The sequence below is a fragment of the Pyricularia grisea genome (assembly GCF_004355905.1).
Source record: "Pyricularia grisea strain NI907 chromosome Unknown Pyricularia_grisea_NI907_Scaffold_1, whole genome shotgun sequence".
In the NCBI taxonomy this organism is placed as follows: Eukaryota; Fungi; Ascomycota; class Sordariomycetes; order Magnaporthales; family Pyriculariaceae; genus Pyricularia; species Pyricularia grisea.
The window spans coordinates 6741138-6880180 of NW_022156716.1; the positions used below are offsets into that span (position 1 = coordinate 6741138).

Sequence of the window (139043 nt, forward strand, 5' to 3'; positions counted from 1 at the left end):
TAAAAAAAAAAAAAAAAAAAGAAAAATAACGATCGGTTTATAATATAAAACGTTAAAAAAATTTTTATCGATTTAATTCGTTCGTTTAAAATTTAATATAAAATTTTAAATAATCGATATTAGATTTATTTCGGTTAACCCTTTTTTTTTTAAAACAAAAAAAAAAAAATTTGGAAAATTAACGAATTTTTTTTTTTCCCAAATTATCGCCATTATTTGTATAATAAATTATAGTACGAATAAAATAAAAATATCGCGGGCAATTACCGGTTTTTAAATAAAAATTTCCAAATATTAAATAAATTTTTATTTATTTAATTTTTATTTTATATTAATTAATCGAAATTAAATTTTTTATTTTTGTTAATCGTATTTAATTTATACCGTTAAATCCGATCGAATAATTAAATTTTCGATTACCCGTTTAACCACGAAAAATATTAAAAATATTACCCCCGGATATAATTTTATTCCAAAATCCAACTATAAAACGAAGTCGAACGAAAAAAATTGCGAAAAAAACGACGGAAAACAAACCACCAATTCGAAAAAATGGCCGTATTAATAACCGAATAACAAAAAAAAAATAACGGACGAAAAATTGTATAAAACGATTTAAACCTAGAAATAAATATAAATTATAATAATTATATTAAATGGTTATATATTAATATATTATTTTAATTATTATATTAAAAAATATTCGCCGTTTATAATTTAATACGGATTTATTAATACCCAAAATCGCTTTCCAACGTATAATAAAAAATTTAATAAATACGGTTACGTTTTGCGTTCGTTTATATATTTAAATTAAAATTTTAATGGTTTTACAAAAAACCGGGGAAATATTTTTAATACAATTTTTTACGGTTTCGAATTTGGTTATTATTTACGCCAAACGGGTTACGGTATTTACCAAAAATATATTTTTTATCCAATTTATTTTACAAATAATGGGGTATAAAATAAAATTTTAATAAATAATATTTATTTATTTTTATATTTATTTACCTGTTTATTTCCCTATTTATTTAAATTATATTCGTTTTATTTATTTTATTTGTTTAAATTGGTTAAAATATATTAATTTATTTAACGTAAAATTATAAATAAAAAAAATTTTTAATTTTAATTCTTTTTATTAATTTTAAAAGGGGTTAAAAAATAAAAACCCTTTTTACCGTTAAAATTGTATTATATTAATTTTAATAATTATTATAATTTAATTTTCTATATTTTAATTTGAAAATATAAAGAAATCCCGTAATTATTTATTATAACCGTATTTGGGTATAATTTTACATTATAGGCAAAAAATCTTTTTTAAATTCCTTAGGTATTTTATTATAAACAGGTTTTATAACCAATATTTATAACCCTTTTATTTTTTTATTTATTGTTTCGTTAAAATCGGGTATTCCAATTTAATCGGCGGTAATAAATGGAAATATAACCCATTTTTAAATATTTTTTTAAACAACCATTCGGTAAATTATTTTAATTAATTTATTAAATATATTTATATATATTTTATAAAACGTTTATTTGGCCCAAATGCGGCGTATAGGGGCTTTGCGATTAAATATTTTATATAATTTTTACGCGCGGAATTTGGCGGTATTTATAATGTAAATATGGTTTATAATTAAAAATTTAGGCACGCTATAGCAAATAAAAACGCGCAATAAAATTCTTTTAATAAAAATAAAAAATTAAATAAACGTAAAATAAACCGTTTTATATTATAATTATTAAATTTGGTATTATAATTTTTAATTTGGGGAATATTTATTCTATTTTATTTTCGAATATTTGGTATATTTAGCTTATATTATGGTTATAAACCGTAATATTTTTTGCCCAATAATATATTTTGGTAATTAAATACGCAGCCAGGGAATATTAATATTAATATATAATATAATAAACGGAATTACGTATTATCTAATATTATTAATTAAAAAAAATAATAATTATCTTATATAATTATTAATTATTTACTAATTTAACCATTTTTTTTTGGAAAAACGTTAATATATTACCAAAATAGGTAATTTTGTGGCGAATTTGGCGTATTATTTTACCAATTTTTATAATATTAATAGGCAAAACGCCCTTAAAAAAGCTATAAAAAATTTGGCGGACGAATTTATTTATTTTATTTTAATAATTAATCTATTATAATAATAAAATAACGATTATTTTTTCCCATTTAGGCATTATTTTTTTAACTTTTTTAATAGGGATTTGAAAAAAAGTTTCGAAAACGTTTTCCAAATTGTTAAAATTGTTTATATTTTCCCAATATTCGTTATTAATTGGGGCGGGGATACGTATTTTTAAGCCAAATTTGGATTGTAAATTTTTCCAATATTAATTTTAACGTTTTTTAAATGGTTATAAAAAATGGTTATTATAATTTTATTATTTTAAATAATTATATGGGATAATTATTTATTTTTTGGTAATAAATTTTATTTTAAATTTATTTTCCATTTGTTTTTATTTAAATTTAATCGACGTTATATATTTGTAATTAACGCGCAATTTCGATTTTTACCGCGATAATATTATATTAAATCGTTTACGTACGCGGTTTACAAATAATTTAGTTTTATCGCTATTATTTGCTTATTTTTTAAATTTTTTATTACGGTTTTGTAAATTTTAGGCCTTACGACCGATATCGTTATTTATTTTACGTTTAAGTGTTATTTTTGGTTAATTTTTAATTATAATTAAAATTATTGTAAAAAATGCAAATTTTTACCTATATTTACTAGCGATATTTATTCCTATAAATGGTAGTTTTTCCAACATAAAATAAAACCGCAATCGAATTATAAAATTGTAAAATTTGTAAAAATTTAAAATTTTTATTATTATAATTAAATTTTAAAATTCGGAAATTTTTTTACAAACGGTATTTTCCTAATTAGGTTGGCCCTATACCCACCCCGTATTTTATCCAATTAAAAAAACGTTATTGCCTAAAAAATTTTTTACGTTAATTTTAATTGGGTTTAATTTTATCCTTTTATAATTTTTACTTTTTTTTTTGGCAATTACGTAATAACTTTCGGTTTTTTACCCGATTATTTATCCAGCCCCAATTATTACCGATTTAAATCGTTTATTTAATAATTATCCTTTATAACCATTTTATTATTTAATTTTAACTAATTATAATATTTTCCTTTTTATATTTTATTTCCGCCAAAACGTTTTATAAAATTTTTAAAATAAAAATAATACGCAAATTTTATACGGGTAAAACGCCCAAAATATTTTTTAAAACCGCGGATAAAGGAAATATCGCCAAAAAACGCAAAAATATACGTTTTAAACCCGGTAATATATTTTTATTTTTTTATTATATATTTAATTTATTTATTTAATTTTATTTTAATTATTATTTTACGGGAAATTTAAAAAATGTAGCGAATTTTCGATTTAATTATCCCCAAAATATTTTTTTAACGTTTAATCCGAAAAATTGTTTACAAATATTTACCTAATTGCAAATTTTTTACGTTTATTATCGCGGTTTTACAAAAAATTATTAAAACGTTTTTTACCAATTTTTTTACTGGTAAATTTGTTTATTTTTTTACGTTATAACCATTTATTATAACCATTTTAATATAAGATAATTTCCAATTTTTACGTTATATACGTTCGCCGTATTATTATTTAGGTTAAAAATATAAACCTCGTTAAATTTATTTTTAATATTATAAATAATTAAACGTATTCGCAAATTAATATATAGTTTAAATTTATATTTTATAACGTTATATCCGTTATAAATAGCCCTAAATCCAAAAAAAAAAAAAACAAACCGCCCGTTTTAATATAAATAAATTTTTTGGTTAAAAATTATTATGGTTTTTTACTATATAACGCCCGCAAATAGGCGGAAAAATAAATGGTAAAATTTTTATTATTAAATAATATATTACCCCGGAAAAAATTTCCAAATTTAATTTTAAATTTTTGGTTAAAAACCTACTTCCGGTTTAAAAAAAAGACGAATTAAACATTTCGCCGTTTAAATTATTTAATTTTACCCCCTATATTATTAAAAATTTTTTTAACAATAACGAAAAAATTTTTAATAATAACGCCAAATCCGACCAAAATAAAAAAAAAATTAATTTATTATTATATTTAAAAAAAATAATAATACGTTTTATTTTAATTTAATAATTTAATATAATATAAAATAATTATAAAAAATAATTACAATTTTTTAAAATTTGCGTTATTTTATTTAATTAAATATATAAATATTTTATTTTTTCCAATAATTTTTTCGTAAATTTTAAATTTGTATAAAGTCCGCGGGTTACCCAATTCGGGCCAAATCCGCGAACCCGCGGGCCCCCATTAACCCGCCAAAAAAACCCATGGGCCCTTACGGGCCCTAATCTCAGGGCTTATCCCTGAACGCGAGCTCCACTAATTAAGCCGTGGTTTAATTCGTAGTTTTGCTTGTACCTGTGGGTCCAACCAAAAATTACTCTGGTTTAGGTTTAAGGATAATTTGTTTATTTTCGTCGCAAATGGAGGTGATTTCGGTATTTCGGCGATTAATACTCCGTTATAATTAATTAAATAAAAATCGTAAAAATATACGGTTTGTACGTTGGATATAGCAATTAGCAAAATAATTAATAACGATTTAATTTATATTTCTAATCGTTATATTGGTCGAATTGGGATATGGGTGGCTTTGATTCGCAAGTGGAGGTTGGGTTTTTAAAAAAAATTGAAATTTTTTGATTTTTTTTTATAATATTTTTATTTCTAAATATAATTTAAAAATTTTTATACGTGGAGAATGGTATATACGTATAAATTATATATATAAATTTTTATTAGTATATCACGTAATATAAGGTATTAAATATTCGAATAGGTAAAATATCAAATATTTTTAATAAATTTTGCAATTGAAATAAGTTTATAATTTTACCAATTTTAACGATATTAACACCAAAGTTTTAACGATTAAATGACCGGTATAAACAAACGTCCACGTTTAAAAATCTTTTTATTATTATTAAAATTGCGTATTTTATATTTAAATTTAATAAAATTTATATATTTTTAAATTTTATTTTATATTTATTTTAATTTAAATAAAAGAATTAACGTTTTTTTATTATTATATATAATTAATATAAAAGTTTATTATATCGAAATTTTTTATTATAAAACCGTTTATTAATAAATATATTAATTATTAAATATTTATATAAAATATTAAATTTAACGTATATTTATATAAATAAAAAAATAACGAACGATAATTTGGAAAAAAAGACTGTACGTGGGGGTTAATATAACTATACTAATTATTATTTAAAAATAAAAAACTTATATATATTATTATTTATATATAAATTTTTAAATAAGGCGTTAAAAATAATAATATTATTATTTAATTCTATTTTAATTTTTGTATTACGTATATAAATATAAGGTTATAACCATTAAAAAGCCTTAATTCCAAGCTTTATAACGATACTTTTATTATATTTGTACCATTTTTATTTAATTAAATATTTATTAATAAATAAATATACAATATTTTAATTGTATCGCTAATGCGCATACAGTGCACACACAGTGCGTATACTGTGCGATAACCTCCATTTGCGCCGATAATCGACAATATATCCTTAAATTAAAACGGGCGCGATTTTTTTGGCCAATTTGATTGGCCGAAAAACCGTATGGCTAAAAGGTATATAAAACGTCCGGTCCATTATTGCGAAATAGGGGTGGTTTAATTTAAACATTAAAATTATACGGGCCCTAATTTTAATATTTAAACTAAATTACCCCTGTTTTGTAATAGTAGACCGGACGTTCCATATATTTTTCAACCATACGGCTTTTCGGCCAATTAAATTGGCCAAAAAAATCGCGCCCGTTTTAATTTAAAAACATTTTATCGATTTTCGTCGCAAACGATATAAATTTTACCATATTACGAATAATAATTTTACCCGCTACAAAAAAAAAAAAAAAAAAAATCTACGCCCCTATTATTTATTACCGAACCTAAACCAAAATTTTTTTTATTATCCTATACGAATAATTCGCCATATATTTTAAAAAAAAATATATCGGCGATAATATTAAATTTAATATTTACGAAAATATTCCTATTTACGTAACCAATAATATATTATTTTCCGTCGTTAAATTTAAATATCCTATTATTTATATTTTCGCCCTTTTTATTACCCAATCCCGTATCGGAAAATAAATAAAAATTTACGCGTTTTTCGTATAAACTATATTAATTTTCGAACGAATTTAATTCCCAACGCGATAATACCATTTCCGAAACCGACCCCGAAATTCTTTTTATCCGAAATAACTTTAAATTTTAACGTAACGGTAACCGATATATTAATTTTTACCAATTTATTTATACCTGGGTAATAATATTAAATATTTATAATATTTTCCGTTCCGCCGCGCGACGGATATACCATTTTAAAAAAATATTAAAAAATTTTATTATTCGAAAACGTTTACGTAATAACGGGGTAAAATACCGTTTTAACGAAAAAAAAAAAACTGGTTTTATTAATATCGCCCCATTTTGTTAAAAATTCCGGGGTTTAATATAATATTTTTTTAATTTTAAACGTTTCGAATTAATAGATTTCCAATTTCCGGGAATGGAAAAATATTTCGCCAAAAATATTTGTAATATAAATTGGTTTAAATAAATATTTAATACGTTTTTTTAAAATATTCCAACCAGGGTTTTAATATTATTCGTATTTATAATATTATTATTTTCGTATTTTCGAAATTACCGCCCGTTTTATATATTATTATAAACCGCGAATTTGCTATATTAGGCCCCGAATACCCTTTCCGAAATTATAAACCCTTTAACGTTAACGGATTAACGCGTTATATTAATATTGGCCATTTTAACCTACGGATATTCCCCGCAAAAAAGCAATTATTTGTTACGCGTATTTGCAATATATTTTATATATAACGGGGTTTTAAAACGTATTATAAATACGTTATCCGGGTTTAAAATATATTTATTATATAAAATTATTAAACGGTAAACGTAATAATTTATTACCGTTGCCCAAATACGTAATAAATAGCAGTTATTTATATATTTAATACCAAAAATAATAATAATAATATATATATATAGGCTAACCTAAAAAAAATCGCCCGTAATCCAACTTTATTTTTCGTATATAATAATTTTAATTTCCTGGAAAAAATGTAAAATTTCGGTTATAGGAAATATAACCGAATACAAAATTTGATTTCGTATTTCTTTATATTAACGCCAAAATTTAAAAAATATACGTAATTTTAATAATACGTTATTATATTTTTCCATTAAAAATGGCTATAAATGTCCAATTTTTTATAATATCCGGATATTTATTATAAAAACGCCAAATATTATATTTTGGACCAAATTTGCGGTTTTTTATTCCCCGATAGCCCTTTTTTACCCGATATAATCCTACAATACCCTATATTCGTACAAATTATACCAATATCCTATTTTATTTAAACTTCCGCTGTTATAAAAAACGAAAAAAACCATATAGGCGTTATCCAAATTTATAAAATCCTATTTAAATATTTCCTAAATTTAAAAGTTATTTATTTCGATTATTTATCCGTTTTAATCCTCGTTTATAGGAATTAAAAAAAGATATTATATATTCGCGTTATATAGGGAACCTATATTAAATCGTCCCAATTTTTCGACAGGAAATAATAAATATTACCCGTATTAGGGTTTTTTTATATCGAATTTAATTTTATTAATTATTTTTAATATATATATATATACCTATTATATTTATAAATATAACGGAATTAGGAAAAAATAGCAAATTTTAAAAAAATAAAAAGGAATTTTACCACGTTTTACGGCTTTTACAAAATATTTTCCGTTCCCGTATTTTATATATTATTATTACCGTCCTAATCCAAAATAGGCTATTAAAAAAGGATTATATATCGAAAAACGCTTTGGAATAGGCTTTTACCGATATACCACCTAATATATACGCCTTTATAATAAATCGCGTTTACGATAATATATTTACCGATTATATTAACGGCTTAATAGGTATAGGATTATGGAATTTAAAACCCAAAATTAATTTTGCTTTCCGTACGTAACGCCGTTATTTGCAAATAATCGCCTTTTTATAAATAATATTTAACGCGTTTTAAAAAAGAATTACGGTATATTGGAAATTATAATACCGCAATTAATCCTATTTTTTTACGGGTATAAAATTAAAAATTATAAACCGGAAATATTATATTTAATTTAGCTGTTGCGACCAAAAGTTATAAATTAACCGTTACGGACGGTAATTTTAAAATTAGCTTTTGTAAAATATACCACGGCCGGGAACGGATATAAACTAGCAAATTTGGTAATTAAATATATTAATAGGGGTTTCGTTTTAAATATTAAAAATAACCGCAATTTAACGTACGATTTGCGAAAAACCTTTATAATTTACGTAATTTTAGGGCCAATCGCGAATACGTTACGTAAAATTTTAAAAAGCATTTCCCGTATCCGTATTAATAATAAATACTATATAATATTAACCAATAACGATATTATATATTATACGTATTTATTATTCTAAAATGGTTGGGGAAACGAAAAAAATAAGGTAACGCCCAATTTCGATTTTAACGCCCCCGACCTACTATATTTGGGTATAAAAAAACTAATAAACGATAAATTAACGGCGTTTAATTAAAAAATTATACGTCCCGATAATATATTAAACCAAATAAATATTAAAAAAACAGGGAAATATTTGGAAAAAGGAAATAATAGGCCAAATAAATTAAATATAAATAAAATAATAAATATTAAAAAAAAGTTAATTTACGGAATATACGTAAAATCCGACGAAAAAAAGGCATAGGCATTTTAAAAATAAATAACATAATATAAAAGGTAAATTAATTAAAAATAAGCAGGTTTTTATTTAAAATAGGATGTAAATAAGGGCCCGAAAATTACCTTCCCCGCGAATAACGAAATAAAATAAAATACCGGAATATATATTAATATAATAATCCTAACTATAATAACTAAAATATATATTACCCCTTTTAAACCCCTAATAAAACGACGAACCGTCTTTTTACCAATTTTATCCCTTTTATTAAATTTTCCTATTATAAACCCAAAAATAAAACCAAATAAAAAAAAACCCCATTTATAATTTTCGTTATAATAATATATATATATAAACCTTATTTTTTTATTAATAAACCCCAATACCAAATTACGAAAGGAAAATAAAAACAAATTAAAAAAAAAACGTTTAATAGCGGCCAATTTTTTTTTAAAAGTGGGATCTTTAAAACCACGTTTTTTTTTGCGGGTGGGGGTCCGGGTAAACGAGCCAGGCGCTCTTTCGCCTTTCTTTTCATTTTCGACTAAAACGGGCATATAGGGTTTTTTAAATAAATCGAAATTAATTTTATTATAATCGTTATTAAATTCGACCGATAAAAAAGGTAAAATAATAACGGCCAAAGGGTCGTATTCGCCGTTATTTTGGATATTTTTTTAAAAAACGTATTAATTTTCCGACGTTTAATTACCCAAATACTAAAATCTTTTACAAACGCCCCGATTACCCGTATATTTTCGGTAATTTCGTAATATCCATTATTATTTTTAATCCATTTTATTAATTTAACTATAAATTTTTAATTTATAATAATAAAATCGAAATAAGGCAAATATATACGATTAATATAGTCGCTAATCGTATTACGTCCATTATTCTAATTTTGGTATTAATAATCGATATAAAGTAAACCAAATAATAAAATAAATACCGAGGTTTTTTCGATTAAATTTTATTTGTTAAACGGGGTAAAAATATTAAAAACGAATATAAAAATAAAACGGGAATAAAATTCGCCCATACGGCGTATTTTATCGGAATAAAAATTGTTAAAACGTTATAAAAGTTCCATTATTTAAATAAAATAATTAAATAACCAAAAAAATATAACCGCTATTATTTCGTACGTTAAAAACTATTTTACAATAGGAAAAACGATAATTTCCGGTAAACGTATACGCGTAATATATTCCAATAATATTTAATATATATTAGCAAAATCCGTAAAAAAAAAGTTCGGAAAATTAACCTTTCGGAATATTCGGTTTTTTATTTAATCGAAAAAGGTACCCCGCACTTCGAAAATCCTCCAAATAATAGGCTTAAATTAACCTAAACGAATTAACTAACCATAAATTTGCAATTAAATATTAACGTTCCATATTAAAAAAGTAATAATACCGGTATAATAATTATAATATAAATTAAAACCGGCGTTCGAAATATTAATATTTAAAACGCAAACGTTAAAAATAAAATTCGATTCGGTAAAAGCGGTAATTATTTTATTACGTTCGGTTTGAAATAAACCAAACCGGATAATAATTACGCCGAAATTGGCCTTTTCCAAAATAATAACGATTAAATTAAAAAGATTAATAATAAAATTTAAAATTATAATAATCGTTATATAAAAAACCAAAATTAGGATTTATAATAATTATTATAAATAAATAAAAAATAAAAGGGCGATTATAATTATTATTATAATAAAAGTAATTTACGATTAAACCCATAAATTCGGCGTTATAATTAGGACGCGTTAACCCTTTTTTTTTTTTTTATATAAATTTCCATTATACGGGCGATAAAAAGAAATTCGTTTAATATAAAATAAACCATTTCGGCCCTATTAAAAGGAAATAACGTTCGGGGATTAATATAAGTTTTCGAATAAATCCAATTAAAAAGACCGTCGCCGTTATATTAAATTAAAACGTTAACGGTAACCGATTTAAAACGGGTTTCTTTTTTTTGCAGGTTTTTTTTAAAGCTTTATCGGATATTACGGTATTTGGCTTTAAATTCCACATTTTTTAACGTTAAAATTTTGCCTAATTCGGCCGAATTCGTATTCCGGATATCGTTTTCGGCGTAAATTATAAATTAAAAAAAATAATTTATCGTTAAAAATTGCAATAATCGGATTAATTTTATATTTAAAAAAAACGAAATTTTTCGCTTTAAATTCGCGTTATTCCCGTTTACGTCGTTCCCAAATAAAACGGTATTAATATCGTTTATATTTTCGTTTACGAAAAAAGTGGAAATATTTTTTTAAAATAATTTCCGCATTTATTATTATATTTTCGAATCGGTGGTTAAATTGCAATTTTTCCGTAATAATATAGTAAAATGGGATTTTTTCGCGGGAATAAATAATAATACCGTTCGGTAACGTTAATTTAATATCCATACCGCAACGTATAATAAAAATACCGGTATAATAAATAATAAACGTTAATTTGGCGTCGGGCGTCGTCGTAGGTATAATAAATTCCAAAATGCGAAAATAAAAAAACCATTATTTTTAACCTATTAATTCGAATTTTATTAACGAAATTTTAATATTAAAATTAATATACGAAACGATAAAATAATTGTTACCGTTTTAAATATACGTCGCTCAAAATATATTTTTTTAAAATAAATTTTTAAAACGGGCGAAAGGGATTTAAATTTTATCCTATACCAACGTACCGGGCCCAATAACGTTTTTAATTTTATTAATAATTGGGGTTACGGTAGCTAAATTCCGATTAATATAAAATATAAAGCGAAATACGCGGTATATTATAAATTCCCGGTAACGGAAATATTGGGCTTCGTTTCCAATTACCCGTTAAAATAAGGTTTTAAAAAAAAAATATATAACCAAACGTCGGATTTATTTGGTATTTTCGCTAATAAAAAAATCGTTTTTACGGCCGTTTTTACGTTAACGGGACCTAACGAAATTATCGAATTTAAATAAAATATTATTAAAAAATAAAATTATAATAATTATTACGAAAAAAAATTTATTGGAAATTATTAATTATGTCGAAATCGTCGTTAATTTTTTCGATATCGGCGGCGCGTAATTAAAAAGTAATATTAATAATTTCGTTTATATACCATAGGTTAAATATTTTATTTACGTTATAAATTTTATCCAATTATTCGGTTTCGCGGATAAAAAAAATCGAATAAAACGTAATAATTACGGTACCGGCGGATTTGGAATTGGATTTACTGGTAATAAATTTCGTTAATATTTTATAAAATTACGATTGGATTAAAATAATAACCGCCCGTACCGGGTCGGTAATATACGCTTCCGCCGAACCGTAATAATATTTAACGTCGAAAGCAGGGAAATTCGTTACGGCCTTTTTAAAAATTTGCGAAACGAAATTAGCGGGGACGATAATTAAGGTGGGAAAATAACCGTTAAAATTTTAAATAGTTTTATCGTATAAATAACGAAAATATTATATATAAATGGCCGTAAAATAAATGGTCGTTTTACCTATACCCATTTTATTTGCAAATAACCAATTTTTAAAAGCCGATTATTCAAATTTAAAAAAAATATAAACGTTTATAAATAAGCAAAATTAATTTCCTAAAATTAAAAATTGTAATAATAATTACAAAAAAAAAGGAAAAAATAAAATTAAAAAGGCTAATAATTATAATTATAATTATAATTTTTATAAATAATATATAAAAAATTTATTAACGTGTTAATGGGGAAGTTAATAGCGACCGGAAAGGGTATCGGGAAAATTCCAATTCGACCAAAAATATTTGCCTTTAATTTTTGGATAATCGAAACCTATTCCACTATTAATATCCAACCCGTTAATAGGAAAATCGTTTTTAGAAAATCATAAATTTTAAACGGCAATTTAAATCGCGTCCGAATTAAATATCCGACCAAACCAGGGGTAATTTTTGGTTAAAATGGAAAATTGGGTATAATAGGCCAATAATATTTTAAAGATTTTTGCGCGGGCCTTTTCGAAAATTTCCTCGTTACCGCGGTTAATTTCGGCCAAACGATCGGCGATAATCGATTGGGTTTGTATAAAATTAAAAAAATCGGCCTATTAATTATTATTAAAAAATTTGGAATAAAATTTAATAATATTAATTTTGGGTTTAATAACGATAGGACGATAAAAACGACCCTCGTAATATAGGTTATTAATAATATTTTTAAACGTTAGTAAATTTAACGGGTATATTTAAACCTGGTCCGCACGTTTTTTTTTTTTTTAACCGTCCAACCTCGGTAAGTGTAAAACGGGACCAGGTATTTACAATTAATATTATTATCGTCCTATTATAATAAATATAATTTAGGGCCGATAAATTTGTAACGTCGATAATTTGGTTTATTTGCAAACGAATATTTAAACGATATTAAAATTTTATTAAATGGAAATTATTTAAAACGATAACGTTATCGGTAATTATTAAATAATTAACCGCGGTAAATAAAATAAATAATTATTCGATATTAAATTTAAATAAATTCCGGTAATTCCCGCCGAAATCGCTGGAATTCTTTTTATTACCGACGATAATTTTATTTTACCGGCAAAATACGAAATAAAAAAAATAATAACAAATTTTAAACCAATCGTTAATATAAAAACCGCCGTATATATAAAGTTTTAAATCCGCGGGTTTAAATTTTAAAATCCCGGATTGGAAATTAAGGCCAATTGTTATTTTTTTTAAATAAAATAATATTGTGGCGAAAATAATAGGGATTATAACCGGTTTAAATTTTTCCGCGAATATTTTTAAACCGGGGGCGTTAATATCGTTTTAACGTATAAAAAAGGGGATAGCGGGTAAACGTCGTTAAATGGCCAAATCGTTAAAAATAAATTTGGTATTTTTATCGCGGAATATATTTGGAATAAAAATTAAGGTTTTTTATTAAACGGGCATTTTATTATTTTTAATAAATTTACCGGGGTTACCGGCCTTAAAATAAGCCAAATAACCGAATATATCCGTTACTAAATAAAAATTAGTTAAAAAATATAAATTGTAATTATTATTATAAAAAAAATAAAAGCCAAAAAATATAAATTATAATAATAATTATAAAAATTTAAAAAATTAAAAAGTTTAAATTATAACAATTATTATAATAAAAAAAAAAATTATAGCCTATAAAATATAATAATTATTACAATTTTTAAAAAATGTAAAAAACTTTTACCTAAAATATTTATATATTATACCAAAATATTGGTCGTTTCGTAACCGAAAACGATTATAATTTCGTTTATATTCGACGAATTGCTATTAAAATAATATGTTAAAATTTGGCCGTTAACGCGCGTTTTCGCCGCGGAAATTCCAACGTTCGATTAAATACGTTCGGGTATTTAAACGATCGGGATTTTTTAAATATTACGAAAAATATTATTTCCGGTTTTAAATTAAACCGGGGGTCGGATATTATTATCGACGTTAAAATAATTAATATAGCCCAAATAAAGGTAAATACAAATTATTTTGGCGATATTAATATTTCCGGCCTTACGTTAAACCGTAATTATTATCGCCGTCGGTATTACGCCTTTTTCGATTTAAAGTTTTTTTTAAAACGGGGCGGGTAAATGGTCCAATAAACCGGTATTTTTATACGACGGAAAATAATATTTCGGTTAAACGTAATTTACCGGTTTATTATCGGGGTTATTATCGGATTTGGAACGTAATTTTATTATTTTCGTAAAAACAATTTTAACGGGTAAAATAATATTATTAAATTGTCGCTAGGGTAACGGCGGTTTTTAATTAACACCGTTCGCGTTAATAGGGTTAGGCGCGTTAATTAAACCAATACCGGAATTAGCACCGTTTTCGTTAATAAAATTAGGCGCGTTAGTTAAACCCGTACCGGAATTAATACCGTTTTCGGTAATAGGATTGGCCGGTTTATTAATAATAAAATTAACCGGTTTATTAATGGTGGAATTAGCCGGCGTATTAATAGTGGGATTAGCCGGTTTATTATTAGTAAAATCGACCTATATTTTAATAATAAAATTAACCGGTTCGTTAATAACGGGATCGATTTATATATTAATAATATAATTGGCCGGTTCGTTAATAGTAGGATAATTAACCGGCTCGTTATTAATAGGTTCGACCTATATATTATTGGTTTATTAAAACGTATTGGAAAAACCCGTACCGTTATCGTTAAAATTACCGGCCCTTTTATTAGTAATATTATCGTTTTTAAGGTTAAAAATAGGAAATAAATTTAATATTACGCCTATTTTATTAAAATAATTTTATAATAAAACGCGGTTTTTACGCGTAATTTAAAATTTTATATTTGTCCGGTAAATCGGTTCGTATTACTTTAAATCTTTTATATATTAATTTAATATTTTCGTTCGGGTTATTTTTTGCGGTATAATTATAAAACCGGTCGGTAAATCCGTATTTAAAAAAATATACCCGGATATAAATTATATAGGCGCGTTAATCTTTTTGCCTTTTTTACCGCCTTTTTTCGGAAATATCGCGATTTACGATCGTAATTGTAATTATTATTACAATTCTTTGGGGTTTAATACAAAAATTATAATTATTATTATAATAAAATTAATTAAATTATCCCGGATTTAACCGAATGGGGTTATAATTATATTACGCCTGCGTTAATAAAAATTTATTTTCGTTATAATAAAATTAGTTTTTTAATGGTTGGATAAGTACGAATAGCTTTATCCAATTAGAATATATTTAAATAATACCTAATAATTTTAATTCGGCTAATATAAAATATTTTTACGATTATAATAATTATTACGTTTGGCGACGAATTTAAATATTGGTTTAATTATTATAATTTTAAATTAACAATTACAAAATCGAATTGGTAATAATTAGCAAATTGGTAATAAAAAAATAAAAAAAGTTGGAAAAGGAAAAAAAAGAAATATTTATAATCGTAGTAAAGTATAAGGCCCCTAATTATTTAAATAATATTTCCGGTAAAACGGTAGGCCCGATTAAATTTAAACGTAATAATCGTTACAATTTGCAAAAATAAAATCTTCCATTAATATAAAAATTTATTCCGGAAACGGGTTTTTTTCCATTAAATTTACTTACGGTCGTCCAAATATCTAAAACGTAAAATATTAAATTAATATTATTTCGTTAAACGATTTTAATATTACCGTAGTTTTTTTTACGAACGGTAAATTTATTTACGACGGGTATAATAATACGGGCCGCGGTTACGTAAAATTTATATAATATTCCGATTATTTGTAATATCCGCCCAAAAAAAATAAGGCCGCGGTTACGTTAAACCCATATAATATTCCAAATTTTCGAAATATACGCCCAAAACCGAAATAATTGGGCGGTTAATTTCGGCGGAAATAAGGCCTAATTTATTTAATATAATACCAATAATATAATAATATTTATTCGCGTAAAAAATCCCGTAACCGTATTTAACTTTTTTACCCCCGTAATAATAAGGACGGTAAAAAAATTATTTTTATTTAGGAAATTAGATTTTTTTAAATAATATATAAGGGGTTTAACCCTTTTACCCCCGTAATAATAAGGACGGTAAATAAATTATTTTTACCCAAAACGTTGGATTTTTTTAAATAGGATATAAAAAACGGATTATAAATAAAATACGGGATAATTTCGCGTTATTATAAGGTTATATATATAATAAAAATATAACGGGGCAAATATTATTTTTTGGAAATTGTGGATAAATTAACGTTAACTTTTTTTAAAAGTTTTTTCGTATTTATATTTATTTACAAAAACGTGGCGTAATACGATTATATATATATGGTTTATATGGTCGATTGGCCGTTTTTCCGCAATTTTTATATTATTACAAATACCGTAACGATTATTATAATCGGGCTATATTTTATTTTTTTATTGGACCGTTAAGGAAATATTTTCGCCGTTATATAAAAATAACGTTCCAACGTTTTCGTATATATTTGTATATAAAACATAAAAAATATATATTAATTTTTATAAATATTTTTTTGTAATATTAATATTAAAAAAACCGTTGGAAAATTTTTAAAAATTCGCCGTATTATTTGTAAATATGGTAATAAATTGGGCTATTAACGAAAAAAAATCGGGATTTTGTACCCGTATTTTTACGAAATTATACCTGGTTTAATAATTCCGTTATCGATTTCGTATTATTAACAAATTCGTATATAATTATAATATTTATCGTTTAATCCGTTATCGTTTACGCCGTTTTTTTCCGTTTTAATTATTTAATTAATTGGCCGGTTACGAAAATCCTATAATATTTATATTTCCGCGCTTTTTCGCCCGTTTTTATTGGATATAAAATTCGTAATTTTTTACGTTATATTCGTAAATTTTGGAAAATTTAATTAAAAAATAATCGCCGTATTATTTAAATTATAAATATAATTATATAATTAAAAAATATTCCAGTAAATCCTTTTTCGTCCAGGCCCTATTATAAAAATGGACAAATATTTTGGCGAAAATACCGGTTTTTAATTATAATAACGCCAATTACGAAAGTAAATTGTATAAACGTTGCGGGTTTGGAAATAATATAATTATTACGAAATGGGTACCCCATTTTTCCAATTATTAGAATATATAAGCTTTTTTGGAATTTTTTTTGGGCAATTTATACGGTTATTTTTTTGCGAATAAGGTTAATAAAACTCTAATATTATATTGGTAAACGTTATAATAATTTTTAAAATAATTTATTATATTGGGTAATATTATTTTTTATATAAGATTTAAAATGGCGCGCCGAAAATAAGGGGCGTTCGTAAAAACGTATATATTTAATACCTGCTATTTTAATTTTTTTTTATTAATTATATTTTATAACGATTAATAAGGAAAAATTTGTAATTTAAATATACCGAAAAAACCGGTTTGGGGGAATTTTACCGGTTATAGGCTATTATTTTCGTCTAAATTTAATTTAGGTATATTTTAAAAGTTTATAAGGAAAAATCGCGTTTATAAATACGTTAAAAAATCCGATTGCGTAATTTGTAAATTATTACCATTTTTTCGTAATACCGCGGGCGTTTTGGTTAATTTGGTTATAAATTTTAATTTGGTTGGTTTATATTTCGCGGTTAAACTTTGGGTATTAAAATATTAATAAAATGTAAAAAAATATACAATTTTTTTAAAATTGGGCCCGCGTACGGTTTTTCCAAACTTTTATTATAAATTCGCGGGGTTATTTAATATTAACGTTTTATATTATATTACGCGTTTTACGTTTTATATATTTATATTTATATTTAGGAATAAAATCGCAAATATAATTTGGATTTTAAATTTCGGTTTGGAAAAATCCTTATAAATTTTAATTTTATCAATTTTTAATATAAATAAATCGTACCGAATAATAATATCGATGGCGTTTCGTTTATTAAAACCCCGGAAAATAAGGTTTTTTATTAGGAATTGGCGTATTTGGATAATACGGTTTTTATTATTTATATATACGATAATTTTAAAGATTTGGAAAGCGGTTAATGGAATAATATCCGCGGTTAAGAAAAAAAAACGTTTATAATTATTGGCGAATAATTTACGTTCCAAATATTATATTATAATTTTTATATCGGGCCTATTAAAAGGAATACGGATAAATTATATTATTTTTTTATAATAAAATTGGTCGAAAATATAAATTTTAACTTTTGTTATAAAGGTTACGGTATATTTAAATATAGGTACGGTTTTTGGTATAATTGTACGAATTATACGTAATATAAAAAACGTTTTCCTAAAAATCTTTTATTGTAAAATTATATAAAATTCGTTAATAATAAATAACGCGATATGTTGGTAGAAAATAGGATTTCGTAAAAATTTAAAAAATCGGTAATTGGTAGCTTATTTTAAACCCAATAAAATATATATATATTCGTAAACGATATACGGATTTTAAAAATTATCGTATTGTAAACGGTTAATTTTAATAATTGGCCCGGGGTATTTATATTTATATTTATTATGGATTAATCGATTAATTTGGGATTAGCGGCGGAATATCGCTATATATTACGGAATTATTTTTCCCCCAATTTGTTTAATGGAATAATTTGGATGGTAATCGCGTTATTCCGAATAACGGATATAATTTGTAATATTAAGCTTTTACCGTAACCCGTTTTCGCGAATAATATAACGTTTATTATATAATAAAAAATGCGGTATATATAATTAATTTAATCGTAATAAAGGATTCGCGGGGGGATATTAAATAATATTTATATATTTAAAAAGCGTGTAACAATTAAAAAAACAAATTTATATTGGAATATTAGGTTATTTAATATTTTGGTTTGTTTATATAATTTCGGAAAGGTATTAATAATGGTTAAACCGTAGTTTAAACCGGTGGCGAAATTAGGGTCGTTTAAAATTGCGTTAATTTGGTTTAAAAAAAAGGTATATACGGAAAAATATTTAAATATAATATATATATAATTTCGTCGATATAACGAAAGGTTTAGGGGAATAATAATTTTTTTTTTTAAAAAATTATACCGTATATACGTTATTATATCGCCCCACAAATTAAAAATAATAAATCCCTTTATTTATTAATAAATATTTTTATATATAAATATTATCTTCGTTTTTACGATTCTTTATATATTATTTTCGACGGGTTTTATATAGTTAAAGGAAAATAAAAGGTTAATATCGATATTATTAACGGTTTAAAAAATACCAACCTCCATTTAAAAATAATAAAAGGCCTATATTAAATTTTTAATCGAACGGAAATATTGTAAATTTTTCAATTTAAGGTAAAAACCCTGCTAATTCCTATTTTTAACGATATATTTAATTACTTTTATTATACATTATCGCGAAATTATTGCACAGTAAAATTGTTTAAAATGGCGAAATTATTTCCACTTAAGCCCAAAATAAACAAATTGTTTTTAAACCTAAACCAGAATAATTTTTGGTTGGACCTACAGGTATAAGCAAAGCCACGAATTGAGCCACGGCTCAATTAGTGGAGCTCGCGTTCAGGGATAAGCCCTGAGACTATACGGGCCCCCATTTAATTTTAATATTCAAATTAAACCCCCCTGCGTTACAGGGTGGACCGGGCGTTCCATGTACCTTTTAGCCACACGGCTTTTCGGCCAATTAAATTGGCCAAAAAAATCGCGCCCGTTCTAGTCTAAAGATATATTGTTAATTATCGCCGTAAATGGAGGTTATCGCACAGTATACGCACTCTGCACACATTGTACGTACATTATATACGCAACGGCGATACAGTTTTTTAACTGTGTACTTTTTATTTACGAATATTTAATTAAATAAAAATCGTAAAAATATAATAAAAATATCGGTATAAAATTTGGAATTAGGGCTTTTTAATAATTTAAGCCTTATATTTATTTACGTTATATAAAAATAAAAATAAAATTAAATAATAATATTATTATTTTTAACGCCCTATTTAAAAATTTATATATAAATAATAATATATATAAATTTTTTATATTTATATAATAATAAATATAATTATATTAATACCCACGTATAACTTTTTTTTCCAAATTATCGCTCGTTATTTTTTTATTTTTATAAATATACGTTAAATTTAATATTTTATATAAATATTTAATAATTAATATATTTATTAATAAAAGGTTTTATAATAAGAAATTTTAATATAATATACCTTTATATTAATTATATATAAGAATAAAATAACTTTTATTTTTTTATTTTATTTAAAATAAATATAAAATAAAATTTAAAAATATATAAATTCTATTAAATTTATATATAAAATACGCAATTTTGGTAATATTTAAAAAAAAAATCACGTGGACGTTTGCTTTTACCGGTTATATAATCGTTAAAATTTTGGTTTTAATATCGTTAAAATTGGTAAAAATATAAACCTGTTTCGATTGTAAAATTTATTAAAAATATTTAATATTTTACCTATTTAAATATTTAACACCTTATATTACGTAATATATTAATAAAAATTTATATATATAATATATACGTATATATTACCTTCCACGTACAAAAATTTTTAAATTATATTTAAAAATAAAAATATAATTAAAAAAAATCGAGAAATTCCAATTTTTTTTAAAAACCCAACCTCCACTTGCGAATCAAAGCCACCCATATCCCAATTCAACCAATATAACGATTAAAAATATAAATTAAATCGTTATTAATTATTTCGTTAATTGCTATATCCAACGTACAAACCGTTTATTTTTACGATTTTTATTTAATTAATTATAACGGAGTGTCGGTCGCCGAATTGGCGAAATCACCTTTACTTGCGACGAAAATGAACAAATTGTCCTCAGACCTGAACCAAAATAATCTTTGGTTGGACCCACAGGTACAAAACAAAGCCACGAATTGAGCCACGGCTCAATTGTGGAACTCGCGGTTCAGGGATGAGCCCTGAGACTAGCCCCCATCCCAATCCTATGGGTTAATGGGCCGGGCCGGGCCCCCAAGCTTTTCGGGCTTTGGCAGGCCTTAGTTTCGACTACAAAAGAAAAGGATCACATGGGTGACTTATAAGTAAGGATTAGAATCCCCAGCAAACACTTATTACGTAAGGGGNGGGGGGGTAGATGACTAAAGGGATAATGATAGGTGAGTCGTAAGCGCTGAGCATACGTATACAACGCCACCTACCTAGTCCGACAACACGGCTCTCCCAAGCAACAATCCAACTAATCACTTGTAATTATTAGATGGGAAGTTGCTAGCTATTCCAGCATGCTGTTGAAAGCGGAAAGGTACAAAAGCTTGGGAGATGATCAACAAAGAGGTGATTGGCCAAGATACATGGCTGAAGAAGCGTACAGCTGAGGCTAAAGGTCAGACGCGGGCCATCTAGATACCTACCGAGTCAGGCTTTGAGTTCAACTAGGCTCTAGAGCTATTTCTGTCTTTATCATTGGGAGTTTTATCGGCCGCCATAATAGGCAAACTTACACAAATCGATGTGGTACAAGAATAATCATGATTCATGAATTCCCTGTGCCAAAGCCAACCAAATGAGCACTGCTCCCCGAAGCCCGCTCGTTCTGTGTCGCAGTCGATGTTAAAAGTCTATCAATGAACGATAAAGTTCATTCGGGATGATATATACGGAGGACCCGGGACCCCATGGGAATGATAAGGGGATATAAAAACTGTGAAAGCACTTGCTTGTGGCCAAACAAGGATAAAGAGTACGGCGGTGCAATGCAACCAAGAATTTATTTCCCATCAACCCTTCTACCAAATAAAATGAACACCGAAAACCGTCTTTTTGCTGCTTTTAGAAACGCGCTCCCGTCGCAAGCATAACACCGCCATCCTTATATGGGGAGGACAGCAAGCTGCGCAGCTGGTGCAGCGCTTCCCATGGCGGCCTTTCCACAGTCGCCGAATTTCGGCTGACATCCCTCGAGGCAGAAACTAGGCCCATTTCCACTGGCAAGAAATAAAACAACGCAGGTTAGCTTAAGCGTCTGCCACAAGTTTTTTTTTATTTTTTTATTTTTTATTTTTATTTTTATCATGAATGAGACCCAGAAACAAACAAGATGTAATTTGAACATACCAAAACCCGCCATGTGAGCAGCAGGCACCGTGGTCAGTGTCTTTACACGTCGTGCCGTTCTTGAAGATGCCGCAGGTGCCGTCCTCGGTCGCGACGATGTTGGCGGGGATTGTGGGTATCACCTTTTCCGGTGCGGGTGGCGTAGAGATTTCGGATACTGGTGTTGCCCCTGTTCCGGCTGGAGAGGCGAGGGTTATGCCGGCGAGGGCGGCCAAGGTGATCGTGATCAAGGTGGAGATGAAGTACATTGTGTTCTCAGGTTGTTTCTTTTCGCGTATTTGTTGTCACTGATTTTCACCTCTGACTGCTTGAGTAGACTATTGTTGCTTTTATTGATCAGCTGCAGAAGATTGGCAATACAGAACGGGAAAGAGAGACTCTGGGTAAGAAACCGTTTTATATTTGCCGATCGCACACGGAAGAATTGTTGAGCTAAAACGCCCCTCGCAAAACCTACGTCAAGGAAACAGTCGCCTGTTAAATACCCTCGATACAAGGGGTCCGCCTCGTCCCTCGATCCAGCCATGAAAAAGGGGGGTCCGCGCAATCCGATGGCAACGAAGCCGCCGTTAGCCTCGTAAGGTGGGAGCTTGATGGCGCTGAGCGGGCGCCTAGACTCGCAAAGAAGACGCCATCGCGCCAGGCTTTAGCGCCTACGCAAGAGGGGCGCCGGCTAGTCTGCAAGAGGCAAAAATATTGTTTCTTATTTGAAGACGGCTTGGATCGTAGATGTAGCCACTCCTTCGTTCGCGTCTTCCGAAGGAGCTGCCTACCGTTTATAGTCTTGAAGCCAGGGGCGAGGCTTTACTTCAAAGCCAGACCCGGAAGATAAAGGTTCCAGCATGCACTGCACACCTGATAAGAGGGACTGAGATTCAACTAAGTCTAGCCCCTGTAGGTAAGCGTAGCAGCTTTATCAAAAGAAAAACCGATTCCAATCAGTGCTCCTTCCTGCTTGAGTCCTCTTTAGTCTGAGCGGATATTATTCCAGGAGGATAAAGCTCCGCTGACCATAAACTTCAGTGTGGACCAGAATTTCGACGTTGCATCAGCAAAGTTCTTGGTTCCATTCAGCCAGTTTCCAGTGCAGTCCAAAACACAACCCTCAAGCTCATTCAGCTTCATATACGCCCTGTTACTTATCGGTAAACCGAGATAGATCCACACCCTGAGGCTGCAGGGGCAGAGTTCATGTACAAGTATGTTTTTTTTGGTATCGGGTGTGACAAGATCACAAAATCATCCGCGTGGATATTGGCACAGAGACTTCATGGCTCTGCAATTTCGTGATTTATGCAATATGACATCGGTCCCGCCTGTATGATGTTGAAATTTGACGTCAGTCCATGGGTCTCTTTAGTCCCAATGAGGCTCCAGGGTTCAAAGCCTCAGGCAACTTACTATAGATACTTTGATCACGCTGGCTCCGGAAACGGTGTGCTCACAGGCGTCTTGGGTAGTGGCTCGTGTGAATAAGAATCTCTCCGGCTTGGTCGGTCGAAAGAAGCGTGAGTGATCAAAGCAAGATTGAGAAGTCTCCCACCAACTACATTCTCGCGATCATTGGTGTCGACGAGATTGTTGAAACGGACCAAGGGCATGGCAAAGGGCTGTGCCAGTGGCCAGCTTGATGGCTGTCGTGGCTTTCTTGACGGATCAGGACCGATCCTCAATGTAACTTTTTTGACAAATAACGGAAGACCCATAGAATAGTATGATAGTGGAATGGTTTTGGATTTGCGATAATGATGTTTAACAACAGCCTGTTGGCGAAGAGAAAGCAGCTTTCAATTGGGAGTGATGATGATTTGGGGTTTGTGGGTTGGCAGGAAAGCCCAAGGTTGTTTTGCATTTCGCTGTGGGACAGCCTGGGACTTGACCAGAGGTGGCATGGTACAGCAGCCATTCTTGGGATCTGACAGACATCTGAGGTCAAGGTAAAGTTCAGTTATTCTTTGCTTGCTTGTACTCGCTCGATCTGGATTAAGGGTTATGGTTATAAAAAGGTTGATATATAACACAAACAATCAATTGTCAGAACAAGCAACCTTCGCTTCATCTCTACAAGTACGTTCTCTAATGCCCCAAGCAGCTCTCGATGTTCCAATTCGTTATTTGCCCTTCAAGCTATCGCAGGGCACGCTGTTTGGCACAAACGGAGGGTCGATGTAGTAGTCGTGGTACCACGTGACCTGATGCTCGGGCTTGGGGGTTAAATTCGCCATGGCCTCGAGCCTCTCGTCTGTCTTCAGCACAGTGTACTGAGTCTTGTAGTAATTCTGCGAACAGTTACCCTTGACGTAGTTGTGCTCGATCCGCCCATGAACCTCAAAGACGGTGGCGGTGTCGTTGTTGCTCACGACGAAGGTGGTGTTTGGGAAGTGGCTCAGCGTCTTGCTTCCGTCTGGTGGCAGGAATCCCTGCTTGCACTTGAGGATAGCTGCGGGGCCGACACAGTCTAGCGTCAATGTTGTCTGTCGGCCCGTGCTGGTGAAGAAATCAGTGAAGGAGGTGGTTGCAGACATGTTGTCGGCTTGGCCCACGAGTCTATTCTTTGGTGTCAGCACAAAACAAAGATAAGAATAAAGGCCCCCTCGTCTCTGTTCTGCTTACGCTTCATAAAAGGGTCTGAACTCGACCGGTACACCTGGCTTGGGATCATGGTTGCTCATATCAAGAGCTGCTACAGCACCAGCGGCGACTGTGGCGTACAGAATTTGAAACTTCATCTTTTAAATGGTGTTATGTTGTACCGAATGGCAAAGACAAAGGACCTGGCGATCGACTAGTAGAAGCAGTAGATGATGCAAGACAACGGAAAAACGGTAAAGATAATACAACAATGAGAGACGTTGACTGGAAAGCCAGCCTTCAAAGAAAGTCTAGGAATCAAAAGATTATCAGTGTTTTGTTCTAAAGCTACTTTGCAAAGTCCCTTCCACCTTTTCAGCGGGTCCATGTTGCCCCTTTATACAAATTACCGAAATCTATGTCTTGTTGGTTCAGTAACTCCATGCAGACAAAATCTCCGTGATTGTCGATCGATTCTTTCTAAGATGGGAAACCAAAGTTTACAGCTAGTCATGACCTCGGTTTTTACCCCCTTGTGACTGCGCCCCTCGTGTCTGCGCCCCTCCGGGTACCTGAAGCAATTAAAAGAAGCTTTTATGCGGAGTAGCCGTTGACAGCTGCAGGCATGCACAAAGAAAGAAAAAAAAGGGGTGGCATTAAACATGGACTGTGAGTGGCTTGGCGAGAATTTGAGTTAGATGAGTTGTACGACCTGGGTCAATGCCACCACTTGGGGAGCCTAATTGAGATGGAAAAGCATGATAGATAGGATGCACTTTCCCATTTCTAGCGGGAGGTTTGTTATATAAATCACTGCGTCTATCCACGAATTTCGAGAAGGTAACTTTGCGTCATCATCATCGCCATTTGTATCCGAAAATCACCACTTCTCACATTCGTTGAATCCCAAATCTGTTCACATTTGTGATCTTTAGACCAAAGTCAAGTCACCAGTTTGACCTCACGGCATTTAATTTTATCTACCGTCATCATGCGCTTCTCTACGATGATTTTCGGTCTCACAGCTACCATGGCTGCTGCTTCACCAGTAACAATGGAGTTTTACAAAGCCGGGACTAATGTTGATCCCGCCTTTGCCAATTTTGTCGAAGAGTGAGTATCTTACCAAAATTTGCTCATGTCCTGAAAACTGCAATGGTTACACATGACTTTGTACGAACCGGAGAATATAACCGCTGACCCGGATCAATCACGCAATCAAGGTGGTACCGCGTCTCTGAGGACAAGACGGCCACCACTACATTTAGCGACTTCTTCGCACGGGGTGGTCAGCTTATCGTGGCCGGCCAAGCATTCAACACACCGGAAAGCATCGTCGCAGTCAAGCAGAAGCTCCTGCCACCCAATGGCAACAAGGCATGGTGGCATATTATTCAGGGATCGACGCTCGTAGGGGATGACAGCAAGACGCAGACTGTCAGCGCCAAGATTATCATCCAGACTACCTACACCCCGGGTAACTGCTCACAGGCACAGTAAGTTCTTTTTCGGCAGTGCAATGGGGGGGGTGTGAGTTCTACTTTTAGCGGGGCTAACAGGGTTTATTTTATCAGTGGAAACGCGGCATTTACCGTCGCCAAGGATGCTTCCGGCAAGCCAAACTGGGTACCGCACACGGGGGGACTGCAGGTCTACAATCTTACGGTTAACACCGTCCAGTCGCCGACTGATGAGCCTTGCTCAAATGAATAAGGTTTTTTGTACTCTTTTCGAATCCTTTTCTATCTAGACTCATGAGCTTCCAGAAGCAAATGTATTTGATGGTATTTCAACAAATAACAAATTTGTCAATCGTTCGCAGCAAGCACCATGTCAGGGCATAAACAGGCCAGGACACACTCCACAGTTGATAGATGTGACATGTTACAACCGAGCTGAAATCAGCAAGCGGGGTTTGCATCTCTCCATGCCGACCATTCTGACTATCTGTAGATCACCGGATCAGCTGTGTTATTCTCAAGTACGCGGTTGCTTGGTTCCATGGCATGCATATTATTCCTTCGTCTTGGGCGATTCTCTGCATGTGCGTATCTGAGCCCAACCAATCATGATTGTTCGCCCACACACCTAACATTTCCTTTTTTTCACTCAGCGACATGCAGAAAGCTTGACGAAAGGGGTTAAATCAGGATATGTGACAAAAGAATCACCTATTTGGGTCTAGAATCTCTCCTCGGTTCGCCATTCTTACCATAAGAGGTCCGGTAGGATGTGACACTCCATTACCGACAAGGTGTCTATATATACTCGGGGCTCTTGCTGAATTAATATGTCAAGATGAGTCCCAAAGCAAACTTCAGTCTTTGATCTGGTGATACCCACCTTTTTGGGACAAGCTTCATCAAGGAACCTAGAACAAAATGCTGCTGCAACAAGTCATCGATGTGCTGGCCACACACTGGCTCTCGGGCACCCTAGCCCTCGCCGCTGTGTACCTGGCAACGAGTTACATAATCAACTACCGTCGCCTCCGCAGGTTCCCCGGCCCGCCTCTTGGCTCCTTCTCATACCTCTGGATAGCCTACAATGCCGTCAAGGGCCGTCAGGGATCCATTTTCTACGAGACCATGAAGAAGTACCGCGTGCCGGAGCACTCGTTTGTCCGCATCGGGCCCAACGACCTGATAACCGACTCTCCCGAGGTGGCGCGGCACATGTCGTCGGCGCGCTCCACCTACCTCCGCAGCAGCTGGTACCGCACCACCAAGCTCGACCCGTACGGCGACTCGCTTCTCAGCACGCTCGACACGTCCCACCACGACGCCCTCAAGGCCAAGGCCGGCAGGGGCTACGCGGGCCGCGACAACAAGAACCTCGAGAGCGACGTCGACGACCAGCTGCGAGCGTTGGTCCGCTTGCTGGAGCGCAAGTACCTTAGCAGCGATCACGGCGGCGTCGGTGATTTTAGGCCCGTCGACATGGCCACTACCATGCAGTACTTCACCCTCGACTCCATCACCAAGCTGGCGTACAGCAACGCATTTGGCTTCTTGGATCTGGACACGGATGTGCACGGGTACATGAAGGCAATCAGGGATGTGGTTCCCCTAATTATCATCTCGTCTGAGTGGCCGCTGGCGGGAAGTATATTCTTCAACCCGTTATTCCTCAAGATGGTTGGCCCGACACCTAAAGATGAGTCGGGAGTTGGAAAGATTATGGGGTTTGTTCTTTTTTTTTTTTTTTTTTTTTTGTCCATCTCCATTCTTTTTTTTATCTTTTTAAACAAATCCCTACAGAGCTGACCACGTTTTCGACTTTTTTTTCACCATCTAGAACTCTAAGAGAAGTCGTAGCCTCGCGTTTCGGACCCGACGCCAAAGACCAGCCCGACATGCTGGGCTCGTTTGTGCGCAACGGCCTATCGCAGTACCAGTGCGAGCAGGAGGTCATGCTGCAGATCGTAGCCGGTTCCGACACGACGGCGACGGCGCTGCGGGGCACCCTGCTGCAGCTCTGCTCGACGCCCAAGGTTTACCTGAAGCTGCAGAAAGAGATTGACGAGGCGGTGCGGTCCGGAATGGTAGGCGAGGGTGTCATCCCCTACGAAACAGCCAAGAAGCTACCCTACCTTCAAGTGAGTCGCCCCCCCTATCGCCTTCCTATATTCCCCAAGTCCTCGCAGCTAACAGATCATTATTCCTGCCAAGGCCGTCATCTACGAAGGTCTACGTCTCAACCCGCCTTTCACCGGCCTCTTGATGAAGCAGGTCCCACCGGGAGGCGACGAGATAGAGGGCGTCTTCATCCCCGCCGGAGTCCGCATCGGCGTCAGCGCCAAGAGCATCCAGATGCGGCAGGACGTCTACGGCTACGATGTCGACGTGTTCCGACCCGAGAGGTGGACCGAGTGTGACGAGCAGACGCGCATGCGGATGGCTGCAAACACGGAGCTTGTATTCGGGTACGGACGGTGGATGTGTGCCGGCAAGAACCTGGCTTTTATGGAGCTCAATAAGGTTTACTTTGAGGTGAGTTGACAAATTGGTTCATTTGATGTGAAAGCGGGTAATATAGGCAGGGTATCCATTCGACTGTAGACTGCTTGCTGACAATTCTCATGGGAGAAACAGTTGCTCCGACGGTTCGACTTCCAGGTCGTCGACACTAAGAATCCGGTCAAAGAGGAGAATTACAATGTCATGTTTCATAAGGATATGTTTATGAAGGTTACCAAGCGGGAACTTTAGGTCGATTGTTAATCAGGGTCCACAAGAAATTGATGGTCTCCATGTGTAAATGGTATGGATATATTGGTCAAATGACAGATGATTACTATTATAGATCTTTGAGGTGCCTTCACGACTACAAGGTTCATTTTAGGTCTTTTCCTTTTGGGTCTTGGAGACATAGTCAACAGCTCTACTCAATATTGAGCAACCCTTGACTTCCTACTACAAAAACGTCTTGGGAGCAATTGAAGATCAACAACGACTTTACGTAGTTCGAAACTTAACTGGATTTCAGCCTCAAACGCTCCTGTTGAGCTTGTAATCAGGCCATACACTATTCCCTGTTCTAACAACCCTAGTGCTTGCATCAAAAGAACCCCCGCAACTTGGGATTAAACATCTGCCATGTATTTGTCATTCCCAATCTTACCAATAACTGTCAAAAAGGATCGGATGAACAATAGACCCTGTTTATTGTCGGGAAGTTACCTTATTGATGAGACCATGGGCTGAAATACATATACTAGATTAGACCTATAAGCTCATTCCCCCCTCATTCCCCGCGAAGTGGTGTTCATGTGCGGAGAACAACTCGACTCGCACTCGCAGCCCCAACCAACCTCGATAAGCTCTATCTATTCTAGACTAAACTAGACCCAGTTCCAGTAGCACTCAGCTATCTCCCCTCCCTCATTTCAGCTTGGACTTTTTGGATTAACCACCGCACACTCCAAAGACCAATCAACAAACCCGACTCTCCCATGACAAACAAGCAAAAAATGTCCAGCTCAGGAGTGAAGACCTACGCCCTAGGCGACTTCAAGCTCACGTCGGGCGAGGTGCTTCCCGGCGCCTTCATCGCCTACGAGACGTTTGGGGAGCCCACCAACCCGGCAATCATCTACCCGACCTGGTACTCGGGGAACATCTCCGACAACCACTGGCTGGTGGGAGCCGGCCGGGCCCTCGACCCGGCAAGCTACTACATAGTGATCCCGGCGCTGTTCGGCGGCGGGCAGTCCTCCAGCCCGAGCAACATGCCACACCTGGCCAAGACCAAACCCTTCCCCGACGTCACGTTCCGCGACAACGTCACGGCGCAGCACCGCCTCGTCACCGAGCACCTGGGCATCTCGCACGCGCGCGCCGTCCTGGGCTGGAGCATGGGTGCCGCCCAGACGTACCAGTGGCTGACGCAGTACCCGGACTTTATGGACCTCGGCGTGCCGTTCTGCGGCAGCGCAAAGACGAGCCTGCACAACCAGGTCTTTCTGGAGGGTGTCAAGACCGCCCTGCTGGCCGCAAAGAGCGCCTCGTCTGCGGGCATCTGCGCCGGCGAGAAGAGCGCCGGCGGGTATCGGAACTGGACGGCCGAGGAGAGGGAGACGGGGCTCAAGGCGCTAGGGAGGGTCTACGCCGGTTGGGGTTTCAGCCAGGCGTTTTACCGGGAGAAGCTGTATGAGGGTTTGGGCTACAAGAGCTTGGAGGATTTCATGGTCGGGTTCTGGGAGGCTTGGGCGTGTGCAAAAGGTTTGTTTTGGTCGTTCACCCTTTTTACTGTCTCTTCTCTTCGATTGCAATATTCAAAGGGTCTCTTGTGTTTCACACGGAAGTTGCATTTTTCGGCTGACATCTATTTGACTTCCCAGACCCGGAGAACATGCTCGTCATGCTCCACACCTGGCAGGCTGGAGACGTCTCCGCCCAAGAGCCCTACGGCGGGAGTTTTGAATCGGCCATGAAGGGCATCAAGGCCAAGACCTTGGTGCTGCCTGGAAAGACGGACCTGTACTTTCCACCAGAGGATAGCGAGCATGAGGTCCAATGCATGAACGAGGGAGTCGGGGAGTGCATTGCTTTCCCATCTATATGGGGCCATTGGCAAGTATTCCTTTCAACGCTCAATAACAAGCATGGGGTGATGAACTAACAATTTTTTCTCATTTACAGGGCTGGAGGACCGGGACAAAGCAAGGTAGATGTCGAGTGGCTTGATGAAAAGCTTAAGATTTTCTTAGGCACTGGGGAATTCCCGTAAATGTCCAGCCTTACTGTACCAGGGCTTTCTGGATCAATGCTATATGGTGCGCCGAGCCTAATTTTTCATCCCTCTACGGATTACAATGCCTGTTGCAACGCATGCATCTTTGAAGAATCTCGGAGAATATCCTTTGGCTGCTCGATCTAGGGGACGTTTTTGTTTGAGTATTCCAGTCTGCTTATCCAGCATGGGACCTCGAGACCGAAACACAGCCACTTGCCTTGGGTGAAGTATCTCGTCTCAGACTGCGGTCGACTGAACCCGAACATTGAAGTATTGCTCTTAAGATACTAAACTCGGACCTATGCATCCAGAAGAGCGTTTTACTCGAAACTACTGTGAGGTAAATTTCGGGCCCGTACACGACTAGCGCATGACCCACCATCATTAGTCGCCGAAGGCATCAGTAGTTAAAGTGCAAATCGAAAGCAGAGTGAAGTGCGCTAGTAAGCGGAGACATGCATTAAATTGTGTCTGGTAGATGCTATCAAAATCAGCTTGAGGAGATAATCTTCTCCAGCTCCTTTGCGTCCTTTACCGCTGTCGTCAGGTTATCGTATCCATCTTTGGTGATCACGACGTTGTCCTCGATTCTGCACAGCGAGAGTTAGCACCACATCGAGCGTCAAATCTGGAGCGGCTTGCCACATACCTAACACCACCGACATCCCAGTACTTATCCAAGACCGCGGCATCGATATACTTGGCGTGCTTCTCATCCTTGAGATACGGCTCGATGATAAAGTTGCAGAAGTAGATCTGAGCGAAACCAACACGAAAAAAATACGTCAGTAAAAATGCCCCGCTCAAACTGTCACTGGCCGGAAAACTTACGCCTGGCTCGACAGTAACCACGCTACCGGCCGGCAGCGTTCCCCTGACCCTAAGATACCTAAACATGGAGTCCGTATCCTGGTAGTTGGCGTTGCCGCCCGTGTCGTGCGTGTCCATACCCAGGTAGTGGCCCAACCCATGCGGGAAAAAAGCAACGCTGGTCCTGCTCTCGAGTATCTCGTCGACGCCAAACTCCTTCTTGAAAATGCCAACCTCCAGAAGGCCCTGAATGGCGACGCGGTGCGCGTGAATGTGCACGTCGTCCCACCGCACGCCCTCCTTGAGCATGGCCAGCGTCTCGAGCTGCATGCGCAGGACAGTGTCGTATATGGCGCGTGACTCGGGCGTGAAGCTGCCCGAGATGGGGAACGTGCGCGTTATGTCGGACGCGTAGCAGTCGAGCTCGCACGCGGCGTCCAGCAGCAGGTTGAGCTTGCCGGCGGTCGGCTCGTCGTTCTTGACGTAGTGCAGCGTCGCGGCAGCGCGGCCCGCCGCCACGATCGAGTGGTATGCCATGTGGGGTGCGCCGCGGCTGATGCACTCGGCCAGGAAGGTGGCGTACAGCTCGCGCTCGTTACTGACATGGCGGACGCGCTTCAGGACGGCGAGGTGGGCGGCGCCCGAGATGTCGTTGGCCTTGGCGATGAGGGCGATCTCGTAGTCGGTCTTGACAACGCGCGAGCGCTCGATGGCCGGCTTGAGGACGTCAAAGTTCTTGGCGCCGAAGCCGAGGAAGGTTATGCTATCCGAGACCTGGTTTGGGATCGCGTAGACGGTGGACGAGGGGGCCGCTTCGGAGAGGCTGGTCAGGGCAGCGTTGACTTCGTGGGTGTAGCGAACCTCGTCGACGTCGTACTTTTGCAGCGCCTCCGAGGCGGACATGGGCAGGCCCGACCAGATGACGGACTCGGGGTCAACAGGTGGGATGTAGAGGGTTGAGCGGGAGGTAGCAATGTCGTAGGTGAAGTAGCAGTCGGGGAGTTCGCAGCCGGTCAGGTAGTAGAAATAACGGCGCTGTCTGTTGCCATTGACTGCTCAGTTTTGATCATGTAGTGCGACAAGGCCTCAAGTTGTGTTTTTCTTGGTCGTACCGGAAGTGTTCCTCGCTGTCATTATCCTCAATCATCTTGGTCTTTTGTCCCTCCAGATAGAGAACTCCATTGGCGTCGGGCAGGCTGGATCGGATGAGCTCGACAACGCGCCTGGCGTGTTCCTTGGCAGGATACTTGCCCTTCAGAATATCATCGTAGTTTTTGGTCGCCATCGTTAGCGCGCGAGTGCCGTAGCGACAGGAGGTTTGGAGGGGCTCGAGTGAAGCCGAGACTCTTAGTGGTCGATAGAAACTTTGTGGTGACCGTAGTGACGCGGTTAAATATGTGGCGTTAGTCCAGCACGCAGACGGCCTAAAGTTTGTCGAGAGTCGCAGTTGTGGTCGTGTGTAGGAGAGAGCTCGTCGTGGGGAAGCGCTTAAGATGGAACGCAGTATGTGCATCTGAGTTACTGTAGGTTGCTGGCGCGGCACCAAACCAATTGGGGCCGCAGTTTCGCCTGTATGAGGTGCCTTATCTCGGTGTCTGTAGACTGTCGGGCTGCTTTGTCACCAGTCAGTCGTAGCCTGTGTCCGCAAATTTGCCCCGCTGCATTAGAACCCTGTTCCTCTTGACCAAGGGCTTGTGGAGCGATATGAGGTCAGAGCGGCGGGGTAGCTTGCCGATGCTTGCCGACGGTCCTCCGCTATCATGGACACTAATAATGAATCTCCAACGCAAGCTTAGCAATAGCCTTGGGACCTGAATTAGCCATGAATGTGTCCATGCATGCAATTCTGCAGTTGATAACATACGCCTGTTGACAGTTTTATGAGAGGGAGAAATAATTCTAGTACATGCATTATAGATGTATTTGAACAATGGCCTGCTTAAATAAGGATATTTGGTGCAACTAATAGTTATGACGCTAAATTCCCAACTGTACTCGATGTTACTGCCCTTGGTCTGTCTCCACTGGGCAAATACTAAGATTATCGTGAGTTAAAAAGAAGACCATTGAAACGCAAAACCTGACCAAGAAGACACGCTATGCTTTTTTTGTACTGTCAACACATGCCATCAATCGAATAACAAAATGCACCAGATTTTGATAATAAGCCATCAGCATTCCGAGCCGTTCATAAACGATCTCAGCAGTGTTCGACGCAACCAATGCCGCTGGGTTCACACCTCACTGTCGCCTGATGACGCCTTGGGCCTCCTAGAAAGGTTCATCTCCAGGCCACCGCGGCCTTCGTCCGCGTCAGCGGCAGTAGTCTGAGAGCCATCCTCAATGTACCCACCTCCCAGCAAAAACCCACTGCCGCTGGGACTCATACGCGGGTCCGGCGGCTTACGCATGACGTTCCAATGCCTCCTCATCTGGTCCTGGCCGACGACCAGCTCAAAACTGGCTAGGAAACAGAAGCTAATTTCGAGCCGGGCCAGCTCCGACGCCGTGACTCCGCCGACCTGCGCAAACCGTCTATGCGAGTAGCAACGGTCCTCGAGCGCCTTGTTGGCCACCCGCAGGCCGGCCAGGAGCAGCCGGTGCGCGTTACGCCGCGTCACGGCGATGGCGCGCTCGTCCACCGCCAGCCGGTGCAGGTACAGCGACGTCGCCAGGTACACGCCCGTCGACGCCGGGCAGAAGCGGTGCAGCCGCGCCAGATAGTCGGCGATGCCGATGGGCGGCGGCTTCTTGGAGTAGAACTTGCGCGTGATGACGCTGTGCTGCACGTTCACCGGCTGCGCGTTGTCCCCCACCACCGTGTACGGCTCGGGCGTCGATGGGGGCGGGTGGGCGCCGCCCCCGTCGCCGCCGCCGCTGCTGGTCCCTGGCTGCGCGTCCCGCAGCATGACGCCGTCGATGCCTCTCCCTTCCTGCTGCGTCGCAGCCCGGCTATTCTCCCTCGCCTCGGCGGCCCGTTGCGCCTTGGCCTCCGCCTCGAGCCGCAGCCGCACCAGCGTTCTTGCCGAGTGCGAGCGCACAATGTCCTGCTTCTCCGCCTCCATTCCGCGCATTCGGGGGGCCTCGGGTCTCTCGGGAGCGGGGCTGGGCGGTATGTCACCGGTGGACTGGACCAAGGCCTCGATGCTGGAGCCGAGCAGACGCATGGCTGCGGCGGGTGGTATGCTAAAAATATCATCGTCCAGCTCGTCCAGTAGTTGCTGTTCGGTGCGCGGGGACGACAGCGGCGGCGACGACGTTTGTGTATGCTCGACGGTGGAAAAATGGATATCGGTGGCCGGGTCCGGCGGCGGGGGCGGTTGGTCGGGCGGCGAAGGTGATTTGGATCTCGGCGGTGTCGAGTGTTGTGCTGGTGGTGATGTTGAGGTGGCCGCTGTCATGCCGTCGGCTTCTGGGCGGGGAGACATGTCCCCTGAAGATGGACGCTAGCGTTTGTGTCGCTCGCTTCTTAAGTGTTACGGCAGTCTATCGTATCGTATTCGGTAGATTGGCTGGGCACGAATCGACTGAAATCAAACAAACCCTAGGTCAATTCGTCGGCGTTGGTTGATGCAACACGGAGTTGGGTAGCAAACGGGGCGTCTGTCTACTTCGGTGCAGATGCCGGCTCGGTCGTACGGTTCAGGGCCCAGGTGGCTCCGAGATGCTGTCTAATTTGGCGGTCCCCACACTCATGGTCTCGTGGTCGTCTCGACTTTTTTTTTTGTACTTTGTCTGCTTCAGCGCTGCCGAATAATGTCCGAAGAGATGAGGGTTGAAAATTTCAATGATGCAAAGCGAAGGGGCCACGCTGGGTGGATGTGTTCTGGTTTTACTTTTGCGACTGAGCTGGCCTGTTGCATGTGAGTTTATTTGTTTTGTTGTACTTTCTTCTTTTGTGTCAAAAAAGGGTTTTTCAAACCCAACATTGCTGGCCCCTTGTCGCGTGAGAGAAAAAAAGTTCAATTCTGTGTTGGCAGATCCGAAATGCCTGTGCGCAGACAACAGTCACTGGGTGCGGGGCATCGAACAGGGCTCCGGGATTAGCGCTGTTGGCGGGCGGGTAAAGATCCCGACGGCCAAGAGCGGGCTTTGTTGGCCCTGGGAGCTTTCCTTTTCTGGGGTCAATGACAATGAGAAGACAAGCGTGGGTCAGATGGCATACATATATAGGCCTTTCTTTGTTGGTTCACATCCGAGATTTCAACTGACGAAAACAACTGCCATTCTGAACTTAGGCGTAAACAAAAATCTGCTGCTGATCAGACGCTTGGTCGCAGTTTTGTCAAAATTGTGACTGAAGCCAACTAATAATCTAACAGTAATGCAGGACCCGCGGAGCCGGGGCTTCCCGCAGTTCACAACAGGGCGGCGCAGTGTAAGCGAACCATCCTTTGACAAAGGCGTTGCTTGTCTCGCTGTCCAAGAGTGGCGAATTTTGTTTTGATTTTTTTTTTTTTATCCGCCTTGGTGAAGATGGTCAAGGTGCAGAGCCAAGCTGCTTCAGAGTAATGATGATCACTTAATCTCGATATGTTCAAAGTGTTGACATTCTCTGGGAATCGGTTGGGGTGGCGACGTTCTCGTCAGTCAAATTCGTATGAACGTATCAAGATACGGGGCACAAGAAAAAATCCCGAGATTTAATTGTATCCGTACGTACGATAATGATGAGTAGATGCCCAATTTCTAACCCAAATGGGGTGGCAGGATTTGCCGTAAATTGTCTGTGCATCAAAGCCTAGAACTAGAGAGTTTTGGTCATTAAACATATCCACAGCAAAGGCTAGATTACATAGTTACAACGATATCAATCAAGAGGTTATGGTTGGTCCCAAGTTTGAACGACTAGACTAGACTAGGTCTAGAGCTAGAAGTAGACTATAATACGCCTGTTTCCGGCATGTGTCGTTCAGAGTTATGTTCGTCCAGACTTTCTTTCGCAGCCACGCGTCCCACCAACGGGATTCAATGGAATGTGCAGCAGGGTAAAAATCCACTTCCCTGTAGATTGATTCTTTTCAGCATTCAGGGGTCTCTCGGACCCAGTCTGGCAATTTCTCCCGGTTACAATTCTAGCAATACCATGCCCGAAAATACCATAATATGTGCTCTCACAAGTAGCTACCTCATGCATACCATCTACATCATGTTAGTGGAACTGTTTTGCATCACAAATCAGTCGACTCGAAATCAGCTCTTATTCCATCTAATCTGCTCGTACGATTCTCGGGTACGGACTGCGTTTGCTGCCCGCAGCCAAGCACACATAATTAGATGAGCAAGCACAAGTCTAGAACAGTCTATACCCAAAAGGAAAGAAAGAGGCACGACTGCCTATCAACAAAGCTGGTAATACGTTTAGCTTCCAGGGACGACCTTGCAGTCCAGCACTGCCGACATGCCACCATTGACCACCTTGATCGCCTCGGCCAGCTTGGCCTCAAAGTCGGCCGCCTTGTCCACCCTCGCCGCAAACAAGTCGCCGTCAGCTGCGGCCTTGGCGATTCCAGAGTAGTCTGGCACTGGGTCAAAAGAAATGTTGAGCTCCTCGTGCGTCGCCGTCGATCCTTCGCCGTCGGGGTGAACCAGGAGGAGGGACCTCTTGGGTGCGTGCCAGCCTGCGATTGCACGCGCATGTTAGTAACGATCACAACGGTAACATTTTTTCGATTGAAACATAGGCCCTAAAGGCTACTGACCAGCATTGTTCAAGATGATGGTCAACACCGGGATGCCATATCGCTTGCCGATCCAGTGCACGCTGGAGGGGACGCTGAAAAGGAACGTCCCGTCGGCGACAATCTGGCACACAAACTTTCCCTTGCCCTTGCCGCCGTGGATGGTATCGGTAGCGAGCTTTATTCCCAACGCGGCGCCACCGGACCACCCGAGGCCACCGCCTCCGCAGTTGTACCACGAGCCGGGTAGGATGGGTTGCAGAGCATCGTGTGTAAATAACGTGTTGGTCACTGCCTCCACGGCGAAAATGGCGTCCTCGGGCACCGATGCCCTCACCTTGCGGCATACATAGCCCGCACCGAAGGTACCATCGTCGTGCGGTTTGCAGCGCGCTTCAATGGCGGCCAGCAGCTTGCTGTGGCTGCTCTCTCGGGCGGCGGCCTCCGTCTTGCTCGTGATCAGCGCCTTGTTCGCCTTCAGGTGCGCGGCGAGCTGCTGCACGACCGTTAGACTACATGCCCTGTATCGCGCCTCGGCAGAGACGTAAAACACCGGCATCATCTGCTTGAGCGTATCCGAGTCAATGTGGAACACGCGAGCGTCGGCACGCGGCTTGCATTGCGTCGGGATCCAAGGAACGTCGACATCTAGAAGGATGATGACGTCGGCCGATTCGATCTCGGGGGCGACGCCGTACTTCAGACCCAGCCAGGCCGGGTGATTCGCCGGGAAGCTCATCTCGCTGCCCGAGGTGTCAACGATCTGTAGAGCGGGCACGGTATCTGCGAGCTCGACGAGGGCAGCAGGAACCTCCTGGTTACGTGCAGCATAGCCCACGATGAGGATAGGCTGCTTCGCACCACCGAGAGCCTCGGAAATCTTTTGCACTGCCTTGGCCGGCAGTGCGCCGAGCTCAACCGGCTCGGCAAGCTTCTTATCCAATTCATACGGCTTGATTTCCTCCTCCATCACCTCTCTCGCACCGTACAGGTACACGGGTCCCTGAGGCTGGCTGGTTGCAAACTGTAGGGCCCTGGCCACCATCTGTTTCACATTCTTGCCAGTCTTGAGCTCCGCACTATAGCGGCAGTACTGGCTCACGATCTGCTTCTGGTCAGGCACGTCCTGGATCCAGTGGATGAACTCGGTACGGGAACCGCGCATCTCGCCCTCGATCGTGAATGGTGAAAGACCCGCAAAGACAAGTACTGGCGCCCGTCCTGTTGATGCGTTGTGCACGGCTGCCCCAAGGCCCTGGGTGCCGACATCTACGTGGACAATGACGCACTGGGGTTGGTTCGTTAGGCGGGCGTAGCCGTCCGCCATGGACATGGCGACCATCTGTGTGATTTCACATCAGGTTAGCCAAGTCCGTCGTTTTTCTGCTGTTCAACAAAAAAAGACACTCATGGTTGTGGGGAGGCTTACCTCGTTTGGACATGTTATGATTCTTGGAAATTGGCCCTTCTTTTCCCGTGTGCCCTTGACCATCGCCTCAATGATACTCGGATGGTCGGAACCGAGGTTGACGAAGCAATGCGTGACGCCGGCTTCCCATAGCGCCTCGAAGAAGGCAAATGATGTTGTGTACATGTCGGGCAAACTTGGATGGCTGCAATAAGCAGCAGACGCGTCGGCTGTCTCAAAATCGGGAAGGTCTTCTGTACGGGTGTAAAACTGGAATATAACTTGGGTTTTGAGGGGTCCTGTCGCCGATCTCCGATACAGGAATGTTTGGAGATGTGAGGGGCAGATTGGCTGCAACCCTGCAAAGCACTACAGAGATTCCGTCACGTATCGCGGAAATAAGATCCCAGTGTTGAGTAGTCACTGGGGTAGACAGGCAACGCCGGTTGAAGTGGGGAGGTTGAGTGAGTCTCCCTGTAAAAAAAAAGGTCTACGCCAAGCTGTATTCTGGGTGGTTTTGGTGGGATATTTGAGTTGGAACCGGAACAGCTTTTTGGGGGTTTGAAGGAAACCCAGTCCAAGCTAACGTGGCTTGGCTTGGAGACGGTACCGGAGTGCCGGTCGACCTCGGTAATTGGTGTCGAAAGGTCTGGGCGTTTTCCAGAGAGAGAAAAAAAAAATAGCAAGAAAATAGATATTCTGAATTCGACAATGTCACTTCTTCGTCAGGGGGGGGCACTGAATTATAAGAGAAATATTGTCGGCAATCAACAGATTAACTGCCGTGGAATGGGTGGTACTACTGGTAGACAGGTACAATACGGTATAGGTATCGGAGTTGCCATTTAAAGAATCAAACAGTGAGGTAATCAGTGGGCACATGGTGAGACCCGACCCCTGCTCCTTCTAGCTCAATGGCGCGGGGTACTAGAACTTAGAACTAGAACGAGTCAGGCAAGCATAGGAATCCCCGCACCCCACCTGAGTCCGAAGCTCGATGCCAAATCGATCCATTTGACATTCCCTTTCAGACCGTGACGGTGAGTTCTTGATATTATTCCAGTTTTCGGACTCATAGCCTTAAGACCTTGCCTATGTACTCTATCATAGTTGTTTCAAACCCAATGCAATTTTTTTCCGGAGGCAAACACATCTCTTGACACACAAAAGCTCTAGAGTTACGTAGTAGTGTAGTTAGTCCTTCGAATCGCATCGTTTTCCCCACATCATGATCATTATCATCAACATCATGGAGCCTAGTCTCCACAGGCCTGCACGCCCTCCATGTTTTCACGCCCTTCCAATGACATTGGGCTTCCGGAGAGTATGAAGCTGGATTGGAGTACACTTTAACACGTATCATCAGCATACCTGCTAATCAGTGGTACTAGACTAGGATGGAATTACTCCGCAATCTTGTCACAGCACCAAAGTCCTGAGAAAATCCATGTACCTTGCTGACTGGCGGCTATTCGCGGCTTCGAAAGCTTGAGAATGAGTTTCCCATCTGGTATACGAGACCTTGGTTGGCTTAAACCTAGTGAGTTCGTGACTGTCTCACCAATCTAGTTCGAAATCTAGTTTTCAATACGTAAAAAGAACATTCCACCGGCCAAGCACTAGGGCATTTTTACCGATTCGCACCCACATTCATCATTTGATGTGTCACCCATTCTTGCATCCTTGGAGAAGGCAAGACTAAACAGTAGTTATTTATGCATGATATCGACAACAGCAGGACAACTAACTTCCAGCCAGCATCTCCATTGTAGTGTCTTATTTATTGGTTGGCGATACAATACCAGCAAATACCCGTACCCAGGGTCCTTACTAAGTTTTGACTAGCTATGTAGATTTCCAATTAGGCCGTGGTTCAAGGGTAGATCAGAGACCTTTGAATTGAATTCCACAGCATACTAAGCCGAAAAGAAATCAGGTGAAAGTTGAGTGCATGACAACGGCGCATATGAAACGTTGTTGCTGCGTCTGGGATCATCGCTTTCATGCTTTTAGAGGTCTTGGAGGCACGTGTACTGTTTTATACGCATTCTGTTGTGCATTTTGATCACTGGTTACTGAAAACTTGCTTCTGCCTTGCACCCGCATACTCGGTACAACTCGAGTGGGCAGCAAAATTGGTTGGATATATTGTGCTTGAATGAAGCTACTGTTATTCGCTGGATATACTGTAGAACATGAAAACTAAAACCCCTACCATTTCATTCATAGCTTGTTCAGTCCCAGCTCCGCAGCCTTGATCTGCAGGGCCAGGATCCTCGAAAAGTACCGACAGAGAGCGAGGTTGCCGCCCATGAACCAAAACCCAGGATGTCCACTCCTGCTCCAGATGGTCCTGTGCTCGCCCTTGTCGTCGAAACCCCAGACGTCGTTCACGCGGTCCGCCAGGGCGTCGCCAAAGATTGCCCTGGCCTCGCCCCTCATGTTCAAGTAGCCGGTGGCAAAGACGATCTCGTCGGCCTCGAGCTTCTGCCCGTCGGCGAATAGAAGCCCGTCGGCCTGAACCTCGCTGATCTCGCAGCCCTGTTTGATCTTGATCTTGCCGTCGGCGACGAGCTGGCTCGCCCCGACGTCTATGTAGTAGCCCCCACCGCGCTGGAAGTACTTGATAAAAAGACCGCACGCGTCGGGGCCCATGTCGACCTTGAAGCCGACCCGCTCCAGCGCCTCAAGGATCTCGCGGTCCGCCTCGTTCTGCAGCGCCGTGACGGGCCGCTGTGCCGCTTTGAACTGCTCAAACGGGTAGGAGTACAACACGATGTCCGCATCCTCGGTCGGGGGTCCGCCTTCCTCGTATAGACCGGCCAGGCCGATGTTCACAATGGCATTGGACCCGACGACGCATGTCGACGACCGCTGCACCATGGTCACGTCGTATCCCTTGCGGTAAAAGTCCTGCGCGATATCGTGGCCCGAGTTGCACGACCCGACCACGATGGCACGCTTCCCGGCCGAGTTGGGGGTTGCCCCTGGGAACTCTGATGAGTGGCAGAGTCGCGCGCCCTTAAAGGCGTCCATGCCCTTGATCTGCGGGAAGTTCTTCTTTCCCGAGTGGCCGGTAGCCTGGATGATGTGCCTCGGCCGGACCGTCCTAGTCTCGCCGGCCCTCTCCAATTTCACCGTCCATTCCCTCTTCTCCTCGTCCCAACTCGAGTAGGTCAGGCTCGTGCCCGTCCACACGTTGAGTTCGAGGAGACTGACGTATGACTCAAAGAAGTCTGCAATCTTGTCCTTGGGGGTGAAGACGGGCCAGTGCTCTGGGAATGGTATGTACGGCATGTGGTCGTACCAAACCGGGTCGTGTAGGACGAGATGATGGTAGCGGGTTCGCCATGAGTCACCCACGCGAGGATTGCGGTCGATGACCAGGGTGGGTATCCCTTGCATTTGTAGTCGTGCTGCGACGGAGAGGCCACCTTGTCCGGCACCTAGTGTTTTTTTTTTTTTTTTGTCACATAAGTCAAGTCCCTCTTCATCTCATGATAAATGCTATTTCTAGAGCCAAAATTATTGCACTTACCAACAATGAGGACTGTAGGTTCTTGGTCTTCAAACCGTGCAGCAGCCTCCCGCCTCTCCCTCCAGTTCGGCTCGTCATGGGTCCCATTGTGCTCGACACCCTTTACCCTTCGACCCCTGACCAGCTCCGGGTGGCCTTCGATCTCGACCAGCGAAGTGAACAGCGTGGCGATGTAGAGCTTACCATCCTCACCCTCGGCGAGACGAGCCAAACCACGGCCCTTGCCGTGCTGCGCTTCGACCTCGACGTGAAAGCCGATGCACTTGTGCGTCCCCGAGGCCTCAAAGGCCGTCAACGTGGGCGACCTGAAGCCGCTGCTCCTGTCGACCGTGATCCTCTTGGGTAGCCTCACGTCCCCGCCGTCGTGGGCAATCTCGTTGGCCAGGAAGCCGGCGATCTGCCCGCGGCCCTTGAGAGTGCGCATGACCCACGTCAGGCACAGGTGGTCGCGCCAGTAGCCGTGGCTGGCGCCATCCGGGAGGAACAGGCCAGCTACGGCGTTGGCGTCCCCGGCGTCGAGGGCCTTGTTGAAGGCGTCGACTATCTCATCTGCTGCGGCGTCGACGTCCACCGTGGTGTTTTTGATGGTTGGGAACTGAGCCGCCGCGTAGTCGGTCGAGCCTGGCTCGATGCGGTTGTCGGCGGGGAATTTTATTACTTTGGATGGAGACATGACTTCGGATGACGGCTTGTTATAACCCTTGCCGTGAAATTTGTAAGTGCAACAATGGATGGATGAAAGTCACGACCTACACGCCTCTAGGTCTATCAAGGGAACACAAAAAAAGAACGAGGTTCGGTGAAGCGATATCGGTGAATGAAGGAACACAAGTTTAACTTTCTGAGAATATTTAACTTTTTCTGTTGGGGTGACCAGCTATATGTTCTCTCCCCAACTCTGCAGAAAAAGCGCATTCAGCCCTCCGAAATTCGGATTGCAGCAACGAATAGAATACGCGCCGGGAGGGGAAATTCCCGGTGTGCATCAAAACGAATTTTGAGGGGTTTTATTGTCTCTCGGCTTTTCCTTGGTCAATTTGAAGTTTATTTGGTGGTTATGTCGTAACTCGCCGAAGAAGAAGTCCGTCGCATTTTGTGCCAGTAAAAAGCAGACGAGGTCGCACGGTCAGAGACGTACCTTCAAACAGAATAAACCAGCAAAAAGGGTTTGAGAGCTGCAGACATCGGTCAATAGCTTGGTGGCGAAACAGCTTCATCACCATGAGCTAGTTAGTAGTAGCACCATACTATGTGCTCAACATGCGCGATTGCTCTACCAGTAGGTACATTGGTTCCCCAAGGACCAGATGATCCGTTTATTCTCGGATGTGCAGAAAGGGTAATCCGATGGCAACGGGCAAGAGGCCAAGAAGTCTAAGAATGCGGAGGGTTGGATTTTCGGAACGGGTGCGGGGTGCAGCAAATCGTGCGGAGCACGGGTTGCGATGCTCACGAATTGATCAGCTATTTACCTGGGGTACCGTACCAAACAAACCTATTTGTTTACAGTAATGTAGATTATTTTCGCATCGGCAACGGATTGACTCGGCGGCGTCTATCAGATAAAAATCTGGTCGACCACAAATTGTCGATGCTGATATCCTTGTTTTTTTTTTCTTTTTCTTTTTCGAAAATGCTCCTAATAATCACAGCGTACTGAAGAGAAGATTCGAGAGAAAATATTGCATTAAAAGGTGATGCTGAGACAGCAAACTGGACACCACTGCGGGACGGGTAACGAGTATACAAGTAGTACATAGGAGATCAAACAGCCGGAAGCCTGGATTCAATTGAATTTAGTCATGTGTAGCGCAAATAACCTTGTACGATACAGCAAGGAGAACCCTACAACTAAGGTACTCTGGTGGTATGGGTAAATTCATCAGTCTGTACATGCAGTGTACAGTGGTGTGGGCCTTGTTAGTTTTGCCGATTTTGGTAGTAGTTTTAAGGTGGGAAAAATAGTATAAATCAGGTACTCGATGGTTCTCGCGAAAAGTTAGGTAAGTTAGTGAAGAATAGGTAATGGCATTTGTAATAAGGATGCAGCATATTAGGAACTGCACGTGGCAGTATCACGACCAGGGCACAAGGATTCGTTTGCATCGTTCGTGGATTTTTTTTTTATGCCTAATTCAGTTCCTCCTACTTTAAGGTTATTGTTCTCACAAGGGGCTCATATGTATTCTTTACTATGTATTAGATGGGTAACCGTGGTTGATGGCTTAGAATAAGAGGAGTTCCGATGACACCGAACGATACATGCCAGAAGTCTACCTAACGTAACTGACTTGAATTCCTTCCAGAAGAGCAAACTCCGCAGGCCAATCCATGCTTTAGGAGGCCACTTTGATGCCAAGATGACTCGTTATGCAGTGCCTCACACGCTTTATCTTGCTTAACATTTCCGGGCAATTACCCGATGTTACATGATACATTGTCAAACAGGGGCAGAGGGGCTGCGCAGACACCCTGCCCTGGAATGGTACTACAGTCCGAACCATGGAAAAAAAACACAAATGAGCATAAGCATAATATGACAAAGGTTAGAACATATCAAATCACTCGGATGATTCAAAATAAGGTATTAAGAACGTGAATCGAAGCGGTGGTATTATTAAGCTTGTAATCCTTCCTTCCTCGCCCTATTCCAACTACGAACACTAAATTAAGTCGTCCACAACTCGGTGTCATGTCAAATCGGTTGTCCCCAGGACAGACCGAGGAAGGTCGACATCAGACAAAAGTAGAATAGTTTAGTTGGCCTTGGCGTCCTTAAGGCTCTTGACAACCCTGGCACCGTCCTGGAAGCCACCGTTGACAATGGCACGGCAGAGAACGCCGGAGCGCTCCTTGATGGTGTCGTCACAGGCAAGCTTAGAATCGGCGACACAGCTGAGGGAGCTACCGCCTATTTTATTTGTAAATTTGCAAGTCAGTAACATGCCTGCGGTTGAAGGTGGTTGGATGCTTAAGGGCATGGGGTAGAATCATGCATGTAAATCAGATGTGTGCAGATAGGTAAGGTACTTACAAGCATTGCCTCCGGGCACGCACTTGCCAGCCGCGCCAGTCTCGCTGGTGCAGATGTCCTGCTTCAGACTCTTGTTGGCAAAGCAGCAGGTGCCAGTGGCGGTGTCGGCGCGGGCCAAGAGCGCGCTGGCAGGGGCGGCCGGGGTGGCGGCGGCAAAGGCGGCAAGGCCGAAGATGACGGTGGCGAGAGAGAACTGCATTTTGTCTGATTTTGGTGGGTTTTCTTTTGGTAAAGACCGAAAAAGTGGAGAATAAAAGAGTGTTTAGTTGGTAATAATAGGAAACCGACCGGCGGTAGAGAATTGAAATTTGCAGATGGTTGCGAGGAAGGAAGGTGGGAATACCGGGCTTGATTCTTTGGAATGATGGGGGAAGAAGAGACGAAAAGTTAATTCTGAGGGGCCAAGATCAACGGCTTTATATAGATTTCCAAGACGAAGTGGTCAATTATTCCATGGCTGAGGCCGCACAGCCGACGGCCGCAATGGAGACGACCATCCCCTAGGCACGTCGAGACCATGCGTGGGTATGATACGCGAACCAGACAATCATTGTTGATGGATGGGCTATGATTTGCAGGCGAGCAGGGTAGAGTGTGAATCCGAATGTGGAGGATCATGTGCCATTCCATAAGCTTGTTGTCATGGTTGCGGCTCAATTGCCATCTGGATTGGTCTTCCGAGTGTCTGTTCCCTCTTCCGGTCGATCGGACATTATAGCCGAAAACCCCATCCTTGTAATACTCCTTTCCAATGTTTGTAACATTGGGTGGCAGAGCTTCATAGCACAATACAAGGCCTACCTGTCTGCTTCGTGGATAAGCTAAGGTAAGCTACACAGTACTGTACTATAGACCAGCAAGTGGATTAAAACCACAGAGACGGTAGAAACAGGCCGAGCGATCATGGATATTTAAATCCCGATTGATTCGTAATCTTGGTCTCCAAACAAGCAAGTTTAACCTCGAATTTAACCTTCAAGATATGGAATGATTTTTCAAGACTAGTTTGTCACCTTTCTGCAACCGAACTCAAAGTCAATTAATTATGCGGCCAAGAGATAGGTTGTACACCTGACCCCCTGAATGAATCTGATTGTGGATAGGTACTCGAACTTACACTGTAAATACACGCAAATTGTAAAGCCCCATTTAGTACCTCCCATGTTGCCCAAGTTGCCAAACAAGGCTGTATTATAGGGTACTTAACTTACCCTGTAACCATTTACGATTTGATAAGCCAATTTGTACCTCCCTTGGTGCTTAGTCCCATTTATTATTCAATCCGATTTTATCCATTGGCCAACAAGTTGCAAGGAGCCCTGGCATTCAGATTCATTCAGGGAGTCGGGTGTACTGTATGTAGATTTTGATTGTGTACTACGCGATTTCGGGTTCACTGGTTTTTTTTTCTTTGGTACCCACGTTGTAAGCAACATGGAGCCCATTCAATCCCTGCCCTGCAACGACCCTTATCCTGGCCCCATCCAATTCTCAAACGCCCCTTATGTTTAACTTCATTGGGCCAGCGTCACGGAGCAGTTCATTCTTTGATCACGCTAGCCTGAACACAGCTAGTCCCTGCATGGATTGTAACCGTCTCATGTTTGAAATTCGAAACCAGGAAGCGAGCTTGACGATGGCTTCATGTCCCCAGCAAAATGGGGCTCATTTCGTCCGGTCGCATCGTCTATCAATAGTATGGTTGAACTGTGATTGCCCATTGCTGTCAAGCGCCTCAACACGAGACAATCGGCCTTTGGATGCCGAACGATTTTCGTATTTCTCGGTTAAACCTCAAAGACAGAAAAAGAACAATTCCGCGCGTGCGGCAACCAAAAATGCAAGGAAGCCATAACTTATTCTGGAATTGTGTGGATACACTTGAGAAGATGGGGCAGTCATCAATCAATCAAAAGGAAACGCCAATCTTTTTGTTCATTCATAACGATCGCTTCGAGAATCTCCACCTGACCCTCAGTAACCCTGCTACCATCATTCTGTCTACTCCTTACCTATAGTGGCAATGGAAAAAAAAAAACCCCCCCATCTCTCGGTCAGTGGTCCAGTGTTTTGAGGCTGCCTTGGGCACGTTGCCGACTTTCGTAAAATTTTGGATCAAAGGAAAACAAAATCCATGTACTTCATGCTTCCTGTGGACAGTTTACTCTGATGAGTTGGTGAAGTATGCACGACTTGTTCGTAGCTTGGAAGGTATGTAGGGTTAGTAGGTTTGAAAAAGTATTTTTGGATCAGTGTTTTTCTTGGCCATTATGAGCCTCCCAAGTCAGGTAGCGGTAGCAGCACCAGATACACGGTAAAAATAACCGTACCCTGCACACGTCCCCTTTATCCGCCCCGGTATTTCTTGCTTGTTGTCTGTCAGTTTGGCCGCAGACTACATCTTGGCGTCGACAACATCTTGGCGCTGATGACGGTCAAAATTTCTATCAAGGAGTAATGATTGTAGGAACAATTCTCCTAGCTTTCTTGGCGTTAAAGCAGTGACCCCCTAAATCTTACGAACGGCGTCGCATTAACAGACCACCCATTTTTTCTGCCCGCCAACGATGCCGTTCAGCCCATCTTGTGGCACGATGGCGATGACGATCTCGCGCCGTCTTGCCAAAAGTGCAAGCGCGCGCTTGCGGGAGTAGATGCCGAATTTCATATATATATATCGACTTTGCTCTCCCGTAGATCCGTTTGTCTTGGTCCGTAGATCAGCTCAGCCCAGAGTATCTCTTTCGCAGCTTTTTACATTCTCTTCATTCTCTTCAAAGTATATCTCACAATCTTTACATTCGTGTCTTGACTGGCATCGATTTTGCATTACTGCTCACAGACTTGAAGTCCGTTCTTTTCGCTTCCAACAACTTTTTTTTTTATCTTTCAAAAAGCTCCAAAGAGAGTCCTCGTGCTTGCTGTCCAAACACTTGATATCCAATCTCAAAGATATCTATCACTTTTTTTCACCCCCAACGCCAAGATGAAGACCACCGGAACCATCACCGCCGCCCTTGTGGCCATGGCCTCGCTTACCAGTGCCCATTACACTTGGGACAAGACCATTCTCAACGGCAAGCAGGTCGGCGGAGACAATGCTTCTATCCGCAAGCACCAGAACAGCTTCATGCCCATCAAGTTCAAGCAGACCCCCTCGGGATCCATCACCCCCAACGACGCCGATTTCTCCTGCAACAAGGGTGCTGTTGGCGCCAAGGATGTCATCCAGGTCAAGGCCGGCGACAAGATTGCTATGAAGCAGGGCTTCGGGGCCGACGGAATGTTCCACCCCGGCCCGGCCCAGGTTTACGTGTCGCCCGTCTCCAACGCAAAGACCGACAGGGGAGATGACTGGTACAAGATCCACCAGAGTCTTGTCTGTAAGCAGGGAAGCGCCGAGAGCTTCCGCACCGACGCCTGGTGCAGCTGGGGCGAGGACAACGTCAACGCCATCATCCCCGAATCCATCCCCAACGGCCAGTACGTGCTCCGCGGCGAGCACATTGGTCTCCACGGCGCCCACGACGGCCAGGCCGAGTTCTACGTCGCCTGCATGCAGATCGAGGTGACTGGCAACACTGCCACCAGCATGCCCGGAACCAGCGCCAAGATCCCCGGCATCTACAAGTCCACCGATGCGGCCGTCAACTTTAGCGTCTGGGGCCGCTCTACCAGCTACGACGTCTCTCCCGGTCCTGACGTCATCCCCGGTGGTACCATCCGCGGTTCGGCCAACGGTGCCGGTGGTGACAAGACCATTACTGTTTCTGGCGGTAGCGGTGCTGCTGCTGCTGCTGCTTCCAGCTCTGGCTCTACCTCCAACACCAAGAACAGCGGCACCAAGAGCATCAAGGAAGTCAAGCCCTCTTCGCAGCAATCTACTCCTGTCCAGGCTGCTGCTGACTCCAAGACTACCGAGTGCAACCGCCGCCGCCGCCGCTCTGTGCCCAGGCGTGCGGCTGAGCAGCTTATCAACGAGGCGTAACTGCATTACAAGTGAAAATTTGTTATAAGCAGTTGCACGACTCGCTCACAATGAACTGGAACGGATCTTCACCGGGGAACGCCGGGAGGTCAAATCCTAGCTGCTGATCCCGTAGACCAACCACCATCCCGGGCGCTGCCCACATGTAACTTTATCAATTACCTTTGTTGTACATAAATATACCTGGATGCTAGACTCATTCATATAAAGCAATATATATCATCCTGGGGAGAAAGATACAAGAAGCTGTAAACTCGTGCAATTTCATGCCCTCGTGATGAATTATTTTTAGCGCTACGTTATCCGGCATCTCCGATTCAACGATGGGCATCCTTATTTTTGGCTCCACCCAGTTCTATTCATTCTCATATACGTGTCGCTACTTTTTCGTTCATATTCTTGGTAGATAACCTGAGTCCCTAACCACCGACACTCAATCCCTAACCGCTAGAACTAAAAATTGAGTGGCGTTGGTAAAGTCATAGCGGTACCAAGTCCACTTATTCACTCTCTGGTTGAAAAAAGCCTGCTCAATATCGAATCGGGGGTGCCGGATAACGTGGCCCTATTTTTAAGTTATTGCTTTGGCGGCTTATAAAATCCGGTCGTGGGGGATCGGTTAAGCCGCAGGCATTACCCACATTATTATTACCCCATTAAGGTGTACAAGTTCATGCAAGATCGCACCCAAAATAGCTACCTAGCTCTGACGGGGTATACAATTGTCTTGGCAGGAGTCAACAGCAATTGAGGCAAACCGAAAGCCTACCGCATACCTAGGTACCTTACCTACCATGAGCTGCTGCGCCTTGATCTTCGACAGGCCACCGAATTAGTATGGCCAAGGGTAAACATATCAGCTTTTTGCCCCCGTAGGGCTACTATATCAAGATGTAGATGACTATAAATCTGTCGAGCTTCTCCTTTGGAGATTTTCCGGTCTTTTTCTTTCTCATCACTCACTGTCATTCAGTCGAGGTTTGCAGTAACTTGCCCTCTTTTCCTTTTTTTTTTCTTCTTCTTTTCTTTTCTTCTTTTGTTTCCTTGTTTTCTTTGTGTGTCTTGATTTCAGTTTCTCTGTACTTATTCTTTCCTTGTCTTTTTCTTTTTCCCTTCTTATATCCACAAACAACAACTGCCAAAATGCTTCCCACAAACGTCATCACCCTCCTTCTGGCCGCCGCCTCTGCCGTCGACGCCGGGGCGCTGATCCCCCGACAGGCCAAGACGCTCTCCCTCCGCGTCACTTCCTTCAACATCCGGTATGATGCCGGGAAGACCAGGCGCGAGAAAGATGAGAAGCCCTGGAGCGACCGCGAGCCGGTCCTGGTCAAGACCATGGCCGACATTGCCGCCAAGCCCGCCACCTCCGGCGCGCCCGCCATCTTTGGGTTGCAGGAGGTGCTCAGCACCCAGCTGTCCGACATCAAAAAGGGCATGGGAGCCGACTGGGACCACGTCGGGGTTGGTCGCGAGGACGGCAAGTCTGAGGGAGAGTTCAGCCCCATCGTCTACAACACAAAGGACTTGAAGGTGGTGACGAGCGCGACAAAGTGGCTCACCGAGACCCCCGACAAGCCCAGCAAGGCCGCCGGCGCGGGTAGCAGCCGAATCGTGACCATGGCCGTGTTTGAGCACATCTCGACCAAGAAGCGCTTCCTGCACGCAAACACACACCTCGACAACGTGTCGCCCGAGGCCCGCATCGCGGGGATCAAGGTCGCCGTGGCCCAGATCCAGGCCATGCTCAAGGCCCAGGGCGAAGATCTGCCCGTGTCGCTGACCGGAGACTTCAACGCCGTCGCCGGCTCAGACGCCCCCAAGGCCCTGGCCGACATGAACTTCGTCAAGGACGTGCACGACGTCGCGACGGCGGCTCAGCGCAGCGGAGAGGAGCTCACCTACACTGCCTTTGAGCAGGGTAAGGGCCGGGGCAGGATCGACTTTGTCTGGATCGGTCCCAACTCCAACTCGCCCTACACGGTGCAGAAGTACGAGGTCCGCGCCAACTATGTCGACAACCTCTTCATGAGTGACCACCGGGCTGTGGTTGCGGATATCACAATGAAATGAAATACTTAGCTAAGGGTTCTTTTTTTGGCTTTGGGAAAGGAGTATGGCGTTTCTGTTTCTTGACTTTTTTATGTTTAGTACATTTTTTCTTCGTTTAGTTCCTTGACTGTTTTAGCATTTGGGGCCTCAAACCGAACAAAAAAAGACAAAGATTTCGCAAAAGTTTCTGTGCCCATTTCCCGTGACACGCCAACCTTTTTTTTTTTTTTTTTTTTATACTTCAAATCAAGTCGAGAGACAGATGTCAGAGGCCCGAGTAAACTATACAAACGGATCCGCGTTCCCGTTCCGGCCCTTGACGATGCCACCAATGTCGCTCGTCTCCCGGCTGCGGCTGGACCTTTTCGCCGTCGACGTAGCACTCCCACGGAGCGTTTGCATAGAACGACAAGTAGTCCTTGATGGCGACGAAACCTTCAGTCGGCTTCTCGTACGACCAGACCTTGTTCTGAACGGTCTCACCCGTCGTCGGGTGCGTGATGGCGTGGTACGTGGCGTGACCTTTCCACTCGCAATAGGTTCGGCGTGCCGTCTTGGCCAGAGGGGCGAGGATAGATGAGGGAGGGAGATAGTATGCTGGTTTTGGTGGGGTTTTCTATTGTTAGTATGCCTGTTGGAGTTGATTGGATCCCACAGGGGGAGAAACAAGGATTCTGATGGTGTCACATACTGGGCGGGTGGTGGGTTTCTAAAACCCAGTATGCGTCCTTGGTATCAGCGATGAGGTGTCCGTGCCATTTGATCTGGAGGTGGCGAGAGATCTTTTGCAGCGCTGGTGGACGGGGGAATGTTTGAACGTTGAGTTTTTGTATGGCTGCCATGGCGATGTATCTGCTTTGTACAGTAGGTATCAAACCTCGATGCATATGCAAGTCTGGTGAGTGAGACTTTGTGGTTCTTGGAAGTTCGCGTTCATGCAGAAAGTTGGTTGCGGGGGAAGCTATGGGCATTGGTACGGTTGGTTTGGAACAGAGCGGCTGCAGAGGTTTGGAGCAACAATATTGCCACCCATTTCCCCGCTCCTGCTCCCAAAACCCTGAGGTGGTCAAAATTAGCCCAGGTCATCTAAAGCTAAACTCTTCTTGAACCCAAATATTGACCAAGATCTTGCCATCCTCGGGCTATCACGTTAGCAATATCGATTAAACTCAGATACTCCGCAGTCTACCCCTACTGTTCCAATCCTAGCTGGTCAAATTTTCATGGCATGCATCCCTTTTGTTTGCGACATGCAGCACTAGGTACCCTTGAAAAAGTTGCCAAATTCGAAGCAAGCATTTGGGATAAAATTCTTGGCAATATCTCCATTATTTCCCTAGAAAGGCTGCGCACTGCAATGGATACATTCTTGTAAATTTGGTCAAGATATCTTCCGAAGCACCCGAGTCCATTGGCATAACATCAAGCGCATTGTCCTCGTGACCTGATCCCCTGTTCCCGCGTTATATATGGGAATTAGCCTAACTCGAGAAACCAGAAGCTCTAGGAGCAAGCGTGGAAGGAGCACTCGTGTTGGCTACGCTCAATTTTTGTGATTTCTTGGACACAAGGAGTGAAGTTACTTGCAACACACCAACCTCGCCCAATATATCTAACTTAGGTACGTAGTAAGCATTGGAGAAGTTAGATGTGATGGCATCTCAATTCATCGTCGGAAATTAATTTAGTTCGTAACGAGCGTAATTAACACTAACAAGTAAGTTCTTATACTTTTTAAATAGACCGTACAATCCTCTCCGTCCACGTATTTCATTAACAACTTTTGTGCCAACATTAAACCTTGACCTCCCCCTTGAGAATCAAGTCCCTAGAACTAAACCCAACATCGACACCGATGGTCCCTGTCGGGAGCCTCCAAGCCTGCGCCTTGGTATCCCAGAAGCTCAAGTCTCTCCTGGTCAGTTGGAACTCCACAGCCTTACCCTCCCCGGCGCCGAGCTTGATCTTGTCGAACCCCCGAAGACCCCGCACCGGCGTCCCGCTGCCAGCCTCGCCGCCTGGCAGGGAGATGTACAGCTGCGGCACCGCAGCGCCTGCGACGTCGCCCGTGTTTTTGACCGTGGCAGTCACCGTCGCCAGCACGTCCCACAGCTCGACGTTGCCGCCAGGCAGGACCTTGGCGTTGGCCGAGGGCGTGCGCGAGGCGTTGGTCGCCGACACGGCGATCTTGAGATCAGAAAGCGAAAAGGTAGTGTAGCTGAGCCCAAAGCCAAACTCGTAGGCGGGCGTCTTGTTGTGCGCGTCGAACGCATGGTAGTCGATCAGCTGGCCCTCGACAAAGTCGGCCTGCCAGACGTTGGGGTCCGTAGACTGCAGCAGCTCGGTGCTGTTGACAAAGTTCTTGTCGTAGTCGTCGACGCTCGCGGCGATAGTGTAGGGGAGCTTGCCGCTCGGGTTGACGTCGCCAAAGAGCACGTCCGCGATCGCGTTGCCAGTCTCCTCGCCCGGCATGTGGGCTGCAATGATGGCGGTGACGTTTTCGTTGTCGCGCCAAGGGAAGACATTGGGGGCGGCCCCGTGCGCGATGACGACGGTGTTGCCACACCTCCTGGCCGTCATCTCGACCACTTTGGTCGAATTCCATTCTGGTAAGAGGGAGTATCTATCTACTCCCTCCTCGGCCCAAGATTTCACAAAAACAAGGCATACGTCCGGCTGCGGGGCCAAGTTGCTGAGCCCGCCAGCGACGACGAATTTGTTGTCTGTAAAGTACTGCACCAGGGCACCATAGTCTTTCCCACGCGCCTTGATGGCTTCCAAGGGCGAAACGACGTAGGTGAAGCGTCCGGTTCCCGAGCCGCCACCGATAGGCAGGGTTCCAATGTCATAGTTGCTGAAGCCGGTCATGTTCAGCCCTGCGGTGTACCCTCCAACGGTGAAATCTGCAGCATCGTTACCGATGACGGCGATGTTCTTAGGCTTCTTGAGTGGAAGGGCTTTGTTGACGTTCTTCAGGAGGACGGTGCCAGCCGCGCCAGCCTCGCGGATGAAGGCCCCGTGGTCGGCACGTACATCCACTAGCGGACCGAGCGTGTAGTTGTATAGCCAAGCGCCAGTGTTGAAACTGCCGGGAATCTGGGGGCCTGTTTCGTCCACAGGAGGATAGTTTTGGTCCTGTTTAAGATGGAAGTAGGGTGTCATAAGCCTCTCGATCATATCGTTGACTCGGTCGACAGCAAGTGTATTGTTTTTGAGCCCGGTGGTGACGTTACTGCCAAAAAAAGATCCACCCTCGATGGAGCTGAAGGAAATACCACCGGGCATGTTCATATCGAGACCAGCTTCAATCGAAGCAACTCCTGTGTGTACGGCGCCCCAATCAGACATCACATAGCCCTGGAAGCCAAGCTCGCCTTTCAGCAGACCGTTAAGGGCCTTGCTGTTCTGACACGAGTAGCTCCCGTTGAGGCGCTGGTAGGAGCACATGACAGATGCGGCGCCGGCCTTGACGACGTTGTACCAAGGCCAGAGGTAAGTCTCGTGCATTGTCCGGTCGTCCATGTTGGATGAAACGGCTTCGACTTTGACGCCGTCCACCGTACTTGGGTTTCGTTGGGTCTCTTGCTCGTTACCGATGAAATGTTTGGTACAGGCCTGAACTCCTGCTGACTGTATTCCTCCGATTGTCTGTTCGACCAGGGCGCCTGAGAGATATTTGTCGGGAGAATAGCCCTCCCAGTTGCGCCCACCATATGCGGAGCGCCCCAACGGCCCGACAACTGGACCCAGGGCTACATGGCTTCCCTTTCCCTTAAACTCTTGGGCCATCAGCTCACCCTGCTTGCGGACCAGATCGCGGTCCCAGGTGGCGGCCAGGTGATGCTGGGCCGGAAACACGCTAGCAAGTAGAGCCTGGCGGATAGCAGCTGGACCATCTTGAAGACATAGGCCTTTGAAGTTGAGGCGTGGGATTGGAGCGATGTTGCCGACACAAGGGCCAGGTGTGCCTGCAAAGCTGGTTAGCTCCAATCTTTGGGGTAGGAAAATGTGGTGTATGTCCTTGGAAAGAGGAGCTTAGACGTACCAGTTATCATGCTTGCCTTTTCTTCTGGCGTGAGCTTGCCAACAAAGTCCTTAGCCTTTCCCAAAGCATCTTCCCATCCTGTTCCAGATGTGTGCGCTGCCAGAATGGGTAGGTCAGCAAGATATCCCCTTGTAGACGTGATAGTGATGCTTACGGGATGGGTACACGGGTGGACTGCCACCGTACTGGTCGTACTTAATGCCGAACTGTGCTGTGGATAATTCAGCGCAGGCAAGCAGCGCTAGGGAAGTTGAGAAACGCATCCTTTCACAAGATCAGACGAATCACAACGGATGGACAAGACAAATATGGGTGACAGAAGAGGGGAGGAATAGGTCCGACGTACGGGCCTCGCTGCGTTCTCGTCCATTGTTTTATACCATTTTTTGAGCTGGTGTTCGTACCATGGCAAACCAGCTACCTCGTTCAAGGCGGCAAGACAAGATCCCGGTATTGATCCTAGCATACAGGAACATTGGATCCATCCACAAGCAGATACATTGCCTGGAAAACTTTTCCTGTCTCGTGCGATTGGCCACCGTTGGGATCGGCCCGTTTGGGTAAATGTGAACAGTTGAGGTTAGTCTTGTAAAAGTCATGTGTACCACGTGCTACCCCATCGGACTATTAGGACCATCTGGTATAAGCTGTTTGTGACTGCGGAGAAGATGTCCGCTTTAGTCATGGAGAGGAGGCCGAAGGGTTGCCAGAAGGTGGCCCGCTTGCGGGGTTGATCTTCGCCTTGAGATGACCGAATTTCTGCCCAGAAGGATCCATCCTGGATGGAAAGGCATCAATATACATCCACATATATGTGCATTCACGAGGTAGTTTCCTGCAGACGGGGTCCAAAGTCGGTCAGGCCATGATGACCTCAGGCAGATCAAAGCAGTGCGAATTCTTTTGGGCTACGGGAACGGCTTAGAACTAGGAATTTCTGAGAGACAAACAGATCGTTTGGAAGCTAAGGTATATTACTAGATGCTGTGGGATCTTGTTATGAGAATGAAATCAACAGAATGAACACAATATTGAGAAAATAAAAATAAAATGGTCCGGGATGGTAAAGTTTGACTTTTTTTCCTTACCCCATACATGACTTGAAGTCCGGAGATTGGGTTTTGGTAACCTAATGACGACAGGCGACCAGGGTTTGGATATGGGGTAAATTGGGCCTTGGTCGTATACCACGTATTACCATGCACGAAGAGCTAGCTACTCAGGCTCGATGCTACCCTCGTGTGGTCTGGTGATTTTCGATGGCAGTAACCTATGGATGGAAACATATGTGTATGAGAGCTTCTTCGAATTATTCTACTGCCCTCAACTTCTGGGGCGTGGTGTAGTTTCTGTCCGTATCCACTCCCATCGGTACGATCTCTTGGTTTACTTGGCAACTGCTTCTTCCTGTCCAAAGCTTCCAATCGTCACAAGTTCTGCAGTCCAGTCCAGTTTACTCCGGCAAGTCCGGTTGAGAGGGGTGAAATTAGCTCCAACAGGCATTATCCATTATCGCTATGTTGGGATTCGAGCCCCTCATTGCACGTGACAACAACTCTGTGGGGGAAATTTTTCAGATTTCGCCCCCACCGCATTGAAGCAAGCAGAATGGAATCCCGGCAGAATGAAATCACCCGATGCTAGCCATCCGCTCTCACTCAAAGACCTACTATTGATAACCCGGGCAGCTGTTTGGAACCTTTCTGATCCATTCTGCTCTTTTGAGGTGTCCACAATGTCAAGAACAAAGCAAGCTGCCCGCAAAAACAAGCGCAAGGCGGAGACGCAGCTTCAAAATGCTCCCACCAAGCGCCTCACGCCGCCCGACGACGCGCCACAGGCACAAGCCGCCGTTGGTCAAAGCCACAACCTGAACGCCGTGGTCTCGTCCGAAGAGGTGGAGGTCGCCGTTGACACCCTTCGCATTCTTGCCCAACATCCGGCGGCCATCAAGAGCAAGGCGTGCAGAGACCTGCGCTCCGCCGTGTACGACTTCCGGCAAGCCTGCACAACGGGCGCCAACAGCACCGGCGATGGATCCATGAACTTGACGGCCCGCATTTCGGGTGCCCTGGTCGACGAAAAGTACACCGATGCACTGGTACTGCTCGCAGAGATGCGGATCCGCAATGAGGCGCCCAAACTGGGGGCTCTGTGTCGTTGGGTTAGGGACCTCGACGTCACCAGCGGGCTCTCGGTCAAGGGAGCTGAGGCCGGGTTGCCGCCTTGGACTGACAGACAGCGCTTGTTGTTGAGGGTTTTGGATGCCATTTCGAGGGTGACTGGAACATGGGATGTCAAACACGTTCCTGTGTCGATGACTTCTGACCCAATTGCTGTCCAGGAGGTTTGGAGTTTGCGTGAAGGAGAGAAATCGTGGCCGATGCATCAAAGCGTTCTCGACGGCACCATCTTCGAGTCTTGCACTACAGATATCAAGGCAAAGTTTCAAGTCCTGGAGCGGACGCCAGGGCCTGATCGAAAACCTCCGAATCTCCACGACGCAGTTCTTTACCTCAGCGCGGACAACACAGTCAAGCTCTCATCTACACCTCCGACCATCACACATCACCGCCACCCAGCGGTCCCAAAGCTATCACTCATGAAAGATGTACTCTCACCAGATGAGTGCAGATCTATTGTGGGCGCCATGGAATCCATCGGCTACCTGCCCGACGCCCCGGTCCGCGACGATGGTGCCGAAGCGAGTATCCTTGCACACAACGTGTATTGGATTGTTGACCAAGCCTTCCACGACAAGCTGTGGGACCGCGTCAAACCATTTGTGCCTGCCATAGCGGATGGTCGCAGGGTACGTGGCATCAACCGCCGCTTTAGGGTATACCGCTACGTCCCAGGCGCAGAGTATCGATGCCATTTCGACGGCGCCTGGCCGCCCTCAGGGGTAGAGCCTAGCACCGGCAAGTATTTATGGGACGCGTCACCTCCGGAGAACCCACAATCTAGTCTGTTCACCTTCCTAGTCTACCTCAACGACGAATTTGAGGGCGGTGAGACGACATTCTTCACACCGAGCCTGCGTGAAGGTGTGATGAATGCGTACCCTGTGAGGCCAATCATGGGATCGATCGCACTATTCCCTCATGGCGAAAGCAAGGGTGCGCTGCTGCACGAAGGGACCGGGGTTCGCAAAGGGGCAAAATACATCATTCGAACGGATGTTGAGTACGATGTGAACCCGGCAAAATAGTAGCATGCCGCACCTTTTGAAATTCTACATTTTGTACAGTCTACAGCGTGTACAGTGTCCTTTGTCGTTCTCGCGTTTACTGCGTGCAGCTTTGTTCTGTCCAAACTCAAACGTTTTGATTCGCCGGGTTGCCAGATCGATGGTACCAAAGATTGCCTTCAATCATGCTTGTTTGAAAACCCGCACTACAGCTGTCACCGAAGGACAGACTGGACCCCCTGCAACAACGACGGACGGTTGCTGGAGACTGTAGAGTACGATGTCCCCCTACCCCCGCATCTTGGCCGCACTAGCCGTTGCCACGAAACCACACCATGTCTTCTTATCCTCATGTGGGGAAAACGATTCATGAGCCGAAGCTGGAAAGAATTCGGGGACTTTCGATGATTGATGCCACCATGAAAATGGGTTGCTTACTGTACGCACCAACCCCCACAAGGATTGGTTTTGTGGGGGTTGCTGCTAACAAGCCGGCAGCTCTCAAATTGCAAGATTTCATGATCGACGTTTGGAGACAGCAACCGCTACAAGGTACCTTGCGATCGATGCAACTTTACTTGGTTTCTTTGACTCGAACCATAGATGCAAGATACGAACTCGGATGGAAAGAATGGGCGAATATATCGACGCGACTGAACTGTCAAAGCACAACTCCAAAGAATCATGTTGGATAGTCATCCATGGCCAAGTATGGGATGTCACTGGTAAGTCTGTCCATGTTGATCTCCGTGTCTTGGCAGGGTCTCTTGTCTTATCCTGCTTGATCAATGTCCTGCAGTCACATGGGGCTCATAATCTCTGGATACATTATTCGCTTTGGTTCAAGTGGGCAGCGATTTCAGTCCTAGGATGATCAGGAGGGAAGCACAAGCATACTAATTGCTTCTAGAATTCCTTGATCTCCACCCCGGTGGTGCACGCATCATTCTCAAGTCCGCGGGCCGTGATGCGACTCCGGCTTATGAGTCCGTCCACGACCCGGACCTAGTCGCCCACACCCTCCCTCCGTCCTGCCTCATAGGCACTCTCAGCCAACAGAGCACCACCCTAGTCCCAACAGCGGAAGAGGTTCCATCACCTGCAATCGATGACTCGGGCTCTGTTCAACTGATACATCCGCCACTTACATCCATGCTCAACGTGTTCGACTTTGAGCGCGCCGCCAAGAAGTACCTTTCCGACATCGGGTGGGCGTACTACTCGTCCGGGGCGGAGGATGAGATCTCCATGCAAGACCCGCGACGCATCTTCAATCGCATCGCACTCCGCCCACGGATCCTCCGCCAGGTCGAAACAATCGACACTTCATGTAGCTTCTTCGGCGGGCGCATCAAATCATCGCTGCCAATCTACATCACACCAACCGGGTTGAGCCGCTATGCGCACCAGGAAGGCGACCAGTGCCTGGCCCGGGCGTGCGGGCTCGAGGGTATCGTGTACTGCATGCCGACGACGGCGGCGCACGAGGCCGTGTTCAGCGCGCGCACGACCCCCAACCAACCGCTGTGCTTCCAGCTGTACACAGGCCGGGACTACGACCGGACACGTGCGCTACTGCGCAAGGTGGAGCGGCTCGGTGCGGCTGCCATCTTCGTCACGGTCGACAGCCCCGTCATCGGCCGACGGGAACGCGACGATCGCATCAAAGCCGCCGACGGTGAGGACCCGTTGTTCGCGGGCGGCGTCGCCAAGTCTGGGAGCATGACGCTGCTGAACCCCATGCTGACCTGGGAAGACCTGGATTGGCTCAGGGCCGCCACCAGCCTGCCCCTCATGCTCAAGGGCGTGCAAACGGTCGAGGACGCCGTGCTGGCACACCGCGCGGGAGTCGACGGCATTATCCTCTCTAACCACGGCGGCCGGTCCCAGGACACGGCGCAGGCGCCCATGCTGACGCTGCTGGAGATTCGGCGACACGCGCCACACCTGCTCACGCCCGAGGTCAGGTCCAGGTTTGAAGTCTTCCTCGATGGTGGGGTCAGGCGCGGGACGGACGTGCTCAAGGCGTTAGCGTTGGGCGCATCGGCCGTCGGGGTGGGTAGGCCAGCGCTCTATTCGATGACGAACGGATGGGGCGAAGCTGGGGTCAGAAGGTTGATCATGATGTTGAGGATGGAGCTGGAAACCAACATGGCACTTGCTGGCGCGACGAGGCTGGATGAAATTGTGCCAGAAATGGTCAATACGGAACGGGTGGAGCACGAGGTTTTCAGGAGGGTTAAACTGTGATTGCAATTTGACATCTCGTGGCTTGATGATATATGACTATATTGATTCAGTTAATCATTCGATTATACTATACTTTGAAATTTGGTTTATGTAAAAACACTGTGCGTTGCTTAGTGAACTCATCACATTTTCTCCCTCAAGTCAGCCAAGCATCGACATCAGCACAGTGGAGAGAAGATGGGGAGACGCAATTTCGACAAGAATGGAACTGATGGGGAAACGAACGATTGAACCCCCAACGGTGCCACACTGGGGATTTGACCCCCACAATGGCACGGTGGTTGCTCGGAGAATGGGGTGCCCCATGGGGCCTGGTTCAAGGCTCATAACGGCTTTTCTCCGACTGCACCTACGCTGCCAGATTATGACGATCCTTCACGGCCGGCCATGGGTGGAACCACAACGATATCGCAGAGAAATCCAACTTCGGGTCGTTTTCTTGTGACATCAGGATTCGATCAACCATGGGTTCCTCAGCTCACCGTTTCTTTCCTTCCCCACTGTGTGATACTCATTGGAGTCCAGTGCATACCGATAGCCGGTGAATGCGTGGAAGTGCGGAGTTCACCCCCACAGGGCAAAGGAACTTGGCCATCCACCTTATGGATGGGTTGACTCATGGAGTGCATGTTTCCCGGGGTAGCTCTCCGATGGCGTTCCTTTGTTAAGTAGGGTGAACAATCGAGCAGAAAGAAAAGAGCTCTGGCCGATCTGGGACTGGTTGATTTTGATCATCAACTCACGGCAACAGGAATAGAACTGCCACAAGCCTCGTGCAACCCCAGAGATCATTTCTACACGAGCAGGAAAACATGGCAGACAAGACCGAGAGGCCTGTGGCAGAACAGGATGACGACATCGGGAAGGATGTTGACACGCCTATAGTGGGAGGTTTGACCATGCCGGCGAGGTTGGCGGCGCTCAGCGAGGACGAGTACGAACGGTTGGGTCGCAAGGCGACTCTGAAGATGGACTTGGTAATCATGCCCATCATGGTGATCATGTATGTTCTCAACTACCTGGACAGGCAAAACATTGCGTCGGCGAAGCTGGCCAACATCGAGCGCGATCTGAACCTGAGCACTGTTCAGTATCAGACGACTGTCTCGATTCTTTTCGTTGGTTATAGTAAGTGTTGATCAGTGGTGTTAGTGAAGTGGCCTGAGGGAAATGTCAATACTGCTTACTGACACACGATGTTTTTCTTCATCTAGTCCTGATGCAGATCCCTTCCAACATGATTGTGGGAAAAATCAAATGGCCAGGTCTGTATATCTGTCTCGGAATGGCTGCTTGGGGTATCGTCAGTGCCCTGATGGCAATTGTTCACAACTACGGTGGCCTACTCGCCGCCCGCATCTTTCTCGGCTTTGTCGAGGCCATCTTCTTCCCCGGCGCGCTGTACTTCCTGTCGCTCTTCTACAATCGAAGACAGTACGCTTTCCGAACCGCCATTCTCTACTCGGGATCCCAGCTTGGCAATGCCTTTGGAGGTCTTTTTGCAATCGCCATTCTCAACCTCGACGGGAAGTATGGGCTCGAGGGGTGGCGGTGGTTGTTCCTTGTGGAGGGCGTCATGACCACCGGCTTGGCAATCCTTTTTGCGTTCATTCTGCCCAATTCCAATAAGAGAATCTTGACCTTGACGGAGCAAGAGTGCGAGTGGGTTCAGTGGAACTTTATCAAGGACCAGGGGCAGGAGGACAACTCGGACGAGATAACTGCGACCAGGGGCCTGATCTTGGCGCTGACCGACATCAAGACATGGCTGCTCTGCGGCACCCTGTACGCAACATACATCGTCGGGGCCGTCGTCAACTTCTTCCCCTCGGTCGTGGGCGGGCTCGGCTACGACCGCAACACGACCTACGGTCTGACGGCTCCCCCGTTCATCCTTTGCGTCTTTTGCATGCTCATCAACGGCTTCCACTCCGACCGAACCCAAGAAAGATTCTGGCACGTGGTGGGCCCGCTGGGCGTGACGCTGGTGGCCAACGTGATCGCCGTCTCGACTTTGTCAATCGGGGCGAGGTACACGGCCATGATGCTGCTCCCGGCGTCGTTTTATTCGTCGGCCGTCGTGACGCTCTCGTGGATCACGGGATCGCTCTCGCAGCCGGCAGCGAAGCGCGCATCCGCCATCGCGCTCATCAACGCGCTGTGCAACACGCCCAACATCTGGGCGAGCTACCTTTACGGCGGCGCGCCGCGGTTCCTGGTGGCCTTCATCGTAAACCTCGGTGCCACGGGGCTGGCCATGGGCTTTGCTGCCGCGACGAGGGTATACCTAGGCAGGCAGAACGCGAAGCTGGATCGTGGTCAGTCGCTGGGGAAGAACGGACCGACGGAAGCGCAGCTCGCGGGGAACTACCGATATTTGCTGTGATTGTTCATTGGCGGGGAGAGGTTCCGGTTGTGATGAAGGAGGAGAGCCAGCCGTCTGCCTGGTTTGGTGAGCCTGACCCTAGTTGCAATCTCGCTGTGTGGCTGAAGAGGTCAATGCGCGATTCAATATATTGAGACGATCTCCGATCTGGGCCGCGGCCAAGAAGACCGTTGCGACTATTGAAGGTGGGGAAAAACTCTTCACGAAGGAGAGCTGAAGTGGCTTGGTGGCACCTTGTGCATTGCCCGCTTTTTCGTTGCCGCAGATTTTCTCCGAGTTCGTGTTGAAGTAGCGGGTTGAGATAGACCCTAACCCCGATTTGTGATTCGACCCCGCACCAGGGCGCTTGTTTGTTGATGTGCGAAGGGAAAAGTCGAAACAGATCCGCGGAGCCATGCAAATTACTGTTGCAGAGTAAAATTGAAGTGGAAATTCATCGTCTGAACAAAAGATTATTGTGTCCGTCCTTTTTTTTTTATTTAAGAAAGAGAAAACAGAGAGAGAAAATGAACGTATTATTATGTGAGACGGCTAAGGTTTACCAACAATCGACTTTCCAGGATGCCATCAGGAAAATGCAAAAGCATATTCAATTCAAGGAATCAATCACATAAATCACATTGTCCAGAAGCTTCCAGTCCCCCTGTACCCGCCCGCCCGCGGAGACCCTCTTTACGCTTTACGCGTTACGCACGTACCCAGGGTACCGCTATTAACTGAGTACAATTAATGTCAAAAACCCATTGCTGTCCCACTTCAAAGGAAACGATCAATGTCATGATACGCCATACGTCCGCACTCACACCATTCTCAACCAACCAGACCAAACAGCCACTCGTTCCCAACCCAGGTTGCGTCCCGCTAGGTCGCTCGCGTGGCTTTCGCCTGGTTCCGAGAGGCTTGATTTGATCCACGGGGAAAGGAACGAGAGAGGGTTGACCTCGCTACGCGACGTGTGAATTGACGTCAAGAGACAGAGAGCCAGAGGGGGAAAAAGAAAATAATAATAATACAAAAAAAGGAAAACCAAAAAAGAAAAAAAAGAAAAAAAAAAGAAACCCACACAAAAGGCTACTTACTGTTTTGTGTGGCCACGGACCGGCGCGGGGAGCCGCCACCGGGGCCCCCAAACAATAACTAACCTTGTTCCTGGATCCCGCGGCCCGAAACCCCCCGACCGACTATGTCCCCGGTTGAGGGCACCGCGGAGCCTGTTGCTGTTAATGGCGGTGGTGATGGCGGCGCCGTTACCACCGCCGCAACCCCAGCCGCAGCCGCATCCGCTTCTGCGCCTCTACCGGTCGCGAGGCGCCGGACGCATCGAAAATCGAGGCACGGATGTGCCTACTGTAAAGGAAGGAGGATAAAGGTGCGCTTTTCATCTCATGTCAATTTGGATGGATCGGTGTGGGCATTGGCCTCATCGACCTCCCTCATCGTATCTTTTGCCCATCCTGGTTTAGCTCTTAGCACTGTTTTTTCCTCCATCCTCGTCCCTTTTTTTTTTTTTTTTTTTTTTCCTCATAGCAACAAATTGCTACATTTACTCGCGGCGTTGCCCAGTCTCATAATTTGCACGACATTGCTTTTCTTCTTTGTTTTAATTACCGCAGCTAGCTTTAACGCTGCGACACTTCCTACAAACCCCAGCCTCGCTTCTCTCGTCACATATTGCGCATCAAAGCTCACAGATATTCCTTGCTCCAGTGCGATGAGTTGAGGCCGGCATGTTCCAACTGTGTTATTCGTGGGCTTGTCTGCAGCCTGAGCGCCACTGTGGCACCGGTATCCGACGGTAATGGATCAGGTAACGACGGTAATGGCCCGTTGTCCTCAACATCTGAGGTTGGGCCATTATCTAGCCTTATAGATAGCTCTTCCGCCGCCGCCGTCCAGCAACTGCCCCTGCCACCATTACCGCCGACAACCGTACGCTCACCTCCGCAAAGGCGATCATTTGGCCTATTTCCCCTAGCCACTAGGAATCTCGGCGCTCTCGCCATGGCAGCAACAAGCCCCCATGCGGCTCTCGAACAGCAGTCGGCATCATCTGTCACACCCACAGGGCCTCACCAGCAGCAACTTCCTCCAGTCTCGCCCTACCAACAAACCCCTTACACCAGTATCAGCAGTGGACTTCCCATGATGACCGGTGGCCTGGACTATGACGACCTCCATCTCCTCCACCACTTCGTCACGTTTACCTCCAAAACGTTTGGTAACGCTCATATCATCCAGCGCTTTTGGGCTACCACTGCCCCGGAGGTCGGCTTTCAGCACCATTTCGTCCTGCACGCCATACTGGCCGTTGCAGGTCTTCACCTAGCACAACTGAGCGTCCCAAACTCTGCCAAGCGCCAACATATACGGCGCAAGGTTGACCACCACTGGGATGTGTCTCTTCGACTTGCCACCCCGTTGCTCGGCGACCTCAACGCCGACAACTGCGATGCGTTAAATGTGTTTACAGGATTGACGTGTATATACATATTCGCCCGCGGCCCTCAACCAGGAAGTTATCTTCTATTCGACGCCGAAAGCCCCGTTCCAGGAGGAGGCAGTGCAGAGACGCTTATCGCGAACGGGCCACTCAACGGGAACGGGCTGAGCGAGGGTAGCGCAGTGGCTGCCGCAGCCACCAGGGGCATAAGCACGACTGAGGAGTGGCTCGTGTTTTTCCGAGGCTTGCGGTCCGTCATGAAAGCAACCGAGACTGCCCGCCGGGCCAAAACGGGGCGCAGCATGAGCTCGGTCAGCGACGACCAGCCGTGGGGTTTGATGGATCAGATGTTCGGTCCAGACGACGTCATGACGGAGGAGGACCTCGACGAGCTCCAGGCAGAAGACCAGGTCATGAGCGAGCCCGACGTGGAGCAGAGGATGATGCACGACGGCAGCTCGGAGCGACGCTCCAGCATGGCTTCAGGCAGCCATCAGTCGTACCACCGCCGCCGTCGCGATCCCTTGGCCGACGGCGGTTTCGCGACCCGCAGCACTCCGATGAAGGACCTCCGCGACGTCATCCGCCAGCAGATCAGGGCAGACGACCCGGACCGCGAGGTGTACGCGTCGGCGTTTGCCGAGCTCGCGGCGTCGTACGCGACGGTCTTTGAAAAGGACATGAGCACGCGGCAGACGAGCGCGCAGGTCGTCTTTGGCTGGATGTACCACATCTCGGACGACTTTATCGAGCGCGTCAAGGCCAGGCACCCGGTCGCCCTGGCGATATTTGCGCACTTTGTCGTCCTGCTGAGCGTCCTCGAGCTCAAGTGGACGACCAAGGGCTGGCCTGAGCACCTTCTCTCGGGCATCTACGACGCCCTAGGCGCGGCGGGGAGGCTTTGGATACGTTGGCCCATGGAGCGGGTTGGGTGGCTTCCTGGATAGATGGCTGAGTGGAAGGTAAAAAAAAGGAAAAGAAAGGGACAACCGACTGGTCGATGATTTTCACGAATTCGGACATATGAAGTTTGGGGCTGGATTTTGTAATGGGGTTGGGCGAGAGAATCCGGCGAACAGTACACAAACTAAGGGCACCACAGGCGGGCGCCTGGTTTGTATCTTTGAGCTTTTTCCAGCATCGGTCTTATGCAGCGGCTGCTTGTGATTTAGCTTTGCACATAATAATACTCTGTCAAATTACGAACATCGCATTTGGTAAATGGTGGTTGCCGGCTCTGGCACGCACTGGTAATCCAGAGCAAGGCGTTTGCATGCGCACGGTAGATGTTGAAAGTATAGTACAGCCTGTCTCATCTTGTTTCGTAACTAGTCACACACACGTACTAAATGCAAAGTCTGACGAAGTTATGCTACGGAGCCACGTCCAAACCTATTGGCGCTGCTCCCTGATATTTGACAGCCGAAGTGCCATGATGCCTTTGGATCAGAGGACGGGTATGGTGATGAAATCGAGAATCTCTTACAACATTATAAATTTCATACTGACTTTTTCCATAAGGTTCCAACTTGATTACATCATGATGTTCATGGACATACGTGCTCAGTAACATCGAGGCCCAAGGCGGATGTTACTTGGGCGGAAGAGACTCGGGGGCAATGCAGCAGAATTGTTAATTTTGTCGCTTCGTATGTATCTTCCAGCTTGAACACAACCGTTTAATTGCACTCAACTGTAACCGTAACCTTGTTATCGGTCTTGGAAAGAACAGTAGAGGCGGGGCACCCCAAGGCCTTATCGTGAGTCGGTCCTGCCATAGTTTTAAACGGTAAACGCTGGGCGGACTCGTCCTTGTCGCAAGGAGAATGGCCATGTCTTTTTGTATGTGATTCGGGTGATGTTGGCACACTGAATTGATTATAGGCGCTGCTGATAGTGCAGCCTCTACAAGTAGGCGCACGTTGCATTGAGCTGCGAATCCTACTGTGGTTTTTGTCTTTGAGAGGTACTTCGTAGTTAATGACAAGTCATTTTGTAGGTTTTATGACTGCAAGTCAGGACGCGGCTCAGCTGAACGCAACGGTTGGAGTTTTCAATTTATTTCTGAGAGGCGGTAGAGCACACGGCAAGTTGGAAACAAGGAGAGACAAAGTCAAATCTTACATCAAATCAATTCGAAAACGCTATGCAACATAATACACAAGAATGGTGTGCCTGGTATCCAAAACCTGTAAAGAAATGCCATTCCACCGACAAAAAAAAAAAAAAAAAAAAAAAGAAGAAAAAAAAACGTGTTTCCCTCGAATTAAATATCAGATGCCCCCCTCAGTTCGTAGCAGCGGGACTGCCATCAGTCTTGATTGCCTTGACCTCGTCGGGCAGCGAAAACAAGTACGGTGCATCCTGATACAGGCTGAAGCCCCGTCTCTGTGCAGACTGCTGGGCCGTGGCCGACGACGCCGATGAACCCGACGAGAAGGACGTGTTTGGGATTGTGCTTGCTGTGGGTGTGGCGACGCTTGCTTTGCGGGCCGCGTCCACCTCGGCCGGCATCGAGAAGAGGTAGGGTGCGTCGCGGTGCAGGGACCTGACGCGCTGCTGCTTCTGGACGACGGCGCCCGTCATGGGCTTTCGGAGTGCTTGCTTGAACATGTTTGTTTGGTTGGTTGACTTGGTAGTATATGAATGGACTGGTTGTTGTTGTTGAGGGTGACAGAGTTTGAAATATCTTTTGCCCTTTAGTCTTTCTTGTTTCTGTTGTTTGTTGTGTTTTGTAACTTCAAGTAATCTCAAAACCGAGAAAGGTGAGCGTTGGTATGTGAGACTTGGTAGGGTAGGATGTTGAATGGAGAGAATGCAATGGCAGCCACTGGATGCATCGCGAGTGGTGCCGACACCTATTTAATCGCCCAGCCAGGCAAATCAGCTAGCTCATCGCCGCCGACAAACCTCTTGCCGAATGCTGCAATACCCAGCGGGCCAGAATCCGGGGGAAAGGAAGTCGTCTACCCCTCACTGGTCAGATTGTCGATACGCTCTGATTGGTTCGGGAGGTTTTCTAGTCATGCCATTTCGGAATCGGTTCGGGCGAAAGGGGACCAGATGCATCCTTGATCGGGCTTCCAAACAACGGAAAAGAAAAGCCTCTCTCTGATTGACTCCATGTTTTCTCCAGCTTTTCCCAGTTTGCCCAGACAGGCGCTAAGATGGTATGGGCCCGGAACTCGACGGAAACAGTCAGAAACCACAATATGAGATGGCGGCTGCTTTACCTTGATAGGCTTCTATCGCCACACCGCGCGGCGAATCTGGCCAAGAAAAACTCTGCTCATCCTCAAGATTCACATTCTGTGCTGTCTTCCTAAAAATACTATATATACCCCGGCGTCGGAAAATAAACCCGAAAATCCACATAGTTCGATATTTCAGTCTTGTCTGCGTTATCCCCAGCACCTGGCAATCAGCAGTCGTCCCCGAGGGGCCGGATCCTCTGCAGAATTGCCTTTATCAGACTCTGTGATAAACTTGGCAGTGGCGACAGGCTCAAGCTGGGCAATCTTATCTGCCATTCCATTGATCAGGGCTGATGAATCCAACAGCGCGTTGCGAGCTGCTTGTGCAACACCTATACTACAGTATAGAATATCGCTTCGCAATTTGCATCAATCACTCAAGGGATCCCAGCATTGAATATGGCGGTGGGATTAGTAGGAGTAGTAGTAGTAGTAGTAGTAGAAATTAAAGTCATTGATTGTTGAGACTAGCGAGTGGTCTGGTAGAGCGGAAGAACGTTGGATAATACTACTCCCCCACCAAGCGAATTCGCAATCGAGCTCGATCGACCTGGAAGGATAGCAGGACCCCCAACCAAACTTGAACATTCCCACCAAAATACCAAAAAGAAAGCCCCACCATGACCGGCCCCTTTTGACATGACAACTCATTACACTATACAAGATGGAACGCAAGACATTTAAGAAGCCTCAGACACGGTGGGTGTTGTCCACCTGAGGAGCGGGGGTGTAGTGCTCCTGCGTCAACTCCTCCTCAGAGTTGGACTCCTTGTCCATCTCTTCGCCCGTGATGCCAGTGATCTTGAGCACGATCTTGGCGGCGTAGATATCGCAAGAAACGTTGACGGCGGTACGGAAGCGGTCGATGAACCAGTCGATGGCAACAATGACGGCGTACATGCCAGTGATGGGAACCTGGACCGAGTTGGCAATCATGACGGTGAGGACCAGCGAAGACGACGGGATGGGCGTGGTGCCGATCGAAGCCATCGTGGCGAGCAGCACAATGATAACGTACTGCGTCGGGTTCAGCTCGATGCCCTGCGTTTGGGCCAAGAAGACGACGCAAATAGGGAAGTAAATGGCGGTTCTGTGAGTATAACCCAAGTCAGTCAAACAATGGTCATTCAAGAGTTTAGGTCTGGCGGCAAGGAACAATATACTAACCCGTCCATGTTGATCAAGCAACCGAGTGGGATCGAGAACTTGGTGACTGTAGGGGGGATGCCGCGAGCCATGGCCTCACGAATGGTGACAGGAAGCGTGGCAGCCGACGAAGCCGTACCCCAGGCTGTCAACCAAGCAGGCGAACACTTGGCCCACATCGCCCAAGGGTTCTCGCGGACGATGATGATGAAGATGATGGGGATGATAACGAAGAGGTGCAGCGCCATGCCCGCGAGCGAAGCGCCGATCAAAACTCCCAGATTCTGACCAATGTCTGCAATGTTGAGCCGGAGCAAGTTGGGCAGAATCAAGAAGAATACACCAATGGGTGCGATCTTGATGAGGAAGGTGATAACTCTGGTTACAATCTTCTCCACCTCTTCGACGGCAGCGATGATCTTGCCACGGGGGTCGATGAGGTATCCAATAATGCACGAGACGATCAAGATGGCGAGAAGCTCAGTCTCGGCAAGAGATCTGAAGATGTTGTCAGTGACAAATGATCGGAACAGGGTCACGACCACGGTGTGAGGCTCATGCTCGCTGCGCTCATCGGCAAGCGCCTGTTGCTCCTCGTCCATAGCCAAAGCATCGCCCCGCACCTCAACCATCAGCCTGCGCCAGCCAAGGCTGACCAGGATGCAGGTGTGAACAATGGCGATCAAAGTTGTGACGACGTAGTATCCAACGGTCCACTTGGCGAGCGTCGCACCACCACCAGTCATAGCCTTCAGCCTGACCATGGCGAGAATCATTGCTGTCATGATCAGTGGCAGAACCACAGCCTTGAGCGCACGCAACCAGAGGTCACCGGGAATGCTGAGGACTGGCACCACAGCCTTAGGAACCGAGTCAACCTGAGTGGTGACAATCATGCCGATGGCGATGGCCGCCACTGCGGCAATGACGATCTGGACGGCCGAGCCGGGAGTCTTGGCGGAATCGACCAGCCTGCGGTGCCACGGGCGCTTCTGCGTCTCCTCCACGAATCCAGAATTTTCTTGCGTCGGCGAGCCCGAGCTGTACGAGTCCTGCCTCGCGGCATCGTTCTCCATTGCGACGGTCTTTTCGGACGGCCGCTCCGGGGCAGCCCCGACGGGTGTTGGGCTGGACATTTCGGGATGTCTTGGTGGAAGAATAGGGCCGGTTGTCTCGGCAGCAATAAAGCAAGGAACTGCTAAATTGTGGCTATATGGCGGTTCAAAATGAATGAATACCGCGAACGTGAGGTAAGCACAACCCAAAGGTACAGGGTGTGGGCGACCAAGAGAATATATAGCCTGACCCAACGAAAAGCCTTGGAGGTGAAAGGGAGAGAAAGGGATAGACAACTTCGGTCAAGCAGGAATGAGGCGAGCTACCTATATATCAGGGTCCATTTGTTGATAAGACATTACCGTTGGCTCGGTTCCCCAATAGGAATCATAATCCGCGACCAAGAGGTTATCATCGGAAGCTCTAGGTCGGCTTAGCCAATCGCCACCTCGTCCTTCTATCTTTCTCTCTCGAGTCCTTGCCCTCGTGGGATCCGGGGTCCTGGTGGGCGGGCATCTGACACGAATCCATACCAAGCATACTTTCTTTAACGCAAGAATTCAATAAAAATCCCTAACCCCACAGATAGCCACTGTCCACCACTGCGCTGGGATTTTGGGGATTGGATTGGGGAAAATGGGTTTGGCGCCGAGACTTCCATGTGGCCACCATCGCTTCTGTCTAGGAAGGTCGGTCTACCAATGCGGAAAGACGTTTGCTCTCCAAGAACTTCACAAAAGAGCCCGCCAACAATAATTGCTACCGAATGTCGTAGGGTATAGTCCTTAGCGACTGGTGGATGTACTACCTAGTAGCTAAGACAGGAGACCATGGATAGTGGGCGGCGCCATGATTTCCCATCATGCAAGGAAGGTAAGAGAAGAACTGGAGCAGGAAAACGAGCAGGCCAGAACCAACAATTGGCCAGATAACCTGCAAGCTTGTTCCGTTACGTTCCAGGCGGCGGCCAAGCAGGCCATGGTGATGCTCAAGCGTGCCGAGACATGCCCCCTATCGGCCGTGGTCAGCAACCCGTCAGCCGATCGTCACCTGTTCTAGACGCTGGGCAAGCTGTGCCCTCAACGGACACAACCGTGAAAACGCGCGGGAAAAACAGAAAGAAAACCAGCCTTTCTTCGTGGTGGCGCATGGCCTTTTTTTTTTTTTTTTTTTTTTTTTTTTTTTTTTTTTTTTTTTTTTTCTCCACATGGCGGTCTCGGCCAGGTCATATCAGTACCAAACCCTTTTCCTTCAATTTTTTACAGTGGATAGTTGGTTCTTGTGGTGAAGTATGACCGGAAAAACCGGATAAAGCGGCATGCCGAGCAGCGCCGATACTCTCGGCAGTCTTGGAGCGGATCAGAGTGGGGCTGCCGAGACCTTGGCCGGGCCTCTCGGCCAACCATGGACCGTGTGGCGGCTCATTTCATGCCACCCCCTTCCGTTTATCACCCCGTTTTGGTAATTACATGGTTCCTCAAAAATCCCAAAAAAGGGCAGTAAAAGAAGTGGTAAGGTCCCTTGGGTCCTTTGTTTTGGGGGTCTTATTTCTTTCAGTTCATTGGCTCGAGATCCTGAGCCTCGGTGAGTAAAATAAGCTTGTCGTGCATCTACATGTAGTTTAATGGTCAAATCGTGGCTGGTCTGAAGCCTGGGCATCGTGGCAGCTGAAGTGTCGTTTGCGGTAGGATGTCACGTTGGTGCATCGCGGATGTTCCTCGCTCTGGATGGAGCATTCTGCATCGGCGACCTGCCCAAACATGGACTTCGGTGCTCCTATAGTAGGCGGCGCCATCGAATGAATGGCAGCCTTTGAACATGTTGATGGGCTCATCCTCACCAATCGTGTGCTGTGACACGACCCGGAATAAGCATACAGGCAAAAGCCCACATTTTAGATTGACAGGAACCCGGGGTCTCTAGATGAGATGAGGACGAACCTGTTGGTGCATGAAACTTTCAAAAAATGATAACCACGCCGTAATGACGCTGAACCCCAGAAATCAATCCCAATCCTTTCAATATGAAAAAAAAAAGACCTTGGCTTATCGTCAATACAATCCGTGGTCTTGGAGGGACTTTGCATCCTTTCGGGTGGTCTCGTGATACGATGCACAACCTCGAAAAATCTTTCTCCCTCGGCGTAAATATCCCGGAGATGTTATTTCTTTTTTCTTTCTTTTTCTTTTCTCCGTTATCACAAGGCCTTGCATTTGTCTGACAGCTCCGGCCGCCATGAATTTTATGCTCACCAACAGAATCCTGGATTTTGACAATATAATTCCTAGTAAGACGAACGCCCTTCTTTGCGGGCGCGGCTCCAACCTAACTGTTCACTTTGGCATTCCTTTGTTTTTCCTCTTTTTTTTTTTGTGTCAAGTACAGCGGATACGGTTCTGGTTGGCGACCAAACTGCCACCCTGAGAACCCCTGCTCGCCCAGTGAGATTAGGTCGTATCGGCCGTGGATTCGGTCAATTTGGTACCCAGTTTGCTAGGAACAATGGCACATTATCCGTACTTCGTATTTACCGACAGTAGCGATGTACGCGCCCTTGTAGGTCTCACACGCCTTGTATTGTGTCTTTGTGATTAAAATGTACCTACTTTCGTAGTTTCTTCCATAGTCCCCCGGGACGCATGGAGTTTCGTGGCGCTTTGAAAGACCAACCAACAGGCCAGTAATTTTATTACCTTCCATAACAAAGAGAACTAGGTATCCGCTGGCTAGATGAATTGCATGCGAGGTCACTGAATTTTGCACCTTGAACCGCTAATATACGCTAGGTGCTAATGGGTTCCTTGTTTACATCATTTTTTTTCTTCTTTTTTTCTAGAGTAGCTACTCTTTAAATTATCAGATTTGGTGCTCCGGGAGATTTAGGTCAAACCGAAACGTAATAAAGAAATATTTGATGGGCGGTACCACGCGTTGTACTCAAGATATGAGCACGGAAATAAGAGAAAACATTCACCCAGTCATGCCGTGGCTTGAATCGATCCAAATTCCTGCCTCGCGCGAACTCACCATGTAGCATCAACATGTTCCGGGTTTGCTTTTCTATCAGTCTCCTTCTCACGTTGAGCGGTCATACAAGCCCGTACAGCTTTCGTGAGCTCTTTCATATGCACGGAAATGGATTACAGAACCTTGATTTATGGGGAAAAAGGGCTTGAGGTTGAGAGCGACCTGTGATAGTGCTGATGTGTGCAGACCCCAGGTAAAAGGCATCTCGCCCCCGCGCGGCGAAGCGTACCAGTACGGACCAGTGGTAAAGTCATTGATCAGCCACTTCATATTGTCGCCGTCGGTAATGGCAATGGCCACGCAGAATGAGAGGCCGTTGTCAACCATTGGCTGTCTCTTCGGCAGAGGTTTGATGGTACGTGGTCGCCGCTAGAAAGTGTCGCCAGATTCAATGGCCAGTCGTATCCGACGATACCTGCTCCAACATTCGAGGCGCCATACGTAAACTTGAACTCGTCTGCTCCGTAGCCAAAGATAGCTGCGCCGGGATTCAGTGTGGACAGCGCATCGTTGTAGCCTTCACGAGGAACTTCAAGCGTGACGAGGGTCCCACCAGAAGCGACGGCAAGATCTCGAGCGAGCGGCTGCTCGTTCCTGATGATTGTGAGTAGGTTTCTATCCAAGCTTTACGGCCCAATCAGCCCAGCCAGAAAGTACTCGTATGTGACTTCAGATGCATTGGCCAGCTTTCTCAGTCCCTTTGCTTCGAGCACATGAACTAATAGTTCCTGCCACGGAAACGGCTTGAAGAGGTGCGCAGAGGGAAGTCGCAATGTTGACGGATACGTCATTCTGATTCCCGCCTTGATCAACTGTGTAGGCCACATCCTGGAGCCAGAGGGATGAATGAAGGGAAAATTCTTGTCACGGAGAACGAGGACACGCTTGGCCTGTCAGGGAGGAGTCAGTATAGAAACTACCTTAGGTACCTAGGTACTACTACCACTACTACTACTACTTGATGAAGCTTCACTCTTGCCACTGCTGAAATTTCCGTGCTTCGCTGCTTTCTTCTTTATCTTCTCCATGGCGATCATATTTGCCAGCAACTAGCTACTTGTGTAAGGTACTACCTTTATACATCATCAACCCCTTTTATCCCTCGGCCTCCCTTTGGTGTCTTGATTACACCAGAGATAGTAGTAGCCTACGAAGGAATCGACCTTGTCGTTCTTAACTCTTTCTTACCTACCACAAAGGAAAAGGCGCCCGATAGAGTGGTACAGGCCACGATCAGCCGTGATACCGCCAGCATGGGGTTGTCTCCTGGCCCCGAGTCCTGGGTGATTCAGTCCGGAAGTAAAGCTGAGCAAGAAAATAGAATTAATCAACATTTTGTTGCCCCGGTCGACAGAGTCGCCAAATTCAGTTTCAATAATTTGTTATCCTGAAAAAAAAAAGTGAGTTACGATGAAAATTTGGATAATAGGGAGCATCTGAGAAGATGTATGGCATGGGTGGGACTAACCTCGACCTGCGACCTGTACTGACCAAAACAAGACTAGACAAGCGATTAAATGCAAGCTGAATATCCAATGTTTCCCTGCATGTGCATCGCATTGCATCGCATTGCACTTGTAGTTCGATAGGGGTAAAATTCAAAATGGCCAGTGTGGCTTAGCTCGTTTGTGATTGGCGCATGGCTCTGGTGCAAGACGGCAAGTTTAACTGAAGGAATAGAAGAAGCTTTGTCTGCTCACGTGAAGGAGAACTATACACGTCCTTGGGTGAATAATTCATTACCTCACCTCTTGCGAGCTGGCGAGTTGGCTAGACAAAATCTGTCACGGTAACAACGAGAATTGACCAATGAACCGGGATCCAAAAAAAAAGTAAATGGACGATATGTGCTATACAGCGAAGTCATATGCCTGAGTGATTTGTGCTACTGTGGACGTGAAGTATCTACATAGTTATTTGATCCATCCTTTCAGTTGGCATTCTAGAAAATGTGTAAGTTAGTACCTTGGGCACTTACATAACACCGTATCAGGACGACGCTACGCGCCTACCTACTAGTTTTTGCAGGGTGTCCCGGATCGAAGACTCCTTGATTTGTGGTATTTTTGATTTAAGGCTTAGGAAACTCTCCGGTCAGTTAAGAGGAAACTTTACGATTGTCTACCCTTGTCATTTATACGGTCTGTCATGAATGTGACCAGCAAGGTTCAAATATTTTTATGTTCGTTCACCGGTGGCCATACTGCATAAATGTAGCCAGAAAAGGTCAAATCCTATTTATTTTTTTTCATTCACCGATGAAAATATTGCAAGTAACTCTACATGTTAACTTTTGTAATTGTACCATTGTACCTGTTTTGACGACCGCGCACCCTAACCCACTGTCGATTTCGAACAACATGAAAGCGAATAAATAAATGGGTTTATTAACCACGCAAAAGTGACTCAAGTAACGTCCTACAGATTTTCGCATCTTGTTGAGTGAACAGGTACTCTTAGGCTAAAAAATAGAAAGTGTATAAGTAGTTAGCTATATAATATTGACCGGCTTCTCGTATAGCTTTTCGCAAGTACTTGACTATAACACTGATGCTCAAATTTGAGTCTTAAAAGATACCAGCCGTGTTTCTTCCATCTCCTGGCCAGTAACAATCAACACCCATACAAGTCGAGGTTAAGGGCTTTGCTGGAGTGCAAGGATCGATTATCAAATTTCCAGACTTCCTGCTGCGCTTCAAAGTCTTTTACACCGGATTGAGCAAATTTCACTCTGACCGTGCGGCACATGCACTCGATAGGGAAACCCATATACAACACATGTTGCTAGACTGCATGCATACAGTGTAATAAATATGTAAATAAACAAAAAATACAAGAAGCCCACCGGAATATCGGCTCCTATGCTCAAATCACAAGCTGCTAAACTCAAATAGAAACTGCTATAAAGCCGGAGCCCATCCCTCTTGGCAGAGCATTCTCTTCCAGCTTGATGTTTCTACATGACCATTCTCGTTCAAGTACCGTCAGCTTGATTGTCCAGATTATATCCTCGTTTCAAAAGAGCCAGTTCTCCATCGATCATTTCAAGTATTGACATATTTCACAATGGAACACTCTCTTGAAACCAACCAGCCTACAGCCGAAGACGTCACTAAAACGAAAGCCTCGAGCTATTCAAGGGTATGGTACGGCAGCCAATACATTGGCCGATATGCCGACACCAAAACAAAACCTGTGAGCTATTCATGGGTGTGGCAGGGCGGCCAGTACATCGGCGGATATTCCGCAACCAAAGCAAAGCCTCTGAGCTATTCATGGGTGTGGTACGGCGACAAGTATATGGGCAGATATGCCACCACCACGGACAGTTTTGGAGAGTCACCCCCGTCGGATACGTCTGAGCTTGCATCCGATGAAGATATCAAAGCAGACGACGACAAAGCATCGACCGATGGAGAGGATATTGACTTGTGGGGCGAGACCCAAGCGCAAGGAGACCACGAAGCAGGCGATGAAAATAACCTATGGGACGAGAAGCAAGGACAAGACGACAAGGAAGCGACCGATGAAGACGACCTATGGGGCGAGGTCCTGGCAGAAGATGGCCTATGGGAAGAACTGCCGGGACAAGACGAAGAGGAGTTGGCCGCAGCCCAGGCCGAGCCACCAAAACAACAAGACGACGAAGAAGTGGTCCCAGCCCAGACTGAGCCACCGAAACCAGTACTTGCGCTGCCATCAAAGCCAACAATTGCCCTGCCGTCAAAACCAACAGTTGCCCTACCTTCAATGCGGCAAAGCACCATCAGCCCCCCGATTTCGGTGCCAGCTCCTCCGCCCCAGAAGCCAGTCCTCCACTTCCCTATGCCGCCGAGGCCGCAAGCTTCCAGCATCGTCACGCCATCACAACCACAGGCACCACCACTGGAGCCCGCAGTACCTGTCCAGCCGCAATTCTTGCCCACACCGCAGCCCATCGAGGTCTCATCCGCGAGTTCCGATCCGACACTACCCGAGGCCGCCGATCCCGCCCAGCCACAGTCCTCATCCTCACCGCAGCCCGCCGAGCCATCATCCTCTGGTTACGATCTGCCCGGCCAAGAGCCGGATGTCATCATCACAGACTTTGACTTCGCCGGCACAAGCCAAGCCTCAGCAATCACCATCGACGACGATGACGACGAGGAGGTCAACACATTCGCTCCCCATCCCAGCCAGACCGAACCCATCATCATCGAGGACGACGTCCCACTCACGCCCGAGGAGGAGGAGAGGCGCCGCAAGGAAAAGGAAGAGTGGATGGAGAAGTGGGAGATGGCCAAGATCCCCAAGATCAACGGCAAGACCAGGCTGTTCTACGACCCTCCGGACCCAAAGGTGGGCGGCAGCAAGGACTGTTCCGTCAAGTCCGACTTCGTGCCCGACTACGAGAAGATGAACATCAAAAAGGCACAGACCGTCCAGAAAAGGATCGCCAAGAAGGAGGCCGCCGCGCAGTCCAGGGCGCAGGAGAAGGCCGAGAAGCGCGCCGCCAAGCAGGCCGAGGTGGAGGCCGAGAAGCAGCGCAAGAAGGCAGAGAGGGAGGCCGAAAGGATGCGTAAGGAGGCCGAGAGGTTGTGCAAGGAGGCCGAAAAGAAGGCCGAGAGGGAGCTCAAGGCTGCCCAGCAACAAGCCAAGCAGTCGGCAAAGCATGAGGAATATTTGCAATGGGACATTGAGTGCCCAGAGGGTTTTGATCAATGGTCAATTACAAAAGATGGCCAGATGGCAAAAAGGATGGGACATTTGATGGCGATGATAATGACTGGTCGAACTGAAGGTCCTACGGGCAATTCCTATTAAAGAAAAAAGCTTCTTTCTGCACAGGCGTTTTGGAGTAGGTTAGATGGGCAAAGATACCAGGGCATAAGTGTTTAAGATAAAAGGGCAGGCAATTCAAGACTTTTGACTTAAAACCCGTTCAGTTCTTAGAATGGTAGGCAACTTCTCAATAGCATGTAATTGTGTATCAAGACAGCCCTCAAATTAACAGGATTAAATGCAACAAAATCCAAGCGAAAGCCCCTGAAAAAGTTTATAGCCTACAAATCGCCATCGCCCTTGAATGTAGTGCTCCCACCGCCCTCCATACCGGCTACGACCTTTGTCCTCGTGATCCGGCCGTTCTTGGCATCCATGTAGATTAGTGAAACAATGTCCAGCCCCATGTACGGCTGGTAGACGTACTGCATCTCAAACTCCAGCGGCTCGCCGTCGATGCTGATGGTCTTGTTGTGGCCCGTAAAGGTCATGTCGCGGCTGTAGTAGCCAGCCACGGACCTCGAGATCTCGTCTCCCCTGTCGTTGAGGTAGACGTCGTACATGGTGCCGTTCTGCGCCAGCACCCGGTTGCGGTGGTTGTGTCCGCTGTAGTTGTTGACGCTGAAGAGGATGTTGTAGGCGAGGTGGTACTCGAGGCTGCGCTTGCTGAGGCCGCTCTCGTCTACAGGGTCCGTGATGACACCGACCGTATCGTTGATCACGCCACCGACCGTGTTGCCCAACGTCGCCACGATAGGGTTCAGGTCGATCGAGTCGAGCACGTCGTTGACCATCTGCAGGAGGTTGCCGAGGCGGGCCTCGAGTTCCACCTTGGCCGAGACGTTTTGGATCGACAGCTTGACGCGGTCGATGGACGCGTCAACGCCAGCAGTGAAGTGCAGCAGCTTCAGGACCTGGGCGTCGAGGTTGACCTTGGCTGTGATGTTCTCGACCTCGATCGAAATCTCTTGCACCGAGACCGATGCGTTGAGGTAGACGTCCGGCTCCTCGGGCAGCTCAACGCCACCGCTCGTGTCTGTGTTTGACGTCTGGTAGACGGCTGCCTCTGGATCGCCGTTCTGCTCGAGGGTGTAGCCAATGTAGCCCTCATCATTTCGGCTGCCCGCTTGCGTTTGCGCCAGGACCGATGTGCAGCCAATTAAGGAGACGGCGAGTGTGAGCGCCTTGGTAGCAAAGCACTTCATTTTGTCTTGAGGCTGTGGGCTTGCTGTGACAACTTGACAGACACTAACAAGAGAGAAAAAAGACCTTGACTTGTTCTCGCTGTATGAAAATCAATCAATGACTGAAAAACAAATCCAAACGAGTGGTGACGACAGTATGAGTGCAGTGCAAGGAAATTGGAGGAAAGAATTACAAACACCAAAGGGACTCCTTACAAATGGGGGTGGGTTGAACCAGACGTAATTGCCAAGATAAAGCAAAACACCCGGTATGGTACTCAACCGAAAGGGCAGGGGAGGAATGGAACGAAATACTGGTACGACCAAGAAGTCAAAACTACGCAGCAGAAATTAAAACCCAACCTTGAACTCACTCTCCTGCACGAGAGTGCCTGATTTCCACGGGGCAATAGCAGAAAGCGGACTAGATAGTCTGCAAAATACGTACAAAATCAGGGCGGAGCCGTCTCTTGCAAGATTCCACCCCCATACGGGTATGGTTCCGCTATCCTTGTATTTCATCTGCAACATGCAGGAAGTAATGCAGCCTCTGGATTGGGCCAGTCATTTAGCGAGCAAGACTCATCGAGATCGCTTTCAATCTCTTTCGGCAGGGTCCTGCCTATGTATTTAGATCGTAAAGCAAGCGTATTCCTCCGCAAAAAAAAAAAAAAGCTGCGCCTAGCGGGGAAAAAAAAGGCAAAAGCGAATAGTCGCAGTAGATCAGAAATCATGCAGCTCCCCTTGAACAATGCAACGATATGTTCGGCTCACAGGCATGCGACACTGGTTGATGGAGCCAAGAACGGTCCAGACCTTATGTAAACTGCCGCTAGTGGGATGACTTCCAAGTCCAAAAGCTGGTATTTTGGAGGAGCTGTAAGCCTTATGGGGACAAGATCATCGTCGGAGCAGATTGTCCCCCTGGCGCTTTCAATATGGGGCGGTACCAACGGCCTGGGATGTAGCAAGGTAGGCAGTGAATGGCTCTGCTCAGGCGTGGTTTCAGACGCCGATGGCCCACAAGCTTAAGAAAATTATGGGAACCCGAATTTAATCACGGTTGCATCGTGCTGGCCGGCCCAGTAGCCAAGTGACATCTTCTCCACGGCTGGCTGATGTTGAGCCAATAAGATTAACCACAGAATTCATCTCGCAGCGGAGAAAGCAAGCCCATGCTTGATTAATCTCTCCGTGCATCCTTAGCGGATGTTCGTTTACTGGCCCTTTTGGGTGATGAATTTGTCTCTTGCATATGGGTTGGTTAAAAGAGGATGATTCCACTCACCACTTGACCCTAATCCCTCTGCGGGTATATACTCCGTTTCCACATAATAAACAACTCTGGTTACGGTCAGCGGCTGCTTTGTTTCTGCATCTTGTCGCTGGAGTTGTCGTGTAGCATTTATTTCCTTGGAAATTAGCGTGACCACCATAAAGGAAATTGACCCAAAACTCTCATGCGATGCCTAGCTGGAAATAAGGCAGTCGATATGCAAGAGAATCAAGGCAGCGCCATTTCAGGCCCCCTCGCCAAACTGTTTTGACCAGTCAAGCCACAGCCCGCAAAGTCCCCATCATCTCATGCGTTTACCCCTGACGAAAATACATTCTTCCATCCACCCCTCAATATTAGCTTGGTCCACATATACCCTTGTGGCCATGTCGGGAGTTGACCATTGCACCTTGGGAAAGGCTCGCGGAATCAAGGCGGATCGCGATGAGTATGACGCGGGTTGCGGGTGATGTCGTCTCCTGGCCTCCCGCTCTTCACGGTATCGTCTGCGATATTCTTCCTTCTTTCCTTCTTTCTTTTACCTGCAAGGCAGGAGAAGTTTAGCCCTTCTTCCTCCAGCCCACACTCGTTTATTGTTGCTCGTGTCTGATCCCAACACCAAACGAAATCTCATCGTTGTTGAAGGATCGTTTTAATCATGCGCAACAGTGGCATCTTGTCGCTCCTTGTGAGCTTCCTGCTCCTCATCTCCTTCGTCGTCGCACAGGAGCCCTCGACGACAGCTGCAGAGACCACGGCGCAGCCACCATCCACCCAGGCTCCTCCACCAACACAGTCCACCACCACCGACGTCTCGGCAACAGGGACACAAACCTCTGCCCAGCCCTCCGGTACTGGAAGCAATGGGGGCGGTGGCGGCGGAAGCACATCCCCATCGCCAGGCAAGGGCTCAAACAGTGGCCCACCTGATGTGCATCTCAAGGTGCCCAACTTGTCAGTTGGTCGCATCGAGCTTGACGTCGATAACTTGCAGGCCGATGTGAACCTGGCTGCTGAGATCGCAGGTCTTGTGTCCATCAACGCCGGTGTGCAAATCGGTATAACGAAGGTCAACATTACCATTGCCGATGTTCAGGCAGAGCTGGAACTCGTTATCAGACTTGGTCACCTCGTCGACATTGTCAACCGCACGCTGCACACACTGGACCTTAACCCGCTACTGATTAATGTGCTCAACGAGGTTGGAGACATTGTTGAGGGCGTCGTTGGTGCCGTCGACGGCCTACTGGGTTCCATCCTCCAGGGCGATACCAAGCTCAACTTCATCATCGACAATCTGGGTCATATCGTGCAGGAGGTCGTCGGAGCTGGTGGAGATGTCGTCAGTAGCATCGTCGGCAGCTATCAGCAGAACATGACCTTCACTGGTCAGCAAAAGACACTGGACAACGGTCTGATACAGAAGACGTACGAGTACGATGCGCTCGGTGCTTTGGTGAACGTGGTCACCAACTCGCTGAACCAGGTCGTCAGCGCTGTGGTTATAAAGGGCGGGGCAACCAACCCTGGAACCGGTGGAAGCACAACTACAACGTCGGCGACGACGCAGCAGCCCTCGGCGACGGGGATGGCTCGACTGTTTTAGTGTGAGGCGCGTTTCGAAAGATACCCGGGGACATGAAGTTTCGAAAGGTGCCTAGACAGCTTAATTAAATCTGCTATCAATACTTGGCATGTCTCAACCTTTATCAAGATGTTCATACTGAATCATGATGTTCGCAGCGATTGATTTGGGGATGCTCCATGGCAATCAATCGCAGCTTGGTTCGATCGGTGTTATATTAAGCTTCTGTACGTCAACCAGATATCTATCGTTCGTGACTGAGTCAGTTAATGTTGCTTCGATCGGCAACTGACAGTCCAAATTCTGGAAACTTGGAAGGGTTGCTGACTCGTTGCCCCTGTTGAGATAAGATACTTCAGTAGATGTGCGTCTGCAGGGCCTTGATCTCCACATCTACCTTCCTTTACAATCAATGAACAGAATAAGGAGCAAATCTACCCATATTGGCATAGGTGCACCGTTGGTTTAGACCCGGCCTGCAGTGCCCCTACGGTCCATTGGACAGCGGTATACTTGAGTGAAATATAAATAAAATGAGGCAAAATTTGCCGACAATACCGCTGTTTTCTTTTCTTTTCTTTTTTTTTTCTTCTTAAAAAAAAAAAAAAAAAAAAAAAAAAAGAAAAAGGAGTCCTGGAGAATATTAGCGCAAATTTAAAGAACGGAATTGTTCCAATCCTTTTCACCCCTTTGGGCAAATAACGTTAAAATAGACGTAATATGAAAATGTTATCACAATTTAGTCGCGAATATTTTTATAAAGGTAAATGAAAAAGCTGAAATCTTCCTAGCTAATCGGCTCTGTCTAAAAAAAAGAAAAAAAGAAAAAACTAGAGAATTCTTTTTTAAAAAAAGATAAGCGAGATGAATACAATTGTCGAACATTACATTCTCTATATGAATTTGAATATAATTGCCACGGATATCGCCGGTCAGCCGAGGTGCTTATACAGCCAACGTTGCCCGTTAATTACATGGTGAAGCCGCATCAAACCGCACTAAACTATATTTAGTGGCATTAAAATGTCCTAAATTTACCCTGAACCGCATAATAGTAAAAATTATAAGTAATACGGCTTTCACCGAAACCCGCATATTATCGAGTCGCGCTTTATTAGAATGATATGCTCATATTCTGGTTGATTATGCAATTAAACGCTAACATCTAAAATTGTGATACGAGCCGTTAAAACATAGAGTTAACAAAACTATTCTAATATTGTACGACTAGCCTAACGGCTTTATAGTTTTAAATAACCAGATCAATTTATTATTATTAGGGAAAAGAGGGGAAAGACGGCCTTTGCTGTCACTTCCCCATCCAGTAAATGAAGCTCAATATACACACATAATTTCCTGCGTTTTAATTATCACAGTTAAATTGTGCATTTTCAATATTATGTTGAGTTATAGGATTAAATGCCGCATGACTGAATTATCATAAACATTTGTTCCAGTTGCCGGATGCCGATATATGTTAAAATTATATAAAGCTAACAGAACTCAGAAACTTTGACTTGGGATTACCGCTTCCCTACCAGACTATCACAAGGTTTTCTTTTCAAACTTTTACTTTGCTATTCCTATATTTCATTACATATTACATCCACCTTTCTACTCCTATTTCTGCTCCCCTGCTTTACAAAGTTGTTTTTCATTTATCCGACAATATGCAGTTTAACGCCAAAACTATTCTTTTTTTTGCCACTTTGGCTGTCGGAATTGTCCCTTCACTTGCCGCGTGGACCACTTGTGTAGAGAGAGACGGTAGCAACCTTTGCGAGAGAGGTTGGACGCCGGTTCACCGGCCCGGAGAGCCTTGGCTTTGCTGCCAATGAAGCGTCCTACGGGGACTCGAAAAGGCCTAGGGAAAACAAAATAAGGAACGTTATCACGGATCAAAGTGCCCTGGCGACTGCCAACCGTGGTCGAGTTGCCCACTTTACGTGCAAATGGGTTAGGTTAGGGGTTGGTTTTATTGTTGGTATTTAGGCGCTTGGAAGGGAAGCGATTGGCACGATATATCTATCCTTTGTCTTTTATACTTCAGCTTGAGACATTCAAAAAAAACTTGCCCCTACATGTTACTTTTGCTTGTTTTGGGATTGTTTTCGCAACAGTTTTTAACAGGGATAATAGTGCTTGTAAAACACCAGGTTGCGCCAAGTGCCGGCTAGGCCCGTTCTCCAAGCCTGCGGCCGCGGCGTACACGGGTTTATTAGCTGTGATTTGGAGCTTCCGATGCGGTCGACACGTCTGCCTACCTCACCGAGAAAACCAATGATGGGTGAAGGACTTGTATCTACAAAGTGAGTTTTTGTTTGGAATTATCTGCCTAACGGCGATAAGTGCCTGTGCATTTGCCTGCAGGAAAAGACTCGTAAAAAGTATCGATAAGAGAAGGCAATGATGCGTCGCACGAATTGTCCAATCGACGTCTCATACTTGCGGCCCTATCTTGGTAACATTGGCGGATTATACCCGAATTAGGAAGCACAGGTGTCCGTTTCTGAGCGCAAAACAATCCGTCTTTGGACACCTTGGGTCCCAACACCTGCGATTTTGCTTTCGTACTAACTAAGTGAGGGCCAAATCTAGTATTCAGGTGGGTGACCATTTGGGAATCCTCGGTGTTGTATGTTTTCGCATTTAATTTTGCTGAAGCGGCCGGCTCCGTCGGGCTGTGTGTCGCTCTGATGTTAGGCTATCTTGGGAGAGCCAAGTGAGTGAGTTGACTGTTGATCAACACAACCTAGACTAGTCGGCCGTTGGAGCTAATCTTAGCTCCGGATCTCGGTTATTTGCGCTAATGACCCGCTGCAGAAGCCATCAGCCACACAAAACTTTATTTTTGCTTGCTTTTTTACTCTGCACAAGCGACAAATTGCCTTATAAGGCCGGGGATAAGGAAGTTCATGCCTCGCTCGAAAATTCCTCTCAATACTTGCTCTGTATGGCGAGAACAATACTAAGCCCCTGTCCACCGTCTGCCATCAACACGTGGAAGAACAATACTAACATAAATGAATCCCGCACCGTCCAAAAACCCCCACAGTCCCCTTCGGCCAGGCCGCGCCAACCATGTGTCACTTAGATCCCGGCACGCATGTCAAGAGGAGCTGCATCAAGGTTGAGCCGCGTCGACAAGCCAATATATTGTACGTCGTTGGCATCGGATTTCAGATCACAGGACTGGGGAGATATGCACCCTCTGATTACTGTTGGCGCTGTGTCTTTTATCTCCTTGATAAATCCAGCATACAACTGCATGTACAAGACTTGACTCTACTGGCCCAGGAATCTCAAGAAGTAGAAGCTCGGGCCTTTGGGTAATTTGCGGTTTTGCCAGCTTGGAGACAAAGCTTGGTCAGTCTCGGGGGTGCAGCAAAATCCTTCGCCGAGAACAATACTAAAAAGGGTTGACATGATGGAGACAGTATGGAGAGAAGAATTCCCCAGTCTGCGGTTGGTATTTTCTGGAGTTAAGGAATGAGATGCATCTCGACAACCGAGATTTGCAGATTGTACCAAGACTAGGCAAGGTAGTCAAAGTCGCATACCACGAACAACTGCCGAATATAAGACAGCCAAGATACCCTTCCGTCTTGTACGACCACAGACTGTCACACAGGGCACACAATCATCCACATCATCCGTCCCCAAATTCGATCTCTTTGACCCCACCCAGCAAACACTTCACTCGCCAACCTTTCACCATGAAGTACACATTCCTCAGCACCTGGAGCCTGCAGCTCCTTGCCGCAACAGCATGCCTCCTACCATCTGAGCGGCCGGGGAACTACAGCAACAAAACCACAAACAACAAGCTTCGCCTCACCGCCCGGCAAGCCGCAGACAGCAATGCCACGGTGCCTCAAGCCCCGCCCTCCAACAACACCGACACCGGCATGCCCGTCTCGCCCACCAACCGCTTCCCCTGCGGCGGCAGCTCCGTTCCGCGCGGTGTGGGCAGCGTCGACGACCCATCCCCCGTCGAGGAGATCATGAGCCTGCCCGAGATCAAAACCGCCGTCAAGGCGCTCGAGGCCCGCTTCGACGACGTCCAGTTCTTCGAGATGCCGTATCGCACCTACGAGAACAGGACCCTCTTCGGCGTCCGGATCGGCGGCGGGGGGCAGCGGGGCGCAAACAACAGCAGCAACAGCTTCGACGGCAGCGCCTACAGCGTGCTCATCCAAGCCGCCATCCACCCGCGCGAGCGCGGCAGCCCAGACCACCTCCTCTACTTCGTGTCTGATCTCCTCTGGGCGCGCGAGGAGGGCCGCGGGCTCCGGTACGGGGGCATCTCGTACACGGCGGCGCAGGTCTCGGCGGCGCTGGACCTGGGCATCGTGGCCATCCCCGTCGTGAACCCCGACGGCATGGCGCACGATCAGCAGACCAATAGCTGCTGGCGCAAGAACCGCAACCCTACCGCCGCGTCCCCTTCCAGCCCGCGGTCCGTCGGCGTGGACCTGAACCGCAACTTCGACCTGCTGTGGGATTACCAGCGCACCATGGCTCCGGGGACCATGGACGGGTCCGACGACCCGGCGATGGAGTACTACCACGGCACGGGCGCCTTCTCCGAGGCCGAGACGCGCAACGTCAAGTGGGTCATGGACCAGCACCCGCGCCTGGCCTGGTACATGGACCTGCACACGGCGGCGCAGGTCGTGCTGCACGGGTGGTGCCACGACGCCGTGCAGGCCGACGACCCAGCCCAGAACTGGAAGAACCCGGCCTACGATGGCAAGCGCGGCACGCTCTTCGACCCCGAGGTCGACTACGCCGAGTATATGGACCGAGCAGACTGGGATGCCCTGTCAGTGACGGCCGCGCGCATGGCATCGGCCATGCAGCTTACCAAGGACGAGGAACACGCCTGGTCGTCGGACCCTTACGTGGCATCGCAGGGTGTGCTGGGATTCGGCCCGTCGACGGGATGCTCCATTGACCACGCCTACAGCCGGCACCTGGAGGATGCTACCAAGAACAAGATTCTTGGTTTTGGCTTCGAGTTTGGCGAGTTTAACTTTGACTTGTCGCGTGAAGACTGTCCTATAGAAGAGTGTTGTCCATTCTATCCCACCGTCAGCATCTTCAACCACAACAACAAGGCGGTCGCTGCAGGCTTGATGGAGCTTTTGATGGCAGCGGATAGAGCATTGTAGCATGATGGACGTGGAAACATGGTGACATGGTCTATTTCGGACATCCTGATTGTCTCTAGGTCACAGAAGCACAAACGAAATATATTGAGTCGGAAGGAATTATTTGCGTCATAAACCAACTATTTCTCGTCTATTGCCTCTGCGTTCTATTTCTCATCGCCTGATGCAACTTAACATTGTCCTTTTCTTTTAGTCTTCAGATTCTTCAGTCGACAATCCCATCCGGAAGAATGGCGACATAGTCAAGAGGAGCGCCCTCGACGCCATCAGGCGTGCCTACAATCCTTAGTACATTGCCCTTCTTGATCTCTATATTCTCAAAGCGGATCCGGGTGGCCGAGTGTCCGTCGAGGTTCAAGCTTCCATCGTTGCCCAAGCTATTCTCATTGTCGCCCTTCCACCGCCCTATCACTTTGTTGTCGATGGTCAGGACGTAGTCTGCCTGGCCACGCATCACATCATAGTAGTTAACGGCAACATCGTATGTTCCATCTTCAAAATTGAGTGTGGTCCAGACGGTGCCTGGATCCGTGCTATTGGCGCCTGTGGTGACGTTCGAGGTGGTGATGACTGCGCGTCGAGCCGAGGCCGTGTGGAATGGGTCGACGTTGTAGGCACGGTAGCCCTCCATCTCCATGCTCTCGGCCTCGATCCGGTACGGGTGGTTGCCGACCCTGCCCTTCTCGTCAGGGATGCTGGTCATGTTGTTGTAAAAGTTGCAGATGCTGTCCCGCCAGACGAGGGAGTGACCGGCTTGGTAGGTGAGTCTGAAAAGCACGTGCTCGAACCGCTCATCGTCCATTCGGCCCTGAAGCGCACGCCACTGGAGATGGAAGTCCTGTACAACGGCAGAACCGTCGTAGTGGGCATCGTAAAAGTGCTGAATGACTGTCTTGCCCGACTTGAGCACATGCGTCCATGGCACGTGGTGGAACCAGAGGATGAGGTTGTCAGGCGTCGTCTCGATCTTCTCAAAGCGCTGGGCGACCTCGGATGGGTACTGGCCAGAGAAACCAGTTCCAGTTGCGACGGTACGATCCATACCGACCGAGGTTGCGTTTGCCCGAGTCCACTGGCCCCATCCATTGCCGTCTTGACTCTGCGGGCCGGGGCCGAAGTGGGTGTGCAAAATATCAGCAAGGGTCTGGATGCCCAAATTTCCGCTGTAGTCCTCGTATGCGGGCCACGACTCCATGGACATCTTTATAATGGTGTCAGCAACGAGCTGGTCGTGCCCAAAGGTGAGCTTGATCCAGTCCCTGAGCATGGCTTCCGATTCGGCCGTTGGATCCCAGGCCAACACGCCATAGGCATACAGGTTTGACATGGCGAGATGGCTTCCGAGCCAGTTGGCATCAGTGCCCACATTGACAACAGCCGCCGAGCCACTCAGCCTCAATTTCTTGCCACCGGGTCGCTCTCCTGCCACAACATCGCGGACCAAGCTCTTCTCCTGACCCTCGATGTGCAAGTCAAAGTCCAAAATCTCCTTCCAGAGTGGCGCCAGGTAAACAAGGTGGTTCTGCTGACCAAGATATTCCTGCGTAACCTGCAGCTCTATTACGGTATCTGTAGTCGGCAGGTGTGCGAAGAGCGGGCTGGGCGGCTCACGGACTTGAAAGTCGATAGGTCCATACTTGATCTGCACAATGACATTGTCGTCCCACTTGTCATCTAGACCCTCAAAGTAGTCCACGGCAGCCTTTGCCCGGTCGAGCTTTGTATTTGTCCAGTCTGCAAGATGATCGTAAACAAAAGCTCGGAACATAACAACCCCACCGTGGTGCTTGGTCGCTTTCGCAAAGAGGTTTGCGCCCTGTGCAAGGGTGCGGTTGTACGAATGCGGTCCAGGCTGCCCTTCCGAGTTGGCCTTGATCAGGTAACCAGCCATGTCGGGGATGCGCGCGTAGAGCTCGTCCGTCTTGTCCTCCCACCACTTGATGACGCGCTCGTTGAGCGGATCAAACGTGTCAAGGCCTCCATACGTCTGGGGCGAGGCGAAGTTGAGCGACAGGCCGAGCTGGACGCCGTACGGTCTAAAGGCATCTGCTATCCGTCCAAGGCCATCGATGTTGCTCGGGCTGAGGATCTGCGGGTTCGAGTTGACATTGTTGACCACCACGGCGTTGATACGGATGGAAGCGAGGAGCCGAGCGTACTCGGCAGCCCGTGTCATATCGGCCACGACGCCGCCATTGGCAAAGAATATAGAAGGACCAGCATAGCCGCGCTCGACTGACCCGTGGGTGCCGGTATCGTCGAGGTTATCCCACTGATTTACCCATCGAATTGGCTGGTGAGGATTGTCAATGCCGTCTTTGCCGCAGAACTCATGTCTTGCGATGCGTGCCAGGTATTCGAAAGCGCCGTACAGGGCACCACGCTCGTTCTGACCAACAATTTGGACAACACGGCCACGAGTAGACATGTAGAAGCCATCCTCTTCAAGGTCGCTGGCGGCGAATGTTAGATTGCCGAGGGTGTTCTCGTCGGTGAACTGGGCGGCCGTCCCGACCACGATGATGCGAGAATCCTTGTCTTCGGGGTCGAGGTCTTCTGGCGAGGAAACGACATTGACGTTCTTGCCGAGCATGCCATTGAACCCTTTCTGCAGTTCCTGTCCCGCACTAAAGACTGGGCTCGTCTCCGTGCTGTTCAGTGCCACGATTATCTCAGGGGCCTTGAAGCGAGCAGCCGCGGCGTTGTCGAGGGGCGCATATCGAAGCCATGCTGCGCTGCCATCTTCAGCCCGCACAATGACTGCGAGGCCGAGAAGGACCAGTGAATAGAGCATCATCCAGGTGTAGCCTGTGGCGCACTGCAGTGACTAACGATCGGTTGAAAGGACGGTCTGTCGCTCAACCCGGCCATGGCTGTCTATCTGATGGTGACAAGAATATATGTAGTAGTGTCAAATGTAAGCCAAGCACACAAAAATTCTCCATCGGGCCGGTGGGGATAAGTGAGGAGAAGATATTCTTGTCCCCCAATTCAGGCTATTTGGCATGGCGGAGACGGTACCGTGTACCGTGGAGAAATAGTCGATTTCTCCAATTTCTGCGTAATGGATCCTCGGTCTTATTTCTCCGGCGACGACATGGCCCCTTGGATGCGTCTGCCAAGTTTGGTGTCGAGCGGATGCACCCAAGTTCAAGTGGCTGTGCGGATTGTAGCAAAATAATGATGCCTCGTCGATTCAAGATCTGGTCTCGTGGTGCAATATATACGTTGAAGGAGAGGTGGAGATGGTCGTGGGCAATCAATTGCATAAATTGGAGAATGGAGATTTTGTCCTGTTGCATCGGTCTTGCTGGGAAACAGGCACTGAATGCACTTGTCCCGGGTACCATCGATCTTGTTCTTGATTGATCGCTCTTGCATCGGATGAAAAAGTGGTTAAGGTTGGTGGCAGTTTAACATACCTAAACACCTAAGGTAAGCCTGGTAAGGTACCTAGGTACCTAGGTAGGGTACCAACGCTTGCTACCTACCTACGGTATGCATGTCAGTCAGCTCAAGCATGGTGGCAACGGAGAAAGGTGCGACGCCAGTCTGAGGGAAATTTTGAAAACTTGACGCTTAAATGAATGGCATACCTTGATCAATTTTAGGCAAATACTCACTCGCGCAGCTTGGCAGCTGAAGATGGCTGCGAGGAGGTACACGGAGTTTATGTTGTTTAACATCCGTCTTGGGCGCTGTGAAGCCTCCAACTCGCAGCAGATGGAATGGCGGGGGTTTTTGTTAGGGAAATTGCTTTTTGAGACTGTCCGCGCCAGAATTTCTCGCTCTCATTCTTTTTGGCCCTGACTTGGCTCACTGCCTTCCCTGTTTGGTTTTTCCCGATTCCAGTTCTCCTAATGGTCAGCCATATACAAACGGACAGTCACCTACAGATGCACGAGGCGCAATGCTTGCCTGTACACCTGAAGGCTGCTGCTGTGGCTAGTCTATTCCTCAATTGCTGGCAGAGAAGCGCTGGGTTCAAATGAGGATTCGCAGCTACTCCATATCAGTTTGAGCCCCAACATGCGGACATTCTGTTCTCCAAAGAATCATTGTCGGAAATCGACGTTTGGATAAAGAACCTGTCGTCGTTTTCTGAGTATTGAGGTTAGGGCAAATACAAGTGCTCAACCAACTCCCACGCTGCATTTGTTCGATATCTTAGTCCTGATTAGAAAGAACTTGACATGATACTTTTTGCAAAGCTGTGTATATCAGTGAAACACGCCAGACTGTCATGTACGAGAAAAGGAAAACAAAGATATCTGGGTACTAAGCGGGCAACAAAACGAAGCCTTCGATCGTAGAAGTTATTTCAAGAATGGGGAGACTTTGATTTTTTGGGAGAGCAAGAACATGTTATCTATTTCCATCAAAATAGTTTGGAGAAATTCAATATGTTTTTGCATCAAGATAGCTACACCATACTTTTAACACAAAGGTTTGATTATAGAATATTTAGAAAATTATTCTCTTAAAACGACCCGCGTTCCAATTTAAAAAATTCTTTTCTGATACCTTCGATCGTTACTCGCATCCCCCTCCCTTGGCACCCATATGACCTGTTAAATCGCTAGTAGCCTGACAACAAGCGCCGAACGCATCTTGCGCCGTTGTATACTGCAGGATACGTTAGTTTTTATACTATTTCATGACAAAATATACCAATGTAATATTATAATAATTTTTTTTTAGCGCTATACTTACATCCAATTTCACAAAATCACTGTTTGCAGTAAAATCGCAAGATCCTTGTGTTGTATCAAACGTTCCAGCGATTAGACCAAAGGAAAAAGTAGTGCCGCGGCAGCAAGCCTGCGCAATTTGACTGGCGGATTGGAGTGATTGTCCTTTTTTGGTAAGACAAACACAATTCTATAATGGTACATGTTAAAAACACAGATCCATAATAAAGGGCTTATGGTAAATAATAATAACATACTCCAGCAGCGGAAACAATAAGGGCGTTGGCTGCTAACCCTAAAAGAGTGAAAATACCCGACTGCATTTTACCAGAAATAAAATGCGAAAAGAATTGCAATAAGGAATGACGAGAAGTTTTAAAGTTGCGAGGAGAATGATTTGTTAACATTGAAATTCGTTTCTATCACCAAAGATTTACCGACTTATAAACTTATATATTCTCAGAGCTGTTAAGTTGTAAATAGACGTGGTAGGAGAAATAAACTAAAACGGTTAATGTTTCACTTTAGTCTGATTTGAAAACCTGAGACTTTATGCATAGTATTTTGAAAATACACGTTTTACAATAGGCTATTTAAAATTTTATTATTACTCGCTGCATGAAATTGACCAAGTAAACTAACATTAATCATTAACAAGTGCTACGATCAACAGGGCTAGGGTTAGCTTGTATGTGAAGATGCTGTATGGCGCAGAAAGCGCATGCAGGCCATTAATCTTACCTCCCTACCTGCCAATGCGTTTTGCTTTCGACCGTTGAGCCCTTTTCGTTTTGATTCTGGAAGCGGCACTGACGTTGCAGTTTGCCCATTCCGACACGCTAACGCCTTCACGGTTTCATCCGGACCAGAATTGTATTTCGATGTTCTACTTGCACGGAACGGGAGTATGCTGGGAACGTTCACCAAAGAAAAATCGGGTCGGTGGTCTGGCGATCAGTTGGGATGCTATTCCACGATAGCAAAAGTGCCAGAACTGCTGCTCTTGCAGGAACCTGCGTCATTAGGCCAGAACGTAGAGATGATCTTGCGCAAGCATTCCTCTCGTAGACACTGGCAGTGTCGGCCATCCTGCCAAAACTAAACATTGCTTTCAGCATGGTGGACGAAACTGTGAACGCTATTAATTTCGTCCGCGTCAATGGTGTCAAGTTTCTATAATAAACATCCTAAAATAGTTCAAATCTTTCTCGTTAAATTCTCTGGGTAAAATAATATTATATAATTTTAAGTTAATATTTTATAAAAAATTAAAATACTTTTAAATTTACTTTTTAAAGCTTTGTTAAAGTATTATTAATAATTCTTTTCCTTTTTTACTAGGTTAAACTAATTAATAACTTTATAAAATTTATATTTTTTTTTAATTAAGGAAATTCTCTTAGAACTTTTTGGAAGTTTATAAAAAAGGTTATATAAATGTTTTATATTAATTTGTTTTTTAAAAAATAAAATTAATTTTAAATTTTTAAATATTATATTAAAACTAATTTATATTTTATAATAATATTTGTCGTTAACCTGTAGCTTGGTTATTACGTTTACTTTATATAATATATTAAGATAATTATTACTTTTATCCACGTCCCCCCGTAAATAATATTATATGTGTAATAAATAAATTTTAATAAAATATAACGGTTTTTTTAATATTAACCATAGGATATTTTATTAGGTTTAAATATTTATAAAATAATAATATAAACGTTAAACCGTTTTATTTAACTTCTTATATTATTTAAATTATATTAATTAATATTAATAAGGTGTTATTATAAAATAATATATATATTATTATATATATTTCATTTAATAAATTTAAAAGAAAATTAATAAATATTTTCTTTTCGTTTTATATTATTAATTAGGTTGGAAAGTTACCTATAATTAGCCCACGTGGCTATTTCCGTAACTTATTATTATATTTATAAATTAAACGCATAAATTTACAATTAAAAGAAAATTATTTTATACGTAAATATTTATTTATTTTTCCTTTTCAATTATTGAAACTTTATTATTATAATATTTAATATTATTTAATATAATAATAAAAGTTTATATAAATTGTTTTTCAATTAATATTACCCCCCGCGCATAAAATTCTATAATTTTATATAAAAAACTAAATTTTCTAAAGTTTATTAAAAAGCTAATTTTTACACGTAAATTAAAATAACTTATATTTTAATTTAATTAATTTAATTATTAAAAATATTAAATAAGCTATTATTAATTAAATTATTAATTATTTTATTAAATATTCAAGCCGTTTAATTTTAAATCTTTAATTTAACTTATTATAACGGACTGTCGGTCGCCGAATTGGCGAGATTACCTCCGTTTACGACAAAAATTAACAAATTATCCTTTACGCTAAACCGTTATAATTTTTGAGTTTTAACCCACAGGTTTTAAATTAAACCATCCATTAATAAAGTTTTAATTTAACCGGAATAACGCCGTTTAAAAATAAACCCTTGAATTATTTTATAATTAAAACTGTCGAGGTATTTACAAAATGCAAATATTATAAAGTGTTTTATATTATTAACTTATTTCTTAAATCGTCGGGCACATTATACTAATAGGGGGGGTTTAATTTAAACATTGAAATTAAATATATATATATATATATATATATATATAATATAGCGAGTATATTACGACCAGATAATTGGGCCGGTACCAGAAAGGCCAGGTGGGGTCACACCCCTCCTAACGACACTCGCCCAAAAGAAATACCGACCGGCAAAACAACGATTACCTAAAGGCAAGGCCACGAAATCTCACGTAACCTCACGTAACGGCCAAGGGAATGGATCTTTATAATCTGTAAAATCTCAGTTGAAAATTACAAATTAAACAGATCAAAAAAAATCACATTTAAAATATAATTTATATAAATCACGCTTATTACCATATAGATAAATTCGATTTTAGGATTGTTTAACAGCAATTAAACTTTAATTAACCTCAATATTTATTTAAAAACGATTATAATTTTACCCCCAATTATTAAGAACCCCAGTTACCCAATTAAACGTTCAGTTGTTTTAACCCACTATACTTTATTATAAAAATAGGTTACCCCGATACCTTAATTGTAACATTTTAATTACTCCTATTCAATACTTTACTTTAAAATATACCGAATAGTACCGCCGAAATAATATCTTCCAATAAAACCACCCTTTAAACCCCCTTTATTACCAACGTTCCGGCCAACGCTAACGCCTTGCGTCAAATGGTCGCGACGTTTTAAACCGAAAATCGACAATTCCAGAAACGAATAACCGAATAAACTAATCGAATTAATAAAAATTATATTAAATACCCTTTACTATTATTATACGATAGCACTATAAATACCCTATAGGAATTTTTTATAGGAATCCGGGTATATTTTTACTTTAACGAAGACAATTTCGATAGCGATGCAAATAAGGTTACCTACGCAACTTCGCTTTTAAAAAGCGACGCGTTCGCCTGGTTCGAACCAATTTTACGAAATTATTTGGACCATAATAAAAAAAAAACCGTAAAATTAAAACCAACCGTATCTTCGACGATTATAATAATTTCGAAAAATGCCTTAGGGGAACATTCGGTAATCCAAACGAGGAACGCACGGCTAAACGTAAATTGGTACGCTTTACCCAAACCAAATCGGCATCCAAATATACCAGTAAATTTCGACAAATTACCGCCAAATTACCATAGGGTAAAAAAACCCTAATAATACGCTTTTATACGGGATTTAAAAAAAAGGTTAAAAACGAACTAGTTAAAAAAAAACGACCCGACATATTAACAAAATATATAAAATTAACGGTTAAAATCGACAACCGACTATACGAGCGAAAACTGGAACGACGCGAAAAACGTAGCGTATAGGGCCTAACCTTACGATAAACCAATACAGGACGCAAATACCAACACCCCAAACCGTTTCGCCAATACAGTACCGCGTACGGCACATACAGCGGACCTATGGACCTAAACGCAATTCAGCACCGACAACCTCGCAAAAACCCCAAAAATGGCAAATATTTCAAATGCAATAAACCAGGACATATCGCGCGAAACTGTCCTAAGGTATATAATAGCACCCCGGAATTTACCACTAATTTTAGGGGCAAAACCGAAAAACCACGAAGATTTAATACCACCAACCACAATTAAATATAACCTAACCAATATAATATAATAAATTGGACCACCTGTTATAACGATAATTACATAACCTACAATAATTCCAAAATCGACGTAAACTGGTACCCGCAAAAACCCCGAAACATTCGAACCCTAACGGTAAAAAATCGAATACCTATTGGGATAAGGCAACCAATTAATTTACACCGACAAAACGCCAAATTACCCGAATTTACAGATTCGGACGCCTTAGAAAAATCGGATGCGGAACTATTGGGATAGACCCACCGCATTAAAATAACAAATTAACCATTAACCGAAAAATTAAATAACGACACTGGAAAAGGTTCCAGCGATAAAAAAAACGTAACCCCAAACATATATAATGCAGCAAGGGCCAACGACCCGTACAAATACGAAAAAAAACAAATCGATTTATACCGAAACGACCAATTAGTGCAATTCCCAGATTATATTTTAATCCAGCAAAAACGGGACTTTATAGGATATATAACACCGATATTTGGAAACCACCCCAAATTAAATACCGCATACCCGGAACACACCCACGTTTTTTGGGCTAAATGTTTCCGAAATAATTGCGGAATTTATTTAAGCAAAAAAATCTACCACAACTTTTTCCCACGACGACGACTAGTAATCGGAATCCACGAAATTTACATAATCCAAAAATTACCCAATTGGGAAATTAAAATTAAATTCCGAAAAAAACCAACGGTTATTTTTATACCTAACGACGAATACCCCATAACGTACTGCCACCAGCCCAATTTCCCATAGTATAAATATATTCGCAATATATATAAAATCCACATATTAACCAAAGCCTAAAATTGGCATATACGAAAATAACAATACCAGGTACCTGCACCCTTAACCAAAATCGTATAAGACCCGCAAATAAAAAACAAACAGGCACCCACGAACGCACGCAAAATACCAACGCTAGCAAAATACCCATTTAACCAGGTCAAAATAAAAAACAATTATACGCCCCGAAATAAAAAAACCAAGGACCCACAACGCGAATCCAACAAATTAAAAAACTAGGACAGCCAAACGGTATAGGGTACCGGACGGCGAAAAAAGGAACGGAAACAAAAACCCTAAACGTTACGTAAAATACGGTAATAAAATACGAATATATATTCCTTAATATACGATTCGATAATAAACCTATACGAACACTTTTTAACAACGGAATATAAGGTAATTACATATCCCCAAAAATCGTAAAAAAACGACGGATATTTTGGTAATAAAAAAAAAAACCATACCAATTGCAAACCGTGGAAAGAAAGGCAGTTTTATACGGGAACGGCATTATCAAAACAAAAACCGTACATTTCTGGATGGAAAACTACGGACGAAAAAAACGAATTACCTTGGACATCACGGAAATAAAAGACAAAAATATAATCCTAAAAATCCCCTAATTAAAAAAAAACAACCCCCGGATAAATTGGACAATAGGCCAAATCCAATGGAAAAAACACCTAATCACTAAACGACCTCCTGCCTGGAAAAGTTTATACAGGAAACGTAAGGCACGGATGGACCGACCAAAACAAATGGCGTACCTACAAAAAAAACGACCAACCCCGGAACCAATATCGAAAAAAAAACGACTATCTACAAACCAAAACAGATCCAATTATATAATACCAAAATAAGAATAGACCAACAATATACCAAACGAATACCGAATATACGAACGACTATTTAACCCAGAATTCGAAACGGGATTGCCGGAACATAGTCCATTCGACCACGAAATACCATTAAAGGAAGGAATATAACCCAAATTTCACAAAATATACGGTTTAAACCCTATACAAATAAAAATATTCGACCAATACCTAGAGGAAAACCTTAAAAAAGGATATATTAGACCATCGACAACGTTAGCAAAATACCCTATCCTCTTCGTACCAAAAAAAACGGAAAATTACGACTATACGTGGACTACAAATAACTAAACGACATTACCATAAAGAATTGCTACCCACTCCCATTAATAGGAAAATTCCGAAATATATTTTACCAAGTACAATGGTTTACAACATTAAACCTTAAAAAAGCATACAATTTAATCCGTATAAAAGAAGGCGAAAAGTGGAAAATAGTATTTCGTACCAGGCGTGGACATTTCGAATACCTCGTAATGCCTTTCGGCCTTATTAACGCCCCAGCAACCTTCCAAACCATAATTAACCATATTTTTAGGAAATGCCTAAACATTTTTATTGTTATTTACCTGGACGATATCCTCGTTTTCTCCAAAACGTTAAAAAAACACAAAAAACACGTCTATACAGTTTTATAAAAATTACAAAACGCCAAATTTTTAATTAAACCCGATAAATGCATTTTTTACAGCAAATAAGTCAATTTTTTAAAATATACCATCGTTCCTGGAAAAATTAGGATAAAAAAATCGAAAATCCAAACAATAAAAAAATAGCCTTAACTACAAAACGTAAAGGACGTTCGAACCTTTTTCGGATTCGTAAACTTTTACAGAAAATTTATTAAAGGATACGGCGCGATCGCCACCCCATTAACTAATATGACCAAAAAAGACCTGGAATTCCAATGGACAAAACGAATACAACAGGCCTTCGAACAGCTACGAAACGTAATAACGCGAAAACCGATTTTCAAAATACCAAACCCAACGAAACCTTTCGAAATCGAAACCGACGTATCCGATTACGCAATCGGAAAATAACTTAACCAACGAAATAAGGAAAAAAAATTGCACCCTTGCGCCTTCTTTTCCCAAAAGTTATATAAACCAAAACTCAATTACCAGATCCACGATAAAAAACTTATGGCTATTATTCAAATATTCGAAAAATGGAAACCACAATTATCCGGAATTAAATACGAAATATTAATTTACACGGACCACAAAAACCTAACCCATTTTACCACTAGCAAAATATTAAACAAACGATAAATCAAATGGTTAAAATTCCTGTCAAAATTCCATTTTAAAATCATTTACCGAAAAAGAACAGAAAACGGCAGGGCCGACGCCTTTAGCCGAAAACCAAACTACGAAAACACAATACCAAAAAAAACACGGATTATCCTTACGATAAACGAAAGCGGAAACCTTTTACCAGCGCACCGAAGCCTAATAATAATAAATACGGTAATTACGCCAAAAAAAATACGGAAAATCCACGGAAATAAAGCCCACGGATACCAAAGAATTTCCAAAATATGGAAACGGCTAAAACAACACCATAACTTCCAAAAAACACGACAAAAAATACGAAAAGCCATTAAAAATTGCGAACTTTATACCAAAAACAAATCCGCAAAACATAAACCCTACGGATTATTGCAACCCTTACCAACCCCCAGCAAGGCCTGGCAAACTATTACAATAGACTTTATCGTTAAACTACCACCTTCGGAAAAACCATTTACAAAAACAAAATATAACAATATACTAGTTATAGTGGACAAATTTACTAAATACGCCTACTTCCTACCATATAAAAAAAGTAACAACGCCGAAAAAATCGCCTATACATTCCTACGAATAATTGTTAGCAATTACGGATTTCCAAAAAACATCGTTACGGATAAAAACAAACTTTTTATATCAAAATTCTGGAAATTTCTAATAAAACAATTCGGAACAAATTACAAGCTATTAATAGCGTTCCATCCCCAAACAAACGGACAAACAAAACGAGCCAATCAGATATTAAAACAATACCTAAAATATTATATAAACCATAAATAAAATAATTGGGTACGATTATTACCTATAATATAATTCGTTTATAATAGCTTAAAAAACGAAAGTACCAAAATAACCCCATTTTATACCAACTATGGATTTAACCTTACAACGTATAAAAAACTAAAAACCACAATTACGGTACCGCGAGCCGATAAATAAACGAACGAATTACGACAACTATACGAAAAATTCCAGCAGGAATTAAAATTTGTACGAGAAAAAATAATAAAATACGCCAATCAGTATCGGATAAAAGGACCATCCTTCGAAAAAGGAAATAACGTTTACCTCATTCGACGCAATATTAAAATACAAAAACTTAATAGCAAATTCGATTTTAAAAAGCTTGGACCTTTTAAAATCAATAAAAAAATTAGCGACACCAATTACAAACTATTATTACTAAACACTATAAAAATTTACCCCACATTTCACGTATTATTACTAAAACCAGCATTATACGGCATTAGCATACAAAAAACAATCGAAATCGACGCAAAATAAACCTACGACGTTAAACGAATATTCGACCATAGACGAAACCACGGTAAAATAAAATACCTTGTTAAATAGGAAAATTATGGGCATGAAAAAAACATTTGGAAACCCCTTAACCATTTCTAGGATTACCAGAAACCGCTCCGCCAATATTATTAAAAGTTGGATTTGCGAACAAATCAGCCAAAAAAAAAAAGGACGACCTAAAAAAATACTACCTACCATTTTTAAAAATTAAAAACCGACCAGGATTCGAAACCATATTACCAAACGAATTTACAAAGGAATTATTAATATATAATATAAAATAGGAAATACCAAAAAACAATTAACCAACGGAATATTACGCAAAAACATTTATTTTATCTAATAACGAAGGATTTAAAGGACCTATTGGGAAAATCGAATCCCAAATAAAATTGGAATCCGGAAAAAACAATTCCAGGGATATTTTAGGAAGGATTTCGGCCGATCGCTAACGTTTTTCCTATTTTGCCTTTTTACGTTCCACCCGATTTAATTTCTCCAAATTATTAATTCCGTAAAATATAGCTCGCATTATTTTTTCAAACTACAATTTCTTTTATTTCCGTAAACGAAATAATTTTAATTGTTTTTCCTAAATCCTTTACTATTCCGCCAAAATATCCTTTTCCAAAATTTCGACCTCCGTATCCAATTTCGAATATTACCGACCGATATTACGCAATTGGGCGTTAAATACCCCCAATACGTCGTAACCAAACCGATTAATACGAAAACATTCAATATAACGAAAAAAATCTTGCGGCGAGACAACGTAACGCACTATGCCGCGCGATTTACAATAAAAACAAAAAAGCATATCCACGGAATAAAGAAAAAAAAACGCAAAAAAAGCGTGGCGACGTTCCGTCGACGAACGACCAAATTTTAATTTAGCGACGCGATTAAATATAGCGTAAAAAAAAAAAAATTAATAAAAAAGGAACGAAACCAAAAATAAGGATTAGGGGAATACAAACTATTTAAAAGCTAAAGGGATTTGGCCAAAAGAAAGGAAACCTAATATTACGACCAAATAATTGGGCCGGTATTAGAAAGGCCAGGTGGGGTTACACCCCTCCTAACGACATTCGCCCAGAAAAAATACCGACCGGCAAAACAACGATTACCTAAGGGCAAAGCCACGAAATTTTACGTAACTTTACGTAACGGCCAAGGGAATGGATTTTTATAATCTGTAAAATCTCAGTTAAAAATCACAAATTAAATAAATCAAAAGAAATCACATTTGGAATATAGTTTATATAAATTACGTTTATTACCATATAAATAGATTCGATTTTAGGATTGCTTAGCAGCAATTAAACTCTAGTTAACCTCAATATTTATTTGAGAACGATTATAATTTCACCCCCAGTTATTGAGAACCCCAGTTACCCAGTTAAACGCTTAGTTGCTTTAACCCACTGTACTTTACCATAAGAACAGGTTACCCCGATACCTTGATCGTAACAGAGTAACCATTTTATAATATATACAGCGCACTTTTAATATTATTATAATAATTAAGGTAATAATTTATTCCTCGGTATAATATTTCCTAACAAGGGTTTTTAAGTTTTACCGGCTTTAATAATAATTTTAAATAAAATTAATTTACATGTTTGGTAATTACCGCAAATAATTAAATTATTAAAAGCCCAGGCTTATTATAATATATGTACGGTAATAAGGGGTAGTTCTTTTACCCGCTTCCGTGGTAAATGTAATAATTATTTCCATTTTACAGTGTTAATTAATTTAGGGGAAAATAAATTATATTAATATAAAAATAAAAATATATTAAAAAGTTCAATTTTTAACTTTTCTTTTAAGATTTTCCAACCCCCCAATTCGTCCTAAAAATATCTTATTAATTTTCCCCTTATTAATTAAAAGCAACATTATAAATAATAGCTAAAGTTCTAATCGACCAGGTATTGTTTCTATTAATTTTTACCACTTTATAACACAACGGAAACTTTTAAGTCATTTTACCGATTTTCGCTTTTATTCTTTTACACGTCATTTCGCTTTTTTATTTCCAACGTTAATATGTCTTTATCAATTGAACACCCTGTTTATACGACAAGGTACATTGGACCATGTTTAATTACGCTTTACGACAGCAATAATCAGCCCGTTCAAATGATCGACGCGCCTGACAACGTCCAGCCAGTTATTGTAAAGGTTAATAATGACCGTATTACTATTAACATCAATATTGGGTGTAAGGCGGAACGGGTTAGAGGGCTTTTTAGCGATGGTTATTATTTTGAAGTAAGGGTTAAGACCAATAGAACTTTTACGACTATTAAAAACCCGTAAGGGGGTTTTAATCATAAATTCTTACCTGGGGTTAATGGTTATATGTAAGGAAATTGTTGGAATAAAGGGTAACGTGTTCAATTCATTAATTTAATTAATGACTCACGTGAAGTGCACCACGTGACCCACACGTGACTTACCCGGTCCCGACTACGGGTACAAGGAGGAAAGACGTTTAAAAACTCGAACTTAAATAGTTTTATTAAACAGATAATAATATGCTACCTTCACCCGCAATAACGTTATTTTAAATAATTTACTTACAAAAACTTATTAATAATAGTCCTTATATTATTTGATTTCGGCAGATAAATTAGTTCTTCTCTTTTAAATCCGCCTTTTAATAAATTACATCCGACTGGTCTGTGAAATTGCTAGATTTTAAATTCGGTAATAAAATTATGTCGAAATTTTAATGGCATGTTAATTTTAATATTAAAATTAAACCCCCCTAAGTTAAAGTTTTAATGTTTATATTAGACCACCCCTATTTCTAATCTCAGGGCTTATTCTAATTTCAATGCTTAAATTAAACCACCCCTGCATTATAGGGTGGACCGGGCGCTTTATATACCTTTTAGCCACACAGCTTTTCGACCAATTAAATTGGCCGAAAAAATCGCGCCCGTTTTAATTTAAGGATAATTTGTCGATTATCGCCGCAAATAAAGGTTACCGTACAGTATATACACTGTGTATGCACTGTATGCGCAACGGCGATATAGTTAAAATATTGCGTATTTTTTATTTATAAATATTTAATTAAATAAAAATATCGGTATATAATTTAAAATTAGGGCTTTTTAATTATTAAAACATTATATTTATATTTATTTTATAAAAATAAAAATAGAAATAAATAATAATAATATTATTTTTAACGCCCTATTTAAAGATTTATATAAAAATAATAATATATAAAAATAAATTATTTTTATATAAGAGTAAATATAATTATATTAACACCCACGTTTAAATTCTTTTTCTAAATTATCGTTTGTTAATTTTTTATTTATATAAATATACGTTAAGTTTAATATTATATATAAATATTAAATAATGTATATGTTTATTAATAAAAGGTTTTATAAAAAAATTTAATATAATAATAATACAGCGTTTATTTTTTATTTCATTTAAAATAAATATAAAATAAAATTAAAAAAATATATAATTTTAATAATATTTGGACGGTTTTTTAACGTGGACGTCTATTTATACTGGTTATATAATTATTATAATTTTGGTTTTAATATCGTTAAATTTGGTAAAAATATAAACCCATTTAAATTATAAAGTTTATTATAAATATTTAATATTTTATATTACGTAATATATTAACCGAAGTTTATATATATAATATATACGTATATACCATTACCCACGTATAAGAACTTTTAAATTATATCCATATATAAAAATATAATTAAAAAAATTAAAAGAAATTAAAAATTTATTAAAAATCCAACCTCCATTTAAAAATTAAAGATATTTATATCCCAATTCAACCAATTTACCGATTAAAAATTTAAAATAAAATTTTATTAACTATTTCGTTAATTTTTATATCCAAAGTTTAAACCGTTTATTTTTACGATTTTTATTTAATTAAATATAACGGAATATCGGTCGCCGAATTGGTAAAATTACCTTCATTTAAACCGAAAATAAACAAATTATCCTCAAACCTAAACCAAAGTAATTTTTGGTTAAACCCACAAATACAAACAAAGCCACGAATTAAACCACGGATTAGTTAATGGAGCTCGCGTTTAGGGATAAACCCTAAAATTACCCTGTTTCGCAATGGTGGACCGGGCGTTTTATATACTTTTTAACTACTCGGCTTTTCGACCAATTAAATTGGTTAAAAAAGTGCGCCCGTTATAATTTAAAAATGATTTGTCGATTTTTGTCGCGTGTAACGAAAATCTTATTATATTATAAATAATAATTTTACCCGCTATATAGAAAAACCAACGTTTTTATTATTTATTATAGTCTTAGGGCTTATCCCTAAACGCGAGCTCCACTAATTAAACCGTGGTTTAATTCGTGGTTTTACTTATACCTGTGGGTCCAACCAAAAATTATTTTAATTTAGGTTTAAGGATAATTTGTTTATTTTGGGTTTAAATGGAGGTAATTTCGCCATTTTAAACAGTTTTACTACGCAATAATTTCGCAATAACGTATAATAAAGGCAATTAAATATATTATTAAAAATAAAAATTAACAGGGCTTTTACCTTAAATTAAAAAATTTACGATATTTCCGTTCGATTAAAAATTTAATATAGGCTTTTTATTATTTTTAAATGGAGGTTAGTGTAACGGATTCGTGCTAAATACACGTATTATATAACGTGTTAAAACGACGGGGATATACGTGACCTTCCCTTATATAAATACCCTCCCAATACGAACAAATAACGGTTTTATACCTTTATTTTTTAATTTTAATAATAATTCCATTTGGGAACCTAATAATTACAGGGCCGTTAATCTACCTTTTTATATTTATTAAATTTTTTTTTTTCGATTATTTATAAATTTATTACCAATAATTAAAAATACCGCCCTAATAACGGAAATTATTTTCCAAAAAATATAGCGGATAATTAATAAATTATAAAAAAAAATCCAATTTTTTTAATTAAACGTTCCAATAATATTAACCGCGGCCGAAATTTTTTAAACCGCGTTACTGTTTCGACGAAAATCCTTTCGGAACTTTTTATCGTATCACGGTTTATTAACGTTATTTACGGTTTAACGTTATATTATAAAATATAAATTACGGCGAAATACAAATTTTATCGATAATTACCAAAATTAATATAAATATTTTTGGACAAATTTAAAATTTACCGTCCAAAAAATTATCCGTTTTTATTATAAAATTAGCGGTAAAAATAAAATTTATAATTACGTCGATTTTTTAAAATATTTAAAACGTATATATAATAATTTTTATAAACGTATTTAGGTTTTCGCCAAATTTAAATTATTAAAAATAAAATTAAACCAATTTTTCGCCCAATTTATTACGATTTTCGAAAAAATTTTAATAACGGCGGGCGGGTTTTTTTAATCGGACAAAATATAGATAAATTATTTATATTTTAAAATTTTGGCCCGAATTAAAAAAATATACGTAAAACGGGGTACCGTAAATAATTTATATTTCGACGCGGTAATAATTTATTATTAAATGGTCCAAAATTTGGAAATTTTTAATTTGGAAAAACGGTATAATTAATACCGTATTTAAGTAATTACGATTTTAAAATTTATAAACGACGGGAATATTTTAATAACGGGCGTTAACGTTTTAAAAATAAATAAATATAATTTATTTAAAAATAAACGCCGGTACGGACGTTTTCCGGTTTTAACGATAATAAAAGGCGAAATAAAATAACGCGTTTTTTGGATTTTACAAAAAAAATATTAACGGCGGCGCAAATTAAGGGCGTATTTTTATTACGGGAATATTATTTATTAAATAATAAATTATAAATTTATAACGGTATTACGCCCAAATACGACGGTTACCGCGATATTATTTAAAAATTTTTAATAAAAAAATAAATAATTTTTAATACCAAATTTAATTAGGGATTTAAACCGGGTAATATAAAAAAAATAAAAACCGTAAAAACGGTAAAAATAATAATCGACGGCGGCGAAAAAAAAATTTATTAAATTATAAATAATTTATTTTTTTTTATCCCCGTTTTTTTAAATAATTTATAATTTGTTAATATATAAATGGATTTAAATTACGAATATTACGCGGCGATAAACGAAAAATACGCGGTTTGGTTACGGATTAATAAATTTCCGTTATTTATCCCGCGTTAATTAAATATTATATTAAATCGCACGTTCCTAATAATATAGGAAATTGCGAAATACGAAATAAATATAAATAAATAAATAATATTAATATTATTTTATATTATTTCGGATTTAATTCGGAATATAATATTGGGTTTTTTTTAAATGATATATAAAAGGATTTTTTTCGAGGCCGATTATAATAAATTCCGTATGGGGGTAATAAAGGGAATATTAATTTGCGAATTATTAACGCGATAAATTTAAAATAAATTTACCGTAATTATTGGTAATATATTTTTAACGGTTTATAAAAAAATAAAACGGAATATTTCCGGATAAATAAAATTTATAACGATTTTTTTACGCGAAATGGCCCAAATTTTAAAAATAAATATTATTATTACGGGTAATTTCGAACCGACCGAATTATTTAAAAAATTGGCCGGTTTCGAAAACCTATTCGACCAAATTAAAACGTCCGGATTTTTTTTATAGAAAAAGTAATTTAATTATTATATCCAATTACGAAAAAATAATTATAAACGTACCCCGGTATTATTTTAAAAACGGTTATATTATATATTTAAAAATTAATTGTTAAAATTACGGAAATAATTAGTAAATATAATAAATAAAAATTAAATCCGAACAAATTCTTTTTCGGCGGCGGTATTAATATTAATAATCCGTAAAACGTCGGGAGGGTAACGTTTTTACGTTAATTACCGGATATTTAATAATATTATAATATAAAACCGTTATCCGTTACCGTTAATTAAAAAAATAATCCGTTTTTTAATAAAAACCAAATAATTTATAAAAATAAATATACGCGCCGCCTTTTATAAAATAAAAATGGTAAAAAGCGACGAATATTTAACGGCGTTCCGGATATAATTCGGGTTTTTTAAATGGTTAATATATTTTTTTAATTTAACCGGGGTATCCGTAATTTTTTAACGTTACGTTAACGGGATATTAGGAATTATTTTAGGTAATTTTACGTTAACGTATTTAAATAATATATTAATTTATTCGTTAAATTTTAAAAACGATTATTAACGGAAAATCCGCCTAATTTTCCAAAAATTAAATAACGCCGGATTAAATTTGGATTTAAAAAAAATATATTTGCGGTAAAAAAGGTAAAATATTTAAAATTTATTATTAAAATAAAAAAAAGGATTTAAACGGATCCGGAAAAAATCCGAACGATACGGAAATAAAAAATATTTACCCGGTTAAAAGGTTTATAAAAATTTTTAAAATTTATTAATTTTTACCGAACTTTTATTTAAAATTATTCCGTTTTAACCGAATTATTATTATTATTAATAAAAAAAAAGATATTTTTCCGTTAAATTCCAAAAATTAATAACGTATTCGAAAAATTAAAAAAGGTTTTTTTCCAAACCCTAATTTTCACCTAATAAAACGATATAATAAAAATTAAAATCGAAACGGATTATTTCGGTTCGGTTTTAAACGATTATTTATTTTAAAAAAAAACGGACGGATTATAAAAATTAATAATTTTTTATTTGGTAAAATTATTTCCAATATAAAAAAATTATACGATTTATAATAAAAAGCTTTTAACGGTAAAAATATATTTAAAAATTTGGAACGCGGAATTATAAAATATCCGTTAACCGTTTTTAATTTTAACGGATTATAAAATACTGGAATATTTTTTTAAATTAAAAAAAATATTCGAAAAATAAATACGGTAAATAAAAATATTTGCCAAATTCCATTATTATTTCCGTTTCCGTTTTAAATAATTAACGATAATTTCCAATACGTTTATTAAAAAAAAAAAAAATAAATATTACAAATTAAAATTAATTACCGTATTACGTTTTTTTTATCCGGTAATAATATTAATATTAAACCAAATTAATTTCCGGATTTAAATTAATATATTATTTATTATCCCGTTTTCGTAATTATATTTGGCCGTTTTTTGGTAAAAAACGTTACGGGAAAATTATATATATTACGTACGTTTAAAAACGGTAAATAACGACGCGCGACGTTTTCCCCCAAAAACCAAAACGGAGGCGTAAATTACAAATTACGTAATTAACGCGTTAAATATATTTTTATACCGGAAACGTTTATAATTATTAAATTGGAAATTTTTAATTACCGTTATTTTTTAAAAAAATTATAAATTTTTTATCGTAAATTATATAGGCCGGAATAATATTTTCGCCGTTTTGGTAAAAAATTATTATTGGGACGGAATAATAAAATACGTAAAACGATTTATCCGTAATTATAATATATACCGAAAATTAAAAATTTTTCGACGTTTTCGATAAAAATTATTATAATTTTCACCAACGCCGGATAAATATTAAAAATAAGTTTTTATAAATTTTATAATAAATTTATCCGAATAAAACGAAACCGTTTTCCGATATTTAATAATTATAACCCATAAATTATTCAAATACGTATAATTAAAAATAATATATTCGATAAAAATAAAAAATTATATAATAAAATTTAAAATAGTATAATAGCGATTCCGGGGTTTTTCCGACCAAATTATTTTAAATAAAGGGTTAAATTAAATGGGCGGATTTTAAACGGAATTATATAAATAAATAAGAATTTAATAATTACTTTTTATAATATATTATCCCGAAACCAATAACGGTATAAAACGAACAAATTAAAAAATATAATATTATTTACAAATTTACGTAACGTTCGACCAAAAAAATTGGTCCGAATATTTGGGTATAATTTAATTAATTTTTAATAATAAAATTTTTTTAATTACGGATGTTAACCCGAATAAATTATTATTAGGGTTTAATATCGAAATTATTCCGTTCCGGTAATTTCCGTCGCCCGTTTTTTTTACAAATTTAAACAAACGCGCGATTTATTTTATTAAATATTTACGCCAAAATACGGATATTATCCAAATTATTATAATATATATATAATAATAATAAAAAATTGGGGTAAATTCGTTTCGGCGTTTAATAAAAATATTTAAAATAAACAATAAAATATATTTTAATTTCCGTAATATTGGTAATAATTACCCGTACCGTAAATTCGATTACGTTTATAAAAAATATATAATAATTGCAATATTTATATTATTAATAATTACGTTAAACGTACCGGGGGGTATTTATCCGACTTTTTACGTAAAATTAATCGAATACGTCATTATTTACCCGTTTTTTTTTTTAATTACGTATTAATATTAAACCGGGGCCGGTAATAACGGCGGACGGAAAAAAAAAAATAAAAAAAACAAATAAAAAATAAAAAAAATTTTATCCGTAAAAAACCGTAAAGGAAAAAATTACGGCCGTATAATATTAGTTAAATAAATAAATTATAATAATTTTATATGGGAATTTTTAAAATATTTCGAAAACGTATAAATTATTAACCGATTCGAAATATAATAAAATAATATATATATAAATAACGGTCCGGGGGGTAAATAACCCCGATAAATTATTATAAAAAGTTAAAAAATTTAAAAATATATTTATAATATTAAAATTACGCGGATTACGTATTTTATAATATAAATATTAAAAAAAATAAAAAAAAATTTAAATTTTTGGCGGGGCGAATATATATTATATTGGCCCGAAAACCGGAAAAAATCCCCTATTAAAAATTGGCGATAATATAAAAATATATAAAACGTAATAAAAAAATAAATTTTATTTATTTATTTATTTACGGAACGGAAAAAAACCTATTTATTTATCCGGTAATTAAATTATTATAAAAATTCCATTACGGATATATATTAATAACGGCTATATTTATCCATTTTTCGGTCCAATTTCCGGTCGTTTAAATAATAATCCGGGGGCGAATTAAATTTAAAATTATTTAAAAAATCGTTTTAAAAAAAACCCGTTTTCGGGGCGGAAATTTGCCAAAAATAAAAAAAAACCGCGGTAAAACGGTTACGGAAAACGTTAAATTAATTATAAAAACCGTAACGACGAAAATTATTAAACGCGCCGGTATTGGGGCGGCGGAAAAAAGTACGGCTAAAATCGTTTTTAACGGATTTGGAAATTTTAATATAACGGTAACGTTAAAATAAATTGCGGAAATAAATTAACGAACGCGAAACGGGTTATAATTACCGGATAAAAATCGACGTTTAATTTTATTATTAAATAACGGTAAAAATAAAAATAATTACGTTAATTTCGCGTTGGACGGCGATAATCTTACGCGTATAACGCGTATATATTTTAAAATTTCGAAATAATATTATTAATTATATTTTTAGACGCCGATACGTTAACGCGGCGAAATAAAAATTAAAAAAAAACGGAATTTATTTCGAAATAATTTATATTTTAGGCGAATTTACGGGTAAATTATTACGTAATTTTATTATTACCGTTATTATTATAAATAATAATTATATTATTATTATTATAATTACCCTTTAAAACGGTTACGTTTTCGGTATTACGTAAATAATAATATTTTTTTAAATACGCCGCGTAAATAACGTAAAATTCGTCCATTATACGGACGTAACGGCCCAATTTTATAATACGGCCTTTTTTTTCGTAGGATATAATAACGGCGGTAATATATTAATTACGATATATAATTTTTTATAATTTACGAAATTTGTGGCGGAAAAACGAATTTTTGGCGTATAGGGATTTTTTATAATTATAGGCCGATTTTTTATTTTTACGGTATTTATTATAAACCGTACCGTTAAAACGGGGGACGTAATCGAAAATACCAATAATTTTCGCCGCGTTTATATATAAAAAACAAAACGGAAATTATTATTTAAACGTAATAAATAATTTATCGTTAAAATTATTTTTAATAACGATTATATTTATAACGCGGCGGGGTTTTTATATAATATATTAACGGAAAAAAATAGGCGGAAAAAATATACCGGTACGAATTTATTACGGAAATATTAAAATCGTTATAATTATCCGATAAACCGAAAAAACGTTAAAAAAATTTGCCTTTTTCTCCAAAAATACCGGTTATTATATTATTTAACCGGGTAATAAATATAACGTAATAAAAATAAACGGCGATATAATAACACGTATAAGCGAAAAACGTATAAAAAATAGGTAAAAATTAAATTAAACCCGAAAAAAAAATTAATAACGAATTAAAAAATAAATTACGAAAAACGAAACGTAAAGGCGAAATTACGCGAAAATAAAAAATCGTAATTTAAAAAAAAAAAAAAATAATGGAAAAAAAATTAACCGAAAAAAAAACGAAAATATAAAAAAAATAAATAAAATAAAAGATTTATTCGTAATTATAATAATAAATAAAAAATACGAAAAAAAATAAATAACGGACGGGTAAATAAAAAAACCTATTTATTACCAAACCGTAAATGGGGCGATAAAAATAAATCCGCGTCCCGGGTTAACCCAGGGCGCGTTTAAATATAACCGCGGATTAGAAATAAAATAGAAACGAAATAAAAACGAAATAAGAATAAAATGAAACCGGAATAAAAAAAGGATAAAACAAATTTATAAAAAGAAATACGCGAAGAAAAAACGGATAAAAAATACGGATTACGGCCTTAATTAATATTATAAAAATAATAACCCAAATAATTGGGCGAAACCGGTTAATATAATATCGAAATAAAAAAAAAGGCAATACGGATTACGGAACGCGATATTTGAAACCCGGGCCGACCCGTTCCGATTAAAAAGGGCGTTTAAAAAAGTTATATAACGAATTTATATTAAATTTACGTATTATATAACGTATTAAAACGACGGGGATATACGTAACCCTTTTTCATATAAATATCCTCCCAATACGAATAAATAACGGTTTTATATTTTTATTTTTTAGTTTTAATAATAATTTTATTTGGGAATCCAATAGTTATAGGGCCGTTGGCCTACCCCTTTATAGTTGGCATTTTTTAAACCGCCAATAATATCGATATTAACCCCTTATTTTCCTTTAACTATATAAAACCCGTCGAAAATAATATATAAAGGATTATAAAAGCGAAAATAATATTTATATATAAAAATATTTATTAATAAATAAAAAAATTTATTATTTTTAATTCGTAGGGCGATATAATAGCGTATTTACGGTATAATTTTTAAAAAAAATTATTATTCCCCCAAACCCTTCGTTATATCGACAAAATTATATATATACCATATTTAAATATTTTTCCGTATATATTTTTTTTTAAACCAAATTAACGTAATTTCAAACAACCCTAATTTTACCACCGGTTCGAACCACGGCTTAATTATTATTAATACCTTTTCGGAATTATATAAATAAACCAAAATATTAAATAACCCAATATTCTAACATAAATTTATTTTTTTAATTATTATACGTTTTTTAAATATATAAATATTACCTAATATCCCCCCGCGAATCCCTTACCACAATTAAATTAATTATATATACTGTAACGGACTCGTGTTAAATATACGTATTATATAACGTATTAAAACGACGGGGATATACGTAACCTTCCCTTATATAAACACCCTCCCAACACGAATAAATAACGGTTTTATACCTTTACCCTTTAATTTTAATAATAATTTCATTTGGGAATCTAACAATTATAAGGCCGTTAATTTACCTTTTTATATTTATTAAAATTCGTTTTTTTTTTGATTATTTATAAATTTACCATTAATAAGTAAAAATACCGCCCCAATAATGGGGATTATTTTTTAAAAAATATGGCGGATAATTAACGAATTATAAAAAAAAATCCAATTTTTTTAATTAAACGTTTTAATAACGTTAACCGCGGTTAAAATTTTCCAAACCGCGTTACCGTTTTAACGGAAATTTTTTCGGAATTTTTTATCGTACGACGGTTTATTAACGGTATTTACGGTTTAACGTTACGTTATAAAATATAAATTACGGCGGAACGCGGATTTTATTAATAATTACCGAAATTAATATAAATATTTTTAAATAAATTTAAAATTTACCGTTTAAAAAATCGTTTATTTTTATTATAAAATTAACAGTAAAAATGGAATTTATAATTACGTCGATTTTTTGAAATATTTAAAACGTATATACGATAATTTTTATAAATATACCCAAATTTTCGCCGAATTTAAATTGTTAAAAATAAAATTAAACCAATTTTTTACCCAATTTATTATAATTTTCGAAAAAATTTTAATAACGGCGGACGGGTTTTTTTGGTCGGATAAAATACGGATAAATTTTTTACGTTTTAAAATTTTGGCCCGAATTAAAAAAATATACGTAAAATAAAATACCGTAAATAATTTATATTTCGACGCGGTAATAATTTATCGCCAAATGGCCCAAAATTTGGAAATTTTTAATTTGGAAAAACGGTATAATTAATACCGTATTTAAATAATTATAATTCCCAAATTTATAAACGATAAAAATACCTTAATAACGGACGTTAATATTTTGGAAATAAATAAATATAATTTACCCAAAAATAAACGCCGGTACGAACGTTTTCCGGTTTTAACGATAACGGGGGATAAAATAAAATAACGCGTTTTTTAAATTTTATAAAAAAAAATTAACGGCGGCGCGAATTAGGGGCGTATTTTCGTTACGGAAACGTTATTTATTAAATAATAAATTATAAATTCGTAATAATATTACGTCCAAATACGACGGTTACCGCAATATTATTTAAAAAATTTTGTTAAAAAAACAAATAATTTTTAATATAAAATTTAATTCAAGGTTTAAACCGGGTAATATAAAAAAAATAAAAACCGTAAAAACGGTAAAAATAATAATTAACGGCGGCGAAAAAAAAATTTACCAAATTATAAATAATTTACCTTTTTTTATCCCCGTTTTTTTAAATAAGTTACAATTTGTTAATATATAAATAAATTTAAATTACGAATATTACGCGGCGATAAATAAAAAATACGCGGTTCGGTTTGTTAACAGGAGCCGATTTTATAAGGCTACCCTGTACCCAAAATAAATAAATAAACAAAATAAATAAATAAAACGCATGTACGTACAAAGCTTTAAGTATTACGTCTTTTTTACAATAAAGCAAATAAAACAAATAAGTAATATAGCTTAGTGGTATAATTTATATAATAAATATAACAATAATATAAAGTGCATGAGTTCGATTCCCAGTATTGTCGCATTTTCTTATAAGTGCAATAAATGCAATAAGTGATCCAGGTGAACGGTTCCAGCCAGCCCTGCGTGGCCAAAACCGGTCACGTGGTTTTACCCCGCACTTCCGGTAATCCGGATCGAAGAGATTATACCATGGAATCGGTACACGTATCCAATTCTAATACTCTACACAATAACGAATATAACAACGATCTTACAATTAATTGTGTAATTAATTATACAAATAATATAAATTTTTATTATCCGCTAACAGACGGTTATTTGCCATTTTACGGTTTAATTATCCCTATAAGTGATTTCCAACTTTAAAACCTTAAAGTTACCTCGTAACCTCCCTTAAAGGTTATAAACCCGGAATAATTTATTCGATTTAATAACGAGGAACGACTTTATCCATCGATTATACCACGAATTTATCTCCGATCGATCCGATCGATATACTTATTAATAGCCCTATTCGAAATTTATATAACGGTGTAATTACTTATACGATACCACCTCGACGCACTTGTTAAAAGCCACTTTTAGCTTTTACCACCTATATTACCTTACCTTCAACCATCGATTCTACCCCCAATCGCAACGATACCAATATAAGTCCTATACCATTCGATAGCTCTTTTCACGACCTATCCAACGATACCATCCATTCGATCCCAAACCCAACCGTTACCGAGATATCCGAGAAAAAGGTACAAAATAGCCGCCTTCGACAAACTCCCCATGGTTCAGCTTACCGGTACCGAGAATTACCCTATTTGGGCTATTCGTACCAAAGCCGCCTTGGAGTATAAAAACCTTGGAGGTATAATTGGAAATAATACCGATATTAATAACGGTATTAATTTAAATAATAATACCGACGAAGGTATTAATACCCGTCTCCAACCGACGGATATAAAAAATATATAAACTTTGGCCGTTATAAAAATATTGTATAAAAACGGGCCCTTTTTATATATTAAAAATTGCGTTACGGTATACGAAATCTGGAATAAATTAAAAAAATTATATAATTTAAAAGGTTTTATTTCGGATTATTTTTTATTAAAGGAATTTTTTACGGTTACGTTTAACGTTTTTAATAATATCGAAGGGTATTTAAATAAAATAAAAAAATTATATACCAATTTAAAATTTAAAAGTTTAATAATCCAAAATAAGGTTATAATAGCCTGGATATTAAATAATTTGGATGAAAATTGGAATTTTTTTGCCCAAAATATAATCCAAACCCTATATAATAATCCAAACAAATATATAGTGGATAATTTATTCGTTAATATTTTGGATAAATACCGGGGGTAGGAAAATAAAATAGCGTTGGTTATACGTAATTAAAAGAAATAAAACAAATATAATAAGCCTAATAACGATAAAAACAGGGTTAATAAAAAATCCAGTTGGAAAAATAAAAACGAGCCAAAACGGTGTAAATATTGTAAATTAAACGGCCATATTATATCCAATTGTGCATTTTTACACCTTAAAAAGGCTTCCAAAAGCTGGAAACTTATCGATAATAGAAAGGGAAATAAAAATAAAAAAGATAAGGATAAGGACGAATTTGTTAATATAGTTAGATTTCCAAATTGGAAAAAAGGCTATAATAAAAAACCGACTATAACGTTGGACGACTTTATAACCTTTAAAAACGAAGATTAGAATAACGTAAGTTATATACCTAATAATAATAATAATATTATTATAAATAATAATTATAACGAATTAAATATTAACGATAAATTAATAAATTTAGGCCGGAAACGTCGAAATGGGTTTATTATAAATGCCTGTTATACGATAATTTTTGTACTTAGTATAATTTATTAGAATTTTAATTTAAATGTTGAAAACGTTTTAATTACAAATAAAAAGTCCTCCACTTTTATATTCGATAATACAGCCACTATCCATATATGTTGCAATTTAAATTATTTAACAAATATAAAGGCCGTTAATACAACGGTTAAATGGGGTAATAACTCACAGTTAATAATAAATAAAATGGGCATTATAAAAATAATATATACCGATACGGGTATAATCGAATATATAAATAACGTATATTATATACCAAATTTTGGAGTAAATATATTATCCGTTGCACAATTGCATAAATATATTATAACCTTTATAAATAATAAAGTAGAAATAAAAGATAAAAATAATAAAATAATAACGGAAGGTATTAAAATAAACGGATTATATAACCTTCCAATCCAAATCTTGGATAATAATTCGAATATAATTTTATATACGGAGGAAAATATAACCTCCAATATAATATATAAAATGCACGTTAAATACGGGCATATTGGTTTAAAACCAATTTTACAATTAATAAAAATAAATAATATAAAAATAACCAAAAACGATATACAAAAATATAATAAATATATATGCGAAGTTTGTTTAAAAGCAAAAGTAAACCGGAGTATAAATAAAATATTTACCAATATTACAAATTATAATATATTGGATAAAATACATTCCGATTTAGGGGGACCAATAAAACCACTTACATATAATAATTATAAATATTATATAACGTTTTTGGATAAAAAATCGCGTTTTTTACGCGTTGCATTATTAAAAACAAAAATAGATGCATTAACTGCTTTTAAAATATATAAAAAAGAAATGAATAATAATACCGTTAATAAAAATGGTAAAAGAAGTATAAAAGAATTTTTTACCGATAATAAAGGCGAATATATAAATGACGATTTTAATAAAACGTTATAAAATAACGGTATTATACACCATTTTATACCGGCTTATACAAAAAAACCCAATGGGTTAATAAAACGTATAAACCTAACCTTATTTAATAAAGTACGAGCAATATTATATAATAGTAAAGTTCCGAATTATTTATGGGGTAAAGCGTTATTATTAGCCGTATATTTATATAATAATACACCGCATACGGCCTTAAATATGAAAACGCCGTTCGATATATTTAATAATATAAATAACGATAATAATAACGATAAAAATAACGATAAAAATAATAATAATGATTTTAATAATGCAAATAATATAAATAATTATATAAAACCCTGGGGATGTGTTATTTATTATAATAATAACCAATATAAAAAAATTAAAACCTCGCAATAAAATAGGTATTTTAGTGGGTTTTACACCCAATACTAAAATATATAAAATATGGGACCCAAATATAAAAAAATATCTATTGGCCAGAGATATTACCTTTATAACAGATAAATTTTACTCGTATATAAACGAAATAAATAAAAATAATAATAATATAAATAACGAGGTTAAATTTTCTTTCCCAAAAATAAATAACGATAATAATAATATTTTCGACGATAATAATAATAATAATAATAATAATAATAATAATAATAATAATAATAATAATATAAATAAAAATAACGTCGAAAATAATAATTCGTCTTTGGAGATAAAATTAAATAATACCCCTCCAAATAATGCAGCTAATTATAAAATATTTAACGATATATTATATACGATAAAAGATATAAATAAATCGTTAAAATATAATTTTAACGAAAATAATTTTATATTAATAACAAATTCGTTAAAAGAACCAAATACGTTTAAACAGGCTATGGAAAGCCCTAAACGAAATAACTGGTTATAAACCTGCAAAGACGAAAATAATAATTTAATCGAATCCAACATTTTTAAAATTGTGGATTTACCGTTAAATAAAGTGGCTATAAACGGACGTTGGGTATTTAAAATAAAACCCTTAAATAATATAAATAATAACCGTTTTATTACGGATAAAAACAATTTGTATCGTTATAAAGCCAGATGGGTAATACAGGGATTTAACCAAATAATAGGTGTAAATTACCTGGAAACCTTTTTTACTACATATAAAACGGAAACCTGGCATATATTAATAATGCTAACATTATATAAAGGGTGGTACATTATACAATATAACGTTAAAAACGCGTTTTTACACGCGGATATCGATACAAAAATATATATAAAATTACCTACAGGGCTTTATAACGATAATAAATATATAAATAAAATGGGTAAATTAAATAAAACCCTGTACGGATTAAAACAAGCGCCAAAATTATGGTATATTTTCCTTACAAAAACCTTTATAAAATTGGGATTTATAGTTTTTCCTTACGACGAAGGCGTATATATAAACCAAAATCCAAAAAATAAATTTTTTGGTATAATTTTGGTTTGCCACGTCGACGATATTTTAGCTTTTAACGTTATTGGATGATTTATATAACGAATTATCCAAATATATAAAAATCGAAAAACTAGGTCCTGTATCCAATTTTTTGGGTAATAAAATAAATATAAATAGGGAAAATAAAACGGCTTTAATTAGCCAGGAAGATTATACCGATAAAATATTAAATAAATTTAATATTATAAATAACGAAAAATCTATATCCATTCCGGGGGTACCAGGTTTAAAATTCGATATAAATAAAAATAAAGCTACAAAAGAGGAAATAAAAGATTTCCAACAAAAAGTAGGTTCGCTATTATATTTAGTAATAAAAACCCGCCCAGATATAATATATTGCACGTGCCTAGCCGCCAGGTTTATGGCTAATCCTGGGGCTAAACATTTTAAAATATTAGAAAATGTTTTTAAATATTTGCTAAAAAATCCCACATATGGTCTATAATATAAAATTATAAATAATATATCCCAAAATAACGTTAATAATAATAATGGATCCAATATTAATAATAATATTAACGATAAAAATAATATTGAAAATATAAATAATATAAATAAAAACCTCGAGGATAAAAGCCAAAATAAACCAATATTATTTATAAAAGGATATATAAACGCAAATTGGGTTAATGATTTATATAAAAGACGTTCCACTACTGGATATATATTTAGTTTATCCAATAATAATAATATAAATAATAATAATATTATAAGTTGGGTTTCGCAGCTAAAAAAAACAGTGGTATTATCGTTAATTGAAGCTGAATATATGGTTTTACGGGACGCCGTTAAAAAAGCTATTTATTTAAATAATATGTTTACTTATATTAATAATAATATAAAATTAGGGTTTAATATAAAAACACCTGTAATTTTAGTGGATAATACGTCGATTATAAAATTAGCCGAAAATCCGGAATTTTATAAAAGGTCCAAACATATCGATATTATATACCACTTTAACCGCGAAACGGTAAATAATAAACAAATGGAAATAAAATATATACCAACAAAATTAAATATAGCTGATTTTTTAATAAAATCGGTGTCTGGACCTTTATATAAAGAATTTATAAAACATACGAATATAAATAATGGTGAAAACCCATAAATAAATTATATATATAATATAATTATATATATAAATAAATAAAATAAACAAATAAATAAATAACGTATCCACGAGCTAATTTGTTTTAATAAATATAAAAAACAAATTACGGGGGTATGTTAACAGGAGCCGATTTTATAAGGCTACCCTGTACCCAAAATAAATAAATAAACAAAATAAATAAATAAAACGCATGCACGTACAAAGCTTTAAGTATTACGTCTTTTTTACAATAAAGCAAATAAAACAAATAAGTAATATAGCTTAGTGGTATAATTTATATAATAAATATAATAATAATATAAAGTACATGAGTTCGATTCCCAGTATTGTCGCATTTTCTTATAAGTGCAATAAATGCAATAAGTGATCCAGGTGAACGGTTCCAGCCAGCCCTGCGTGGCCAAAACCGGTCACGTGGTTTTACCCCGCATTTCCGGCAATCCGGATCGAAGAGATCATGCCATGGAATCGGTACACGTATCCAATTCTAATATTCTATACAATAACGAACATAATAACGATCTTACAATTAATTGTGCAATTAACTATATAAACAATATAAATTTCTATTATCCGCTAGCAGACGGTTATCTGCCATTTTACGGTTTAATTATCCCTACAAGTAATTTCCAACCTTAAAACTTTAAAGCTACCTCGTAACCTCCCTTAAACGGTTACGGGTTAATAAATTTCCGTTATTTACCCCGCGTTAATTGGATACCGTATTGGGTCGCGCGTCCCTAATAATACGGAAAATTACGAAATATAAAATAAACGTAAATAAATAAATAATACCGATATTATTTTATATTATTCCGGGTTTAATCCGGGATATAATATTAAATTTTCCCTAAATAATATATAAAGGGATTTTTTTCGAAACCGATTATAATAAATTCCGTATCGGAATAATAAAAGGAATATTAATTTGCAAATTATCGGTATAATAAATTTAAAATAAATTTACCGTAATTATCGGTAATATATTTTTAACGGTTTATAAAAAAATAAAACGGAATATTTTCGGATAAATAAAATTTACAACGATTTTTTTACGCGAAATGGCCCAAATTTTAAAAATAAATATTATTATTACAGGTAATTTTACACCGACCGAATTATTTAAAAAATTAACCGGTTTCGAAAATTTATTCGACCAAATTAAAACGTTTAAATTTTTTTATATAAGGGGTAATTTAATTACTATATTTAATTACGAAAAAATAATTAAAAACGCACCCCGGTATTATTTTAAAAACGGTTATATTATATATTTAAAAATTAATTATTAAAATTACGGAAATAATTGGTAAATATAATAAATAAAAATTAAATCCGAACAAATTTTTTTTCGGCGGCGGTATTAATATTAATAATCCGTAAAACGTCGGAAAAATAACGTCTTTATATTAATTACCGGGTATTTAATAATATTATAATATAGGATTATTATCCGTTACCGTTAATTAAAAAAATAATTTGTTTTTTAACAAAAGTTAAATAATTTATAAAAATAAATATACACGCCGTTTTTTACAAAATAAAAATGGTAAAAAACGACGAATATTTAACGGCGTTCCGGATACGGTTCGGGTTTTTCGAATAGTTAATATATTTTTTTGGCCTAACCGGGGTACCCGTAATTTTTTAACGTTATATTAACGGAATATTGGAAATTATTTTGGGCGATTTTACGTTAACGTATTTGGATAATATATTAATTTATTTATTAGGTTTTAAAAACGATTATTGGTAAAAAGTCCGTTTAATTTTCCAAAAATTAAATAACGCCGGATTAAATTTAAATTTAAAAAAAAACGTATTCGCGGTAAAAAAAATAAAATATTTAAAATTTATTATTAAAATAGAAAAAAAATTTAAACGGACCCGGAAAAAGTTCGAACGATATAAAAATAAAAAATATTTACCCGGTTAAAAGATTTATAAAAATTTTTAAAATTTGTTAATTTTTACCGAAATTTTATTTAAAATTATTCCGTTTTAACCGAATTATTATTATCGTTAATAAAAAAAAGGATATTTTTTCGTTAAATTTTAAAAATTAATAATATATTCGAAAAATTAAAAAAAACTTTTTTCCAAACCCTAATTTTCGCCCAATAAAACGACGTAATAAAAATTAAAAACGAAACGGATTATTCCGGTTTAATTTTGGGCGGTTATTTATTCCAAAAAAAAACGGACGGATTATAAAAATTAATAACCTTTTATTCGGTAAAATTATCCCCAATATAAAAAAATTATATAATTTACAATAAAAATTTTTTTGCGGTAATAATATATTTAAAAATTTAAAACGCGGAATTATAAAATATCCGTTAACTGTTTTTAATTTTAACGGATTATAAAATATTAGAATGTTTTTCCAAATTAAAAAAGGTATTCGAAAAACAAATACGGTAAATAAAAATATTTACCAAATTTTATTATTACCTCCGTTTTCGTTTTGGGCGATTAATAATAATTTTTAACGCGTTTACTAGGAAAAAATAAAACGAATATTATAAATTAAAGTTAATTACCGTATTACGTTTTTTTTATCCGGTAATAATATTAATACCGAACCAAATTAATTCCCGGATTTAAATTAATATATTATTTATCATTCCGTTTTTATAATTATATTTGGCCGTTTTTTAGTAAAAAACGTTACGGGAAAATTATATATATTACGTACGTTTAAAAACGGTTAATAACGACGCGCGATATTTTCCTCCAAAAACCGAAATAAAAACGCAAATTATAAATTACGCAGTTAATATATTAAATATATTTTTATACCGGAAATATTTATAATTACCAAATTGGAAATTTTTAATTACCGTTATTTTCCAAAAAATTTATAAATTTTTTATTATAAATTATATAAACCGGAATAATATTTTCGCCGTTTTGGTAAAAAATTATTATTGGGACGGGATAATAAAATACGTAAAACAATTCGTCCGTAATTATAATATATACCGAAAATCGAAATTCTTTTAACGTTTTCGATAAAAATTATTATAATTTTTACCAACGCCGGATAAATATTAAAAACAAATTTTTATAAATTTTATAACGGATTTACCCGGATACGTTGAAACCGCCCCCCGGTATTTAATAATTATAACCGATAAATTATCCAAATATATATAATTAAAAATAATATATTCGATAAAAGTAAAAAATTACGCAATTAAATTTAAAACGGTATAATAATAATTCCGGGGTTTTTCCGACCAAATTATTTTAAATAAAAAATTAAATTAAATAGGCGGATTTTAAGCGAAATTATATAAATAAATAGGGATTTAATAATTATTTTTTATAATATATTACCCCAAAACCGATAACGGTATAAAACGAACAAATTAAAAAATATAATATTATTTACAAATTTACGTAACGTTCGATTAAAAAAATTGGCCCACATATTTAAACGTAACCTAATTAATTTTTAATAATAAAAATTTTTTAATTACGGATATTAGCCCGAATAAATTATTATTAAAATTTAATATTAAAATCATCCCGTTCCGGTAACCCCCGTTACCCGTTTTTTTTACAAATTTAAAAAGGCGCGCGACCCATTTTATCGAATATTTACGCCAAAATACGGATATTGCCCAAATTATTATAATATATATATAATAACGATAAAAAATTGGGGCGAATTCGTTTCGGCGCCCAATAAAAATATTTGAAATAGGCGATAAAATATATTTTAATTTTTATAATATCCGTAATAACCGCCCGTACCGTAAATTCGATTATATTTATAAAAAATATATAATAATTACGGTATTTACGCCATTAATAATTACGTTAAACGTACCGGGGGATATTTCCCCAATTTTTTACGTAAAATTGGTCGAACGTATAATTACCGACCCGTTTTTTTTTTAATTACGTATTAATATTAGGCCGGGGCTGGTAATAATAACGGACGAAAAAAAAGAAAATAAAAAAAATTTTATCCGTAAAAAACCGTAAAAAAAAAAATTACGGCCGTATAATATTGGTTAAATAAATAAATTGCGATAATTTTATATAAAAATCTTTAAAATATTTCGAAAACGTATAAATTATTAACCGATTCGAAATATAATAAAATAATATATATATAAATAACGGTCCAAAAGGTAAATAATCCCGATAAATTATTATAAAAGGTTAAAAACCCCAAAAATATATTTATAATATTAGGGTTACGCGGATTACGCGTTTTATAATATAAATATTAAAAAAAATAAAAAGAATTTTAAATTTTTAACGGGGCGAATATATATTATATTAACCCGAAAACCGGGGAAAATCCTTTATTAAAAATTAACAATAATATAAAAACGTATAAAACGTAATAAAAAAATAAATTTTATTTATTTATTTATTTACGGGACGAAAAAAAACCTACCCATTTATTCGGTAATTAAATTATTATAAAAATTTTATTACGGGTATATATTAACGACGGCCGTATTTATTTATTTTTCGATTTAATTTCCGGTCGTTTAAATAATAATCCGGGGGTAAATCGAATTTAAAATTATTTAAAAAGTCGTTTTAAAAAAAACCCGTTTCCGGGGCGGAAATTTGCCAAAAATAAAAAAAAACCGCGGTAAAACGGTTACGGAAAACGTTAAATCGGTTATAAAAATTATAACGATAAAAATCGCCGGACGCGCCGGTATTAGGGCGGCGGAAAAAAATACGGCCGAAATTATTTTTAACAAATTCGGAAATTTTAATATAACGGTAATATTAAAAAAAATTACGAAAACGAATTAATAAACGCGAAACGGGTTATAATTACCGGATAAAAATCGGCGTTTAATTTTATTATTGGATAACGGCGAAAACGAAAATAACTACGTTAATTTCGCGTTAAACGGCGATAATTTTACGCGCGTAACGCGTATATATTTTAAAAATTTCGAAATAGTATTATTAATTGCGTTTTTAGGCGCCGATACGTTAACGCGGCGGAATAAAAATTAAAAAAAACGGAATTTATTTCGAAATAATTTATATTTTGGACAAATTTACGGGTAAATTATTACGTAATTTTATTATTATCGTTATTATTATAAATAATAATTATATTATTATTATTACGGTTACCGTCCAAAACGGTTACGTTTTCGGTATTACGTAAACGATAATATTTTTTAAATACGCCGTATAAACGACGTAAAATTTATCCGTTATACGGACGCGACGGCCCGATTTTATAATACGGTTTTTTTTTCGTAAAATATAATAACGGCGGTAATATATTAATTATAATATATAATTTTTTACAATTTACGAAATTTACGGCGGAAAAACGGGTTTTTAACGTATAGGGATTTTTTATAATCGTAGGCCGATTTTTTATTTTTACGGTATTTATTATAAACCGTATTATTAAAACGGGGGGTATAATCGAAAATACCAATAATTTTCGCCGCGTTAATATATGGAAAATAAAACGGAAATTATTATTTAAACGTAATAAACGGTTCGTCGTTAAAATTATTTTTAATAACGATTACGTTTATAATATAACGGGATTTTTATATAATATATTAACGGGAAAAAATAAACGGAAAAAAATACCGGTATAAATTTATTACGGGAATATTAAGGTTATTATAATTATTTAATAAACCGAAAAAACGTTAAAAGGATTTACCCTTTTTTCCAAAAATACCGGCCATTATATTATTCGATTTGGTAATAAATATAACGCGATAAAAATAAACGGCGGTATAATAACGAATATAGGCGAAAAACGTATAAAAAATGGGTAAAAATTAAATCGAAGCCGAAAAAAAAATTAACGACGAACCAAAAAATAAATTGCGAAAAATAAAACGTAACGGCGAAATTACGCGAAAATAAAAGGTTATAATTTAAAAAAAAAAACAAAATGGTAAAAAAAAAATTAACCGAAAAAAAAACGAAAATGCGGAAAAAATAAATAAAATAAAAATTTTATTTGCAATTATAATAATAAATAAAAAATACGAGAAAAAATAAATAACGGGCGGATAAATAAAAAAACCTATTTATTACCAAACCGTAAACGGGGCGATAAAAGGAAATCCGCGTCCCGGACCAACCCAAAATACGTTTAAATATAACCGCGGATTAAAAATAAAATAAAAACGAAGTAAAAATAAAATAAAAATAAAATAAAAACAAAATAAAAACAAAATAAAACAAAAATAAAAAAAATTTATAAAAAAAAAGGTACGCGAAAAAGGAGCGGGTAGGGAATACGGATTACGGTTTTAACCAATATTATAGGAATAATAACCCAAATAATTGGGCGAAACCGGTTAATATAATATCGAAATAAAAAAGAAATAATACGGATTACGGAACGCGATATTTTAAACCCGGGCCGACCCGCCCCGATTAAAAAAGGCGTTTAAAAAGGTTATATAACGGATTTGTATTAAATATACGTATTATATAACGTATTAAAACGACGGGGATATACGTAATTTTTTTTTATATAAATACCTTTCCAGTACGAACAAATAACGGTTTTATACCTTTACCTTTTAGTTTTAATAATAATTCCATTTGGGAACCCAATAATTATAGGGCCGTTGGCCTACCCCTTTATATATACCGCGTTTTTTACCATATAACAAACGTTATATTATTCGCGAAAACGGGTTACGGTAAAAATTTAATATTGCAAATTATATTTATTATTCGAAATAACGCGATTATTATCCAAATAATCCTATTAAACAAATTAAAAAAAAAGATTTTATAATATATAACGGTATTTCGCCGTTAATCCCAAATTAATTAACCAATTTATAATAAATATAAATATAAATATCCCGGACCAATTACCAAAATTAACCGTTTATAATGCGATAATTTTTGGAATCCGTATATTATTTGTAAATATATATATATTTTATTAAATTTAAAACAAATTACCAATTACCGATTTTTTTAATTTTTACGAAATTTTATTTTCCACCAGCGTATTACGTTATTTAATATTAACGAACTTTATATAATTTTATAATAAAAAGGTTTTAAGGAAACGTTTTTTATATTACGTATAATTTATACAATTATACCAAAAACCGTACCTATATTTAAATATACCGCAATTTTTATAATAAAAATTAAAATTTATATTTTCGACCAATTTTATTATAAAAAAATAATGTAATTCGTCCGTACTCCTTTTAATAAATCCAATATAAAAATTATAATATAATATTTAAAACATAAATTATTCGTTAATAATTATAAACGTTTTTTTTCCTAACCGCGGATATTACCCCATTAACCGCCTTTTAAATTTTTTAAATTATCGTATATATAAATAATAGGAACCGTATTATTTAAATACGCCAATTTTTAATAAAAAATTTTATTTTCCGGGATTTTAATAAATAAAACGTTATTAATACTATTATTCGGTATAATTTATTTATATTAAAAATCGATAAAACCAAAATTTATAAAAACTTTTCCAAACCGGAATTTAAAACCCGAATTATATTTGCGATTTTATTTTTAAATATATGTATAAATATATAAAACGTGGAACGCGTAATATAATATAAAACGTTAATATTAAATAACCTTGCGAATTTATAGTAAAAATTTAAAAAAGCCGTACGCGGGCCTAATTTTAAAAAAACCGCATATTTTTTTGCGTTTTATTAGTATTTTAACACCCAAAATTTAACCGCGAAATATAAACCAACCAGGCCAAAATTTACAGCCAAATTAACCAAAACGTCCGCGGTATTACGTTTAAAGGAGGTTACGAGGTAGCTTTAAGGTTTTAAGGTTGGAAATTACTTGTAGGGATAATTAAACCGTAAAATGGCAAATAACCGTCTGCTAGCGGATAGTAGAAATTTATATTATTTGTATAGTTAATTGCACAATTAATTATAAGATCGTTATTATATTCGTTATTATATGTTAATTTCAGTGTTTAAATTAGACCCCCCTGCGTTGCAGGGTGGACCGGACGCTTCATATACCTTTTAGCCACACGGTTTTTCGGCCAATTAAATTGGCCAAAAAGATCGCGCCCGTTCTAATCTGAGGATATATTGTCGATTATCGCCGCAAATGGAGGTTATCGCACAGCATACGCACTGTGCATACACTGTATACGCAACGGCGATACAGTTTTTTAACTGTGTATTTTTTATTTACGAATATTTAATTAAATAAAAATGGTAAAAATATAGTAAGAGTATTAGTATAAAGCCTAAAATTAGGGCTTTTTAAAAAGTAAAACCTTATATTTATATACGTTATAAACAAATTAAAATAAAATTAAATAATAATATTATTATTTTTAACGCCCTATTTAAAAATTTATATATAAATAATAATATATATAAATTTTTTACTTTTATATAATAATTAATATAATTATAATAATATCTACGTGTAATTTTTTTTTCCAAATTATAATTCGTTATTTTTTTATTTAAATAAATATACGTTAAATTTAATATTTTATATAAATATTTAATAATTAATATTTTTATTAATAAAAGGTTTTATAAAATACAAATTCGAAATAATAAATTTTTATATTAATTATATATAAGAATAAAATAACTTTTATTTTTTTATTTTATTTAAAATAAATATAAAATAAAATTTAAAAATATGTAAATTTTATTAAATTTATATATAAAATACGCAATTTTAGTAATATTTAAAAAAGAAATTAAGTGGACGTTTGTTTTTACCGGTTATATAATCGTTAAAATTTTGGTTTTAATATCGTTAAAATTGGTAAAAATATAAACCTATTTCGATTGCAAAATTTATTAAAAATATTTAATATCTTACCTATTCGAATATTTAACACCTTATATTACGTAATATATTAATAAAAATTTATATATATAACATATACGTATATATTACCCTCCACGTACAAAAGTTTTTAAATTATATTTAAAAATAAAAATATAATTAAAAAAAATCGAAAAATTCCAATTTTTTTTAAAAACCCAACCTCCACTTGCGAATCAAAACCACCCATATCCCAATTCAACCAATATAACGATTAAAAATATAAATTAAATCGTTATTAATTACTTCGTTAATTGCTATATCCAACGTACAAACCGTTTATTTTTACGATTTTTATTTAATTAATTATAACGGAGTATCGGTCGCCGAATTGGCGAAATCACTTCCATTTGCGACGAAAATAAACAAATTGTCCTCAAACCTGAACCAGAGTGATCTTTGGTTGGACCCACAGGTACAAGCAAAGCCACGAATTGAGCCACGGCTCAATTAGTGGAGCTCGCGTTCAGGGATGAGCCCTGAGACTACAGGTACAAGCAAAGCCACGAATTGAGCTACGGCTTAATTAGTGGAGCTCGCGTTTAGGGATAAGCCCTAAGACTATTCCATGGCATGATCTTTTCGATCCGGATTACCGGAAGTGCGGGGTAGAACCACGTGACCGGTTCTAGCCACGTAGGGCTGGCTGGAACCGTTTACTTGGATCACTTATTGCATTTATTACACTTATAAGAAAATGCGACAATACTGGGAATTAAACTTATGCAGTTTATATTATTGTTTATATTTATTATTATATGAATTATACCATTAAGTTATATTACTTATTTGTCTTATTTGCTTTATTGTAAAAAAGACGTAATATTTAAAGCTTTGTACGTGCATGCGTTTTATTTATTTATTTTGTTTATTTATTTATTTTGGGTACAGGGTAGCCTTATAAAATCGGCTCCTGTTAACATTACGAAAAAATGGTAATAATTTATAAATTATATAATCGGATTTTTTAACGTATTTATAAACGCGATTTTTTTTTATAAATTTCCAAAATATATTTAAATTAAATTTAAACGAAAATAATAACCTATAATCGGTAAAATTCCCCCAAACCGGCCTTTTCGGCATATTTAAACCACGAATTTCTTTTTATTAATTATTATAAAATATAATTAATAAAAAGAAATTAAAATAATAAATACCAAATATATATATTTTCGCGAACGTTTTTTATTTTCGGCGCGTTATTTTGGATTTTATATAAAAAATAATACCACCCAATATAATAAATTATTTTAAAAATTATTATAACGTTTACCAATATAATATTGGGGTTTTACCAACTTTATTTGCAAAAAAATAATTGTGTAAATTATCCAAAAAAAATTCCAAAAAAGCCTATATATTTTAATTATTGAAAAAATGGGGTATTTATTTTGTAATAATTACGTTATTTCCAAACCCGCGACGTTTATATAATTTACCTTTGCAATTAACGTTATTATAACCAAAAACCGTTATTTTCGTCAAAATATTCGTTTATTTTTATAATAAAATTTGGACGAAAAAAAATTTATTAAAATATTTTCCAATTATATAATTATATTTATAATTTAAATAATACGGCGATTATTTTTTAATTAAATTTCCCAAAATTTACAAATATAGCGTAAAAAATTACAAATTTTATATTTAATAAAAACGGGCGAAAAGGTGCGGAAATATAAATATTGTAAACTTTTCGCAACCGGCCAATTAATTAAATAATTAAAACGGAAAAAAACGGCGCAAACGATAACGGATTAAATAATAAATATTATAACCATATACAAATTTGTTAATAATATAAAATTGATAACGGAATTATTGAATTAGGTATAATTTCGTAAAAATACGGGTATAAAATCCCGATTTTTCCTCGTTAATAATCCAATTTATTATTATATTTACGGGTAATACGGCGAATTTTTAAAAAAGTTTCAACGGTCTTTTTAATATTAATATTACGAAAAAATGTTTATAAAAATTAATATATATTTTTCATATTTTTTATATAAATATATACGAAAACGTTAAAATATTATTTTTATATAACGGCGAAAATATTTTTTTAACGGCTTAATAAAAAAATAAAATATAATCCAATTATAATAATTATTACGGTATTTGTAATAATATAAAAATTACGGGAAAATGGCCAATTAATTATATAAACCATATATATATAATCGCTTTACGCTATATTTTTATAAGTAAATATAAATACGAAAAAAACCCCAAAAAAAATTAACGCCAATTTATTTATAATTTCCAAAAAATAATATTTACCCCATTATATTTTAATTATATATATAATTTTATAATAACGCGAAATTATCCCGTATTTTATTTATAATTTGTTTTTTATATCCCATTTAAAAAGATTTAACGCCCTGGGTGGAAATAATTTATTTGCCGTTTTTATTATTACGGGGGTAAAAAAATTAAATACGGTTGCGGGGTTTTTTACGCAAACGAATATTATTATATTATTAATATTATATTAAATAAATTAGGCCTTATTTCCGCCGAAATTAACCGCCCAATCGTTTCGGTTTTAAATATATATTTCGAAAATTTGGAATATTATATAAATTTAACGTAACCGCGGTTTTATTTCCTTTGGGCGGATATCGCGAATAACTGGAATATTATATAAATTTTACGTGGCCGCGGCCCGTATTATTGCAATTATCGTAAATAAATTTACCATTTGTAAAAAAAACCACGGTAATATTAAAATTATTTAACGAAATAACGTTAATTTAATATTTTATATTTTAAATATTTGGGCGACCGTGGGTAAATTTAATGGAAAAAAACCCGTTTTCGGAATAAATTTTTATATTAATAAAAATCTTTATTTTTGCAAATTATAACGGTTATTACGTCCAAACCTAATCGGGTTTACCGTTTTACCGGAAATATTATTTAAATAATTAGGGGTTCTACATTTTGCCACGATTATAAATATTTCCTTTTTTTTCCAATTTTTTTTTTTTTACCATTAATTTATTAATTATTATTAATTCGATTTTATAATTATTAATTTAAAATTATAACGATTAAACCAATATTTAAATTCGTCGCCAAACGTAATAACTATTATAATTGTAAAAATATTTTATATTGGCCAAATTAAAATTATTAGGTATTATTTAAATATATTTTAATTGGATAAAATTATCCGTACCCACCTAATTATTAAAAAATTAATTCTATTATAACGAGGGTAAATTTTTATTAACGTAAACGTAATATAATTATAACCCCATTCGGTTAAATCCGGAATAATTTAATTAATTCTATTATAATAATAATTACAATTTTTATATTAAAACCCTAAAAATTGTAATAATAATTATAATTATAATTGCAAATTGCAATATTTTCGAAAAAAAGCGGTAAAAAAGGCAAAAGAATTAACGCGTCCGTACAATTTACATCCGGGCATATTTTTTTAAATACGGATTTACCGACCGGTTTTATAATTATACCGTAAAAAATAACCCGAATAAAAATATTAAATTAAAATATAAAGGATTTGGGGTAATACGAATTAATTTACCAAATAGGTATAAAACTTTAAATTACGCGTAAAAACCGCGTTTTATTATAAAATTATTTTAATATAATAAACGTAACGCTAAATTTATTTCCCACTTTTAATTTTAAAAACGATAATATTATTAATAAAAAAACCGGTGGTTTTAATAATAACGGTGCGGGTTTTTCCAATACGTTTTAATAAATTAATAATATATAGGTTAAATCCATTAATAACGAGCCGGTTAATTATTCTATTATTAACGAATCGGCCAATTATATTATTAATATATAAATCGATCCTATAATTAACGAACCGGTTAATCCCACCAATAATAAACCGGCCAATTCCACCAATAACGAACCGGCCGATTTTATTATTAAAATATAAACCGATTTTATTATTAATAAACCGGTTAATCCCACTATTAATAAGCCGGTTAATCCTACCATTAATAAACCGGTTAATTTTACTACCGAAAACGGTATTAATTCCGGTATTGGTTTAATTAACGCGTCCAACTTTACCAACGCGAACGGTATTGGCTAAAAACCGCCGTTATTCCAACGATAATTTAATAATATTAATTTACCCGTTAAAACCGTTTTTACGAAAATAATAAAATTACGTTTTAAATTTAACGGTAATTTTAATAATGGACCGGTAAATTACGTTTAATTAAAATATTATTTTCCGTCGTATAAAAATACCGGTTTATTGGACCATTTATCCGCCCCGTTTTGGAAAAAATTCCAAATCGAAAAAAACGTAATACCGACGGTAATAATAATTACGGTTTAACGTAAAACCGGAAATACGAATATTGCCAAAATAATTCGTATTTACCCCCATTTGGGTTACGTTAATTATTTTAACGTTAATAATAATATCTAACCCCCGGTTTAATTTAAAACCGGAAATAATATTTTTTGTAATATTTAAAAAATTCCGATCGCCCAAATATCCGAACGTATTTAATCGAACGTTGGAATTTCCGCGGCGAAAACCCGCGTTAACGGTCAAATTTTGGTATATTATTTTAATAATAATTTATCGAATATAAACGAAATTATAATTGTTTTTGGTTATAAAACGACCAATATTTTGGTATAATATACAAATATTTTAAATAAAAATTTTTTATATTTTTTGGAAATTATAATAATTATTATATTTTATAGGCTATAATTTCCCTTTTTATTATAATAATTATTATAGTTTAAACTTTTTAATTTTTTAAATTTTTATAATTATTATTATAATTTAAATTTTTTGGTTTTTCTTTTATAATAACGGTTATAATTTATATTTTTTAATTAATTTTTATTTAATAGCGGACGTATTTGGTTATTTGGCCTATTTTAAAGCCGGTAACCCCGGTAAATTTATTAAAAATAATAAAATACCCGTTTGGTAAAAGATTTTGGTTTTTATTCCAAATATATTCCGTAATAAAAATATTAAATTTATTTTTAATAATTTAACCATTTAATAACGTTTATCCGCCATCCTTTTTTTTATATGTTAAAACGATATTAACGTCCCTGGTTTAAAAATATTCGCGGAAAAATTTAAACCGGTTATAATTTCCACCATTTTCGCTATAATATTATTTTATTTGCGAAAAATAATAATTAGCCCTAATTTTTAATCCGGAATTTTAAAATTTAAACCCGCGGATTTAAAATTTTATATATACGGCGGTTTTTATATTAACGATTAATTTAGGATTTATTATTATTTTTTTTATTTCGTATTTTGCCGGTAAAATAAAATTATCGTCGGTAATAAAAAAAGGGCCACGTTAAAGATTACCCACGATTCCTTATCCAGCACCCTTTTTTAATCCACACAGCGTAAACACTGGTAAATACGGTTTCGAAACTTTTACCCACCCAAAACCCACCCAACCCCGTCCAACCCCATATTGCACCTGTAGATTACATTTTGCCACTAGGCGGTAAAAATTTTGCCGAAAACGGTAAACCCGTTTTTTCGGCCAATAATTATATAAAGCTATTCCCAACTCCCAAACCACACCATTTATTATACCCACCTACTGTAATACCTACCACCTACCACTTACTACAATACCTACCACCTACCACTTACTATAATACCTACCACCTACCACCTACCGCAATACCTACCATTTACCGTAATACCTACCACCTACCGTAATACCTACCACCTACCGTAATACCTACCACTTACCGCACCATTTACCCCTTTAAAATTCTGCCAATTAATTTAAATCACGTAACCACCCTAATTTTAACCCTTGATTTTAATTTTAATCCCTGTTGGCCAGGCCTACTGTTGTTAATTCATGCATTCTGTCCAATTTGGCCGAAAACCCCACCCAAAACGTACCCAGTGCAAACATCTGCTGTGTGGATCAAAAAAGGGTGCTGGCTAAGGAATCGTGGGTGATTTTTAACGTGGCCCTAAAAAAATTCCAACGATTTTAACGGGAATTACCGGAATTTATTTAAATTTAATATCGAATAATTATTTACCCTATTTACCGCGGTTAATTATTTAATAATCGCCAATAATATTATTGTTTTAAATAATTTCCATTTAATAAAATCCCAATATCGTTTAAATATTTATTTACAAATAAACCAAATTATTAACGTTATAAATTTGTCGGTTTTAAATTATATTTATTATAATAAAACGATAATAATATTGGTTGTGGATATTTAATTCCGTTTTAAACCCACCGAGGTCGGCCGGTTAAAAAAAAAAAAAACGTGCGGACCAAATTTAAATACACTTATTAAATTTATTAACGTTTAAAAATATTATTAATAATTTATATTACGAGGGTCGTTTCCATCGTTTTATTATTATTAAACCCAAAATTAATATTATTAAATTTTATTTTAAACTTTTTGGTAATAATTAATAAACCGATTTTTTTAATTTTATATAAATTTAATCGATTATCGCCGATCGTTTGGCCGAAATTAACCGCGGTAATAAAAAATCTTTCGAAAAAACCCGCGTAAAATTTTTAAAATATTATTAATTTATTATACCCAATTTTTTATTTTAACCAAAAATTACCCCCGGTTTGGTCGAATATTTAATTCGGACGCGATTTAAATTACCGTTTAAAATTTGCAATCTTTTAAAAATAATTTTTTTATTAACGGGTTGGACATTGATAATAAAATAAACCTTAATTACCTAAAAATTAAAAATAAATATTTTTGGTCGAAATGGAATTTTTCCAATATTTTTTCCGGTCGTTATTAATTTTTTTATTAATTCGTTGGTAAATTTTTTATATATTATTTATAAAAATTATAATTATAATTACAATTATTGGACTTTTTAATTTTATTTTTTTTTCTTTTTGTAATTATTATTATAATTTTTAATTTTAAATAATTAATTTTGTTTATTTACAAACGTTTATACCTTTTTTAAATTCGAATAATCGGTTTTTAAAAATTAATTGTTTACAAATAAAATAAATATAAGTAAAATAATTATTTATTTTACGGTTATTTATATATAATATTTTTATTACTTATACGATAAAACCATTTAAAATTTTAACGGTTATTTTCCCACCTTAATTATCGTTTCCGTTAATTTCGTTTTGCAAATTTTTAAAAAGGCCGTAATAAATTTTCCTATCCTTAACGTTAAATATTATTACGGTTTAATAAAAACGTGCGTTACCGACCCGGCGCGAACGGCTATTATTTTAATTTAATCGTAATTTTATAAAATATTAACGAAATTTACTGCCAATAAATCCAATTTTAAATTTGCCGGTACCGTAATTATTACGTTTTATTCGATTTTTTTTATCCGCGAAACCGAATAATTGGATAAAATTTATAACGTAAATAAAATATTTAATTTATAATATATAAACGAAATTATTAATATTACCTTTTAATTACGCGCCGCCGATATTAAAAAAATTAACGATAATTTCGAAATAAATAATAATTTTTAATAAATTTTCTTTTCGTAATAATTATTACAATTTTATTTTTTAATAATATTTTATTTAAATTTAATAATTTTATTAAGTTTTATTAACGTAGAAACGGCCGTAAAAACGATTTTTTTATTGGCGAAAATACCAAATAAATCCAACGTTTAATTATATATTTCCTTTTTGGAATTTTATTTTAACGGGTAATCGGAAACGAAATTTAATATTTCCATTACCGGAAATTTATAATATACCGCGTATTTCGCCTCGTATTTTATATTAATTGGAATTTGGTTACCGCGACCCCGATTATTAATAAAACTAGGAATATTATTAGGCCCGGTATATTAGTATAAAATAAAATTTAAATCCTTTTCGCCCGTTTTAAAAATTTATTTTAAAAAAATATATTTTTAACGGCGTATATTTGGAACGGTAATAATTATTTCGTCGTTTCGTATATTAATTTTAACATTAAAATTTCGTTAATAAAATTCGAATTAATAAATTGAAAATAATAATTTTTTTATTTTTGTATTTTGGAATTTATTATACCCATAATAACGCCCGATGCCAAATTAACGTTTATTATTTATTATACCGGTATTTTTATTATACGTCGCGGTATAAATATTAAATTAATATTATCGAACGATATTATTATTTATTCCCGCGAAAAAATCCCTTTTTATTATATTATTACGGAAAAATTACAATTTGGTTACCAATTCGAAAATATAATAATAAATACGAAAATTATTTTAAAAAATATTTTTATTTTTTTCGTCAGCGAAAATATAAACGATATTAATACCGTTTTATTTGAAAATAACGTAAACGGAAATAATACGGATTTAAAACGAAAAATTTCGTTTTTTTAAATATAGGGTTAATCCGATTATTATAATTTTTAACGATAAATTATTTTTTTTGGTTTATAATCCACGCCGAAAACGATATTCGGAATACGGATTCGGCCGAATTAAATAAAATTTTAACGTTAAAAAATGTGGAATTTAAAGCCAAATACCGTAACGTCCGATACAATTTTAAAAGAAACCTGTAAAAAAAAACCCGCCTCGGATCGG

General features: G+C 39.1%; 26 protein-coding genes across 26 annotated transcripts; 12 read left to right on the forward strand and 14 right to left on the reverse strand.

Annotated features, from left to right (window-relative positions):
• Positions 1–22393: 22393 nt before the first annotated feature.
• Positions 22394–22886, reverse strand: PgNI_02076 (uncharacterized protein; the record flags this gene model as incomplete). Its single annotated transcript, XM_031122144.1, has 2 exons — positions 22394–22508; positions 22639–22886. The coding sequence occupies 2 exons, from the start codon at positions 22884–22886 to the stop codon at positions 22394–22396; spliced, it is 363 nt and encodes a 120-aa protein (XP_030987451.1).
• A 1719-nt stretch (positions 22887–24605) lies between these two features.
• Positions 24606–25550, reverse strand: PgNI_02077 (uncharacterized protein). Its single transcript, XM_031122145.1, has 2 exons — positions 25252–25550; positions 24606–25185 (listed from the first exon to the last, which is right to left on the reverse strand). Exons 1-2 carry the CDS (start codon positions 25365–25367, stop codon positions 24750–24752), a joined length of 552 nt encoding a protein of 183 aa, XP_030987452.1. The 5' UTR covers positions 25368–25550; the 3' UTR covers positions 24606–24749.
• A 533-nt stretch (positions 25551–26083) lies between these two features.
• PgNI_02078 (uncharacterized protein) lies at positions 26084–26964 on the forward strand. Its single transcript, XM_031122146.1, has 3 exons — positions 26084–26322; positions 26433–26705; positions 26784–26964. The coding sequence occupies exons 1-3, from the start codon at positions 26201–26203 to the stop codon at positions 26920–26922; spliced, it is 534 nt and encodes a 177-aa protein (XP_030987447.1). The 5' UTR covers positions 26084–26200; the 3' UTR covers positions 26923–26964.
• A 451-nt stretch (positions 26965–27415) lies between these two features.
• On the forward strand, positions 27416–29664 carry PgNI_02079 (uncharacterized protein). Its single transcript, XM_031122147.1, has 4 exons — positions 27416–28393; positions 28507–28807; positions 28881–29201; positions 29304–29664. The coding sequence occupies exons 1-4, from the start codon at positions 27591–27593 to the stop codon at positions 29418–29420; spliced, it is 1542 nt and encodes a 513-aa protein (XP_030987448.1). The 5' UTR covers positions 27416–27590; the 3' UTR covers positions 29421–29664.
• Positions 29665–30181: 517 nt separating this feature from the next.
• Positions 30182–31332, forward strand: PgNI_02080 (uncharacterized protein; the record flags this gene model as incomplete). Its single annotated transcript, XM_031122148.1, has 2 exons — positions 30182–30932; positions 31052–31332. 2 exons carry the CDS (start codon positions 30182–30184, stop codon positions 31330–31332), a joined length of 1032 nt encoding a protein of 343 aa, XP_030986647.1.
• A 549-nt stretch (positions 31333–31881) lies between these two features.
• On the reverse strand, positions 31882–33790 carry PgNI_02081 (uncharacterized protein). The gene is made up of 4 exons (XM_031122149.1): positions 33369–33790; positions 32278–33295; positions 32096–32202; positions 31882–32036 (listed from the first exon to the last, which is right to left on the reverse strand). Exons 1-4 carry the CDS (start codon positions 33767–33769, stop codon positions 31937–31939), a joined length of 1626 nt encoding a protein of 541 aa, XP_030986646.1. The 5' UTR covers positions 33770–33790; the 3' UTR covers positions 31882–31936.
• Positions 33791–34490: 700 nt separating this feature from the next.
• On the reverse strand, positions 34491–35684 carry PgNI_02082 (uncharacterized protein; the record flags this gene model as incomplete). Its single annotated transcript, XM_031122150.1, has 1 exon — positions 34491–35684. The coding sequence occupies one exon, from the start codon at positions 35682–35684 to the stop codon at positions 34491–34493; it is 1194 nt and encodes a 397-aa protein (XP_030986649.1).
• Positions 35685–37442: 1758 nt separating this feature from the next.
• PgNI_02083 (uncharacterized protein) lies at positions 37443–40119 on the reverse strand. The gene is made up of 3 exons (XM_031122151.1): positions 39367–40119; positions 37959–39279; positions 37443–37877 (listed from the first exon to the last, which is right to left on the reverse strand). Exons 1-3 carry the CDS (start codon positions 39529–39531, stop codon positions 37618–37620), a joined length of 1746 nt encoding a protein of 581 aa, XP_030986648.1. The 5' UTR covers positions 39532–40119; the 3' UTR covers positions 37443–37617.
• Positions 40120–41445: 1326 nt separating this feature from the next.
• PgNI_02084 (uncharacterized protein) lies at positions 41446–43715 on the reverse strand. The gene is made up of 2 exons (XM_031122152.1): positions 42884–43715; positions 41446–42791 (listed from the first exon to the last, which is right to left on the reverse strand). Exons 1-2 carry the CDS (start codon positions 43554–43556, stop codon positions 41569–41571), a joined length of 1896 nt encoding a protein of 631 aa, XP_030986643.1. The 5' UTR covers positions 43557–43715; the 3' UTR covers positions 41446–41568.
• A 1762-nt stretch (positions 43716–45477) lies between these two features.
• Positions 45478–46467, reverse strand: PgNI_02085 (uncharacterized protein). The gene is made up of 2 exons (XM_031122153.1): positions 45918–46467; positions 45478–45794 (listed from the first exon to the last, which is right to left on the reverse strand). Exons 1-2 carry the CDS (start codon positions 46114–46116, stop codon positions 45640–45642), a joined length of 354 nt encoding a protein of 117 aa, XP_030986642.1. The 5' UTR covers positions 46117–46467; the 3' UTR covers positions 45478–45639.
• A 2436-nt stretch (positions 46468–48903) lies between these two features.
• On the forward strand, positions 48904–49905 carry PgNI_02086 (uncharacterized protein; the record flags this gene model as incomplete). Its single annotated transcript, XM_031122154.1, has 1 exon — positions 48904–49905. One exon carries the CDS (start codon positions 48904–48906, stop codon positions 49903–49905), a length of 1002 nt encoding a protein of 333 aa, XP_030986645.1.
• Positions 49906–51048: 1143 nt separating this feature from the next.
• Positions 51049–51978, forward strand: PgNI_02087 (uncharacterized protein; the record flags this gene model as incomplete). Its single annotated transcript, XM_031122155.1, has 1 exon — positions 51049–51978. One exon carries the CDS (start codon positions 51049–51051, stop codon positions 51976–51978), a length of 930 nt encoding a protein of 309 aa, XP_030986644.1.
• A 188-nt stretch (positions 51979–52166) lies between these two features.
• On the reverse strand, positions 52167–52921 carry PgNI_02088 (uncharacterized protein). Its single transcript, XM_031122156.1, has 2 exons — positions 52649–52921; positions 52167–52554 (listed from the first exon to the last, which is right to left on the reverse strand). Exons 1-2 carry the CDS (start codon positions 52842–52844, stop codon positions 52223–52225), a joined length of 528 nt encoding a protein of 175 aa, XP_030986641.1. The 5' UTR covers positions 52845–52921; the 3' UTR covers positions 52167–52222.
• An 830-nt stretch (positions 52922–53751) lies between these two features.
• On the reverse strand, positions 53752–56265 carry PgNI_02089 (uncharacterized protein; the record flags this gene model as incomplete). The annotated part of the gene is made up of 3 exons (XM_031122157.1): positions 53752–55925; positions 56003–56098; positions 56157–56265. 3 exons carry the CDS (start codon positions 56263–56265, stop codon positions 53752–53754), a joined length of 2379 nt encoding a protein of 792 aa, XP_030986640.1.
• A 1350-nt stretch (positions 56266–57615) lies between these two features.
• PgNI_02090 (uncharacterized protein) lies at positions 57616–61479 on the forward strand. Its single transcript, XM_031122158.1, has 2 exons — positions 57616–59917; positions 60103–61479. Exons 1-2 carry the CDS (start codon positions 59815–59817, stop codon positions 61440–61442), a joined length of 1443 nt encoding a protein of 480 aa, XP_030987936.1. The 5' UTR covers positions 57616–59814; the 3' UTR covers positions 61443–61479.
• Positions 61480–62254: 775 nt separating this feature from the next.
• PgNI_02091 (uncharacterized protein) lies at positions 62255–63828 on the forward strand (the record flags this gene model as incomplete). The annotated part of the gene is made up of 2 exons (XM_031122159.1): positions 62255–62570; positions 62657–63828. 2 exons carry the CDS (start codon positions 62255–62257, stop codon positions 63826–63828), a joined length of 1488 nt encoding a protein of 495 aa, XP_030987937.1.
• A 970-nt stretch (positions 63829–64798) lies between these two features.
• Positions 64799–67466, forward strand: PgNI_02092 (uncharacterized protein). Its single transcript, XM_031122160.1, has 2 exons — positions 64799–65197; positions 65536–67466. The coding sequence occupies exons 1-2, from the start codon at positions 65012–65014 to the stop codon at positions 67213–67215; spliced, it is 1866 nt and encodes a 621-aa protein (XP_030987934.1). The 5' UTR covers positions 64799–65011; the 3' UTR covers positions 67216–67466.
• A 1088-nt stretch (positions 67467–68554) lies between these two features.
• On the reverse strand, positions 68555–68881 carry PgNI_02093 (uncharacterized protein; the record flags this gene model as incomplete). The annotated part of the gene is made up of 1 exon (XM_031122161.1): positions 68555–68881. One exon carries the CDS (start codon positions 68879–68881, stop codon positions 68555–68557), a length of 327 nt encoding a protein of 108 aa, XP_030987935.1.
• A 1084-nt stretch (positions 68882–69965) lies between these two features.
• On the reverse strand, positions 69966–72255 carry PgNI_02094 (uncharacterized protein). Its single transcript, XM_031122162.1, has 2 exons — positions 70690–72255; positions 69966–70612 (listed from the first exon to the last, which is right to left on the reverse strand). The coding sequence occupies exons 1-2, from the start codon at positions 71802–71804 to the stop codon at positions 70213–70215; spliced, it is 1515 nt and encodes a 504-aa protein (XP_030987933.1). The 5' UTR covers positions 71805–72255; the 3' UTR covers positions 69966–70212.
• Positions 72256–75017: 2762 nt separating this feature from the next.
• On the reverse strand, positions 75018–75542 carry PgNI_02096 (uncharacterized protein; the record flags this gene model as incomplete). Its single annotated transcript, XM_031122163.1, has 2 exons — positions 75018–75345; positions 75382–75542. 2 exons carry the CDS (start codon positions 75540–75542, stop codon positions 75018–75020), a joined length of 489 nt encoding a protein of 162 aa, XP_030987931.1.
• Positions 75543–77817: 2275 nt separating this feature from the next.
• PgNI_02097 (uncharacterized protein) lies at positions 77818–79554 on the forward strand (the record flags this gene model as incomplete). Its single annotated transcript, XM_031122164.1, has 1 exon — positions 77818–79554. One exon carries the CDS (start codon positions 77818–77820, stop codon positions 79552–79554), a length of 1737 nt encoding a protein of 578 aa, XP_030987932.1.
• A 239-nt stretch (positions 79555–79793) lies between these two features.
• On the reverse strand, positions 79794–80717 carry PgNI_02098 (uncharacterized protein; the record flags this gene model as incomplete). The annotated part of the gene is made up of 1 exon (XM_031122165.1): positions 79794–80717. One exon carries the CDS (start codon positions 80715–80717, stop codon positions 79794–79796), a length of 924 nt encoding a protein of 307 aa, XP_030987929.1.
• Positions 80718–82630: 1913 nt separating this feature from the next.
• On the forward strand, positions 82631–83578 carry PgNI_02099 (uncharacterized protein; the record flags this gene model as incomplete). The annotated part of the gene is made up of 1 exon (XM_031122166.1): positions 82631–83578. The coding sequence occupies one exon, from the start codon at positions 82631–82633 to the stop codon at positions 83576–83578; it is 948 nt and encodes a 315-aa protein (XP_030987930.1).
• A 3695-nt stretch (positions 83579–87273) lies between these two features.
• Positions 87274–88731, forward strand: PgNI_02100 (uncharacterized protein; the record flags this gene model as incomplete). Its single annotated transcript, XM_031122167.1, has 1 exon — positions 87274–88731. One exon carries the CDS (start codon positions 87274–87276, stop codon positions 88729–88731), a length of 1458 nt encoding a protein of 485 aa, XP_030988293.1.
• Positions 88732–88936: 205 nt separating this feature from the next.
• Positions 88937–91602, reverse strand: PgNI_02101 (uncharacterized protein; the record flags this gene model as incomplete). Its single annotated transcript, XM_031122168.1, is given in 2 exon segments — positions 88937–91549; positions 91564–91602. 2 exon segments carry the CDS (start codon positions 91600–91602, stop codon positions 88937–88939), a joined length of 2652 nt encoding a protein of 883 aa, XP_030988294.1.
• A 12354-nt stretch (positions 91603–103956) lies between these two features.
• PgNI_02102 (uncharacterized protein) lies at positions 103957–104229 on the forward strand (the record flags this gene model as incomplete). Its single annotated transcript, XM_031122169.1, has 1 exon — positions 103957–104229. The coding sequence occupies one exon, from the start codon at positions 103957–103959 to the stop codon at positions 104227–104229; it is 273 nt and encodes a 90-aa protein (XP_030988295.1).
• Positions 104230–139043: the final 34814 nt, after the last annotated feature.

What these genes read in the sequence shown, in the direction of transcription:
- PgNI_02077 (XM_031122145.1), bottom strand. Translation starts at nt 25,367, where the DNA reads ATGAAGTTTCAAATTCTGTACGCCACAGTCGCCGCTGGTGCTGTAGCA. An exon ending in TTCAGACCCTTTTATGAAGC is followed by an intron (nt 25,186 to 25,251) that starts GTAAGCAGAACA and finishes ACCAAAGAATAG; the next exon opens with ACTCGTGGGCCAAGCCGACA.
- PgNI_02078 (XM_031122146.1), top strand. Translation starts at nt 26,201, where the DNA reads ATGCGCTTCTCTACGATGATTTTCGGTCTCACAGCTACCATGGCTGCT. An exon ending in TTTGCCAATTTTGTCGAAGA is followed by an intron (nt 26,323 to 26,432) that starts GTGAGTATCTTA and finishes CACGCAATCAAG; the next exon opens with GTGGTACCGCGTCTCTGAGG. An exon ending in GGTAACTGCTCACAGGCACA is followed by an intron (nt 26,706 to 26,783) that starts GTAAGTTCTTTT and finishes TTATTTTATCAG; the next exon opens with TGGAAACGCGGCATTTACCG.
- PgNI_02079 (XM_031122147.1), top strand. Translation starts at nt 27,591, where the DNA reads ATGCTGCTGCAACAAGTCATCGATGTGCTGGCCACACACTGGCTCTCG. An exon ending in AGAAGCTACCCTACCTTCAA is followed by an intron (nt 28,808 to 28,880) that starts GTGAGTCGCCCC and finishes ATTCCTGCCAAG; the next exon opens with GCCGTCATCTACGAAGGTCT. An exon ending in TCAATAAGGTTTACTTTGAG is followed by an intron (nt 29,202 to 29,303) that starts GTGAGTTGACAA and finishes TGGGAGAAACAG; the next exon opens with TTGCTCCGACGGTTCGACTT.
- PgNI_02081 (XM_031122149.1), bottom strand. Translation starts at nt 33,769, where the DNA reads ATGCACATACTGCGTTCCATCTTAAGCGCTTCCCCACGACGAGCTCTC. An exon ending in GACAGCGAGGAACACTTCCG is followed by an intron (nt 33,296 to 33,368) that starts GTACGACCAAGA and finishes CAATGGCAACAG; the next exon opens with ACAGCGCCGTTATTTCTACT. An exon ending in TGGTTACTGTCGAGCCAGGC is followed by an intron (nt 32,203 to 32,277) that starts GTAAGTTTTCCG and finishes GGTTTCGCTCAG; the next exon opens with ATCTACTTCTGCAACTTTAT.
- PgNI_02083 (XM_031122151.1), bottom strand. Translation starts at nt 39,531, where the DNA reads ATGTACACAACATCATTTGCCTTCTTCGAGGCGCTATGGGAAGCCGGC. An exon ending in TCATAACATGTCCAAACGAG is followed by an intron (nt 39,280 to 39,366) that starts GTAAGCCTCCCC and finishes GAAATCACACAG; the next exon opens with ATGGTCGCCATGTCCATGGC. An exon ending in CATCATCTTGAACAATGCTG is followed by an intron (nt 37,878 to 37,958) that starts GTCAGTAGCCTT and finishes GTGCAATCGCAG; the next exon opens with GCTGGCACGCACCCAAGAGG.
- PgNI_02084 (XM_031122152.1), bottom strand. Translation starts at nt 43,556, where the DNA reads ATGTCTCCATCCAAAGTAATAAAATTCCCCGCCGACAACCGCATCGAG. An exon ending in ACCTACAGTCCTCATTGTTG is followed by an intron (nt 42,792 to 42,883) that starts GTAAGTGCAATA and finishes AAAAAACACTAG; the next exon opens with GTGCCGGACAAGGTGGCCTC.
- PgNI_02085 (XM_031122153.1), bottom strand. Translation starts at nt 46,116, where the DNA reads ATGCAGTTCTCTCTCGCCACCGTCATCTTCGGCCTTGCCGCCTTTGCC. An exon ending in CGTGCCCGGAGGCAATGCTT is followed by an intron (nt 45,795 to 45,917) that starts GTAAGTACCTTA and finishes CAAATAAAATAG; the next exon opens with GCGGTAGCTCCCTCAGCTGT.
- PgNI_02088 (XM_031122156.1), bottom strand. Translation starts at nt 52,844, where the DNA reads ATGCATCGAGGTTTGATACCTACTGTACAAAGCAGATACATCGCCATG. An exon ending in AGAAACCCACCACCCGCCCA is followed by an intron (nt 52,555 to 52,648) that starts GTATGTGACACC and finishes CACCAAAACCAG; the next exon opens with CATACTATCTCCCTCCCTCA.
- PgNI_02090 (XM_031122158.1), top strand. Translation starts at nt 59,815, where the DNA reads ATGGAAAGAATGGGCGAATATATCGACGCGACTGAACTGTCAAAGCAC. An exon ending in CCAAGTATGGGATGTCACTG is followed by an intron (nt 59,918 to 60,102) that starts GTAAGTCTGTCC and finishes AATTGCTTCTAG; the next exon opens with AATTCCTTGATCTCCACCCC.
- PgNI_02092 (XM_031122160.1), top strand. Translation starts at nt 65,012, where the DNA reads ATGTCCCCGGTTGAGGGCACCGCGGAGCCTGTTGCTGTTAATGGCGGT. An exon ending in GTAAAGGAAGGAGGATAAAG is followed by an intron (nt 65,198 to 65,535) that starts GTGCGCTTTTCA and finishes TCCTTGCTCCAG; the next exon opens with TGCGATGAGTTGAGGCCGGC.
- PgNI_02094 (XM_031122162.1), bottom strand. Translation starts at nt 71,804, where the DNA reads ATGTCCAGCCCAACACCCGTCGGGGCTGCCCCGGAGCGGCCGTCCGAA. An exon ending in TGCTTGATCAACATGGACGG is followed by an intron (nt 70,613 to 70,689) that starts GTTAGTATATTG and finishes TTATACTCACAG; the next exon opens with AACCGCCATTTACTTCCCTA.